The sequence below is a fragment of the Beta vulgaris genome, chromosome 3 (genome assembly GCF_026745355.1).
Source record: "Beta vulgaris subsp. vulgaris cultivar EL10 chromosome 3, EL10.2, whole genome shotgun sequence".
NCBI lineage: Eukaryota > Viridiplantae > Streptophyta > Magnoliopsida > Caryophyllales > Amaranthaceae > Beta > Beta vulgaris.
This window is the reverse complement of record NC_079204.1, coordinates 1,493,277-1,636,885: the sequence shown is the minus strand read 5'-3', so window position 1 is coordinate 1,636,885 and position 143,609 is coordinate 1,493,277. Positions and strand designations below refer to the sequence as shown.

The window sequence follows — 143,609 nt, the reverse complement described above, 5'->3', positions numbered from 1 at the left end:
ACTACAAGTTACAAAATCATGGACATGAAGAATAGAAAGAATATACTTATGGCTATATTTTCCCTTTTAAGTATATGCAATACTTTTTTCTGTTTCTAAATAAGTTGTTATGATGAGTAAATTGGCAATATTGGCCAACTAACTTTGACTTTATTTTCTCATTATTATATATAGAAAATTATAGTAAAATGGAATCTTATTACATTTGTTTTAGTATATGTTTTTATAATATATGTTAACTTTTTATGACTTATACGCGTACGTAATTATATATACTAATGATCAAAGAAGCTCATTGCCTCACTCCATCAAGTGAAAAAATTAGTGTAACACTTATTTAGAAATAAGGAATTATATATGATCAAAGTAAATATTTTATATGTGTTTTATATACAATTACATAAATATTTTATTTTATCCTATTATCAATATTATTCATCATCATCAAATATTTGTCCACTACTCCACTTGTATGCTAAATAAACATGATTTTCTGAACACCATTGGAATACGAGTAGGGATGAGCATGGGTCCAGGACCCTACCTGGAGCCTGTTAGACCCGATCCTAATTTAATGGTCTCGGTCCAACTATTTCAAATCCTAAGGGTCCGGGTCCGGGTCTGGGTCCAAGTGATTTATTTAGGGTCCGGGTCTTAAAATTTTGGACCCAGACCCGACCCTTAGACCCCTAAACTTATTTAATATATACATTTTAACTTTTTTTTTAAAAAAAACAGATGCTGATTTTCTAAAAGACTAAAACCTAACTATAACACTAAAACACCCATTCTGAACTCTTAGGTAAGTTGTGTTTGTTTTGTTTTTTTCACTTTGTATGTTTGTGTTTTTGTTTCGTGTTTTTTCAATTTATATGTTTGTGAATTGTGTTTGTTTCGTTTTTTTTTCAGTTTATAAGTTTGTGTTTGTTTCGTTTTTTTCAATTTATATGTTTGTGTTTGTTTCATCTGAATTCTTATGTTTGTTTTATGCGATTTTTTGTGTTTGTTTCATGCGAATTTCAGATGATTAATGATATTAATAATGCTGAAAATTTGGCAAAATAAAAAATTTAGGCTTGGGTACCTTCCAGACCTTCTAGACCCTCCAGACCCTAAGGGTCTGGGTCAGGTCCAATTTTTTCAGACCCTTAGGGTCCGGGTCTGGGTTTGGGTCTGCAAAAAAAATTTAGGATCCGGGTCCAGGGTCCAGCTGGACCCGACCCAGACCCTACCCTTGCCCATCCCTAAATACGAGTATGCCCCCCCCCCTCCAAACTCACAAAGGGGCAGCTCATTGTCGAGAAATGCCTAAATTCTTTTGAGCAAGATGAATAATATACTTTCCATGTATACAAAACTATTAATATTGCGTAACAAATTATAACATTTTGTATAAAAAAATATGAATGTTATAAAGAAAATGGTTTTAATTTGAGGAAAAGTTGCCTAAAAAAACCTTTTAAGCACTTTTGCAAAAACAAACACAAACTTAATTTTTTTTGCAAGATAAAACTATGTCCATTTTCCGTTATGGTTTTTGAGATGCATTTGGGTGGTGTTGTAGTTAATGAAAATAGGGGGTTAAAGGAAGATAGACACCATTATGCACTTCAAAAACCATAGCGGAAAATGAAAATTGATTTCATCTTGCAAAAAAATTAAGTTTGTGGCTCTTTTTGCAAAAAATGCATGTTTTAAAAGTTTTTGTTGCAAATTAATCATGCGAAGTTGCGAACTGACTCAAGAAATATATAAAATATATTTATCTACATATATTGCTCACGTAATTGTTGTAGGAAATAATACTATAAAAATAAAAAGATTAAACCATAAATCTCAAGAACAAATTGTGTCATAGTAAAAGAGTCACTACCGTATAAACAAATTGTGCAAATTCTTGATGGCGTTCATTTTCCAAGGTAAATACAAAGATCTATGACTCGATGCATTAGTGCACCTGGATCCAAATTTCTCCAGAGCTTCTCAAAACTTAGAGAATATGTGTTTAGGGTTAACGACTTTTGTAAATAAACGACGCGAAAATTAGTAGGGGGTATTAATTTATATGAAAGCAAAAAAAAAAAAAATAAAGAAAATTGTGTAACTGACCATCTCAAAATTGGTCCTGACAAAAGCAAATCAACACAAACGTAGCTCCAATTTCAAACAAGCAACAAAATTTTGTTTCATCTACTACCTCCAACTATACAAATCAAAGCAGACATATTAAAAGTGACACGGATATGTTGTCTTATGAAAAGGCGGTTCTTCCCATTTCTTTCGATAGCATCCAATAGTTGCCAATAACTCTATTCTTGAAATAGTAAAAAATTATACAAAATATAGACAACATAAAGGCGCGCACTCACAAATTACATATTGATAAAGCTTATTTGTCTTTCAGTATTCCGGTGTAATTTGAAACAATATAGTTTCTAGGAGACTCCATAATATAATTTTTAATGAGAAGAAACGTGATACCTATAATATAATTTTAAATGTAAGAAATTATTTTTAATAGAAACAAATAATGCTCCTCTAAAGCAAATTATGATCATTAATTATAATTGAGATTTGAAATTTCTAAATGTATGTTCTTAGTCATTTACTGTTTCACGGTTGAAGTCTACCATTCGTTTTTTTTGTTATTGATCGTAAACAAAGAATTGACATCATCCTGATCAACGAATTAATTTTAGTAAATAAATATGTTTTTTCATTGGAAAATTGTAAGAAATCACCTTTTATAACCATTTTTTTGTGAGAAACCACCTTTAAAAAAAAGTAGGCACACAACCACCTTTTTTGTTTTATTTGTGGGAAGCTACCACTTGCCGAAATCCAGTCGTTGACCCAAGTTTTCTGGCATTGACCATCATAGAAACTATTTTTTTTCCAGATTTTCACCATTATTCCTCCTTTATCGTCCTTCTTCTGCGAAAATCACCACCACCAAGCTAAGCCACCATTGCTGCCGCCACCACCACCATACGACCTTCTCCCATGCTGCCACCACTCCCAACCCAAGGCCTCCCTAGCCGTCGCCGCCCAACCCTACCCTCCCAACTCTATCCCACGCGCAGCCCCAACCCTCCGCAACCCCCTCCCACGACATCCCCACCCTCCCAAGCCCCTCTCCCCCCTCGCATTCCCCGGCGATCCCCCTCCCCCCCATCCCCGGGCTACCCCCTCCCCACATCCCCCATCCCCCTCGTATCCTCTGGCAACCCCCCCCCCCTCGCATCTCTCGGAAACCCCCCATCCTTCCCACCCCTTCTTCTTCTTCCTCTTTCTCCCTTCCTCCTGACTTGCTCTGAAATTTCAAAAAAATAAATTAGAAGATGCTAGCATAAGAAAGGCAGACAATGCGTGAAAGTGGGTCCTATGATGGTCAACGTCGGAAAATCGAGGTCAACCACTGGATTCCAACAAGCGGTGGCTTCCAACAACAAAAAAATAACCAAAAAGGTGGTTGCGTGCCCAATTTTTTTCTAAAAGGTGATTTTTGACAAATAATCTTTTTTCTTTATATTCGAGAACGACTAAGCGCAATGATATAGACGGATTTCGATCTTAGGTCTTGGATACCACCCCCACAAGACTTTATCTACTAAGCTAGATGAAATTCACTCGTAAATTATTACGTGCTACTTAAATCATGGAATTGTATTTTGTCCACATTGTATATCATACAAAAACACTACGAGCATATATTTTTGTATATTTGTATTACTCCTATATCACCCATATTCTTGTATCCTATATGATCGTTGCTAAAATCAAATTGTCCATTTATTGTTGCAGGGATGTGATGTTGGAATACTATAACCGAGTACTAAAGCTAAGTGATGTTTTAGTAGAGTTCCTATCTGTTGCTCTTGGACTCAAGCCAGGTTATCCAAAAGAAATGGATTGTAGCAAAGGATGGACTGCAGTAAATCACTACTATCCTGTTTGCCCTGCTCCAAATTTGACACGAGGTGGAATCGATAAAGACTCATAAATCACATCACTCTCATCTATAGACTTTTCCAAAAAAAGGTTTTTCAACCAAGAGTTCTTCCTTCTCCAAAATATCCATCACATTGATTTTTCCTATACTTTGAACATCAATCCCATAACACTCATTTTCTATCCAACCCACATCATCATCATCATCATAAATATACGGTTGAGGATGAGAATTTTGAGTATAGTAATCAAATTCATATTGAGGTGAAGGGGTGATATCATTCACTAAAATCACATCGCAAGAAAAAATATCATGAGAATTAGAGTGACAATTAGAACAATAAGGAGGTGATGTAATGTAAGTTGGGGGTGAAGGAATTACTCTAGCTGATAAAGACATCTCCCACTCATAAGTATCCCTAACAAAACGCGTCATGGAGCAGACAAACACGAACGTATCAATAATGACACGGACGTGTTGACCTGTAACCATAAAATGTAATATACGAAAATAAGCTCTTGAAGAAATCAGAGTGACACGGTCGTGTTGCCTTGTAATCGTCAGATTCCTCAACTCAACTTCGAACAGATATAACTTTTAACACGGAGCTTCGTTTGGTTCATGTAATATATTGTTGGGAAGCTCTTCGAGTCTAATTTCCAACCCAATTAGAATCACCTCATTATTGTTGTTTTATCAAAAGTTATAGATATAATGGTGCAGAGGTGTCATATTTCGCACAAGTACATGAAGTCCTTTGTGTCTTCTTCCATTCCAATCCGTTTTGAGCATATATATGATATATCGTTTTGATGGTAATACAAGTGCCTTAATCATCATGTCCTTAAAAATGAGTCCAAATTCCATGAAACTACATCAAAACATCAAACAACCCATGAAAGCACTGTAACTTATAAAAAGGGACCTAAATATGCATAAATACAACGCAAATGCTCTAATATTACATAAAAATGCGCCGTAATATGGAACTAATGTTAGAATATATACTTATGACCGTTATTATATTTGGTCAGCAAGGACTAAATAAAAGTAGGCCTATCAAGTATCAACAAAGGGGTTGGAATATGTGGTGTATGTGCTTGGATCTCTCCTTATCAATAAGACTATTCCTTCCCAATCTCACAAAGGGGTAGCTCTGGAGTCTGGATCATAGTCGTTGACAATAGTAGATCTTTTTTTTTTGAGGGAAGACAATAGTAGATTTATTTAAAAATAAATTAAGAGGTATATAGTAAATTTTAAAAAATTGAGTATTATTTAGTAAAGAAAAAATTATTCGGAGGTATTTGGTAATAAAGAATCTGAAAAATCTTCATTATATAGAAATTCATTTGTCTTTCACTATTCTGGTGTACTAGAAGCAACTTAGTTTCTAGGAGAATCCATATCTAGTTCAATACAAAGCTGAAAGATGGGAACAATTAGCATGGACGGATACACAAGTGGCGTCCAACTCGAATACGATCGCATGAAAGAGGTGAAGGCTTTTGATGATACAAAGACAGGAGTTAAAGGATTGGTAGATTCAGGTGCAAAAGAGCTACCTAAGATGTTCATTCGACCATGTCACGAGCTCGAAGAAGAACTCAAGACACCTAGTGTTAAGCTCCAAGTTCCAGTGATAAACTTGGAGGGGATTGGTAACAAAAATGGTTACGAAGAAATCGTCAAACAAGTCCTTGATGCATCAGAAAAATGGGGATTTTTTCAAGTTGTTAATCATGGAATATCTATGGAAGTGCTTAATAATATGTTGCAGGGGATTCGGATGTTTCATGAACAAGATGCTGAGGTAAAGAAGAAGTTTTATAGTCGTGACAGTGAAAAAGTGGTTGTGTATTCATCAAATTATGACCTCTATTTTTCACGGTTCGCAAATTGGAGGGATACTTTATCAGTTAATACCACAAATTCTGGTCATCTTGATCCAAAAGAGTTACCAGAAATATGCAGGTATCATGTTATTTCTCTGCTTATACATTATGTTTTTTATTTGGGGATCGATTTTATACTCCTGTTCTTAAATATTATACCATGTTGATATTTAGACCTCACTAAAGAATAATAAAATACTCCCTCCGTCCCAAAATAGAAGTTCCCATTTCATTTTGCACAGTCTCCAAGACGTACCTTTAACCTACCATATCTTTTATTTCTTATTAGTAAAAAATATAAAAAATTGATATGACGAATTTACACATCGAGACGAATCTAACAAGAACCTTCATGAATATGTTTTTTTTGTATACATTAGTAAGAATATTTGGTCAAAGTTTTTAAAATTTGACTCCTAAAATAGAAATGAGAACTATATTTTGGGACGGAGGGAGTAGGTTCTAATTTAGTACATTTGAAATTGTAGAGTGATTTCTTGATTTTAAATCCGATCTATGTTTATCCTCTCATAATAGTTTCAGCTCTATAGCTCTAGGAGATGAGTGAGGAGTTAATTGGATAGAACAACACTTGAAAAAAGAACAATTATCAATCACTTGAGATCATTTTGAAGATGCATTACCAATAATTGGGGTTATTTGATTATAATCTATTTTTGAAGTTATTATGAAAAGGCTTACCATAAGTAGAATTATACTTACAAAGTTTTCCTATATATTATTACATCCGTTTCTAATTACATGCAATATTGAAAATTTTACGCTATTCAAATACTAACTTTGATTGCATTTCAAAATTGATACTCCCTTTGATTTCTTTTATTAAACATGTACTCCCTCTGTTTTTTTTTATCGTTCTCACTTAGAATCTTGACACTATTCATACATAGAGAGAATCTTCTCAATTTTTTTCAATTTATAAGAAAAAATATAGTCATGTGGGATCTTGTTTGATTCGTCTCAATTAGTACATTATTAATATTCAATTGTTATAATTTTTACTAATATATGATGAAAGATATTTAAGTTCAAAGATGTGCATTGGAAGATGTGTAAATGGAAAGTGAGAAAGATAAAAAAAAAAAAAACAGAGGGAGTATATTGCAATGGAAAATTTCAATACTTTATTGTTCCTATTTTGAATATTTTCATATGTAGTATAATTAATGAATTATATTTCCATTAGTTTTAAATTACAATAAATGTGTTTGTACTATTGATTAGTCATTTTTTATTTTTTTTACCCCCTCAAACTTTTATCTCATTGATTGTCAGATTAACTCAAAGGACAATAAATGTATTCACATTAATTTGTAATCACTTTATTCCTTTACCCTGTCAAACTTTTGTATCATTGGTTGTCTAACATAGAATAATTCAAAGGTTTAGAATCTTTATTTTTTTAGTTAATTTAATTTTATTTAAAATAATAAAATTTTTCCCATTTTTTAGTTGCATTGGTTTTTTTTTTACCCGATTTCAAATAGGAACAACAAAAGAAAACGGATAGAGTATATAAATACAAATGCTATCATATAATATATCGTTCGAGAATCCCAAAACTTACTTTCAAAATATCAATTTGGTATAAGATTTACTAATTGATAATTTAACATATTAGCGCGGTTAAAGTAGTGCATCAAAAGTTTTACATGTATTTGAAAACGGATGAAGTATTACTCTTGTATCACCCAAAATCAAATTGTCCGTTCGTTGTTTGCAGGGATGTAGTGTTGGAATACTCCAACCAAATACTTAATCTAAGTAATGTTGTTGTTCAATTCATAGCTCTAAATAAATGGTTTCCCCCTCCCCTCTCCCCCTTCCCCAAAAACCCTCCCTAAACCTCTCAAAAAACAAACCACCTGACCCCCCTCCCCTTCTGACTAACACCCTTGGTTGTTCCCCCCTTGTGCAGGTTTCCTCAGGTTTCAAAGAGCCTGAAAGGCCAGCTACTAACTCTTCTCCGAAATCGTTCAGAGACTCCTTGGTTCTCTCCGCCTTTTCTGTGGGTCCGACGCTAGATGGAGCCTCTCCTCCACCTGAGTTTGACGAGTCTAGTGACTCTTTCCTCCCTCTGTCCAAAGAGGACTACCAATCCCTATGCTCCCCTTGGGCATACTCCATTATCTCAAAACCTTGTGGCAAATCCTTTTCATCCGAATTTGTTGCCTCCTCTTTGAAAAAACTTTGGAAAACCTCTCCCTCTTGCTCAACCAGTCCTATTGGCAGGGGTTTCTTCATCACCAAGTTACCTTCGGCAGAAGAGCAGAATAGAATCATCTCGGGTGGTCCTTGGTTCCTAAATGGAATTTTTCTCTCCACCGTGAAGTGGACCCCGGGGTATCAAGCATCGTCGGCAAAGGCCCACTGTCTTCCCATTTGGGTAGAATTGCATGAGCTTCCTGTTGAATTCATGTGTGAATCAATCCTTAAAAAAATTGGTAGTTGTTTGGGTACGTTCATTAAAATTGATATGAGGCCAATAGATGATAACAAATTGCGTTATGTCCGGATCCTTATTATTATGGATATCTCAATCAGAAGAAAGGAGTTCATTTGGCTGGGTAGATTCAAACAAGCCATTACCTACAAGGAATGGCCGGTTTTATGCGAAGCATGCAATCGTGTCAATCACCATGAAAGAAACTGCATGAATTACGTCGCCAAAGAAAGTCCATCTACCGAAAACGTAATGCCGGGGAATAAGCAGACAAGAAATAGCGAAGTTCCCAATGAGGATGCAAACTGGCTTCAGGCCAAAAAAAGGAATGGAAAAGGAGGCTCGGTGGGCCTGGGCTTCCCTCATAAAGTTTGGATCCAAAAAGAAAACCCCTCCCTTAAAACGGTTCCAAAAGAAAAACAAAATCCTTTCTTAGCCTTAAATGACACCTATGCTCTAAGTATTATAGAGCAGAGTAGGGAGAGACTTCCCAATGATCTGAACCCAGTCACTTCCATCAATCCCCAACCGCCACAAAAAAAATCTCCAATGGCTAGATTTCCCTCAGGAAAGCGGGATTTTTCTGTAAACCTCAACTCACCTCTTTACCTACGCAACTTCCCAGAGGCTCCTATCTCATCAGAAAAATTTAACCCAACCTCTCTCTTCACCCTCATAGAAAAAATAAACAAAAAAGACCATGGCTTCCTCCTCACCTTCCATGGAGGACAGCGACCCAGCCCTTACCCCTTTTCCCCCAAAATTACCTCACCCGGTTCACGTAATTCTAACAAAGGCCACGAGCATCATAACGAGGTCTCGACCTCACCTAACTTTCCCAGAAGTCTGGGCAAACAACTACTATTACTATCGAATGGATATGATGGGGAACTGGTCCCGAGTGTATCCACGGGTCCTGAAAGAAATTATTCTAAAACCTCTTGCAACTCCTCCGTTCCTTCAGAATATGATGATGGTGTATCCGGAAGAACCGGGGAGGCTAGTTCCAGCACATCTACCGTGTTTAGCAGACATAACGAAAATATCAGAAGTGGTGGGAATATTACCTAAGTTGGTGGATGAGGAAGACAATAGACGAATTTTCAGCAGAAGCAATTCCATGGGAGTTGCAATTTCTCTCCGACCCCGTACCCGTACTTCCACGAGAGCGAAAAGCCCTATCAATTACCAAGAATTGGCTAATGGTGCAAGCGGGAAGCGAAACCGACAACGTCAAATGGATTCATCTCACAAAGGTATGCACCCAAATAACCCTAAAATTGGCGTGGGGATTCTCGAAGATAGATGGGGGCATAATGGCAGGTGTCAAAATGAAGGTGAACGGAGAAATTTTGTTCAGTTCGAAAGCGGAAAGAATGGTGACGCTAGATCACCAGACTTACCCGGATATACTCACGGAGTTATTAAACCTTCCATCACTAAACCCGGGAATGTCAGTTCTTCTATGGAATGCTAGAGGGGTGGCTCGTCAAGGTTTCAAAAGGAACATAAGACAGTTAATTCGGGATCATGACCCTATGATCATTATAATCACTGAGACAAGGGTGGCTCGAGACAGCATTGAGGAAATTATTAGTAGCTTGCCTTTCAACTCTTTTGAAACTGTGGAGCCGCAAGGGTACTCGGGAGGAATTCTTATGTTATGGAATGAGGGTCTCCACTCCTTCACCACCATAACAAAAGAGCCTAGAGCAATCCATGGTGTAATTCAGGTCCAAAACTATCCCTCCTTTTTTATTTCTGTTTTATATGCCAATACTAAATATAAAGGTAGACTAGAAATGTGGGAGAATCTTGTTAATATGAGCAAAAATATTAACATCCCTTGGCTAGTAACTGGCGATTTCAACGAAATCATTCATCATCACGAAAAATTCGGAGGTAATCCTCCTAAAGAATACAAAATGCGAAAATATAAGGAAACTATGGAATTATGTGGATTGCATGATCTGGGCTTTATAGGCAGCAAATACACTTGGTTTAATAAAAGGAGGAGCTATCCTATTTTTGAAAGATTAGATAGGGGATGGGGTTGCGAAAAATGGGCTCTTTCTTTTCCAAATACAGTTGTAAATAACTTACCTAGATTATCCTCTGATCATAACCCTCTCTTAATCACCCTCAAAAAAACCGAATTAAACACCACAAAAAAGTTTTTCAAATTCGAACCCATGTGGCTCCAAAATCCACCTTTTGATCCTTGGGTAAGGGATCAGTGGGCCGCAAAAATCAACAATCTCCAAAACAAACTTGCTGACCTTAGTAGGGAAATTCCTTGTTGGGTCCTTAAGGACGACAATATTTTTAAAAAGAAAAAGATACTTCAGGCTCGGCTGGTGGGGGCCCAAAGAGCTTTTGAGGCTGACCCAAATAATCCTTTCCTTTTTGACCTTGAAACTAATCTAAACAATGAGCTTAATTTAGTTTTAGACCAAGAGGAGGAGTATTGGCAAATTCGTTCTAGAACAAACTGGCTAATGCTTGGTGACCGAAACACCCATTTCTTTCATCTCTCGACCATTTTTAGGAGGAAAGCAAACAGAATTCTTATGCTCAAAGATGAAGCGGGTAACTCCATCACTAACCTTCAGGAAATTAGCAAAACCATCCTGTCCCATTATAAAAGTCTTTTCTCATCTGAAGGATGTGGGGAGGCTCCCCAAATCATTTCGCGTGAGGCCATTAACTGCAGCTTGACGCCTACTTTAGCTGAAGTAAAAGAGGCTGTATTTTCCATTGGAAGTACGAAAGCGGCAGGAGATGATGGCTTTCATGCTCTCTTCTATCATCATTTCTGGGACTCCATAAAAGAAGACTGCCTGAATTGTGCTTCTAGCATCTTCAGAGATCTTACTGTTCCCAAGTCCCAAAATTCGACTCTTATCGCGCTAATCCCAAAAATCGAAAACCCTCTTAGACTAAACAATTTCAAACCAATAAGCTTAGTTAACACTTCCTATAAGATAGTTACTAAAATAATCGTCCAAAGAATTAGGCCTCTTCTTCATAACATCATCTCTCCTAACCAAAACAGTTTCATATCGGGCAGGGGTGCGGAAGAAAATTTCATTGTAGCCTCGGAAATTCTTCACTCAATGAATAAGAAAAAGGGGAGAAAGGGTCTTTTTGCTCTTAAAATTGACCTTGAGAAAGCCTATGACAGACTGGAGTGGCCTTTTATTGAACATTGCCTTAAAAGGCTAAATTTTTCCTATAACTCTATAAAATTAATTATGAGCTGTGTATCGGCAGGAGAGTCCTGCGTTCAGGTTAATGGAAACCGGACGGATAGCTTTAATCCGACTAGAGGTATTAGACAAGGAGACCCTTTGTCCCCTTACCTATTTATCATGTGCCTGGAATATTTGTCAAGCACTATCCATGAAGCGTGTACTTCCAAGGAATGGAGTCCGTTTCAAGTCAGACGGGGGGGAACAGAAATCTCCCATCTTTTCTTCGCTGATGACATCCTTTTGTTCGGTGAAGCTAACATGTCCACCCTTTCTTCCTTGAGCCAGATTCTTCAAAATTTCTTCAAAATTTCGGGGCAAAAATCAAATGATTCAAAGAGTATGCTTTACTTTTCACCTAATACAAACCTAGATATCAAGGATGACTTTGAACAAGAACTAAACATTGCAAGCACAAATGACCTTGGCACCTATTTGGGTTTCCCTCTTTGTCACAAAAAACCTTCAAAGAATAAGTTGAGTTTCATTATTGACAAGATAACAAAAAAGCTTGCCTCTTGGAAATCAAAATGTCTTAATAAAGCCGGGAGAACTGTTTTAATAAGCGCCACCCTTCATGCCATACCCAGATACTACATGCACTTGCTTGATTTTCATGCCGGCATTAAACATAAGCTAGATTCCATCTGTAGTAATTTTTTCTGGAATAGCAACGAGAATAGGAAAAGAATTACATGGGTTGCTTGGAAATACATTTGCTCCCCGAAAAAAGAGGGGGGCCTGGGGCTGGCCTCTCATGACTCAATTAATAAGATTAGCCTGGCTCGTCTTTGCTGGAAACTTGATAATAATTTATTATGGGCTTCAAACATCATCAAAGAAAAGTATTTCAACAAAAAGAAAGAACCTCTTAACTTTAAGAAGGGATCTCACCTTTGGAAGAGTATCGGGATAGGTTGGGATAGCTATGTACACAGTCTGGCCTGGGAGGTGGGAGATGGGACTTGTATTAACCTGTGGAACGACAAATGGCTAAACGGGGAGTGCCTAAGATCGATGATAGCTGGACCACTAACGGAGTATGACCTCTCTTTAAAAGTCCAAAACCTTAACTCTAGTAGTATCTCCAATCTTTCTTCCATTCCCCTCACCCAGGAGATTAAGGATAGGATAAATTCGATTACCTTGTCAAACAAAACCGATAACACCTTTTCCTTGTGGACTCACTTAGGAAAGTTTAGTTCAAAGAAAGCCTTGGAGTCCATTTCACCTAAGAAAAATGAAGAAGACTCATGGGAATGGATATGGAAAGGGCCCGGACTACCGAAACACCATTTTTTTGTTTAGCAAACCGCCTGGAATAGAATGCCTACCAATGTAAACATAAATTATCGAATAAATGGACATCCTAGAAACTGCCCCTTCTGCCCGGATGTTGATGAAAACATGGATCATATCCTAAGAAACTGTCATAGAGCCTCTGAAATTTGGAGGAAGGTAGACTTCAAGGTTATTAATGAAATCAACTTCAATGATTGGCTAAAAACAAACTATTTGAAAGACCATAACGTTTCATCTGGGGGAATCGTTAGTCTTGTCCCCTCAAATGTTGGGTTCACTTTCACTCTTTGGGCAATATGGCTAAGGAGAAACTCATGGGTCTTAAACAGGAAAAACATAACCTGTTCCACTTCTTTAAAAAATGCTAGTTGGGCCGCCACCGAATGGTTCTTCTCAAAGAGCCAACCTAAGGTGGGTAAAGCTCCTAACACCACTGCCGAACCACCTCGTACCCCTCAAACCCACAAAGCCCATCAAGCCCTCCTGCTCTCTCAATCCGGCCCCTCGGTCACCTTGTCCCATTCGTCTGAGAACCCTTCACTATGGCAACCCCCTCCCCCGGGTTTTATGAAAATTAATACTGATAGCTCCTTCCTTTTTAAATCAAAGAAAACTTGTTTAGCAGCAGTTTGCAGGAACTCTCTGGGTATTTGGATTGGTGGCATCACTTTGCGTACTCACTGCATGGATGCCCAAGAAGCTGAGTCACGCGCTATTCTCATGAGCCTCCGTTGGGCAAAGGACAAGAACTGGAATGATGTTATTGTTATCTCGGACTGCAAAAATGCTGTCACGGAGATACGAAGGTCCAGCAACATAAAGAGTAATAATTCTAATGTTATTGATATGTGTAGGGAGTTGCTCCAAGGTACCGAAGGACTAAAGTTGATCCATGAAGGTAGAGAATCAAACAAGATAGCTGATGCATTAGCAAAATTTGCAAGAGGGAGGACATCAAATATCAACACTCTAGAATTTTTCATCTCCCCTCCCCCGGTCTGTAAAACTATTATGCAGCATGATGCTAGCAACTGCCATTTATCACCACCAGTCATGGTCCATGATGACCGTGGCTGAGTGATTATGTATCTTTTGATTACTTATGTTTAAATATGACGTTCCTTTTACCCAAAAAAAAAAAAAAAAAAAAATACTTAATCTAAGTGATGTTTTACTGGAGTTAATATCTGTAGCTCTTGGAGTGAAGCCAGATTATTTGAAAGAAACAGAATGCACCAAAGGATGGAATGAAGTTTTCCACTACTATCCTGCTTGTCCTGCTCCAGATTTGACATTAGGAACAAGCAAACACACTGACCCATCATTCCTCACTATACTTTTGCAAGACCAAATTGGTGGTCTTCAAGTCCTTCATCAAGATCAATGGGTCGATGTTCAGCCTATTCCTGGAGCCCTTGTTGTTAACATTGGCGATATTCTTCAGGTTTCTTTAAGACTTATAGACTATAGTAGTATAGAATTAATATCATGTTCACTTCATCTTATTTTTGTCGAGCTGGAATTATTTTTATCAATTAAAACAGAATTTTACAAATTAAAACTAATTTTTCTGATTTGGGAATTTCGCTAATCTCTAGTTTATTTCTTATTGTGTTTTGCTGATTAGGAAGGGTTTTTTTTACTAATTGAAATAAATATATTGATTTTTACTTAAAACTTTTAGATGTCCTGAGCAATAGTAGTAAATAGTAACTGGCAATACTCCATCAAAAAAGTAATGCTATTTACCGCCTGAATTTTATACATATTTTTTGTATCTCTTTTTACCTCAAAACATAAAATTGCATAATTTTTTTGCAAAAATCGAACCAATTTTTCGGTTTCACCATGGAGGGAACTGAAGTTTTTTTATTCACCGAAAAAAATGGTCAGTTTCACCATTGTGGAACCGAAATTTCTATATAGCTCCATGTAAACAGTGAAAAAAATTTCGAAAGAAAATGGTGTGATGTGACTTGTAAGAAGGAAGGAGGAGGAAGGAGAAGAAAAGGAGGAAGAGGAGACAAAGAAGAAAGGAGGCGCGGGGGTGTTGGCTCCTATGAAGGGAAAGGAAGGAGGAAGGAGAAGAAGGGACGAGGTCATGAGGAGGAGGAGGAAGAAAGGAGGCGATGATGAGGTGGGGGTTGCGGAAGGGTGTTGTGGGTGTGGGGGTGGGGGTGGGGGCTGCGAGGGGTGATTGGGCTGTACAGGTAGCAGGCCTTGGGGAGCAGGGGTTTGGGTGGGGGTTGTACATGCCGAATATACATAAAACATCACCTAAAATTATTTTAAATCCTAACCAGTGCAACCAAATCCTTCTCAATCAATCGAAATCTTTTAAAAGTTATTCTTATCTTTCATAAAATCCTCAAAAATCTTTATATTTCCTAGTTTGTAAGAGGATTTTATTGGCACATGGTACAACTCTTGTATGGAAAAACTTCATCTTTTTTCTTTCTACGTGCGTTAATATATTATGAAGTAAATCTTTTGAGAAAAAAGGAAGCCTATTGATATACGATGGATGGAGTCATGCAGAGATCTAGCTAGTAAATATTTTAATTTTTGCATTATTGAACTTTTAGTAAATTAGCTTTTGTTGTAATGCAGATAATGTCTAATGACAAGATCAAGAGTGTGTACCACAGAGTGATGGCTAATCAAGTTGGACCAAGAGTTTCAGTAGCATTTTTCCTTAAAGGTCTTCTATCATCTCCAAGATTGTATGGCCCAATTAAAGAGTTGATATCCGAAGATAATCCAGCTATATATCGCGAGTTCACTCTCAGTGCATTTCAAACACATTTCTTCTCTAGGCCCCTTGATGAGCCTCCATTTGAATACTACAAGTTACAAAATCATGGAGATGAAGAATAGAAAGAATATACTTATGAGTTATGGCTATATTTTCCCTTTTAAGTATATGTAATACTTTTTCTGTTTCTAAATAAGTCGTTATGATGAGTAAATTGGCAATATTGATCAACTTACTTTGACTTTATTTTCTCGCTATTTTATATAGAAAATTATAGTAAAATGGGATCTTATTACATTTGTTTTAGTATATGTTTTATAATATATGTTAACTTTTTATGATTTATACGCGTACGTAATTATAGATACTATTGATCAAAGAAGTCCATTTCGTTAAGTGAAAAAGCTAGTATAACACTTATTTAAAAATAGAGGAATTATATATGATCAAAATAAATATTTTATATGTTTTTTATATACCATTACATAAATATTTTATTTTATCCTATTATCAATATTATTCATCATCCTCAAGTATTTGTCCACTACTCCACTTGTATGCTAAATCAACATGATTTTCTGAACACCATTGGAATATGTGGCATGTGGATCTCCTCTTATCTATACGAGTATGCCCCTCCAAACTCACAAGGGGAAGCTCATTGTCGAGAAATGCCTAAGGGTCTGTTCTTTTCGACATAAAACAGTTGAATTGAATTGAATTGAATTGAACTGAACTAAACTAAACTAAACTGAATCGTGTAACCGGCCATCTCAAAATTACTCCTGACAAGAGCAGACCAACACAAACATGTCTCCAATTTCAAACAAGCAACAAAATTTTGTTTCAGCTACTTCCTCCAAATGTACAAATCAACACGACATGTTAAAAATAACACGGATATGTTGCCTTATGAAAAGGCGGTTCTTCTTCTTCCCATTCCTTTCGATAGCATCCAATAATTGCCAACTCTATTCTTGAGATGGTAAAGTATTATAAAAAATATCAGTGCATCTTTTAGTCCCCCACTAGTAATTAGTAGATAACGTAAAGATGCGCACTCACTCATAGACAAATTACATATTGATCAAGCTCATTTATCTTTCAGCATTCTGGTGTACTTTGAAGCAATATAGACAATATAGTTTCTAGGAGACTCCATTATCTAGCTCATCTACAAGCTGAAAGATGGGAACAATTAGCATGGACGGATACACCGGTGGCGCTCAACCCGAATACGATCGCATGAAAGAGGTGAAGGCTTTTGATGATACAAAGACAGGGGTGAAAGGATTGGTAGATTCAGGTACAAAAATTGTACCTAAGATGTTCATTCGACCATGTCACGAGCTCGAAGAAGACCTCAAGAGACCTTGTGTTAAGCTTCAAGTTCCAGTGATAAATTTGGAGGAGATTGGTAACAAAAATGGTTACGAAGAAATCGTCAAACAAGTCCTTGATGCGTCAGAAAAATGGGGATTTTTTCAAGTTGTTAATCATGGAATTTCTATGGAAGTGCTTAATAATATGTTGCAGGGAATTCGGATGTTTCATGAACAAGATGATGAGGTAAAGAAGAAGTTATATACCCGTGATAGAACAAATCAAGTGTTGTATCAATCCAATTTTGATCTCTATGTTTCACGCGCCGCAAATTGGAGGGATACTTTAGCAGTTGATACCACATACTCTGGTCATCTTGATCCCAAGGAGTTACCAGAAATATGCAGGTGCCTTTCTTACCCTTTTTTTATAGGAAAAATTGACAATAGAGGTTTGAACTTTGGGTGATAATTTTTAAAAGGTCTGAATTATTGATTTACCTGTGTAGGTCCCAACTTTAGGGGGTTTTAACTTTTAGCGGGCCTTAGTGACTTAAAACTGGCTTAATAGGTCATCAACTGTAAAACTTGGGTCACATCAGAAGGATTAATTGAGGGAGGGATGTAGGAACTAGGTGAGATTTTAAAAAAAAATCTTCAGTTTTAAGTCGTCGAGGCCGCTAAAAGTTAAGATCCCCTAAAGTTGGGACCTACACAGGTTAATCAATAGTTCAGACCTTTTAAAAATTATCACCCAAAGTTCAGACCTTTATTGTCAATTTTTCTTTTTTTATATTTCCCATGTTTCAATTTAGTTACGACACTTTCTATTTTAAAAAGTTTCAAATTAGATATTACACTTCCATTTTGGGTAAATAATTTATCTTTATCTCTCTCCTATCATATGGGACGCTTTTGTTTTCTTTTTCTATCTTTCTCCCCTCCAAAAATTGCATGAGAATCTGTGATTTTAAAAGTGTTACAACTAAAATGAAACGAAAAAAGTAGTTGAAATATGTAAGTACTTCTTTATCTTTTGCATATATATTACTCTCTCCGTCCTAAATTAATTATCGTAATTTCTTTTTTGAGTTGTAATTTACTATTTGACAAGCACCCTTTTTTTTACAATTATTGTAAGACTACTTTGTCTTTCTTTTCTTTTTTTTTACAATTATTGTATGGCTACGTACTTTGTCTTTATAGTTTGTTGTACATCTACTCACCCACTCTTTAATTTCTCTTTATATTTTTATATTGTGGTAAATTACTTTGGGGTAAAAGGTTTATAATTTTGTATTATTTGCTCAAACTTATACTTCTTCAATTTCTTAATAAATTATGTATTTTTTATGGAAAAAAAAAAGGTTCACTGTGTTTTAGAAAAGTAATTTTTAACGAGAAGAAACGTGATATCTATAATATAATTTTAAATGTAACAAATGATTCTTTAATAGAAACAAATAATGCTCCTCTAAAGCAAATTCTGATCATTATATAATTGAGATTTGAAATTTCTAAATGTTCTTAGTCATTTACCGTTTCACGGGTGAAGTCTACCATTCGTTTTTTTATTATTGATCATAAACAAAGAATTGACGTCATTCAGATCAACGAATTAATTTTAGTAAATAAATATGTTTTTTTCTTTATATTAGAGTACGACTAAGCGCAATGATATAAACGAATTTCGATCTTAGGTCTTGAATATCACCCCCATAAGACTTTATCAACTAAGTTAGATAAAATTCACTCGTAAATTATTACGTGTTACTTAAAACATGGAATCGTATTTATTGTTGCAGGGATGTGATGTTGGAATACTATAACCAAGTACTAAAGCTAAGTGATGTTTTACTAGAGTTACTATCTGTTGCTCTTGGATTGAAGCCAGATTATCTAAAAGAAATGGATTGTAGCAAAGGATGGACTGCAGTAAATCACTACTATCCTGTTTGCCCTGCTCCAGATTTGACACTAGGAATAAGCAAACACTCTGACCCAACATTTCTCACTTTACTTTTGCAAGACCAAATTGGTGGTCTTCAAGTCTTATATGAAGATCAATGGGTCGATGTTCAGCCTATTCCAGGAGCCCTTGTTGTCAATATTGGTGATATTCTTCAGGTTTCTTTTCTTATACTCCTTTTTGTTCTATATATGAATTCGCATATAAAACCGTCTTATATATCATGATTTATGGTAAGATGAGGGTAACTTGTTGTTCTAAATGGGTCATTTACAGTACGAGTATCCTTTTTAGTTACAAGGTAATTCATCATCTAAAAGTAACCCCTTTGACTTACAAAGTGACGTTTTTAAGGAACAAAGTCAAATAGTTTTACAATAATCTTATTATAAGGTGGTGTTATACAAGATTTATTGCTAAATTAATTGTCATATTTTTGTTATCCAAAATATTTAAATTTTGATTGGTTAACATTTTTTTATGTACATGTTGATCTACAATGTGAAAGTAATATTATAAATTTTTCCTTTTACTAAACAGTTTTTCAACTTGTGTATGAAGGAAATATTTTGAAATAATTAGAGTAATATTATCTCCTGCCTTTATTAGTTTACTCGTATTTCTTTTTGTGATGTCCCTTAGGGCTTATTCTTTTCGGCATAAAACAGTTGAACTGAACTGAACTGAACTGAAATGAAATGAATAGTGATATGTGAGAGTAAAAGTATTGTCAAGAGCTGAACTGAACTGGTCTGAACTGAACTGAACTGATATGAACTGAATTGAACTGAATTGAACTGAAAATAAGTTGGGGAGAACATGCCCTTATTAGTTTGTCCATTTCTTTTGTTTCTATTTTTGAAATGAGACCACTAAATTTCCATCACACACACATAAAATAATAAATGATCTTTCCTTGTATGTCCCAGAATATTGTTTCTCCTCAAAATTTATATAAAAAAAACGAGTAAACTAATAAAGACTGAAGGGAGTATTAATTAAAAATGGATGAAGAGAGTAGTTGTGAGTTTTAGATTAATACCTTAATAAGCTTGTGTTTATGCAGATGATGTCAAATGACAAGATTAAGAGTGTGTACCACAGAGTAATGGCGAATCAAGTTGGACCAAGAGTATCAGTAGCACTTTTCCTTAAAGGTCTTTTATCATCTCCAAAATTATATGGACCAATCAAACAGTTGCTATCTGAAGATAATCCTGCTATATATCAAGAATTTACTCTCAATCCATATAACACACATTTCTACTCTCGTCCCCTTGGTGAGCCTCGATTTCAATATTACAAGTTGTAATGCCATGGAGATGCATCACATCACATAATCCAAGGGCGGTTAAGGCCATATACAAAGTAAGCAACTGCACTGAAGATCCAATTCTATTAGTTGTTCGTTCAAAGTAAACAAAAAAATTCTAATTCTAACTATAGGCTATTCCTTTTCAATTTATCGAATGTAATGTTGGATGTTATGAACTTTTTATCGGATTCTGGCATTGCACTCTCAAGCTGTTCACATTCCCGATTAAGAGAGATAAAGATAAATTCAGCTTTTAGTGGTGCAAAAATCATCTCAGGCCTTATACAAATAAACAAACTTCCTTCAAACGTGATTAAAAATACAAACTTTCAGACCAACGATTTGATCGAAAATAAAAACCCTAATCAACCATATGAAAAACAATATTAACCCTTTAATTACGCAAGCCCTAGAAATTTACCTTCCCTTTGATGCCCTGCCACATGAATAGAAATTTGTTCTTCCAACTCCAATATCTTAACAATCACACCCAAATTAAATCCAACGCAATAAGTCCCTAAATAATAATCAATTAATGTGAGAGAAATTGCAAAGGATATATTTTTGGGACTAATTTTGTATGCTTAATTTGATGACATAGTAAATCAATTCAAAGCAATTTCCATTATAATGTTTGGAGAATTTTGGTTGTAGCTGAATTCTCTAAAGAAGAAATCTTAGGAGAAAATGAAGGAGAATTTTTTCATTAGGGTTTAGCAGTTTGTAAAGCATTTTAATTTCTTCAATGAAATACTTGTATGCTTATATTAGGAACTTCAGGCGGTTAAAGTTCTAACAGTTGTTACGCGCTTATGAGGAAAGTTTATAACGGTGCTTCCTATTGAAGATTATTTAACGCGGTTAACCTCCTTTTTATTATCTTAAAAATTGGTAATAGCCTTAAAAAAAATTGGTACTAGAGTTTCAACTAGAAACCACTAGCATTTTTTACGCACTACACATATATGTTATATTAACGTTTTTTCTCAATTAATTATTCATAGTTGCTACATAAATTTTGTTCAGCGTATATGTTATATTAACATTTTTTCTCAATTAGTTATTCATCGGTGCTACATAAATTTTGCTTTGAACAAACATTCATAATTTTTTAAAAGTTTTGTTGATATGTTTTTTCTAAATTAATGTTTCGTTGTCTTTTTAAATTGTTTGTTCATCATTATTTAAATATGACTAGTTTTTTCTATATATTAATATATTATTAAAAGGTGTTTCTAAACAAAGAAAGATGTCACGTGGCATTCTCTATTAGGATTTTTTTAATCCATGTAATTCACATACAATTAAAAAAACTAGAAAATATTTTGCATAAGATTTGATCCCATTATTTCAAGCTCATATATTAAAATCTTAACCACTAAACCAAGTCATATTTAGTGCTATAAATTTAAAGTAAAATATTAATAAATGTAAAATGTCATTATACATGCATAATCGAAACCTAAAACTAGTTACATGCTTAAATGATGATGTGATATTATGAATAATCTCATATGTAGGCCCTATCTAAGAGGAGAAGAACAGAGAAGAAAAGAGAGAAAAGCATGACATACAAGTTTGAGAGGTTTTTGTTTTTATTACATAACAGTAAATTACTCTTATACTTACCTATTTCTACTTCCTCCGTTTTTTTTAACATGTTACACTTTTTATTTTAGTAAGTTTTAAATTAGATATTACACTCTTATTTTGAGTAATAACTTCTCTTTATCGGTCTCCTATCACATGTTAATATAGGACCCTTTTGTTTTCTTTCCCTCTATCTATCATTCTCTCTCCTCTCCAAAAATTGTCTAAGGGCATGTTCTCTTCGGCATAAAACAGCTGGACTGAATTGAACTGAACTGATTTGAACTGAACTGAACTGAATTGAATTGAACTGAACTGAACTGAACTGAAATGAATAGTGATATGTGAGAGTAAAAGTATTGTCAAGAGCTGAACTGAACTGGACTGAATTGAACTGAATTGAACTGATCTGATCTGAATTGAACTGATCTGAACTGAATTGAACTGAATTGAACTGCACTGAACTGAATTGAATTGAACTGAACTGAAAATAAGCTGGGGAGAACAGGCCCTAAGAGTCCGTAATTTAAAAAGTGTAATATGTAAAAAAAAACGTAACTTTATTAAAAAATACTATTTTATTTGTGAGAGGTTTGGAATTTTTCATAGCCACCTTTATTTTAGTATCTTAATCACCTACCCCCATAAAAAAAAAAAGGGAAAGAACTAAACTTTATGACTTATCAAGTCGATTAGTGTCTAAATACAGAACACCATATGTCCATACACATCTCCATCTACCCTTTTTTTCAGTCTGTTTTTTCATTACAAATTAATAAACACAAGAATTTGTAACAAAACATGAGCATCCAAGGTAGCATCAATGAAACCCAACAAAGTTATGATCGAACAAATGATCTTAAGGCGTTCGACAAGCGAAAAACAGGGGTTAAAGGGCTTGTAGATGAAGAAACAAAGATTGTTCCTAACATATTTGTTAGACCAATTGATGATCGTTCCAAAGATTTAGATACTTGTCTTGAAAATTTAAGTGTGCCCATTATAAATTTTGGTCATGTTAATGAAAGTGATGATGAAGAAACATCAAAGATTGTAAAACAAATTATTTGTGCATCAGAAGAATGGGGAAAATCATGGGATTCCTTTGGATTTGCTAGATATGATGATTGAAAAGAGTAAAATGTTTCATGAACAAGATGATGAGAAGAAAAAGAGGTTTTATAGTCGAGATTCATCAAAGACAGTTACCTTTAATTCTAATTATGATTTTTATAAATCAAAGGCTGCAATTTGGAGGGATAGTTTGTCTGTCAATACTGTTAAGACTGGTGAACTTGATCCTCAAGAACTGCCTTCTATATGCAAGTGAGGATTTTTTTTTCTATTAAATCTTTGTTATAGTTCTAATTTGATATTTTGTTAGTACTACCTCCGTCCCAATTTATTTGCTACATTTTGCCATTTAGGTGTGTCCCAATTTATTTGCTACATTTGCAACTATTTCCATATATAATACATAGGTCCCACACTTTATTTACAAATTTGTCATCACTCCTTCCTTGATTTTTGTAAATATTTTTATATATAGTACATAGATCCCACAATTTACCTATTTGCTTTTTTGTTAATTCTTGTTATGGCAATGGTCCCCACTCCTTCCTTGGTCTTTGTGATAAAGCAAATGTAGCAAATAATTTTGGACGGATGTAGTATTATTTGGAGTAATTAAAGTATGGTATCAAAGCAAATTGTGAATAAAACTCAATTGCGTCTGAAAAACTTGGATAAAAATAACGTCAACCCACGACCCTTGAAATGAAATGTCGGAGTTTAACCATAAATTTGATACAATTTCAATGCTTAAAGTTTTGAAGTAAAACATAATGAAGTCTCATAGTTATATGTAATTATAAAAACATGTAGATAAACTTTTTGATCTTTAAGACTTTAACCCTTTTTTTTAAGTAATAACATTTGTTTACACGAATCACACTGAAATTATTATTTTTATAACCAATTTTTCATAAATTTTTTTTGAACAACTTATCATGCCATAACGTTTATTTTTCAATTTTGTAGTAGATTGAATATTACAAAAAATTGATAACATCAAATATATTTAATATTTATAACTAACCCGGGATATTACCCGGGGTAAAATGCTAGTTTGGTAAGCTAAATTATGAATGCATGCCAAACTCATATTTTGCTAATTGTAGTTAATGTTTGCTAAATTATGTATATTGAAAATTTTGATAGAAGTGAAAATAGATCTCGATTATTAGGAGGAGGAGAGTTCGGTCTACATATAAGTCCAAAAGAGGTTCCATACAAAATTAATCAACAATATTAGGAGTAATTCATCGATCTACTTTATACTATGTTACTTTATCTTCCGTGTGGAACAACTCACATATACACAACATATATGAAGTTTCAACATATACTTTTCATACCGAATAAATTAATGACAATAATTTAATAAATTACTCGTTACAAAAAATCTCACTCCCTAATATTCACATTTCATCCTCACACACAAAACAACCCTTAAGAGTGGTATGAACTAACAGCATGGCCCAAATCGTCAAATAAGACATTGTTGGCCAACGAAGGCCGTGTATAGAAATTAGGCCATCTACAAAAAAATATATGTTCGGCCCACATAACTGTTTCCGTTGTTCGGTCACGTAAAGTCAAGGCTGATCACTATTTAGCTAAATATCGATTAACTATGCATGCATTTTTAAGTTGTAATTGTAACTCATTTTTTAGCTTTCTTCCATAACCTTCAATTTGGATTGTAAAGATTGATTGGACATTAGAGATCAATCCTATTACTATATTTATACTACATTCGTTTCTAAATACATGCAATATTGAAAAATATGTAATCTTGTAATATTAACTTTGACGGTATTTCAAAGCTAATATATAAATACAAATGCTTTCATATAGTATATTTATGAATTAGTCTCGAAATGTATTCTAAAAAATCAATTTTATAAGTACTAGTAACGGGTAATTAATAATTTTAATAGTATGAATATTGCATTTGTGTGTGAAAATGAACATGTTGTGTGCATTTAAAGACGAAGGAAGTATAAACTGCAATACTAATTTGATTGGAAAAATTATATAAAAGTGGCATCTAAGACCTCTTATTGAAATTTAATCACATTATAATACTTTGTGGCTCTTTACATCCAAAAATAAGACTTTTACATAAACTATTTTTTGTACAGAGGAATCACTTGCCTAGAAACTGTTTCTAGGAACACAAATCTCTAGAGAAATCATACATTCATATTTCATATTATCAATTAATTCATAGAAAGTAAGAAAATTACTTAAAATAGATGATAAAAGTTAGATAGTTATACATCCATAGAACTATCTTTAAAAGATGAATGGTTGAAGGAAATAAAAAGGACTCAAAAAAAAGTTTTTTTTTTAAAAAAGATGTTTATTCTTGTATTAACTAGTAGGAAGAAAATGTTTGAATAGACAGTTTGGCACGAGACAAACGCTTTTCAACATACTAGTTTTTGTTCATCTATATGAGCTACGAAGATAGTACAAAAAAGAGGAGGGGAATTCGAACCTGCGACATATCATTCACAGAATCGCGGCATCTAAATCATAACTATTAGGCCAAGACATCCTTAGTTCAACATATATACTAGCTAGTTATGATGTTACACCTATCCATATTCATGATGAATCTTTTTGCAGGGACGTGATGTTGGATTATATTGACCATGTCACTAAATTCGGTGATATCATACTCATGCTGTTATCAATAGGTCTTGGACTAAAAGCAAATCATCTAAAAAATTTGGAAAGCACAAAAGCTTGGAATTTAGTTTGCCACTATTATCCAGCATGTCCAGAGCCAGAATTAACATTAGGCACAAGCAAACATTCAGATGCATCCTTCATTACAGTACTTTTGCAAGATCATATTGGTGGACTTCAAGTTCTTTACAAAAATCAGTGGGTTAATGTTAAGCCTGTACATGGTGCATTGATTGTTAACATTGGAGATGCACTTCAGGTTTGATCTTTCATTACTTATTCATCCTTTTTCCCTCATTACTTATTGACCAAATCTTCTCATATTATTCTTCAAAAATTACAATAATTTTATTTTATACGTACTATTGACATATCCCACTTTTACCGATAATTTCAACTAATGTTATTTTATAAATTGTTGCTCAATGATCGGACATTTCCAAATATAAACTTCTTATATTGTTCTACATATAAATATTTAAATACATATTTATAATCAACGCTATGAGTTGACAAACATAAAAGTCAAAATATTATTGTTTTAAGAACAAAGGAAGTATTTCAGAAGATTATATTGGTAATCGTGTTATAGTAAATATGTGATTTGGTGAATAAATCGGTTGAGTCTTGACTAAACTCTCTAAGCTGAAACTCGCACTAATAATTTTGAGCTTGACTTAATTCTAATCCTACTTACTTTAGGACTCGCTTGATTTTTTTTACTTCTACCATTGTGATTTTTTACACTATTCACGTTTTTACACAGTTAGCCTTTTATACTTCACCCCAATTGATATGATAACTGAACGTGTTAGATATTTACCTTAAGTTTATACTCTTATTGGACGTCATCAACCCTACTTAGACCGGACCAACCCTATTTAGACATAATCAGATTATAAATGTGTATATATTAGATTGATTAGATTGAATTTGTCTGAATGTATATATTCAAATTATAAATATTTTGTATTTTTCATTAATTGATTTTTCAATGTATAATTGCTCAAATATGCATGTTGCTAAATATGCCACATCAATATATAAAGCTGAAGGAGTAATAATTAGTTGCATTTTCTTTAAACAGATGATATCCAACGACAGGTTAAAAAGTGTATATCACAGAGTGATTGCAAATACTATTGGGCCAAGAATTTCGATTGCTTTCTTTTTCAAAGGCCTATTCTCCTCTCCAAAGTTATATGGCCCGATCAAGGAGTTATTATCAGAAAAACATCTTGCTATTTACAGAGAATTCACTCTTGAAGAGTTCCTCACGCACTTCATCTCTAGACCACTCGATCAGCCAGGACTTGATCATTTTAAGATCAATGGCTAGAATTTAGATAGGATGTTTGATGATTTATACATGATAAGTTTTATGTAAGTGTTATTATATGTCATCATAACTTGTCTTATAAGGTGCATGGAATGATGGAATATGTAAAATGTTGCATATGAGGTAAGTGAATAGATACTAACGAAGGGAGTATATATATATATATATATATATATATATGTATGTATGTAGAAATGAGTTCCTATGAGAATGCATACTTATGTGAGAAATGAGAATGAAGTTTATTCGATATAACTCTTATGAATAAGTGATGATGTAACTCTAACAAAAAAGTAATGTAACTCCAAAAAATGAATATAAGAAAAAAAAAAGTTCAAAAAAAATTTTTTTTTTTGGGCTCAAAATTTTTTAGGGAGGTATAACATGAACAAGTGTTGTAACTCTAATCCAATCGTGTGGTTGAGATTTATTCTCATTTCTCATGTAAGGAGCATTCTCATGTGATCTCGTCCCTATATATATATATATATATATATATATATGTTCACTCGCTCTAAAGCGAAAAGGGAAGAAAAAGAGCTTCACAGGCCACAACATGTGACTTGTGACAGAAGTATATACTTCCTCTATTTTTACTTAATTGAAACGTTTCCCTTATTTGTAAATTTTATATTAATCGCAACATTTTCTTATTTGATAGTATCTTCTCTGTATCTCTCTCATATCACATAACTACTTACGTTTTATAAGTATACAAATTCCATTTCTCCAAGCCATTTGTTTGTAGTCGATAATGTATCCACTTTTGTCATTTTTTTTTGGACTTATGATCACGTTCAGTGGATTTATTTATCAAATATGCTAATTCTTAAACCATCAATGAGGTGCGGAAGCCAAAATGCATGATCTCAACTTGCACTTATATATTTATATCTTATATCTACCAATATAAAGTCCAATCCAAAGTCTTTGTACTTATTACTCCTCATTAAGTCAATGAACTCTATTTCTCCATTTCAATCTAAGCAGCATGAACGGAATACAAACTAATTATGGTCGTACCAACGATCTCAAGGCGTTCGATGAACGATATTTTTTAAGAATAAACACTTTCAAATAAACACTTCTAGACGATATATATGTATAGGTAAACACTTTCAGATAGATAGATTTTAAATCTATCGTAACAATAACATAGTTATCTCAAGAATATAAGTATAAAATCCTAAGAATAAAACTAAAAATCTATGTTTTCTTCCCCCTTTCCCTTTCTTTAGGTCTTAATCCTTTTATCTTAAAATGATACTAATTCTACCAATTAATTAATGATACATTTGTTTATAGCTAATAATGCTTCCATTGGCCCGCCAATTTCTTTTCCTTTAATCATGTTTAATTGCTTTTCTTAATCAAATTTCCTTAGTCATCAACGTCATAACTCATACGGCAGCTAAAATGATACTTATCTATACTAATATATTAAAAGGCGTGCCTAAGCCATTTTACTCCATATAATCCACAACAATAAAAAAAAATTAGAAATTGCATAATGTAAGGTTTAATCCCAAAACCTCAAAAACATACCCTAAAATCTTAATTATAACCACTCGACCAAATAATAATTAGTGTTATCATCTTAAATTATAATATTAATAAATGAAAATTTTCCCCAGGGCATCGCCCGGGCCTAATAACTAGTTCTACCAATATACAGGAGTCTTTAGACAAATTTGTTTATATCCTAATCAACCAATGAACTCCATTTACATCTGATAATTTTCATCATCAAAACAAAAGTCTACTAGAATTATTGAACATCATTCTAAATACCATGGATGAAACACAAATAACTAACGATCGTCTCCTCAATCTTAAGGCGTTCGACGAACGAAAAACCGGGGTGAAAGGGCTGGTGGATGCAGGAACAAGTAGTATTCCTAGCATATTTGTACGACCAGTGGAGGATCGTTTAAAAGATTTGTGTACTTGTCCTAAAAACATAAGTGTGCCCATCATAGATCTTGCTAAAGTTGCTACTGAAAGTAGTGATCAAACTAAGATTGTAAAAGAAATGGTTAAGGCATCACAAAATTGGGGATTTTTTCAAGTGGTAAATCATGGGATTCCCTTGGAATTGTTGGAAAACATGATTGAAGGAACTAGGATGTTTCATGAACAAGATGTTGAAGCTAAGAAGGAGATTTATAGTCGTGATTTTCATTCAAAGAAGGTTGCGTATGTTTCCAACCATGACTTGTATAAATCAAAGGCTGCTAATTGGAGGGATAGTTTGTCTCTAAACACAATACATAGTGCTGGTGTATTTGATCCTGAAGAGCTGCCTTCAATATGCAAGTAAGTTCTTTTTACGTTGTTTCTAATAGACCGAGCCATCTTTAATATGTTGAACGCCCTCTTGCTAGGGTTGTAAGCGGATTGCGAAAAATTTAGAGTCCAATTCATTTCAGTCCAAATTTGTTGCATTAAATTGGACTGAATTTTTTTTTTGGACTGGACTCGAACTCAAATTTTCGAGTTTAAATATTTTCGGACTGGATTTAGACTCATCCTTTTGGAGTCCAAGAAGTCCAATACAATCCAAAAATATTTTTATATATAATATATATTTAATATATATATATATATATATATATATATATATATATATATATATATATATATATATATATATATAATATAAAAGATGTATGTGATTTATTTTATGGAATGGATATAATGAGCTTAATTTTTCAAATTCAATTATGAGAAAACATTGTGAAACATTGAATCTAAATCGGGGAACAAAATAATATAACAATCGGACTGGACTGGACTGGATTCAGACTCAACAAAAAATTATCGTACAAGACTGGACTGGACTCAAAAAATATTTGGATCGGGCTTGGACTCAATTTCTCGAATCCAAATACTTTAGACTGAATTTGGATTTGGCAGAGTTTAATCAAGTTCAATCTACTTATACCCCTATCTGTGATGAATTATAAAAATTATATCAAGTTAAAACTATAACAATATTCATACTAAGACTAATTTTTAAATACAGAAAAAAAAAAGTACATCTTAGGTCATTTGTGGTCAAAACAAACAATGAACATTTAGAACTTGCGGCCCTCTAAAATGAGGTGCTCTGTGTTTTAGGTAACTTTACCCACCTTATTACATCGGTACCTTATTAAACATTTATCTATGTACCTTATTAGATTGTTGTCAATATATTGTAATTTTGTTTAAAGAGAAATTTCATTAATTAAAGGTTAAACAACATCCACAATAGATATTAATAAAGAAAAACAAGATATAATTGAACAAGATCAAATCAAATTCGTCTTCCGAAAACTACAATGAACTCAATCGAGCAATATAGTGCGGTCCCCTTGTATTTGTTGAATCAAGCAGCTATTGACGAGGAAGTCTTTCATTCTGACATAGTTAATCGAGTCATGCTGACTGTATTCGAGTTTCTAATACTTTCATGGTGATAGTCTTGAACTTCAACCAATGAGAAGATTTTTCCTTACCTAAGACTAAAATTCCCCATATTAGGGCTCGAGAAACTCTCATAATAAAGACTAATTTATTCAACAAAATATAAAATAAACTAAGAACTAAAAGCAAGAAAAGAAAAGGGAACTAACCATGGATGAAATCATCCATGGCAGCCCGTAGTAATTGATTAAGAAGGAGAAGAGAGGGCGGCTAGAGAGAAACTAGGTTCTAAAATGCATTATTTGTTCTAGGCTTCTAGCCATATATTGTAATTAGTACTTCCTCGGTTCCTCCGTTCCATAATAAGTGAAACACTTTTTTTAAAAAAGCTCTCACATAAAAGAGAGAAGTGGTTCACTTATTATGAAACGGAGGAAGTACAATTCTATGTTGTTATTGATCACGTGGTGATTTTCCGCTTGGTGAAATGTACCGGTAAATGTTACTTGTTTCAGGGATGTAATATTAGAGTATGTCAAGCATATACTTAAGCTTGGTGACCACATACTTATGTTGCTATCAATGGGTCTTGGACTCAAACCACAATATCTTGCAGAACTTGAAAGTAGTAAAGGTTGGTCCTTAACTTGCCACTACTACCCAGCATGTCCACAACCACAACTGACATTAGGGCTCCGTTTGGTAGGGCGTAAAACGTTTTCCCGGAAAACTGTTTTCCTCTATTTTCAGTTTTACATTGTTTGGTTGGCAAAAGAGTGTAAAACCATTTTCCCTTGGGGTAAAATTACTCTCCCAATGATGGAAAACCATTTTCCTTTCAAAATAAAGGGAAAACTATTTTCCTTCTCTCTCTTGTACACTTCTCTCACTACCTCCTTACTTTCCCTTTCATTTTCCTTTCATTTCATCATTTTTTTACATCGAACCAAACAACGGAAAACTAATTTTGGAATTGTGTTTTCCATTGTAAATTGTTTTCCATGAAAATCATTTTACACTGAAAATATTTTACGCCCTACCAAACGGAGCCTAGGAGTTGATGGACATGCGGATATCTCATTCATCACAATACTTCTGCAAGATCAAATCGGCGGTCTCCAAGTTCTTCATGAAAATCAATGGGTTAATATTGAGCCTATCGATGGCGCCTTGATTGTTAACATTGGAGATGCACTTCAGGTTTTATATCTTTTCTCTTTTTCTAATTACTAACGAGTTATTAGGCCCCGACGATGCACTGAGTTATTAATTTTTTCATGTCAAACGAGTAGCATCTGATGTTGCGTAGTTCATTGGTTAAAACTTTACTATGTTAACTTGAGGTCATATGGTCGAATCTTATACGAAACATGATTCTAATTTTTTAATGTATGTTGATGACATGGATCGAAACGCTTTATTAAGTGTAAACTGATATTTTATAGGAAAAATTGACGATAGAGGTCTCAACTTTTGGTGATAATTTCTAAAAGGTCTGAACTATTGATTAACCTATGTAGGTCCCAACTTTAGGGTATTAACTTTTAGCGGGCCTTAGTGACTTGAAACTGGCTTAATAAGTCATAACTTGTAAAACTTGGGTCGTCACACCAAAAGGGTTAATTGAGGGAGGGAAGTAGGAACTAGGTGAGATTTTGAAAAAAATCGTCAGTTTTAAGTCACCGAGGCCCGCTAAAAGTTAAGACCCCAAAAGTTGGGACCTACACAGGTTAATCAATAGTTCAAACCTTTTAAAAATTATCGCCCAAAGTTCAGACCTTTATTGTTAATTTTTCTTATTTTATATGGTTAGGTAGATTTTTAGCTTTACATTGTAATGCATTATCCTAATAATAATTTTCATCTTACAGATTGTATCTAACAACATGTTGAAAAGTGCCTACCATAGAGTGATTGCCAAAAGTGTTGGACCAAGGATTTCCATACCCTTATTTTTCACAGGTTTTTTCTCATCTAAGAAAGTATATGGTCCAATTAAGGAGTTAACATCAGAAGAAAATCCACCTATTTATAGGGAATTTACAATTGAGGAGCTCCTGACATACTTCTTCTCCAAATCCCTTGATGAACTTGGAGTTGATTATTTCAAACTTGGATGAATGGCATGAAGATGGCGATTATATATTACGAGGGATATGTATAATAATCTATGAATGATTTTCTTTATGAATTCATGAAGGTTTATTGAAGTGTTTAATCTTATCAACATGGTTTTGCTGATTTAGATTTTTATTTGATCAAGATTGTTATGTATTTCTGGTTAGTTTTGATTTCTATTGTAGGTGCAATTATGTAACAGTTTCATTTAATAAATTCAATTTTACATTGATAAAAATGCTTTGGTAAAAACGCCTATTCTGAGTTAAGTTATCTGATAGTATGGACACTTTAATTTGTTGTAAAGAGCATAAATAGAATAGAACCCTTGATTTCTATTCTTTCATATTTATCTTTGAAATATATAAAAGTCACATATCTCACTTATAAAATAAAATTATTTATGATAGGTAATAACTAATAAGTAGTCATCAGGATGCATCAGCGAAAGTTAAGTCGAATGAGAACAAATCTATACTAATATATTAAAAGGCGTGCGTAAATCAGGAACGGTGCCACGTGGCGCTCTCCCTAGGGAGTTTTAGTTCATGTAATCCATGTACAATAAAAAAAATTAAAAATTGCATAGTATAGGTTTTGATCCCGTGACCTCAAGCTCATGTACTAAAGATTTAACCACTAGACCAAGTTGTATTTAGTGCTATCATATCAAAGTACAATATTAATAAATAAAAATTTTCTGATCCGGGGCATAGGCCGGGCCTAATAACTAGTTCATTGATTGAATTGATGGTAAATGTCGTTTGACTATCCCTTATAAATTAAATCATTTTTCATCGTCATGGGCTGAGAAGTAGTGGACCAAATGGAAGAATCTGGCTAGTCAAAGGGAAGAGACCCAAACTGAATAGGTGGGAACGCTAGTGGGCTTGTCACACTATAATTTAGTTGGGCCTTGGGCCTGGGGGTATCGGGCTCCCTGAGGGGAGCAATGACTGATGTGGGGTCAGGAGACTGGTGGGAATAAAGTATTTAACCCACGCTTAACTGAGTTGCACAAAACTCATATAGAGAGAGATGACCATATCATATTATTATTAACTATTATCTCTATTTTTTTACTTGTCGCACTTTTTTTTTCTATCAACTCCAATACAAAATTTGGGTAGGAGAGAGGTAGACTGGAAAAAAATAGAGGGTCCCATGTAATTGGAGAGAGATAGAGAGAAAGGAAAAGCAAAAGTAGAAAGTGTTGCAAGTAATTAACGCTATCTAACAAATTCATCATTGCTTCCGAAAAGCCAATCAAGCGGCGGATTTTATGGCTAATAAAGGCTATAGTTATCCATCTCACCTTTATTAGTTCCCCCCTTATTGTATCGATTTTTCCATCATCTGAAAGGACGTTTTAGATTAGCCCCCTGACGAAGTGGGGTTTGCCTAAGTTTGTTTTCCTTATCAAAAAAAAAAATTAATTAATTCCCTTTTAGAAAAGTGTTGCAAGTAAAAAAAAACGGAGAAAGTATATATTTTCTCCGTTTTTTTTAAATGTAAGATTTTAACTTTTGTATTATTTACACACTTCAATTTGACTGTATATTTTTTTCAAAAAATAAATAAAATAACGGTATATTTTACTAATGTATAAAAATAAAATAAAAAACATACAAAATGTTGTGTAATTAATATTTTCATAATATCAATTTTTATAACTTTTACAAAAACATAATTAGAAATATTAATTGTCAAAGTTGTGCGCTGACAAACGTGAAAGTCAAGTTGTTGTACTTATTTCAAAATAGATGTTAGTAGCAAGTCAAAGGCCGAAAATTTGAATTTTTTGCCGAAAAGAATGTTTTTGGTACCTTTCAACAAAACATAAATTTAGATTGGTACACAAAAAAAATTTAGTAAAATATATTCCTACAAAATGCCTTATTACCTTGGTATATTCCCGCGAAATACTCTAAAACCACACTTTGTACTTTGTACTCCTATATTTTTTATTTCGAAACTTTGTAGTAGGTTTTTAACTTTTTACCAACAAATGACGCAACAACTACTCCACAACTTAGCACCCAAAATTCCCACCATGGAGAATGGCGCGTGAGTCAAAAATTTTCCATTTGTGTAGACGAACTGAAGCAACTTATAATGATCATAAAAATCAAAATGATGGCTTTGACTCTTGATTTTCAGCCAAGGTAGAGTAACTCACAAAACACCCTTTCGTAATTACTTATCTTACACCCTTTTTTATCATCAATCTCATCATTTCTTCTTCCAATTTCTCAATTATTTCATCAACTTACATCTCTAATTCTTAATTTCCCACATCAATCTCTTCAATTCTGGTATCTGGGTTGCTCTGTTTTTGTTCTGTTTCCTCTCAAATTTGCTAAATTTCACATTTTCACCATTGGTTTTTACTGGATCAATGATTGAAATTGTGTTAAAGATGTGAACTTTTTTAATGGGTAGATGAGAAATTGTTTGTTTTGGGTTGAAAAATTGAAGAAAATGAAGGATTTTGCAGGAACACCAGGCACTTTAACTGGGCTTGCTCTAAGAATTGCTCAATTTATGTTTGCTGCAGGTTCCATTGCTTCTATGGCAACAACTTCTAGCTTCTTCAATTTTACTGCTTTCTGGTATTTATTTCATAATTTAAGTATTTTTTCTGCTGTATTTGATTTTTTTAGTGGGAAGATTTAAAATTTTGATTTTGTCATAGATGAAGTATTATTTATTAAAATTATCTACTTAAGTGATACATTTTGATGCTTTAATTAGCGTTTTATTCTCTAGCTTTTGTGTGTTTTTGGGGTATGTAAGTGTTTGCATTAAGAATTTTGAGTTTTTATGGAGTACATAAGAGAATACATTATTAGAGAAGTTTCCATATTTAGCATTGTGAAGAATCATATTCATATTCCAATACTTTATACTACTTCCGTTTCATATTAATACTTACACTTTCACTTTTGACACTATTCACAAATTTCCCTTTGACCATCATTTGTGAGTTATGGTTAAGAGAAAATATAATCATGTGGGGTCTTGTTTGATTCGTCTCGATATGTAGTTTTAGAGTATCGACTTTTTATATTTTTTACAAATACAAAGTTAGAGATATAAAGGCTCAAAGTAGTGCATCGGCATGCGTGAAAAGTGTAAGTGTAACTATTAATATGAAACGGAGGTAGTATGTCATGTAGAGTTTCCATCTCAGATGAGTGAAAACTGAAAAGACTTATACATCTTCTCGATAGTTGTAATACTTTGACTTTTGCACTATTCATATATTGACGTTGACCCTAATATAAGGACAAGAACAAGTAAGATTAGGTAAAATGTTGTTGGGTTGGTGGTAACGGCTTTTTATAATTTCTACAAGTAGATAATTAAAAATATTATGAATTTATGATAAGAATTATGTGTTAGATAACGTGAAAATCAAAGTGCTGCAACTATTAAGAATTTGAGGAAGCACAAAACAAGAAACAAACACTTCTTATGCGTGTTTGTCTAAGATTCGGAAGTGTTAGATAGCTAGCTTACTTGCAAATTCGCAAGCATAGTATTTGTTCTTTTGGCTGTAGTTTCAAACACATCAAATCCCTCTCTTTAGGTTCTTCTTTCAATGGTCTTGAGAGTTTTATTCTTAGCCTATTCTTAGGATGACTTCATCTCCAATGGTTTCCAACTTTCCATGGTTCCCATTTATCACATTGATTGATTCTTTTTCGCCTTTTCAGTTCAGGACATGAGTCTCTCATCACCTTCTATGCCGTGCTCATAGAATTCTTATATCCTGATATTTAAGATTCTATTTATCTCTTTAAACCAAATATTAGTGGCTATCAAACATAAAGTCTAAAGCATGGTTCTTCTTAGCTGTAAAAATAATTTGAGATGCTTGCTTATGTTCATCATTAGTACCTAAGACTGGCAAAGAGGGTTTTAATCAGATTTGTTAGTTCCATATCTAGCAATCACCTGCTGGATCAACCTTCTTTTGTTATTTTGCGAATAGTACTGTGATTTCGTCGTTACTCGTTTGTTTACAAGCTAAAACACTATAATAGAATGATAAGGAGTGCAAGGAGTAAATTGAGGATGGTCTTCTGGAGCCTTCATTCGGATTTTATATTGACAACGGTGCGGACTAAATCATGAAAACATCTGGTCACTTTACTCGTTAGCTTAAACGTGTCGAAAATTAAGGGTGTAGGTTTGGCTCTTGGCTTAGATTTAACCTAAGTTCAATCCAATTCGATATTCAAATCAGTGTTGGATTTTGACTTCAAATCCAATATGAATTTTCACCAAGTCTGATCCAATATGGGGACTTGCTGATTTGGATCTGATTTGAGAAATCCAAATTAATAAAACAACTTTTTTTCCCTAATAATCCATAGACCTTATTTTATATCCCCTAGAAAAACCTTATGTTATGTTAATGGGAAAAAAAATCTGCACAAGATAAAACTGCATCTATTCAACAAAGAATTGAAAAACTTGTACAAGCGAAAGATTATGACTGTATGTTTAGCTTGCTGATAAGTGATAATTAAACTTTTTGCATATTGTTACTTGTTAGTCTCAGTTTTTCCCTCTCCTACTCCTTTTGCTTTACAAGGCTCCTTTTATTCTCGTAGTTTCCATCCATTATATCAGAAGATTGATTATAATTATTTCAGTTCTTCTGATAGAAGCTTTCAGGAAGCGTCTTGGTATAGCTAATAAATTTCTATAAGCATTAGCCTTTTAAGATAGTTTAGTGCTAGTTCTAATATCTTCATTCTTATGTTTGAAGGTGTTTGGGATAAATGTCTGAAACACATATTGCCTTTGCAGCTATCTCATTGCTTCCATGGGTTTGCAAGTAATATGGAGCTTTGGCCTTGCGTTGATGGATGCGTATGCCCTTGCAAAGAAGAGAGTACTCCATAATCCAATACTTGTCAGCCTTTTTGTAATCGGTGATTGGGTAAGGCCTTCATTCGTTTACAACTTTATACTTTCTGAATTTGCATACTAACCTCAAGGCTGACCCCTCCGGTTGGCATGATGAAACACAAAATGTGTCAGGCAATAGATTACTGAGAAACATAGCCAAAGATTCAAATTTACTTCCCTGCCTGCACCCTTCTTTACTCACATATCGGCTTTGTGATCAGTAGAGCTGGCAATTTGGGTAAACGGGTAGTGTTCATGTTTGGTCTCATGTTAGTTTTGTTTGATCTTTTACAAACATTATAAAATTATCTGTCTACCAAGTATGGCCTATGCAGAATGTATGATAAATACATAATATGACAAATTGATCAAATGAGGTAGGGTTCGAGTTGATTTCGTGTCATATCTTGTGGGGTTCGACTTCTCTTATTACCTTCAGTGTTCGTGTCGTGTCAGTTTCGGTCATGTTGTGTCACAAATTGCTAGCTCTAATTATATTAGACATTTAATTCGAGAAGAGTAAAGTAGAAAGCAAGAAACCCCTCGAAAAAAGTAGTAGAAAGCAGGACAATCATTATGAAACAGAGGAATCATATAAGTTGCATCCTTTAAAAGTTAAGACCAAGGTTTTGTAAAGCATAACTCTGAGTCTCTAACAATGGGTGATGTGTTGCTACCAGGTGACGGCTACATTGTCCCTTGCAGCAGCTTCTGCGTCTGCAGGAATAACGGTCTTATATTTTCACGACATCGGAGGTTGTACTATTGTGGCAGAATGCTTCAAATACCAGATTGCTGTTGCTTTTGCCTTTCTAAGCTGGCTAGCAGTCTTCACTTCATCTCTAATCATGTTCTGGCTTCTTGCAGCAGGCTAGAGAATAGTTTCTTGCAGCTGAAATTTTTACGACGAAATGGTGTACATTTTACATTGTATATACAAACCAAATGGGATCAAAGTATAGAGTTGTTACCAATCAAACAAAAGAAAAAGTACAGAGAGGGATACATTGGTTCTCATATTCTTTGTTTTTTCCCTTCCATTTTTGTATGTTGTTTCAGTGTGATACTGTATAGTTCCTCTCAGCTGATCAATGATCATAGCTGTAAACCTGAAAGGTATACCCAATTTCATTGCCCATTGTTGAGAATTTGATTGTAATTTTAAAAAATGGGTGAAATACTTCAAAATTGTTACAGTTAAGAGATGGACATGGCGTTTTGATGGAAAAAACTTTGTGTAACTACTAAAGCAATCTACCTACTCGAGATCGACATTAATAATGAGTAAAGTCCAATTCGGCAGAATTGTTTATTTCTAATTGTTTATTTTAGGCAGGGTTGATTAACAGATCAGGTCGGATCGTGTTCGGGTTTGGTTGATAATAAATGAATTGAACATGTCACAACCCAAACCAAATCCGTTTATTAAACAGGTTGAATAACTCAACCTTGACCTGGTCTATTTATTAACTGGGTTACCCATATAATCTTTCATATTTATTACTATTAAATTTTTATTAAAATTTATTAGTTTTCAACAATAAATGGGTTCTACAATTTAGTATTTTCAAATTTTTCACAACTTTAACACAACTTTTTAGAATTATTTTTAGGTCAGGTTCGGATTCAATAACGGGCTGGATCGGTTTTTCACAGTCCTAATTTATTTCTAGTGGATAGTCTAGTCGATGTGTGTAATGTATCAATCTCCCATTTTAATACAAGTATTAACTGAAAATGGTGTTTGTGTTAATTTAGAAGTAAAGTCATATGCATCTGACCCCTTGTTTTGTCCTAGGCGGAAGTCTCGTTGTTGCTGTCCATTAGGAGAACAGATATTATGATGTCTCGACATCCACAAATATTTGTTTAGTTTATTTATAGGACAAAGTAACGTCACAAAAATTTGGTTAGATTTGTTGGGGTTGGGAAGCATTTGTGTACTTCATTAACTAGTTAGTAGATGTGATCATGAATCGGGTGGAGTTATCCCATTTCGTGCCAAAGTGAGTCGATCGAATTTAGTTTAGTTTCATTCATGGAACTGTAAATTAGTTGGATTAGTTTAATCTGATCCCTTTGTAAAAATTGATCAATGACGTTTCAGTATTTTTTTAAGGACATGTTAGCGAATCTCAATCAAATTCACTCTCTTGGATCATACCAAAACATGCTTACTTTGTATAGGTGAAGTCGTCATACCTGCACAAAGGGTGACTTATTCTTACAGCCGACAATTCAATATTCGATACTGATGAATTAGGCATTCCTCTCGTGGGGAGAGCTTTCTCACCTCATAAACAAAGTACATAAAATACTTTATTAGAAACTAAACATCTTACTCAAATTCGGGGATCCACAATGCACAAACTGACGATAGCATGTACGAGATTTAGCATCAATTTGTAACAAAAATTGCCTAGTTTATAGATAAGAGTATAAGACATCTTACGTATCTTTTATCAGGTGTTCTCTACAAAGATGAGATGCTAATTGTTGCTACTTTGGGGTTACCAAGCATATGCATAAATTCTACTAATAAAAAGAATGGTCCAACATAAAAACTCCTGGAAATTGCAACCTTAAAATGCTATCATATTCGCCAGCAATTTTCCTATATAGCTATATTTCTACCTATGATACATAACTTAACATAAGATGCTCCACACATTTTTCTTCTTATCATGAATTTGAGAAGCTAGAACAAGATGCTAACAATGAAATGACATGCAATAAGAATCATATGAAGTTTATATCAACCTTTTCACTACCTTAAATAGCGAAGAAATTCGAGCTTCGAAACTCGAAAAAACAATAGGAGAAATCAAATGATGACTATGAATAATAGTAGTAACATTTGGAGCATTTACAAACCACATATGTTCATGATCCTATCACAAATAGGCTGGACTTTACTGTATTTTATCACTGAAGCATCCTTCAATCATGGGATGAATCCTTATGTTTACATAACTTACCGCCATGTTGTTGCTGGGGTTGTGATGTTTCCTTTTGCTTATTTTCTAGAAAGGTTCATAATCTTTACAATGTTATTGAACATATCATACGTACATTGATCTTTTTTGTACCATGCACTTATTATGTTAACATCTTTACATATGCCTATGTAATCTTCCATGCAGAAATTCAAGGCCAAAGTTGACAGTTGCTCTTATGGCAGAAATATTTGTGCTCTCCCTCTTAGGGTAAGCCCACAGAAATATTATGAGAGTAACGAGCAAATTTCTACTCCCTCCGTCCCAAAATATAGTTCCCATTTCTATTTTGGGAGTCAAATTTTAAAAACTTTGACCAAATATTCTTAAAAATGTATACAAAAAAATATATTCATGAGGGGTCTTGTTAGATTCGTTTCAATGTATAGATTCGTAATATCAACTTTTTATATTTTTTTACTAATAAAAAATAGAAGCATAGGTCAAAGATACATCTTGGAGACTGTGCAAAATGAAATGGAAACTATATTTTAGGACGGAGGGAGTATCATATAACAACTCGTAAATGTCTAATTAGTAGTATCCTAACGTATTCCCACTGCACCCTTAAAAGCATGCTTGTCAGTAACAACACTTCTCATGCTTTCGTATTATGTGTTATGTTAACAGAACTCTTTATTTTATGTCAAATACCTGTGTTTGGCACTCATTCATGAGTATCCATACTTCAATACTTTGATTTCGACCAAAATTATGGATGTTTTTCATAAAATAGTTCAGGAGGACACGTTTGACATGTACTTGTGTACCAAAGTAGTAACAATAGGTCAACGACCTACTAGAAGGCATTCAATATACATGATAATCCACACTTTATAAGTGACAATTCCTTCATAAACATGATACTATATCTTATGATATCTAATAAATGTCTTCCATCTATGCGTTTTTTATTTTGGCAGGGTAGGATTGACGCTAAACATGTATTTTGCTAGCTTGAAGTATACTTCACCCACCTTTGTTGCCTCAATGATCAATACAATTGCATCCTTAACCTTTGTGATTGCAGTTGCACTTAAGTGAGTAAAGTTTAAATCCTTGTATTGTAAATAGGGTTATGATATATGCAGTCCTTAGGGTTGCATATAAGACATAAATACACTATTTGAAATGGAAATAAGTTGTGAATTTATGGAAAAAATTTGCATCAATCGATGTAATAAATGATCGATTGATGCAACTTATTTTCATTTTTAGCTTCTTATATACAGCCCTTAGGACTGCATATAGCTTTTCCCTAGATAGCAAAGTCTTTTATCTAGTTTCTGAAGAACTATTAATGGAAAATGTATGTAGGATGGAAGTTCTTGACGTTTGGAACCCTCGAGGGGCAGCAAAACTTCTTGGAACCCTAATTTCCTTGGGAGGTGTTATGGCCATGACATTGTACAAGGGATCTGTCATAACAAACATTTGGAATCCTCTGTTACATATTCAAGGAAGTGCAACTAAAAATGAGAAATGGTTGATAGGTTCAATTCTAACTGCAGCTAGCTGCATTTCGTGGTCCATATGGTATATCATGCAGGTTTTTGGACTTAAAACCTACACTCCAAGTTTTTGGTTGTTGTTAGGTATTAGGTACATGATGGGTCCACATACGTCTCTATCTTAGGTGACCACAGTTCTTTTTTCAAGTGCTCCCTCCGTCCTTTATAGTATGCACCAATCTCTTATTTGGACTCCTCCAAAAGAATAGTTTGTTTCTTTATTCGGTCATAGATCTCATTACTTTACTGTCGCATCAATTATACATGGTCTCGCTTTTTCACTTGTCCATATCACCAACATCAATCACCCAAATATTAAAACTTGTGCTAAACCCACATGGAGCACACAACAATGGATAGAGGGAGTATACATGATGGGGCCCTAAGTTAAGTTGGGATACCATGCCGAAGGCGAGGAGGGAGAGAAGCTTGAGATCCACAATTTGTTGTGGAATCTAGCTACTACCAGTTGCTTTCCACTCCTTTCTTTGCTTTATGAGCGAAACTACTAACTACTAAATTACCCAACACCCACGTATTTTGCAGTATTGGTAACGACAACGACAGCGATAGAAAAAATGATTGATCAAATTCAAAGGAGTTGAAACTCTAGTAAAAGTGAAAATTAGTATAGTGTTGAAAGTAGCTTTTAGTTGTTGAGTTAGCGCTTTGGAAAAACTAAATAAAGTAAAAAAATTAGGAGATAAATACATTTTTACGTAGTTGTGGACTCTGGACTAGTTCTTTAAGGTAGAACATAATTTGTTTTGCTCTTTACTAATCCAATAGCTAGTTTTACCCAACGCTAATTGTTCAAGATCTCTAATCGCAAGTGAAAAACTAACGCGTAACATAACAGCTATTAACTACTACTTTTGCCGAACCCAACTATACATCTGCTAACTGTTAATGCCTAAGTTGATAATCCCATATGTTAGTCAAGAACACTGATCATTAAAAATCCATGTTAATTGATAAATATAGGCCTTCACTCTAAAACGATATCCTGCATATCTGTCACTGACAACATGGATGAGTTTCCTTGGTGCTGCACAGTCGGCCATTTTCACTGCATTTGTGCAGCGCAAGCCAGCAGCTTGGGCAATTGGTTTCAACATCGACCTCTTGTCTACCGTTTATGCTGTAAGCCATTGTTGTTGATACTCGTTAAATAAGTAACTAAGATTATTATTTTCCGAAATTCAACTCATACTATCACATAAATGGCAGGGAGTGGTTTGTTCAGGTTTGATAGTCTCCCTTCAGTTGTGGTGCACAGAAGAAAAAGGACCTGTTTTTGTGACCATGTTCAATCCTCTTTCAACAATCCTTGTTGCCTTACTAGCATATTTTGTCCTTGGTGAAAAGCTTTACGTTGGAAGGTAAACTATACTCTCCAACTATGTTACTCAGACACGGATTGAGTGTCAACTCGGATACGGGTGTCCAAGTGTCTGACTCGGCTATTTTGTAGAAAAAAGTCAAGTTTTTAGTTTAAAATGGAGTATCGAAGTGTCATGTCGGACATGACACGACACCCCGTTTTTAAGGTAAATGAAGGTGTCGGAGTAACACTACATTCCAGGAATTCGGTTGCAACCTACACTCCTACTATACTTGACACGGATACTCGTATTGGATAATTATATGTGTCCAAGTGTCTGACTTGGCTATTTTTATGAAATTATTTCCATTATTTGAAGTGTCTACAAACATATGCCAGTATGGCAGTATCCATATTAGAGTGTCGAGAATCCTACATATAACTTGAGGTAAACTGAAAATTATGAGTAACCAACTTTTTCATTTGACCATGACCTCAAGTAAATTTGTCAGATTCTACACATTCTGCCAAGGGTATAGCACTTGACACTTATTATAGACCAATAATCATCAAAACAACTTCACATATAGTAACTAAGTCTGACACAAATTATACTTCATGCGAAAAAGATTAACAGTTTATGATTCATGTGTATATGGTCAGCATAATGGGGGGAGGTATTGTGATCATTGGTATGTACCTCTTAATTTGGGGCAAAGAAGAAGCACGAACGAACTTAGCAGGGCTCTATCTAAACTATGGAAACTCGAAAGATCGTAAATCAGAGGCGACATTTACTACAGCAGACGGAGCAGAGGTGACAACAGAGCCTTAGGTACGTCTGTACGAGCTGACAGAAGAGGCTGTAAATAATGCAGGAGGTAGAACCAATGCTCCTGCTCACATATTTAAGCTGTTTTATCTAGTAATCTGGTTCTGTAATCAAAGGTTCATTGGCATTAGCCCTTGTCTTGGACTTAATCTTAAGCAATTATTCCTAGTAATATTCTGTAAAAATTATTACTGCTTTGGTTAGCAGTTCATGTAGAAAGATCATGACGTTAAAAGAATGTGATCTAAACCTATGAGTCTGCTTCCATTCATATAGAGCGTCCATGAAAGCTCTGTTATTCGACAAAGTAAAACAGTTCAAACACTTGTCTACTAAGATCAGCGAGCTATGGCGATTAACTGACGAACTTTTACATATAAATGCTTGTCAGAATTCTGAATAATCATCTTAAGCTAATGACTTCAGCTTCTATCTTTCACAAAGGCTATGTTTGGTTTAAAAGATTTAAAACTCCCATGAAAGTTGGATTTCCACAGTACAATGATTCGTGATTATAACCTTAGCTGAGATTTCGGATTTGTTGATGCGAAAACTCTATAAGAACAGCATCAACTTTCATATTTGAAGTTTAATTTGATAAACGCCAGACCAATCACCTCTTAAATTTTCAAAAAAAAATGTTCTCGAACATTGTTAATTGTTCTTCGTATTCAGGATCTAAACGTCGTGATCCTATTAATCTCAAATGACTTAAGATTCTCACAAACATGACTTCATGGGCAAGTGCTGCTGTCATATACCATTGCAAACAAGGGGTTTGTAACAGGAAAAAATTTGCATCCCCTACTATAATAAAACTATAGGATATAAAACTATAAAGAACTGGTTGGATAGTTCAGATTGTAGAAGTACCATTGATAGTATATATTATAATCACAAAGTCATGAATCATGCCTTCCCCTTGAAACTTAATACACAATAACAGATTCTTTTGTTTCCCTTCAACAGATTATGCTATATTACTATATGCAAAAGTCAACTTTCAAAGACAATTACAGCCTTTGACCTCACATGATTTCCTCCACAACTCTTCCTGAATCAGTTATTTTCAGACTTTCAAACCTTGAAAAAGAAAAAAAAAACATTGACTTTTGCTATGACATGGTTTTTCATAGTCCAAGAAACTTCATTCAGTTGTGTGTGCAAAAGAAAAAAGGGGGTTTCAAATCATACATAATCGCTTTAATAATGATGCATCTCGACAACATAAGAGAGAAAAACAATAGCAGAGTCCGATTTAGAAGTTAGAGAAAAAAGGCAGCAAGTAAATAATAGGAGTCTTCATTAGCGTACTTACATAATAGTCTAGCAACATTCTATGGCTTTAAGCCATGAGTCTCTGGCTACTGAATCTAAGAAATAAGAAGAGACGAGTTCACGAACATTATATACATTAAAGAACGTAAAAGGAAAGACAAAACTTGAGATGAATGGCACAGAATTCTTGTATAGAAGAAAACCTGCACATACTCTTAAGCAGCAGGAGGCCTGAGTTCATGATCATGAGAAGTATCACGAGTTGCTGGTGGTAGATAATGCCACATAGGAAACATACCATAGCTTGGGTAAACGGCCATTTTATTTGGTCCAGCTTGATAGGCAGGTGGATAAGGAGGAATCATCCCAGAACCAGGAACAGACATAGCTTTAAAATGCTGCTCCATCTTTTCTTTTTCAGCCTTTAATGTTGATTTCTCATCACGAAGTTCGTTCTTTTCAGCCTGTAGTAAGAAGATAAAGATAAGAACAAAATAGCAAAAGAGCTTCTAAAAAGTAAAGAGCACGAAACATAGTCACAAGTGAGGTATCTATAATGATAACAAAAACAAAAGCGAAAGAACCATGAGGCATTCTTATTTTGCAAGATAAAACAAGTCATAGATCTCAGCAGATACATGATTGACTGGAAGTAAAACAAGAGTCTTCTAACCCCCTTTTTGCAACTTCATCTTCATTTTATAAACTTTTGAAGAGACTGACAAAGTAAGATTTCCAGATGCAATTCTCCAAACACAGTTATGCAAGTAGAGATCGAAATTGAATAAGAATTACAGTCCTAAATCTCAGAAGATATGTGATTGACTCGAAAAGATCCACAATAGAAATCCCAAGTAAACAGTGTAGGTCCAGTATGTCACAAATCTATTTCCAAAAGGCAGAAAAACAACTCAGAGCTCCTCAAGAAACTTCGAGTAATAAAGGCTTAATTAAGAAGAGCTCACCTTTAAACTTTCGATTTCCTCTTGTAGTTTTTTGTTCTCCTCTTTATGCTCCTCAGCTTCGGTCCTTAGCTGCTTCACAACTCTTATAGCATCAGATAATATAGCCAACTTATCAGTTTTGACAGCTCTTCCAGGTTCCAGGACAGAGCTTAAGTTTAAAAAGCTGCATCAGGATGTATAAAAAATTAGATTTGTAAACCAAAAAAGAAAAGAAAACTAAGATAATAGGAAACGAAATTCAAAGAAGAAAAACACAGGCGGAACTGCTATCTCAGACATGGATATAAGCTATTCCACAGCAATTAACAACATGAACTTCTAAAACCATAGAGAAAATAAACGCATTAGCAGAATCCATGCCTGTCATTCAACTTTTCCCGTCGCTCCCTCTCACGGCATGCTTTAGACTTTGGTTTGCTAGACACAGCTGAACGTCCCCTGCAAAAAATAAGAAGATACTTATACAGTCTACACAATTTGTTGATTCTGGGCAAATTCTACAGTATAAACAGGAAGGAGCAATAACATATAATTCGTAATAATATAAACAATATATAGTCAAGTAAAGTAACACCTTTTCTTGGGGCACTCCAGTTCAGATTCTTGTTCTTGTAGAACACTACTAGTCTGTGAAAAGTCAATTTCAAAGCAAGAACTGCAAAGAAATACCACATATTAAGATCTTTTATCCAAAAAATTTAGTTCAAATATAATCTTAATCACTTTAGAACAAAACTAAAACTTATTCAGTAGATCAAAGTAACACCTTTTCCTGGGGAGTTGTCTATCAGATTCTTGTTCTTGTATCATACTACTTGCCCGTGAAAAGTCAATTTCGAGGTTGGAACTGCAAGGAAAATTTATCTAAATTAAGATCATACCACCATGAATTAAGCACAAATAAATTTTCTACTCAAACTTACAAAAAACACTGCAAATAGCTAGACTCTAAGAAGAATTTAATGTGCAAGACTTAAATTCCTGGTGTGCATATCCATCTCCAAACCTCTCTACTATCGAATTCTAAATTTAAGTTAGCAACTCGAAGGACCTACATACATCAACGCTTAGATTATACACGCGAGACTATGATATGTAATATGCTCTCAGTAGTGATCTTTTCATTTTCTTTTATCATACTATACTATCCATTTACCATATGTTCTTCTACTATGAATTGTATGTTTCTATAAGATATGTTCTTTGATTATAAGTTGTTTGTTCATTTACTTTGAATTGTTTGTACTCGCATCATGTTCCCGTGTGTAGGATCTAAATTACACTCATATATGCAGTAGTCTGAGAACCATACATCAAAAATAGACAATTTCAAAGAAAACATGATGTTTGCCAAGCTGCAACTTTTTGCTATACCTAGAACTTCAAAAGTTCAAACAATTAAACAACTATGATGTAATTCTCTATAATACATGTTAAAAAGCTTGAATTTATATCTTCAAAATACTACTACTAGATAATAATGGGATGAAAACAGCAAATAATTTGATCATACTTAAATTTCCATCATATACAACAAGCATAATTTAAAACTTAAAATACCATCATTATTACCAGAAGTAATCAAATGAACTTTTTGACACAAGTATAAATCATAAAGCTTAAAATTCACTACTTCAATTCTTCTCCAACAAAGTAGGACAATGGAAAAATCAAAAAAATACATGCATTTAACCAATTATTAACAGGAAGAACCTATTTAACTAAAATTGAAACTGAATAAAGATAAAAATTGATAAAAAGAGAAAATCTTTGGCAATTTCAAAAAAATAAATAATGGGTATTCATGAAAAAAATTGAAGGAAATTACCTGGGATCAACCCAAGAAAAATTAGGGGATGCAACATCATCAATGAAATAATCAAGAGGTAAATCCCATGCAGTATCATCAAAAGAACCCATTTTTATGATATGGGTAAGAAAGAAATTGAATTATTCACTCAAGAATTTAGGAAAAGTTTAGTGAATATATCAAGTAATAATGTTCCTAATCAGGGAAAAGCAGAGAAAAATGACAGATAGAAGAAGAAGAGGGGGATGAATTAGAGATATGGAAGAAAGAAATGTGAAGCCATTAGGCATCTAACACGTGGAAGGATTTTGATTGGAAGATGATTTCAACGACAAGTGGGGTAAGCACTATGTAATTTTTTATATTTAGCAGATGATACTACAAATAGTATTTGCTTAATCCACAATGATAATAGTACTTCATAAATCATAATGGTAACTGGTAAGTTGGTAACAACTTGCTTGTTTAGTCTAGGCTAGAGGTAAAAGTTTATATCTCATAATTGTAGGGTATTTGATGGGATTAAACTTTGTTAAGAATGTTTTGGTAGAGGAGAATATACTTACTTCTTTAAAAACGCTTTTGGGGTTATTTGGCAATCGGCTGTTGGTTGTTAGTTGTTGGTTGTTGGTTGTTGGCTGCTGGCTCTTGAGTCTTGGCTAGTTTAGTTGGCTTGTTTGACTGCCTGGAAGCATTGGTTGTATGTATTGGCTTTTTAAGTTGGATGTTTAAGCCAATTGTTTGCAAAAGTGTTTGGCAAAATTAATTGTGGTTGTTGGTTGTTTATTAGAGAGTTTGTGGGCCAACAAGCCAAAAGTCAATCCAAAAAACGGCTCCAGACAACTTTTTTATTATGGCTTAAAAGTCAACTTTTCAGCCAACCAAAAAGCCAATTACCAAACACTTTTTTTGGCTGTTTTCCCAAATTGTAAAGCCAAAAGCCAATGAAAAAGCCATTTACCAAACATGGCCTTTATTTGTGTAATTTTTTATAAATAGGCTTCTACCGGAATCTCATGTTAAGATGAAGGGTCTTGCCAGATCGCAACTTTTCGCAAGTTAATCCGGTCTGGATTTAGGGGCAGACACTTTAAGATTATGGAGATGGTAAAGGAAAACCCTTACCCAAGTGTCCCTAGTAGGGATCAAACCCCCAACCTTAAGACTGAAAGGTTCTTTTCTTACCATTAGGTCAAGCTTATCTTGGTCCTTTGTCTGTGTAATTGCACCGAATTGATTTAAGTTGAGTTTTAATCTAGTACTCTAATAAGTATTTTTCCTTATCTTACTAAAAGAATACTCAAAATATAAAGGCGCTCTTTGGTAAGGAGAGGTTTGAAAAAACAATTAGAGATTTGAACTCATCAATCCTTTAATTTGAGTATTTGGTAAATAGAAGTTTGAAATAGCTAAATGGGTCCAAAAAGCTCTTTTTATAAAAAATTGAGGGAATGAGCATTTTGACATTAAAGGTTTGGGAATGAGTTGCGCAAGCTACATTATTTAGGTCCTAAAATTCTTGAAAATTGCATTTATAAATATAAAAAAAAAGGTACAAGAATGAATTAGGCACATGTCATTATTAGTCATTGTAAACAATTAAGTAGCAATTAGCTACTAAGTTAACCACCTTTATACAAACTAGTTAATACATTAACTAGTCAAACCAGCTAATATAATAAGCTAACAACTATCAATGGAGTATTCGCAAATTGACAAACATGGCCAATAATTATATGGCCTAATGGTAGAAGTTTCTTCAAAATCATAATGTTGTTGGACTAAGATCAAACTCCACTCAAGCACTTTAGGGTAGAGATTTATCGCCTTACGCCCACTTTCAAAGGACACTGTGTAATTGAGTCAGGTTGACATATATGGAATTCGGATCGCATAAGCAGTTCTTCTTATCTCTACCCCACAAACAGTTGTCTTGTCAAATGTATAATTATGTTGAATTTGAATCAAAATCTTATCCCAAACAACACACTTAGCCTACTAATTTGTGTTCCTCTACTATCTACTTTTTCCATTCCATTGAAACATCACTTTTACACTCATATGTAGAGATGCCAATGGGTAGGATCTGGACAGGGTCCTCTAGGATCCAGATCCAAATCCATTTTTTAGGCAAGGATCCATATCCTACCCGGATCTACTGGATAATAAAAATGAGAATCCAGATCCGTATGGATCCTATGGATCCGGGCCCTAAACGGGTCCAAAACGGATCCTTGCTTATTGTCTTCAAACTAACCTAATTTTCACAATAGTTAAAGATTTTAAATGATAAAGTTATATAATATCACCCAAAAAATGCATTTAATTTTTGAAAAATAACCATTGCAAATTTGCAACTACTTATAAGTATTCAATTATCAAACTATATATAGATAGTTATCAACCCAATTTTCGAACTTAATTATCCTATAAATTCGCACAAAAATCACACATTAATTAAAATAATAATCCGAAATTCAAGCGAAAACCGGTTTTACATGTACTAACTAATATTATCAAAATATAATATTAAATTATAATAATATTGTAAAAATGGGTAAACGGATCTGAATCTGGGTAATAATTTAGGTCCCGGTCCAGATCCTTTTTTTTTCAAGGAGGATCCAGATCCTACCCGGATCCATAGGGTCCGAAATTTGAGGATCCAGATCCGTCAAAAATGGATCTGGATCCACGGATGCGGGTAGGGTCCATTACCCACTACCATCTCTCTACTCATATGATAAAAGATAAATAATATTCATAAATAAAAAAAAGTTACAATTACTATAAAACCTTCATTCATAAAAAATGTTGCATTTAAAAAAACATAAAAAAATCATTCATACACGCTCTATGTCTATATAATGATAACGAATATGCAGCTCCTCACTAACATTTTTTTACCATCAATCTTTTTAATCTCTCTTTTTACAATCTTACCAAAGAACAAGACAACTAATTGAGAATTTGGAGGATGCATCAAAAAAACTTGTCCATAAGAGTAGTATATAGACAATTGAATGGCGACAAAATAAATTTACCTTTCCTTTAATTTTTTTTAGAATATGCCTGTTTGATTCTTCTTTATGATGGGAGCACACATAAGAAATTGTAAAAGATGATGGATGATGTGCATCTTGTATTAAAGTTAAATATGAACAAATATTTTGGAATCTTATCCTTTGAATAAAAAAGTAATTGTAACCACATTAGATCCATCATCAGGGAAAATAATAATCAACTTGCAATACTCTTAGGATAAAACTTTGATTAGAATATTTTTTAGGTTTGTTATCATCATATTTAGACTTAGATTTTATGTCAGATGAAGGAATAACGTGCTAGTACAGTACTAGACACTATATGGTACATCGGATGGGAACATATTCAAGGGAAACTTCATGTAAAGGCTCTTATAACTTGGTCTCTCAATATCAAACACTTACCCCTTTGTAATACAAACAAATACGAACATAAAAGAACGGAGGGAATATATTATTCGAACTAGTTTATACATGAAACACTTCTAGTACATTTAACGAATTGAAGTAAATATTGGTTGACTAAGTTTTTTGTTAACTAAGTACATGTACATCTCAACTAGCTTGGCAACAATAATAGAGACTTTACCTTCTCAATGAAATTTGTTTTAATCTTGCTTCACGAGATCGAGTTCTTTTGTTTGTTTAATACTTCGTTCTTAACAAGGCAAAAATATACGCATCAAATTATCAATGAGTACATATAATACTTAAATTTCATTCTTAATTAGCGCAAAAAAGTTGTGATAAAAGTTCATATAATTTGCGACTATTATCAACAGACATCATTTACCGTAATGGACATATAATTTATCATTAGAATTTGAAGCTCATATGCTTGACCTTCAATTGTTTGGTCCACGATAAATTCATGGATTAACAAAATAGATAGGTTTCACAACAAACAATGCTTCATTTATTTTGGACAAAAAACCTTATATTTATGGCCAAAAAAATGCATAAATCAATTAGTTTTGGCTATTATATAGTCTCCTACTAGCCTAGAATTATACCTAAATACTTCCTCCTTTCTTTTTCTATTGCAACAATTGAGTTTTCACGCTTGTCAATATATAACTTCAACTATTAATATCTTAAATTACTTTTTAGTAAAAATTATAAAATTTTGATATTTTGAACGTATATATCAGAGACAAATATAACAAGACCCCACATGACTATATTTTTCCTGTATGTAAATTTCACAATAGATAGGCAAGGTGGTGAATAAATAGTGTAAAAATCTCATTGTTGCTTTTTACTTTACCAAATAATCTCATAAGATTTTTCTGTAATTCCCTAAAGTACTGGTCTTCATACTAGGCTGAGTTTAACATCCCAAGAGATCGAAGACTGGGCAAATGGCCTACAGAGATTAATAGCGCAAGATCACCAGTTGTCAGTTGATCAGCTCATTTTTTTTATATAGTACATTATATTGCTTGATTGTTAAGTGTAAACATAGTAAAACACTAAAACATAAGAGTATTTAAAGAGTGAAAAGTATATAATTGTTTTCATTAGTAACTTAATTCAGAAATAAATATACAAGAGCCAACATGCGACTTTGTTAAGAAAGTATACATACATACAAAATGGAGTTATCTGCCCAGATATTCATTCTCAGTTTCAAGTGGACCATTAACTGTCAAAGCGATAACATGTACAACTTTGGGAATCTCAGCCACATATGTGGTTCACTGTGGTATCATATGACACGAGCTTCATTTTTAAGCTTGTCTATCAGCTCATCCACAGAAGACAATATGACCCCTGCTTTCCTCTTTGGAGGTTCAGAAACTTCGACCACGTCTAAATCAGATCTTATATGCACATTCAGCTCCTCAGGAGTCACTTTCTTTATAGGCTTTGATTTTGCCTTCATTATATTGGGTAGTGTAGCATATCTGGGCTGGTTCAATCTTAAATCAGTACTGCAGCGAAAAAGGACAGTCATTATCGAATCAGATCAAGATACGTACATATATCAACGAGCACCTAAACTGACACATGTGACAAGGAAAAAAGTTCACTGCTAAAATTTAACTGTTCTTTTAAGAAGATACTCAATCAGGTAAGTGATTCGAGAAAATATGCCATATGCAGTTTCAAAGCAGGTTAAAAAAATAACATTAAACACAAGATGTTAATAAACCAGGATAGTTGTTTGAGTTAACAAAGTAAAACTTATGCACATAATTGTGACGGTCACTCTTCAAAATCAAAGATGGCATGATGGCAAAATCTCAGGTAAGCCTTGCTATCTTTGCCCATTGGCAAAAGCAATAGACAAGGTCAATTTTAACATATTGGCTTTCTGTATCATGGAGAAACAAAAGCATCTGAGAGGCCCACTCTATACCAACAGGTTTTGACTAATTAGTCCAGTCGTCCAGAACCCTGCCCACCAACTTTATAGGCTCACCGCTCAAGTAAGTCAAGTTCATTGTCTGCCTTTGCTGCTGCAGAGAATGATGCGCATTATAATTCTTGAGCAGCACCTAACTTCTTCTACCATTTTATGATCTATCCACATGCCAAGTTAAACAGTGAATAAAAGGAAATGCAGGATCAGATGCTCACGTTATAACTGCTGGTAAGTCTAAACATAGCGTCTCAATACCACCATCCACCTCTCTGTCAACTGTTGCTGTTTGGTTTTCCTTGTCCAGCACAACCTACTAAAATAAAAGCATCAAGTTGAACAAGGGCCATGTTCTTTTAGTCAAATAGGAGGGAAATTAAATGCTGAGCTATATACGTACATAAATCAGAATATGCCAAATTCATAACACAACCTAGCATATTTTTGACAAAAATCATTCGTTGCAATCAGAAGGTTAGTATATACTACTATCTAGCTACAGTAAAGACCGAGCATTTGAGACTATGAATCACTCATTCGTCTAATGCCAGTACTCATGCAGTTTGCTGCTGGTCTTGGGCTAACACTTTAACAGCAAGAATCCAAGTGATTCAGAAATGTACATTGATATTGCTGTCAGAAAGGCTAAGGAATCTGGTGCTAAGCACAGAAATCATCTGATGCTGTTTATACACACCATTTATAAAATGGGGCTGCAGAAATTGATCGAGCCTTTCAATAAAAGCTTAAACGTGCAACTTCTAGTTACGGAGATCTTCTTGAGAGTTGCCTGCAGATGTGACGATGCAATGAGAGGTTGCTTGCTTCTTTAACCTACATTTTTTTCTGCTATCTTTTGCTTTCAGTTATTTTTCTTCACAGCTTAGTTTTTTGTTATTTTTCTTGCTATTGATGTTGTTCCTTTCCTTAGCACATCGAGAGTTGCCCTCTCAAACCTTAGGAAAGGGGGTTACCGGGACGGGGTTTATACTAATCGGGGGGAAAAAAACTCAGTCGCGGTCACGTTGGCGCGGGAATAGCTTGTAACGGGGAAATATAACGTTCCGCAGCCGACGTAACGTGAATTTTTTTTATACAATTCACATTAATGTGTTATGACCTTATTTGCATTGTTTTAGTTTATTAAGCATTATTACAACATAACGTAATCAAATCTATCAGAATATCATGTTTCATCAACTATATAGTTAAATCATAAAATATTTTGGCCAATGTTTGAAAAGAACGGATGTAACGGAGATAAAAGCATTCTAACGCGGCGAGTTCGCATTACGGAAAGAACAATGCGGCGAGAAGTATGTGATTTTTATTATGGCGTTCCGTAACGTGATTTCGCGGAACGGCAAATTCAAAATCCGTTACAGATGTAACGAAACGGGACAGTTATAATTCCTGCTGCTTTAGGAAGGGTTTAATTTGTGTTCAATGATCTGTATGTTGTATTTACTCTTGAATTGTTTTATTCTTGGTTTATTAAAACAATACATAAACTAATTTGCCAAAAAAGCTAAACACCAAGCATAAATCAAATTTGCTGCCCATCACAAAATCTAGTCAATAATAAAAGCAGTGGTGGCAATTTCTGCAGTTCATTACAAAAGGCTCAAACAATCTGACTCAACTAGAGATGGCAGTGGGTAATGGACCCTACCCGGATTCGTGGATCCACACATTTTTGACGGATCTAGATCCTCAAATTTTGGACCTTATGGATCTGGATCCTCCTTTAAAAAATGGATCTGGACCGGGTCCTAAACTATTACCCAGATGCAGATCGTTTACCCATTTTTATAATATTATTATTATTTAATATTATATTTTGATAATATTATAATATTAGTGATTACATGTAAAACGGATTTTCGCTTGAATTTCGGATTATTATTCTAATTAATGTGTGATTTTTGTGCGAATTTACAGGATAATTAAGTTCGAAAATTGGGTTGATAACTAATCTACAATTTGATAATTGAATACTTGTAAGTAGTTGCAATGGTTATTTTCAAAAATTAAATATATTTTTTGGTTGATATTAGATGACTTTGTTATTTAAAATCATTAATTATTGTGAAAATTAGGTTAGTTTGAAGACAACAGGCAAAGGATCTGTTTTGGATCCGTTTAGGACCCAGATCCATAGGATCCATACGAATCTGGATCCTCATTCTTATTACCTAGTGGATCCGGGTAGGATATGGATCCTTGTCTAAAAAGCGGATTTGGATCCTAGAGGACCCTGTCCAGATCCTACTCATTGCCATCTCTAGACTCAACTGTAATTCGGTGGCCCCTCAAAAAAAGAAGAAAAAGAACCTATAATCCTGTGGTAACCCACACGGCCAAATTCCACCTATGTTGCAAGTCAAAGAGCGCTATGCATGCTTCACAAAATTCAGTCAGCTGGACTCCCGTGGCCAACACTTCACCATCATGGTCCCTGACCGGCTGAACACAACGTCATAATGCTCCACTCACCTAAACACTCCACTACCATATTCAACTTCTAAAGCTAACAGACGGTGGAAAAAAATTACACATGAAGAAGCATCAGATTAGGGAGGCAAACCACTTGAGTTATGACCCAGAAAGGTTTTTCAACAACCAAAAGTCACACATTCAGTTTATCCCTCACACTGGAAACAGAGAAATTCATAGTAGTATCACCACTACCTTGCTTAACCTTATTTTATTGAATTCCTGTCCCTTTGTACAGTTGTACTCATGTTCTTTTCAACTTTTCCCTTCTTGAAAATGTTCATATCCTACTGACGTCCCTCCCTGTCCTGGATTTTTACATCACTAGCCTCATTTCACCATGCTTTCCTTCTTGCAGGAAATCACATGCTCCAATTGCCAGCATAGCTACTATAGCCTCCATTACTATATCCCTCTGTTTGGTCCCTATTGTTTGTATATTGCCTCCTCAACAACTTTCTAGACTTAGGCTCAACGCACTTTCATAGCACTATTTTTCGGTCACATATAGACTCCTAATTCTCTCACAATCTGATATCAAATGTGACTAACTAATGTCTGACTGATTGCTCTGAGATCCACATTTTGTAACATAACATATTCTATTATTACACTCGGGTCAGAATTAACTAGTAAAAGTGCCACTGCATCACCTAGATTTCAGAAGTACAAAATCAATTTTGAGCCAAGTCAAAGATCCAAGGACGAGGCAAAAATATAGAAAAGAATTGAGACAATGCAGTAAAATTCAAGCAGAACAAAGTAGCAAAACCAACAACAGAATTTGGGTTAAGTGAGATCCGATAGAGCTAGGTAGGCATGACTGATAAAACTTTCTGGCAGAAAACCAAGCGGCATTATCGTATTTAGATGGGAAGTAACAGGGAGTGAGGGCATCAACATAGGTGCTAACGCCCAAGTGAGAAAATGTGAACTTAACCCAATCCAAATCAGAATGATTCAGAGTTCAGACGAGAAGAACCATAAAATTCATTTTTGATGGGTTGTTCACACTATAAGATCCAAAAGAAGCACAAGCTCTCAATAAAATCACTGGTATGCAAGGATTTTTTGGTTCTGGGGGAACGTAAAGAAGTCCTGGATTTCATGATTAACCTGCAGCTTCCATCTTGGTTTTACAAGCCTATTCTAAAAGGAAAAGGGAAAAGAATTCCAAAGAGAGAAATCAAACATTATGTATATGAAGTAATGCAATAGTCATCAAGTATTTAAAAAAATAACTGTAAACTTCAGGAATATGTTCACTTATCAATACCTTTGATGCAAATGTCCCTTGGGGCCAATTAAGCAGACCTGCCACCATTTGTCCTGTTTGGTTGCAATCATCATCAATAGCCTACATAGATAACATAGATATTAAGATATAGCCAAACGCTTTCTATCCCCCAATATTTTCAATATCCAACACAAACTTTAAAGGGAGAAGAAAGACCAAGGAAACTTGCACATTAAGCTACGGAAATAAAAGCCAGCTACGGCCTACAAGACACAATCACACAACCACAAATCTAGTCATAACTATCTCCTAACTTACATCAGTCACCTCATGCAATTAGAACATAGAAGTGTGAAAATCAACAGCTGATAAAGTGACCAAGCTTGCAATATGATTTAGTCCGAGACACAGGCACACAGCACAAATTGATGGCAAAAGTTAGCTACTCTGGATGACTGCTCATCCTGGTTTTTCCCATCAAAATCCAAATATGCTTAACTACATAATTCCGGAGTGGCTCCTGCCTCCTATTTGATTAATAAGACTGACCCAGTAATGTTCCTACATTGTTAAGACATTGTGTTGGCAGGCGAAATGTATGTTTCACGACCTTTAAATTCACAGAATCCTGATTCCGGAATGTGTCCCCAACATATTTTGGGACGCCATAGTGTGATTCTGAATTCCATTTTTGCAGATCAACATCAATATTACCCCAATTCTTACAGAGACATTCCCACCTGATGGGTCAAGGGGTATTGAAATATCCGTAGCTGTGACCACGAAACAGAGACGTATTTCCTGTTCATCTAACTATAAGCAATCAGGGATCAAATACTTCACAAAAAATAAGTTCCAATAATTCAACCAGTGCCGCATAGTTCGCGGATCACGGAACGGGTACGGGAACGCGGTTCGCTAGTTTGCCGAATTTCAGATCGTGGGGTTTTTTTGGTACGAATTCTTGGTCATGGTACTTTGGGACATTTTTCGGTTTGCTAATGCATTTTTTGTATATTTCATTGTTTTTACCTAGCTTAAAATTAATTACAAGACATCTATAAAGTTCATAACCTCAATAACAGTAGATAAACAACATAAACATGATAAATAAACATACTAAGGGGTTTAAACTTTAAATTTTTCAAAGATAAAAGTATAAAAAAAAAGTAATAAACACATAAGTAAGCTACTACATAACCTGACACCCTCAAACAAAAACTGAAATGGCAAAGAGCTAAAATCTTAATATTAGCTTAAGCTTATTGCATAGTGCATACTACTAAACAAAATATTAAATATCCTCTTATCTTCCTTGTGCTTCTTTTTGTTGAGTATTTCAGTTTCTTTCCATCCTTGCTCTTTTGGAATTGTTTTCCTGAACTCCATTTTCATTTTCAACATCTAGACCACCCCACCTCATATCCTGTAACTCTATCGGTGATTCCTCTAGACTAACATCTTCCTGTATGCCATCCCATTTTCTGAATGGACCTTTTATGTAACTCTCTGTATGGCAAATTCTAAATGTCTATTGTCAAGTTCGAAAATTGCCAATCTCCAATAAAAGGTTAAACAGAAATCCAAAGAAAGTGTAGGATTGATTTCACAAGAATTATGCAACTCATAACATAAGCATAGCCTTTCTGAAAGATAAAAAAAAAAAAAAAGATTCTTTCTCCATTTATTCTTGCATCCTCGCTTCATAAAAGCAACATTTACCATCACACCTCAAAAATCCAAATTCATCCATCCTAAAACACAACTTATAAGTTATTTTACTTCACAATACAAAAACCATAACATGTAATCAGGTAGATATTCAGTTTAAAATATGTTTCACTCTTCCCCAAGCGGAGGTTGTCACCAAAGTCTCCTAACATTTGTACCATCAAGAAACTTTATTATAAGAATTTAGCATACCTATAAAAGAGGCGCAAACTGCTATTCAATAATCAAACCTCAATGCCATAAATCCATAGCTAACTCCATTAAAACCAAAAAGTTACCCAATAATAGTGTTTGCTTTTTTTTTTTATCTAATCATTATGCTCGTATCCCATATGTAACCAACTTGAATTCTTAAAGAAGAGAATATAAGGAATATCACACCAATAAGCAAAATCTGGAAACAGTTAATAAAGAAGAAAATCAACAACCACTCTAACTTGAGTTGTGTGCCCTTCAATTTCATTCAATTTAGTAACAAACTTCCTATTTCGTACAAGTCATTCTCCTTCCATATATATGAATGTCTGTAATGAGCATATAATTCCACTCTGGTTTGTATGATCTTCTCAGCATGAAATTATACTCCAGTGTTGATAACATTTCAGAGATATCAACAAGTTCGACAAAATTGCAATGACACAATCAAAGTAGATATTTTGAAGATCACCATTTTTTTCACTTGATCGACTTTGACATATAATATTTGCTAATTACAATTCAGATTTTTTTTATATGTTTGATTCTCTATTCGTAAGAATTATTTTTAAAAAGAATAAATATTTTGAAGATATACATCAATCAAATCTTATAACATTATATATAATAACAATATATATACTTTCTTCGTTCCTAAGTAAGTGTTACATTCACTTTTTCACGTAACCCAATGTGCTTATTTAATTATTTATATCTTTATTTGCGCATAAGTAAAATTATAAAAAGTACATATTTTGAAAGTATAAATTACGACGAATCTAACAAGACTAACTATGTTTTTCTTTATACAATAGCGAGAAAATAAAGTCGAAGTTAGTTGGTGAATAGTCTCAATTCACTCAAGTTATCACTTATTTAGGAAAGGAGGAAGTATTAGTTATAAAATATGGTCAAACCGAAATATGTGAGAAGTTAAAAAGTCGAAGTGGAACAACTAAAATAAACGAAGTAGTAAAGTAGAAAATTTCAAAAGAATGACCTGCGAAATTCTTGGAAGTTGGCGGTGAAGAGTTTTGCTCCAAAATAAATATCATACTTAAGCTAAGATAAACATCACCCCAACGGCCCAACCACACTTAATGCATAGATCTGTTTCTTTCATTTCATTCACTCTCCTCTTTGACAATTTTGCAGTAACAAAACCCAGAAACCAAGAAACTATGTTATTTCACTAACATTTCAATAAGAAATCTGAAATTCAAATTGATTTCCGCCAATAAATATACTCCATAATATAAACAGCGAGCTGTAGCTCATATATTATCGCCCGCAATTACATCTCGCACATAAATCTGTTTATTTGACTTTATTCCTTAGGGTAAGACCATAGCAACCACCTAAGAGTTAAGAGAAATAATCAAACACACACACAAGAATCTCCTTTCACTCATTTCCTTTATAGTTTTCACCCAGCTCGATAAGTTGATGATCAATGTAAAGCCATCAATTCTTACAAAACCTAGTAATATCAACAACTTCAACGACATATCCACCATCACAGAAGAATTTGCATCATAAACTCCCAAATAATGAACACACACCCCCAACGACTAACTACTTATATCGAATTCTCTTCCCATAATAATGCCTGATTGCCGCCCACAACAATCAGAATTACAATTCCACAAACTTAAACAAAAATTTCCACATAACCAACCTCGAACTCCACATCCAACCCCTGTTCCATATCATTCAAAATCATCTTAAATCCCAATTGACAAAATCTAAACGACACAATATCAAGCAATTCAACAGAAAAAGCAACAATCACATATAAACAGAAACTAAGAAACATCTGATATCAAGTAATCAACCTGTTTGCCAAGTATCAAAAGCCCCGGCTTCTCGGCATCAACAAGTGCCTTAAGCAACTTGGCAACATTCAACGGGTAAAGATGATCAGACGACGACGATTCCACATGTATAGCTCGATCAGCTCCCATAGCTAGACTCGTCCTGAGAGTATCCACACATTGAGTTGGTCCCATACTCACTGCCACCACCTCCGACGCCAACCCAGCCTCCCTAATTTTAAGCGCCTCTTCCAACGCTATCTCACAAAATGGATTCATCGACATTTTCACATTCTTCGTCTCCACTCCACTCTATCAACCAAGACAACATATAATAGATCATCACATTGATCCAAATTACGCAGAAAACAAAACAAAATCATCTAATTTCATAATTTTCCAGTGAAGTTGACTACATTCTTTAATTCCTCCAGTTTCTTATAAAAATTAAGCTTCAAAAATCATTAAACCTAAATATTTCTGGAAGTTGAAGAATACCTTATCAGGTTTAACTCGAACTTTGACGGCATAATCGACGACGCGCTTAATTGCTACCATAATCTTCATCTTCTTCCCCAAATGGATTTGAAGCAAGTTAAATATTTCTAGGGTTTTCGGAATTTTTGATTGAGAAAAATCAGCGATTTGGGGGAAAGTTGAAAAACGAGAGAAGTGTCTGATAAGTAATAACTGAGTTATTGCAGAGAGAACTAGAGAAGTGTAAAGTTGGTGGAGCCTTGTCATAGGTTTTATCCGTTAAATGGATAACGACAGTTTACGTTTGACCCAAATGATACTTCATGCTATTGTATATTTGTATGTATTATGTAAGATGTAATCCATATAATGGATTCTTCGGGTATGGCCTTATTACTCTATTATTGCATGTAGGCTTTTAATTGTGGCCATTTTTAAAGCCCAAAAGATTTTCCACATAAGGAGTTTTACGACCCTAGTATCATTTTAATCTACGTAATTCACATACAATAAAAAAATTGAAAGTTTATTGTATGAGATTTAATCTTGTGATCACAAGCATATATACTTAAATATTAACCACTAAATCAAGAGATACTTGATGTTATCAAGTTAAAGTAAATTATTAATAAATGAAAGACATAATTATTCAAAGCATAGTCCAGGCTTAATTAAAAGCTAGTTAGTTTACAATTATCCGCTTATTGCTAAACATGGTCGATATTTATATCACATTTCTAGCTTTTTAGATATGTTAGTCACTTAGTTGTTTGTACAAAAAAGTTTGGTAAGTAGCAGATCTGATTGCTACTTAATTTGTCTAAAATGATCTTTTTTTTATTGTATATATATGTAATTTCAAGAACTTTAGAATATAAATGTGATTTGAGTGAGATGTAATAGTTCAGTGAAATACCATCTCAAATTCCCGTGAAATGCTCAAAGTTCGATCCTCATCACAACAATATGTTGGGCCTTTAACTTGTGGTGGCAATGGGCCTTCACGCCTATTGTCTTATGGGTTGTTTATCCTTGATCCAGCATTCGAGTTGGTGTCTCCTGCAGGCTAGTAGTCTGGCAGGAGTTGGTTTTCGGACCAATTATCTTTTTCATTAAAAAAATATAAACGTGATTTTACCCACTCATTCTCAAGCATCTAGGCGGAAAGTTGCTTCACTAATTTTTCAAGAAAAGTTTTTTTGGTTTGAATAAGTTATTTCAAACTTCTTTTTATAAAAGACTCAAATTAAAATATAGACTATTTAATCCTCTAATATGAGTTCAAACCTCTATTTTCCTTAATCTCTTTGTCAAACAGGCCTAAAGCCGTTTTAACAGTGTCGTTAATGGAATATATAAATTTCATAATCTACACAATTTTCTTTATAAGCCTTTTTTAGGCTACAAATCTCACTTTACCTAAAACATAATAATATTTCTTATCGTATTTCCCCACATTTTCAGCTATTATCTATACTCATATACTCTCTCTACTCCAAACAAGTCAACATGTATCATAAGTAACATCAAAATGTTTGACTGATGTGTAAAAAACTAACAAACCCGACTTTTGGAAAATTAGCCATGTTGACTCAAGTGATAAGCATTATCATCTTCTCTAACAAAATCTATAACTCAATTCTTATCACAAACATTTACTTGATATTTAAGGGAGAGAGGGGATATCGGAAAGTGTTTGACTTTAATAGGTCATTGGATGGGAACTCAGTCCAAGTGTAATTCAAAAAACTTCTTCCTATCATTTTTTTTAAAAAATACTCCCTCTAATCTAATATTTGTTTTCTTTTTACTCTTTCCAACTTTTGAACACTCTTATCTCATACATTTGAACATTTTCTCTCATTTTTTTTGGCAAATATCATTGATTATCTCGGCAAAGCGAACGGGGTAATTTTTTTTGTTATGCTATATGCAACCCTTACAAACATAAATACACTACCTAAAATGAAAATAAGTTGTGAATTTATGGAAAATTTTTGCATCAATCGATGTAATAAATGATCAATTAATGCAACTTATTTCTATTTTTAACTTCTTATATATAGTTCTTAAGGCTGCATACAGTTTTTTTTTTTTTGGTTGGTAATGAAGGTAGTACATCTCAGTGTAATTAAATTGGAGGTAGTAAAGAAAATTGACCGACAAAGCCAACAGAAGTGCACGCAAAACAAATCTCGCGGAATCAAAGTAGTTCATGGAGTATTTAATAGCCATATAGTCTTTCCTTAATCCTAGTGCACTGCAATGATCCATGTGGAAAATTTCATTGATTTCTTATATTCTATCCCTTTCATACACATTTTCTACTATTGACCACCATCTTATGAAACCGTAGGTTATACTTGGTGACCAAGGTGATATAATTGATGATGAATGTGTATGAATCTATTTATTTATTGAGGGAATAAAGGGTGTGAATCTTTACTTAAAGCTGTTTTTCGGACAACATGATAGAAGAACTCTTAACACATGTTTCGATAGAACTTCATTGGTAATAAAGACTTTGATTACCGAAACTATTACTAGTACTAGACTATTAGTAGAAAATTTCACTTAAGAGCTAATTAGCTGAAAGCCGATTAGATAATTAAAAGATGAAATGACACTTGAGTTGTATTACCAATAAAATAAACAAACCAACATCAAAACACAAATTGGTAGAGTCCCGACCCAACAACTCTTCACTAGAAAAATTGTTCCCAACCCCATTTGCAACTTATGTGACTCTTTCGATAAGGATATCCTTCATGTCTTACGAGATTGTGATCATGCTAAAGCGGTTTGGGATTTGATCCCTATCGACACCTCCCTTGACACCACCGATAAGGATGTATGGTTCTACATTAACGTAGCTAGCCATGAGACATTTCAGGGCACCCCTTGGAAGACACTTTTTACTTTCTTATGCCATACAATCTGGACAATCCGAAATAAGTTCCTTTTTTATAGTACTCCTATCTAGGGGTGCTTATCGAGCGAGCCGAGCCCGAATAGCACCGGGCTCGGCTCGAGCTCGTTTAAAATTTCCCAGGCTCGGCTCGGCTCGTGAGCTCGCCGAGCTTGGGAGAGCCGAGCTCGAGCTCGGCTCGTGATGGAAATTTGGGGCTCGAGCTCGGCTCGCGAGCTCGTATAGGCTCGGCTCGCGAGCTCGTTTAGGCTCGACTAATGAGCTCGGCTTAGCTCGAGTAGGTGAGCTTGTTCACTCACCCATCATATGCTTTTATAAGTTGATTTCCCTCTTAGCATTGCTAAGATTTCAATGTGGGACTCCATGGTTTGTTAAAGAAAAACAAACTCACTATCCCATTTCAATGTGGAACTCCATATTTTGTTTAAGATAAAAAAACTCATTCTACATATGCTTATATAACTTGGAATCCCTCTTAGCATTGCTAAAATTTCAATGTGGGACTCCATGTTTTGTTAAGAAAAAAAAACTCATTATACCCTTGTTTTGTTTACATATGCTTTTATGACTTGGAATCCCTCTTAGCATTGTTAAAATTTCAATGTGGGACTCCATATTTTGCTAAAGAAAAAATTATCAAATATTTTAAGTATTAAATAATCAAATATTTAAAAATATACTTCATTCCCTCTATGAAGAAAATAAAGTATAGTTTTTGTTTTCCAACCAAGGAGATACAAAATTAAACTTTAAGTTGAAGTAAGGAGTAGTAGCTATTTATAAAGAAATAAGGTTGATCCTTGTTTTCTTAACCAATGTGGGACTTTAGTGCCTAGTGGAGTAGAGGTGAAGTTGGATCACAAATTAAAATATATAATTTGTAATCTAAATTAAAATATAAATTAGTATTAAATTTTTTTAATATAAAATATATTTTTAATATAAATATTTCTTTAATATAATTTTTTTTTTTTAATATAAAATAATAAACGAGCTGCTCACGAGCTTTACGAGCCGAGCTTTGCCTAGCTCGGCTCGGCTCGTTTAAGTCTCGAGCCGAGCTTCAACGAGCCGAGCTTTGACCGAGCCGAGCCCGAGCTGCTCGCGAGCTTGTCAGGCTCATTATCACCCCTACTCCTATCCCCCCCCCCTTCAGTTGTTCTCAAAAGAGCGTGCGCTGCGGCCCGTGAATTCATCGCTTTGGTTCCGAAGCTGGTCAACGCTCCTCATCTAGGCCCCTGCGAGAACTTGTTGCATTTCTCTTCCCTTCCCCATAAATCATAATTGGATGGTCCTTCACACTTATGCATCGTTCATCTCACCCCAGGTCCTTGCGGGATTAGCAGGTTGTTTACGCTCGAGAGAGGGGAATTGGGTGGTTGGGTTCCAAAAAAGAATTTATACCTTGAATGCCAAAATGTCAGAGTTACTTGCAATAATTTATGGTATGAAAATGGCGGTTTCTAACAGTTGCAGATACATCATGATTTGTTCGGATTGTCAGAGATTGTTACACTATTAAATCAAGAGAAAGTGCATATTGACTTCTATGCCCATGCTTTGAGTGTTTCTAGGGAGTACAAGCAGGTGTTCAGGGATGCCCGGTTTGTGTTCGTGGGGAGCGAGGAGAATCAAGTAGCAGATAGTCCCGCTAAAAACTATCGTAATAGCGATAGTGAATTGAATGTATTGGGGAACTTAAACCTTCCCCCCTTTTTCTATAATGACAAACTTATCTCGAATTGTAATGGGTGTTTTAAGCCCTAACTTGACTTACTAATGCGATGCTATGTCTTTTTAACAAAAAAAAAAAAATATCAAAAGACAAAACTCTTACGAGAAAGATGAAGAGAAATTGTTTATAGTAAACGTTGTTTTTTTTATGGTATAGTGGTACGTTGCCATTAAGTGTTAATTTGCCTTATCAACAATTCATCAATACATAAATCACCAGAGACGTCTCAGATAATTTAGGGGTCATGTATCATGCATTAAATATGAGTCTTATAAGGACATAAAACGGATCTCTAATTCCGTATCATTGATAATTTATTTAATTTTTTTTGTTAAAAATGGTTGAAAATGAATTTTACTTAAACACTTCAATATTATTTTCATTTTTAGCAAGGAGACAACTTAGACATACCTTAAAACTAGAATAAGCTATGAAATATATATGAAAAAAGTATATAGATTAGCGGCAAAAATTAACAAATGTATTTTCCATCTAAACTCAAAGAGCCTAAAATGTAAGAAAAATAAAATATAGGTGGGGCCTCTTGAAATTGAGGATCCAAAGCGGTCACTCACTCTACTCATGTGTCTGAGACCCCTTTGCAAATCAGTGTAATTTTGCTCAACCCTTTTTATTTGATCTATGCAAGCTGAATGTGTTAGTCACAAAGTCACAAAGTCCCAAAGAGTTTGTACGCCAACTAGGGATGGGCATGGGTCCAGGACCCTACCCGGACCCTGTTGGACCCGGCCCTAATTTAAGGGTCTGGGTCCAACTTTTTCAGACCCTAAGGGTCCGGGTCCAAGTGATTTTTTTAGGGTCCGAGTCCGGATCTTAAAATTTTGGACCCAGACCCGACCCTTAGACCCTAAACTTATTTAATATATACATTTTAATTTTTTTTAAAAAAATTGATTTTCTAAATGACTAAATCATAAACTAAATTACCCATTCTGAACTCTTATGTAAGTTTTGTTTGTTTCTTTTTTTCAGTTTGTATGTTTGCGTTTGTTTCGTTTTTTTTTTCATTTTATATGTTTGGAATTATGTTTGTTTCGTTTTTTTTTTCAGTTTATAAGTTTGTGTTTGTTTCGATTTTTTCAATTTATATGTTTGTGTTTGTTTCATACGAATTCTTGTGTTTGATTCATACGATTTTTTGTGTTTGTTTCATGCGAATTTCATATGATTATTGATATTAATAATGCTAAAAATTTGGCAAAATAAAGAATTTAGGCCTAAAGCCTCCAGACTCTCTAGACCCTCCAGACCCTGAGGGTCTGGATCATGGTCAATTTTTCAGACTCTTAGGGTCCGGGTCCGGGTCTGCAAAACAATTTAGGGTTCGGGTCTAGGGTCTAGGGTCCAACTGGACCCGCCCCTTCCCCATCCCTAACGCCAACAAGCCAAATGTCAATCCAAAAAACTACTATTTTTTTTTTATTTGCTTAAAAGGCAACTTTTCGACCAAACAAAAAATCAATAACTAATTTTTTTTTTTTTTTTTTGCTACTTAGCCAAATTGAAAATTCAAAAGCCAATAAACATGGCAAAACTTACATTGAATGCCCAAGGCAGGGGCGAAGCCAGGGGGTTTTGACAGGGGCCATGGCCCCCCTCCCCTTGTCAAATTTCTATAGAAAAGTGGTGAAAATCTCGGCCCTCCGAACTTGCGATTAGTTATATTGGCCCCCGTAGCTTATATCGGCCCCCCTAGCTTATGTGTTCTGGCTTCGCCCCTGGCCCAAGGAATATGTTGAACAAACTTTAAGCAGTTAGCTTTCACATCAAGGAATTGATGATGATTCTGAAATTGAATACTTATATGCACCGGCTAGAAAGTCCTCACGGATCATGTGAAATTTTCACACTTGTGCCGTTGTGCGTGCATGGAAAGGGCATTGTGCAGGTGCCAACATCTATTCTTTTTGACTGAAAAACAAGATAGAAGTTCAGCTTGAATTCAAGGGGCAAAAAAGAAGAGCACTTAAAAGCTAATTTTAAACAATTGTCAGAATTTTAATATCAAAATCTTTGACCTAAGCAAATTTTTGTCTTTCTTCATTATAAAAAATAGTGGGGTTAATGCCTAAAAAGAGTCTTTTGGGGATTCTACAATCTACATAGATCTTTGATTATGAGGCATTAGTCCACACGTTTGGGAAATTATTTTAGCATTTCATCAAACTAATTTCACACTTAATTCTACTGGGATTTGTTTAATAGAATGTTGAGTGAAGATGAATATGGTTGTATAATCTTTATTATATAAGCGAAGAGGGGAAAACATGATATCCATCCTTTTTTACAATTATAACCTTAACTAAAAAAAAGCAATTACAAATTCTACATTGTTCTCTCTCTTCTTTTTTTTTCCAGTTTGTCCACTACTTATATGTGTAATAATAAGAAAGAAATAATTAATCTAAAAGTAAAAAAATAAAAATTTCGACTAAGTCTTTGACGAAGAGAATCAAGACTCATTACTATTTCGACACACGACAAGTATGTGTAAAATTCCTTGTCGTGTGTCGAAGACCACGAAGGCAAAGAATCCCCCTAATTTATTGGTTTATTAAAAAAAACCATAAGAGAAAAAATTCCTACTTACAACTTCACCCTCAACTAATAAAAGATAATTACAACTTTTTTGATTTATTGATTCCGCTAAAAAGTTTAATTACATCAATCTCGAAGCTTAATTACATGCATATGTACATTGAGAAAGAATTTATGGTAGGAAAAAAGATACAACGAACAGCCAAAAAGCTTGCATCTATACTAATATATTAAAAGGCGTGCGTAAACCAGGAACGGTGCCACGTGGCACTCTCCCTAGGGACGTTTTAGATCATGTAATCCATGTACAATAAAAAAAATTAGAAATTGCACAGTACAGGTTTTGATCCTGTGACCTCAAGTTCATGTACTAAAGTTTTAACCACTAGATCAAGTAGTATTTAGTACTATCATATCAAAGTACAATATTAATAAATGAAAATTCTCTTACACAGGGTATAGCCCGGGCCTAATAACTAGTTTTGAAAATAAAAGCCCGCACAAAAACTATTTAGAATTTAGTACAGAACTACAGATGCATAGTTATTAGTTATAACCATAAATTTGTAGTACTAAACTATGATGTTAGGAGTATTGGGCCATAGCCCATTAGGTTAAGTTGTGTTAGGTTAAATTTATGTTATGTTTCTCTATATAAAGGGTTGTAATCTTTATGATATAAAACAAGCAATAATACAACACATCTCTTCTCTCTAATTTGACATGGTATCAAGAGCAGGTTAGATTTTGGGATCATTAGTATACAAATTTTTCCCTGCCGGTGGGTTAAACAATTAAATCCACCGGTAGGAGTGATAATCTATCATCCAAGAATATTGATTTTATTTTAATCCATTCCGTTCACATTACTTTATTAGATTTTAGTGTTTCTTTTTCACGAATACTTTCATCACTATCTTTTGATCAAGTGGGAAATGAGAATTGATTTTGTTACTTGTGTTCTCTTTGCTCGACTGCAATTCAAAAGTTGAGAACAAATTTTTTTTTTTTTTAAACAACTTAGCCCTGTGTTGTTAGCGAGGGATTTATTCATTTTCCTGGTGGCATGACACAAGGATTTATTTTTGATTCAGGTGTGTTATTATTACTTTTTTTTTATTCATCTCTTCAAAATGAATCTGAAAAAAGCACCACTTTGGTGATATTATTGTTTCCTTTAATCTTCATTTCAAATCTGTTTCAAAACAGATCAGTTTCTTTTTAAAAATGTCGATGATGTGCATTCCATCGAAAATTTGTTATTTTGTTTCTGTGATGATGATCATTCCATCACAACTTTCTAAAAAATGATTGGTTCTTTGGTCTCAATTTCAGATCTGTTTCAAAACAGATTGTGAGACATGTTTTGGCTCTCCGTGTGTCGTGAGACACGGTTTATGGGTTCTCCTTGTACCTTGAGACGAGGTTTGTTCATTGAAGAAATTGAAGAATTGAAGATTTGAAGATTTTAAAAACTGAAGAATTGAAGAATTGAAGAATTTGAGTTTTTTTTTTCCTAATAATTGTGATTGTCCAATCGTAACGTTCGTGTTACTGCCGTTACGATTGCGGGAGGGTGTTAGGAGTATTGGGCCATAGCCCATTAGGTTAAGTTGTGTTAGGTTAAATTTATGTTATGTTTCTCTATATAAAGGGTTGTAATCTTTATGATATAAAACAAGCAATAATACAACACATCTCTTCTCTCTAATTTGACATATGATGTAAGGGGGTATGGATGCCAATAATTGAAAGGAATTTCAATCATTTGGTTAGTTAACTTGATTGTGACCTCTTTCAAATAATAAACCATTTACTTTTAGGTAGGAAATAAATTTGAATGGTTTATATAGTAATTAAATTAGATTGTCCATTGTATGCGCATAAAATTAAACAACTAGCAAATAGCAACAAACAGAAAAGAATGGGTGATATATAAGTTGGTATATATCTTGCGAAAGTTTAGTCATATGCCTATATGTATGCATGCATGGGTGATAAGCTAGAAAGCTTGATTAATCATTTCTTGATTAAGGTAGGTAGGACTTTGGGAGTATATATTCATGTTATACATTTTATACTCCAATTAATTGTGCCGCCTAAGCTACATAACCTAATAATGTCGTTAAAATACTATATATAGAACTAGCTATGCATGTTTCATTTTCCTTAGCCAAATAGACTAACATATGGTTAGGTATGAAGATGGTAGATTGGGAGTTGAAGACAACTAGCCGGTGCATGAATGTGAGGTTTACATGCAATGGATAACTAATAATCAAGAAAGTGGAAACCCTATGAAACATATGAAAGGGTGCTTCTTAGAGTTATATAGTGTTAACATAAAAAGAGGATAAGTAGGTTTTGAATTTTTTGGGTACAAATTGGTGGTTATTATGGTTGTTAATTTGTTGAATGATGATGGAGTGGTGTATTTAAAGGTTTTCAAGGCTAGAATGAAGAATAATATAGAAACAAATATTATGAACTTGTTGTGTCGTGGTAAACAAATCATTGCCTTGAAAACGAGATTTGGTGCAACATGGATGAACAATTGTTATCACCGATTCGTTTTCTAAGGTTTACACAACTCTCAACGCACAATGACACTCTTAGGTATGGAGTCACGAAAACTTATGCCCAAAAAAGAAGAATTAAGAAAAGAAAAAGAAGAAGAGAGAGAATAAAGATATGTGCTACAAAATCAGAAAAATGAATCATATTTATAGGATTAAAGAAGGAGAAGTAACATCCCAAATAAATCAAAAGACTCTAAGGAATCCAATGATCATAATCAATCCAATTAAATACATGACAATGAAGAATAAAAACTCCCATCATGAAAAGAAATTATGGATTAAAAAAAATCACCATTATAAGGATAACAACTATCCTTAAACCACGTAACTAAGAGAAGGTTACAAAAGGAATCCAAGAAAATAACGAAAAAAATTCAAAAAACATGAATTTTGACATTCGCCGATCGGACCGGGCGAGCTCCGCCCGACCGGACCCGAGACAAAAATGCCAAAACATCATGGAGGGGGAAACTAACCTCCTCTTAATCTAGTGCTATGGCACTACTATATGCATCTTAGATAACACACCATAGGGAAAAATAAGTCCTTATACTTCCTTTAAGCTTAGATAGATAACAATAAAGAGTACTTAATTGAAGTTCATAATGACAATAAACTTTGATAATGATTACTCAAAAACGATATAAATGATCCCAAGTACTTTCACTTATCACTTCTTAAAAATATTCTCAACTTTAAAATATTTTAGAATAATCATAATTTTCATGAGACTTTATCAAAATAATCTTAACTATTGTATTTCTTATATAGTACCATAAACCTAAGATAGTTTAACCAACATAAGATAGTGACCCTTTACTTTAATTTGAGAAGGTTTACTTAAAACTTGGGACGATTATTCTTAAATAACAATCTAAAGTTGAGCAGTAGCGAGGTTAATTATGTTGGCACCTAAGAGGGTCATGGCCCCTGCATGCCTCAATATAGCTTTGAAGAAAATCAATGGTAATCAATGGTTGTATCTTGTTTTATTGGTAAACTGGTCCCCTTCGATTTCAACAAGTATGTTTAGAATTCTTTTTGAACACCGTACCCCCCCTTCACAACCAAATCTGACTTCGCCCCTGAAGTTGAGATTGTATTTTTTTCTTATATATATAATTTAATTTAAGTCAAAAAATTTAAAAGAGAACACACCTTAGCTTAATTGAAAGAGTAAGGATATTTAGCTCGCAATTTTGTACTAAATAAAGGGGCACAATAATATTCTTACCCTTGTCAGTGATGTGTTCATTATTCATAGATTATTTACTCTAATCCCCTTAGTTTTGATAGTCGATTTGAGCTCTTTCGAGCTCTTTTCTTGTGAATTTGATGTGTTTGGAGTTCTTGTCGTGTTTTGCAGGTTTTGATGCGGATTTGGTACTTTGCACCTTTATCGAAGTCGCAACACGGAAGTCTAACAGTCACACAAGGTCCAAGGCGTATCCGGAAGACCGAATGAGCGTTTTGGTTGGATTCCACGAAAAAAAAGACGAGGAAACACCTTCGCCCGGTCGACCGGGCGGCGTGGCCCGACCGGGCGAAGTTTCATACTTAGCCACCAGCAGCGTTCGAAGAAGAAACCGCTTACGCGCCCGACCGGGCGAACTTCAATACTTGGGATTTTTCATCTTTTATTTCGCCCGGTCAACCGGGCGATCAGACGAAGAAAAACGCTTACGCGCCCGACCGGGCGGAATTTTTCCTTCGTCGCAAGTCTGCGATCACCGTCGCCCGACCGGGCGGACTCTCAGGACGCGATTTTTCGGGTTTTTTTAGCCGGTTTTGTATTTAGTATAAATAGGTTTTTAGTATTTTCATTAAACGGATCTTATTTTCTACGTTTTTTAGGGCCAAACACTTAGTTTATTCTCTCTAGTTTTGTTGAACCTTTACATTTGAAGATTATATAGATCGTCGATTTCCTTTTTCATCGTTCTTCAATCACTTGGTATTCTTCTCTACTTAGTTTAATTTCATGAATTCTTTTACTTTGATTATGTTTATTGCGTTTAATATCATCATGAGTGAGTAGTCTATTTCTAGGGTTTAGAGAGGGAAGCCATGTTTATACCTTTTTTATTGTGGTTTGATGTTCTTCAATAATTGGATTGAATTAGAATAATTCCTATTGATTTGTTATACTTGCTTAATTCATGTAATTGCGCAATATCATGAGTTATGTTTAGCTAATAAGAATTAGAATCGAAAGATCATATTCATTAGAGGCTTATTACAATAGGTAGATTTGATTATGTTGAGCGACCGTACTGGCATATGTTAATCTAGGAGTTGTTAATGCCTGACCAAGGATTAACGAATTACTTCATTTATTTGAATCTCAATCCAAGTGTTGTTGAATTATATTATATTGATTAAACTGGTATAAGCATGGTGGACCGATCGATTGCCCTAGGTTTTTAATTATTTGATAAAATCCCATTTTTCTGCGTTCTAGTTCATTCTAGCCTAGTTATTTTCTCAATTATTTTCCTCTCTGGAAGTAGTTAGATAATTGATATAAATCTGTAGAACTCCTCTCCCTGTGGATCGACCCGTATTTGCCAGTTTCTGCTAAACAGACACCGTGCACTTGCGGTATATTTTAAAACCCATCAGTCAGCAAAAATATGGTTCTCAAAGCATTGTGTAATTTTAATGCTAACTAAAATGATGATGCAAACTAGTCAAACTCTAGAAGAGAATATAAAAAAAAAAAAAAAAACAACCTTACGGCTCTGTTTGGTAGTGCGTGAAACATTTTCAGTGTAAAATGATTTTCATGGAAAATAATTTACAATGTAAAACACAATTCCAAAATTAGTTTTCCGTCGTTTGGTTTCATGTAAGAAAAATGATGAAATGAATGGGAAATTAAGAAGGTAGTGAGAAGAATGTACAAGAAAGATAAGGAAAACAGTTTTCCCTTCATTTTGAAGGAAAAATGATTTCCCATTATTGTGAGAGTTATTTTACCCCAAGGGAAAATGATTTTACACACTTTGCCAACAAAACAATGTAAAATTGAAAATAGAGGAAAACAGTTTTCCAGTAAAACGTTTTACGTCCTACCAAACGGAGCCTATATGAAAAGAAGCAGAATATGTGGTCACTTGCAAATATGTGGATGGATCTCTCTATTGTAATCTAGGTCAAACACTACAAAGATTATTAGTACAATTAAGGGACTAAAAACCCGAAGAATGAGGAGAGAGTTGAGGGGCCAAAATCCTACAAATATGTTCGCACAACGCAACTTTACGCACAAGCTAGGCACAAGTGTACATACATCAATCTCAAATAAGTGCCTAACTACTAACTAGAGTTAGGGTAGTAAAAGGGGACCATGCATGCACTCTGAATTCCGAAAGACATGGGAAAAAGGAAGAGGACCAATGTAAGCAAGGTCCACCACAAAAAAAAAAAACAGTGGATTACAAATGTTGAAGCAAATGAGCTTCAATGACAAGGAAACTCCAAATTAATGCTCTAAATTCAACTACCCAAGGTAGGCACAAAAGCCTAGGGATTGCTATTAGTATGAATGTCTAGGGATCAATTATTAGTCGATGGTCAAAATTTTAGGGTGGTACCACCCCTTGCCAACTTTCTTTCTTACAAAGATTCTTGAAAATATAGTAGAATTTAGGAAAAAATGAGTAAAATTGGATATCAAAAGAGTGGGAATTAACATTATAACATCATAGGAAGAACATTTATCACCAATTTGCAATTGATAGATGGAAAATCATTTGCTTGAATACAAAGAGTACAGTGAGCCAATTAATTTGGGAGATATAATTTTAAAATAGTCTGCTTTTAAGTATATGAAATACAGAGAAAAAAAACTAAACGTTAAAGATAAAAAAATTGAACATATAAAGTATGTGATACAAACATTTGATGGTCTAGTAGATATATGTCGACCAAAAAATTTAATTTATGGTAAAACAAGGTTTGAAAAGTTTTTTATACTAATTAATATTCTATTAAATTGAATTTTATTTTTCTTGAAAGAAATTGAAAATCATACTCACGATCACCTCATTCTAGAATTACGAACACCACAATCAGAAAAAACATGATACGTTCTATAAAAATGAATGGACAATTGTCGTCCCCCACAATATTGGTCCCCTAATCATGAAACCTTAAGGGTTTATCTTGTCAATTGTCATGCTCAACAATTCAAGTGGTCCAAAATATTAGTTCTTGAGAAAAAGAAAAATAATACAAACACAAGTTAGCTATTGAACAAAATTCTTTCTTTTTTCCCCAACAATTGTTGATCTAAAACATTGAGAACGTACACATTAATATTGAATAAAAATGGACGTATGTGAACGTCACTACTCACTAGAGCAAAGAAAATGCCCATCTTTGTTGACGGTGAATTGTCATTGGCATCATATATGTTGACACATGAACATCACAGTTATGTCTCGACACCTCAACGTTTTTCCCTATTAAAATAAGTGTAAGTCATGATAGAGTATTAGAGTAAGGTCGCAACAATCGAGAAATCTACTCCGAACTCTCTGAATACTTCAGTTTGGAAAATACTACAGATTACATGTAGATGGATCATGGATGGATAGTGGACAAAGTCCACACTTTCTGAATATTTATATTTTACATTTCGATGAAATAATTAAAATTTAGTTAGTAGATACGACTTGGATTGACTAATCCTGTTATATCATCCATGGGTCAATCGTTAATACCTAGACTCTAATTGCTTAGGCTATGTTTAGTTCACCTTATTTTTGTGTATTTTAGATATAATCAGATTAGAAAAAATAAGTTCAGATGAAATCAGATCAGATCAGATCGGATTATGCTTATATTTAAAAATCATTATTACTATTAAATATCTTTTATTATATATTAGTAAAAATTATAATAATTGAATATTAATAAATTACATTGAGACGAATCAAACAAGACCTCACATGACTATATTTTTTCTTATACATTGAGAAAAATCTATAAGATAAGATCTTGTAATCAGATCAGATCAGATCAGTTCAGATCAGAAAAAATAAAGTTCAGATCAGATCAGATAAGTTCGTATCAGAAAATTTCAGGTCAACTAAACATAGCCTTAATATCTTTTTTTCTTCATTCATTGTGGGAAGATTCTTGTCAATTCAGATAGACATTAATAATAAATGTAATACAAGTTATAGAACATAATTCCTTCGGATTTTTTTAATTGGACAACAAAAGTAATTGTTGGATGATACTTCCTCCTTTTTATAATAGAGTGCTTGTTTCTCTCTTTCGAGTCAAGTTCTAAAATCTTTGACCAAATATTCTTATTTGTATGTATAAAAAAATAACTTATACGTGAGATCTGTTAGATTCGCCTTAATGTGTAGTTTTATAATATTATTTTTTATATTTTTTTTACTAATAAGGAATTAAATATATTGAAAGTCAAATGTATATCTTGTAGACCGCGTAAAAAAAAAACACTATATTTTGAGATAAAATGAGTACAATATAACCATGCAAAGCATAAAGTTTTGATTTTCGAGACTCCTCTCATGACTAAGTAAAGTCTTGGGCACATTATTGTATAAACTATCACTGCCCGTTTGATAGACGTAATAAATGGTGCTAATGAGAATGAATTTTTAAATCTAACTTTACAAGGAAAACACCCTTAAAATCTCCATGAGAAGACACTTTTAACCCCGAAATTTGTGTTTTTCCTTTATTGGGAAGTAATCTCACCCCTAAGTTTGTGTGTTTTTTTTTTCTCCAAGGGGATTAATTTTCATTACCACTTATAAGGTGGTATTTGATAGGAATGAATTATAAAAAAGAAAATAAACACTTTAGGATAAAGTACCACTATCATGGGTATGTACATGATTTTCTTCACTACATATAAATTTCAGTTCAATTACCGCCATTTTTAACCAACTACTAAATAATTCGTCGAACAAAATTTAAAAGTCTACGATAATAAGGCCTCATTCTTTTCGATATAGTTTTAGTTCAACTACTTTCTTCACACAGTTTTATTTTATTGTTGTTTGACTCATTTCAGTCCAATTCAATTCCGTGTAACCCAAAAAAAGCCCTAAATCTCTTACCCTTAACTTTTCTAATTTCTAGAACTTTTACCTGGATAAGCACTCTTCATAACTCATAAGACCTCATTAATACTTCATCACCCAAACACTAGATTTGTTTTTTCCAATAAAAAAACCAGGACTAATAGTAAAAAAGAGATTGTGGTAGACTAGATTTGAGACTTTGAGTACTTCCACAGTTGTACTAAACAAATATTTTTCTCTGCCAAAATTTCTCATGGTTGGCTGGCTACTCAGAAATTTCAACAATCAAACCAACTACCATGACACTCGTACCCATCACTCTTTTATAAACCTCTTCCACCCCCTCTTTTCCCACCTCCTCCTAAACTTGTCTTTCTCTCTCCTCCCCTGTTTCCTCCTCACTTTCAACACCCAATAAATTCATTCATGTAAAACACTACCATTATACCAACCAAACACCCCCTTAAAACTCCTATATTTCCACCCTAGTCCTAAAAATATCCTTATTCATAAAGTTATAAGCTAGGTTGCACATAGACGGATACAGGTACGGGTGCGGATTCAGGTACGGGGACAGAAAACGGCAAGATTTTGAAATTTTAGGAAAGGGTACACGTACCCATACAGGATACGTATCGTATCGGGTGCGGGTACGGGTACGTCACCTAGAAGAAGTACCCATGCTACATAGGTTATAAGAGAGTTGTATTGTCACATGGTACATAGTTGTAACTCCTACTTTCCAACCCTAGCCCCAACAACATCCTTCTTTTTCCGAGGTTGTGAGAGGGTTGTATTGTCACGTGGTATAGCAGTTGTAACTCCTACCTTCCCACCCCAACACTAACAACATCCTTACTTATTCGAGGCAGTGAGAGGATTGTATTGTGACGTGGTGCAACAGTTGTACCAAAAAAATTCCCCGTTGTCGATAACTCTTCCATGTCTCCCTCACCACCACCACCTCCGCCAGTTTTCCACCTGCCAGCACCACTCCACTCCCCAGGAAACAACAGTTTCCCCGTTATAGCCATCGCCGTAATCGGCATTTTAGCAACCGCATTCCTTCTACTCAGCTACTACATCTTCGTCATCAAATGCTGCTTAAACTGGCATAGAGTCGACGTTTTTAACCGTTTCTTCTCCCGCGTACGAGACCCGGATGACGACCTCGAATCCTCGACTACGCACAATCTATCTCTCGATGGCGGCAATAATGCCGCCATCAATAAAGGGCTCGACGAGGCCTTGATACGGTCTATACCCGTGATTGAGTTCAGGAAAATGAGCGAAGAACGAACAACAATAAATTTAACATCACAACAACAACAACAACAACACGAGAATGGTTCGTCGTACGAATGTGCGGTGTGTTTAAGCGAGTTTGAAGAAGGAGAAAAACTACGCGTTATTCCATATTGTTGTCATGCTTTTCATATCGATTGTATCGATGTTTGGTTGCAGAGTAACGCAAATTGCCCACTTTGTCGATCTGGGATTTCTCCTGCTTCGATTTTGTATAATACCCAACAACATATGATTAATTATCATCCTCAATCTCAAGAAAAAGGTGCAAATAGTGAGAATTTAAGTGATGAAAATGAAGAAGATGAAGATGAAGATGATGATGATGATGATTTTGTTGTGATTGAAATTCAAGGGAATAATTTGGATGAACCAAGATTGGTGAGTAGAGATTCAGAAGATAAGAAAAAAGGGAGGAAGAAATTTGGGCATGTTTGTAGTATGGGAGATGAGTTGATTGATATGAGAAAGAAAGATGAAGAGTTTGAAATTCAACCAATAAGAAGGTCAATTTCAATGGATTTATCAAGTGATAGAGAATTTTGTATTGAAATTCAACAATGTGGTAGGAATAATTGGCAAGAAAGTGAAATTAGTTGTAGTAGTAGTAGTAATAGTAGTAAAATTAGAAGATCTATCTTTTCATTTGGTTATGGAAGAGGTTCAAAATGCTCTGTTCAACCAGTTCATTTGGATCCATGAGATTTAATTTTTTTAATTAATTTTTTTGGGGGTGTGGGGATGTTGGGTTGTTTATTTTTTTTTTTGTTTGATTAGTGTAATTTAGGATGTACAAGTTTGTATATTTGGAAGGGTGTAAGAATTAGATAGATTGTTATAGAAAAAAATTTTGTTCTAAGATTTTTGTTTAAAGGTGTTGTACTTTTATTTTTTTTAAATTTATGTTAGAGTTAGTGTGAATTTCATTATTAGGATTCTAGACAGATATATGTCAATGCTGCTATTAGATCTTATGAAGACGGAGAAAAAATATTATGAGATCCTTCTTTTGTGATAACTACTATATAATGAGATACATAAAAGATACATAATTTTCAGTACAATGAAAAGCAATTTTGATCGTGACAACGTTAAATGGCGAGAGTACAAGCTTTGAATATATTGACTACATACCATCATCTAACAATTTTCAATCTATTAGACGTCAAATATACGAGTCTCAATAAGGTTATAAAAAGAACATGTTTGTAACAATTTTTGCAAATAATTTTCTTGTAGCATCAAAATACTACACAAGACTCTAAGTAGTCAATTCAAGACATTAATCTCATTGTATTAGCTAGTTCAACCAAACCCTTCCCCCATAACAAATAATTTTGGATCTCTCTTTCTTTCTCTAATTATACCAAAAAGTGTAACTCCAAACACAAAGGCAAAGAGGAGGGAGCGTGTGAAAGTTTATCCTATTATATTTTAGGCAAGAAAATGTGATTATGAGAAACTGTGAAATTATTGATTTAACAACTGAAACGATGTATGATAGAAAAAGAAAAAAGTTTAGGAGAAATAAACTCATTAAATTGATGAAAATAGAAAGGAAAGAACTTAAAGGAACAAAAATGACCTCCTAACAAAATTTCCAATCGTGCTATTATATTGCTATCTTTGTTTTTTTCTTGCCAACTTTATCTTCTTCCTACTAGTCTACCACCATATCTTTGTTGGTATTAGGTTTGAATGCAATGTGACATAGGACTAATGGCCCAATGAGTAAATTTTTGTTGGATTACAGCCATGATTATAATTTATGATCATAATCAATTATTACTTCACTAGAAGGCAAATATTTAAGTTTCATTTTCATGATTGAATCATCTTTCCACAACTCCAAAGAAGATTTTGTGAACTTTACACTCACGTTTATAGACCAATTTTACCTCAAAAAGTTGCCATGATGGGGCCTAGAAGGAAAATCGGTGCTTTCGCAATTTAAATGCTCCGTGAACCTTTTTCCACCTAATTTATGGTCGTTGAAGTTGAGCTTTACTTTGGTTGGAAATTCAATTTTCTTTACTTGGTAGGCCTTTCTTCTTTTTGGATGCTATAAAGGGGTAAAAAAACAAAAAGGAAAAACGAGATTGGGTTAGATGTTTTCATTAGGGAAACTAACAAGTAGATTGGACATGGGTCGTGTCAGTACGCGGGCCGGATCGACCTAGCATGAGCCCGCTTGAGGCCTGGTTCGACCTGATATTTGCTATGTGGGCCGTGACACGGTCATGGTCAAAAAATTCTATTTCAGGCCTGTACCGGCATAAGGCTGCCTATATGGCTCGTGGGCCAAACTCCTTTTTCTTTTGTTTTTTTAGCCTAAAACTATCAAAAATCCAAAAAAAACAACATAAACCACGGGTCAGGCCAGCAGGAGGTACGATCCCGTGGGCCTGAGCCGGGCCGTGAACAAAATCTGGAAATTTCAGACTCGGTTCGGTCCCGTCTCGTCACTTTCCCAAACCCGCGGGCCGAGCTCGTGAACAGGCCCGGTCCGACCCATTCCCAGATCTTAGTCTAACACTTGCTACCTTAAAATGTTATCAAGATTAATTTAGTCGTAAAGCTAAATCAAAGTAGGGTTTTTTTTTTAACAAACGAAAATAATAAAGGGTTGTTTAGAAAAATCTATACTGAATTCAGAAAAGAGGCTCTAATAAAAAACAAGTCTAATATGATTTAATCTGAAAATCAATCGAAACTAGCCAACCGATTATATGTTATCCTCCCTCCTTCTTTATCTTCTACTAGAGGTGGGCATGGGCCGGGCTTGAGTAAATGCCTGGCCGGGTCGGGTCGGGCCCATGCCCATGAGTGGCGGGTGGAGCTTGAAATTTTAAAATTTTGTCCACGACCCGGCCCATGACCACGGGCTAGCGGGCCAACTCATGTTTTATGTTGTATTTTTGACAGTTTTAGGGTAAAAAAACAAAGAAAAGGAGCGTTCGGCCCGCGAGCCGGCCCACGCAGGATCGTGCCGGTGCGGGTCGGAAATAAAATTTCTTGACCGTGACAGGCACGTGACCTACGTAGCGGACAACGGGCCGAGCCTCAAACGGGCTGCCGGAAAGAGGAGCGCGAAGGAAGGAAGGAGGGGAGGCACGACGAGAGTGAGGGAGGGGGAGGGGGCTGCCGGAAAGGCGACGCGAGGGGGATGGGGTTGCCGGCGAGGGAGGTGGCGCGACTGGCGGGGAAGGGGAGGGGGCTGGGTGGTGGGGCTGGGGGTGGTGGGTTAGGGGAGAGAGTTAGTTAGGTTTTTTAGGGTTTTTTAGAGTTCTTTAGGGTTTTTAGGGTCAAATAACACTAATGACTAACGGAGTTAACCGCCGTTAGTCATTAAGGGTATTATTTGTCATTTTTTTAAAAAATCTGGGGTATCTGGTGAATTTTTTTAAAAGTTAGGGGTATCTGGTGAATTTTGAAAAAAGTTGGGGTATTTGGTGAATAAATTTATTTGTCAGGGGTATTTGGTGAAAAAATCGATAAATTTATTGTGATGCACATAATACTAACCGAAGTTTATAAACCGAAACATAGGTCTCATTCAAGCTTTTGTATAAGTCAATTAATACAAATATATTAAAAAACGTTCCTAAACAAGGAACGATGCTATGTACCGCTCTTTCTAAGGCGTTTTACTCCATTTAATCCACATACATTGATCTCGTGACTCTAAATTTATATACGACAATCTTAAACACTAGATCAAGTGATATCTAGTTTTATCATCTTAATATATAATATTAATAAATGAAAATTTTCCTTACCACATAGCATAATCCGGACCTAATAATTAATTATTCACAAAAACTTATATTTTTGAGCTTAAAATAAGCCCAAATTATTTTGAACCCAAGCATCAGGATGAAATTTTCTTTTTTTTTTTTTTGGAAGGAAGCATCAGGATGAATATCGGGGGGCCAAAATCCCAAGTAATTTCTGTCAAGAAAAAGTCCAAAAGTAGTAAATGCAAACTAGTGTGCCACTGGCGACAATTGAGCTTGTGTCCTGTGTTTGGGTCAATCAATAGTCAATACCGTTGACCCAGATCCCAGTCAAAAGTTTAGATTGAAAAAATTACCCTATAATTCTTATTTTCATATTAGGTGTCCCAAAATTAATTATTGTTTTTATATTTAGTGTCACATTTTTTCGTAATTTGTTTAAAAAAATCGTGTTCTTGTAGGGTAGTCATCTATGATAAATGACCCTCTCGTAGAGGAATGATGTATGATAAATGACCCCCTACTTCGGAAAAGAAAAAAAATGATCTCCGATTATACTTTGAATAGTCTGACAATAATTTCGAAATTACACAATTGAGTACTTACCGAACTGCTGTTATTATGTTTATTGTAATTCAGAAAAGAAAAAAAGATGACCGCCTAATATTGTGATATGCTATGTGATCTTAATTCTTAAGTACTACTATTATACTATAATGGGTAATTAGGTACAACAAATAAATAAGAAATAAAAGCATCTCATATTTTTTTAAAATTATAAAAAAAGTAAAATTAACCATGGTTAAATTCTATAAAATATTAAGTATTGTATTTAGTCTTTTTTTTGTGTTGTATTTAGCAAACCCATATATATTTGCCAGATATTTAGAACAATAAATCATCAATCTACAAATTATTATTTTGATCACTAATAAATAAACTTTCATTGCTTCAAAGAGAAGCAATGATATACATAATACATTACTTTTTCCACAAAGAACAAACTTTTAAACACATCTGTGATTTGTCCTTCCTAAATATACTTGTTGCATTTACACAACCTTTTGCAACATCTCTCACTTTGACAATATATATATATATATATATATATATATATTATATATATATATATATATATATATATATATATATATATATATTATATATATATATATATATATATATATGCTACTGTATTTATACGTTTAGTCCTACTTATTGCAATTCACATGAGGTACAACTGATGAATCTTCTTGTACTTGAGCACTTTCGCAAAAAGAGGTTATGTTTATGGTAGAAATAAAAGGAGCAATATCAATATCTGCCATTTGAATGTTGGTGCAAGGAACAGTCTGGCTACAGTTTAGAGTAATTGCTGCTTTACTTGACGAAGTTCCATGGAAGCCACTAAATTTCACATTCGACACCGCTACCGCCAATGGCTACATTTTATCATAGAAATTCGTCATTGAAATTTGAAAACATTAGTTAGATATTCGATAAGAATAAGGTAGTGTCTTGTTTAATTTATCTCGAACTTTTTACTTAATTTAGATAAGTTTAGAGAAAATTCCAACATGTTATAGAAATAATTAAGACAAGTTCGTATTATAAGTCAATTCAAAATCAATTGAATAAGATACATCATTAAGGGTACGTTCTCTTTAACTGAATAATATTGAACTTATTTGAACTGAACTTGTTGGACCTGAATTAAACTTATTAGACCTAATTGAACCTGATTCAACTTATTGGACCTGATTGAACCTTATTGGAACTTAGTAGACCTACTGAATAATATTGAACTTATTTGAACTGAACTTGTTGGATCTGAATTGAACTTATTAGACCTAATTGGACCTGATTGAACCTTATTGGAACTTATTAGACCTGATTGAAACTTATTAGATACTAATTGAAATTTATTTGACCTTATTAGACAAAAAATTGATGATGCAAGGTTGAGTTTTAATAAGTTTACCTGAATTTTGCATTGGCCAAAGCAATAATATTGGTCAATGATAATAGGGTTATTGACATCAGTGAGAATGATATCATCGTAGGTAATGTTCCTTGCATAGCCAGATCCACCCTATTGTGCAAAAATTAAAGAGAGAAGTTAGATGAATGAATTAAGAATGAACTAATCAACACTTTTTATATTGATTAGTGAAAATCAGTAGTATTTTTAATTATAAGTTTATACCTGCCATGTTTTTATTCTGGCACCATTTGATGAGTTTATGAAAGTACAGTTTCTCACGTGTATTTCTTCTACTTTCGCTTCCGCTCCGTCCTTCCCTAAACTCCCCACACTATTTTAAGAAAAGATAAAGAATTTAGGCTTTGTAGTTTGTAAGTACATGGTTTATCTTACTTTAGATAAAATAAGATACAATAAAAAAAATCAGATAACATAAGTTTATAGAGTTAGTCTTGTAAGAGATCGCTTATTTTTAAATTAAAATTAGGCAATGACAAGCCATATATTAAAAATAGATTTAACCCAATAATGACTAGTTTGATTTCTTTCAGTAACTAGTTTAATCGATTTGGTGAGTATGTATACTTTTATATTAAAATAAGACCGTATCTTTTAATAATTTGTGAAGTTCATATAAAATAAGATAAAATAAGGTAAGATAAGATAGTTGTTCAACTTGTCTTCACTTATTTTAGAAAAAATAATATAATATAAGATAAGATAAGACAAAATTAGTTGAATTAAACGGTCTCTTAAATGCGTTCGCTTCACCATAAAAACTAGTACTCCCTCCGTTTCATTTTAGTCTACACACTTTGACATTTTACACTATTCACAAAATTTCGCTTTGACTATCATTTGTGATTTATACGGGGATGAAAATATAGTCATGTGGGATATTGTTAGATTCATCATAACATGTATTTTATTAATATATACTTTTTATAATTTTTACAAATACAAAACTAAAGATATATGTCCTCAAAGTTTTACATTGACATGTATAAATAGTGTAAGTGTGTAGATTTAAATGAAACGGAGGGAGTATGATTTAACAACTATTCAGGTTTTATCAGAACTTATCAAATTTGAACATAAGATGAAAACATGATTAATTGGATATACCAAATTTATTATATTCAGCTTAGAAAACTTCAAGGAAAGGAAATAAACATCATAAGCATGTTAACTATTTTCGAGAATATTTATAGTACACCTGGGTGTACCATGCTCATGGTACACCCAAGACTATTTTTCTCCAAATGAGCGAACGAGCAAAATGAACAAATGAGCAAATGAGCAAATGAGCAAACATTTCTATTCATTTAAGAAAATGAGAAAACACTTTTATTACAAAATTAGCAAAATGAGTAAATGAGCAAAATGCCCATATGAACAAATTTGGTGTCAGATGAGCACCTAAAATTCTAATTTATTACAAAAATACCTCTGAATGTACCATGCTCATGATACGCCAGGGTGTACCATGAGTGAACTCAACTATTTTCTACCTATATTAGAACTTATCAATTTTGAACATAAGGTGAAAACACGTGGGCTATTCCAAGGCCCATAGAGAAAATCATGTTGGTAATGGAACACATTAATTCATGATGAGGAAGTTTTATGTGACCCAATTTTTAGCCATTAGAAATGACAACGTTGATTAGACCATGTATTTGGGAAAGAAAAATTGGACCAACAAAAAAAAAAGTGAGCATACAATTCTCAACAAAATTGTTTCAAACGTCTTTTTTTGACTTTCTAAGTGAATTCCGTAAAGATGGAATTTTTAGTTAACGAACCTTATACCGTGGCCTGGTCCGCAGGTGATGTTACTTATGTAAATCTGTGATGTGTGCGAGCCCATAGCAATACAATCATCACCTACATTTACAAGAATTAGAAAAAGTGTAACAAATATTTGAGATTTTTATCATGTTGTATTTCAAATTGCAACAATCTAGCTAAAATAATAATAAAAAAAGAATTTTTAACAAGAATAATACAAACTTTTGTCCGTTCTCTCGCAATAATATAAACTTTTGATTATTTTTTAATAATACAAATTTTTGATCAAAATTCCTCCTGTAAGATAATGTCGATTGTTAACTTGTTGTAGGAGGTAACAAGTTGAGGTGGTTCAGGTGGGTGGGGGGGATTGGGGGAGGAGGGAGAAAGAAGAAAGAGAATTTTGTAATTTTTTGACCTGTTTTATCGGTTACAAGTCAACTTGACCTAGTGGAAGAATTTTGATGTAAAGTTTGTATTATTAATAAATAATCAAAAGTTTGTATTATTACGAGAGAATGGAAAAAAATTTGTATTTTTGTAGTTAAAAAATCCGAAAATAAATGCAAAATTGGAATTTATATTCCGCCGCTCATTCAGAACAACACAAACTCTAACCCAAAAGAGATCTTTTACAACAACTCTAAATCTTATGTGGTACAACTAAACCATGTTGTGAGAGAAGAAGACCGATTTTATATTGCATCGTATAAAATGTACTATAATTAACTTAACACACTAATATGATCATATAAAAGTGGGGATCATATGATCATCCTCAAGTAAAACATACCAGTTGCAATGGTGGAGTGGAGGATTTGAAGATTGGTTGAGGAAGAAATGTCAATTCCATCAGTGTTGGGGCTATCTTCTGGTGCAATTATGTTAACATTTGATATGGTAGAGTTGTTGGCGCCTGATAAAGTTATGTGACTTCCAGGACTATCCTTGTGTGTAAGGCCTCTCAATTGGAAACCATTACAACTTTGGAACCTCAATGCCTGAAAACATCAACCCCTCTTATCATTAGAGTGATCTTACTTTTACTTATTGATTAACATATTTACACCCATTTTTACTTCGACTTTTATGGTCTTCAAATGCACACATTTAACCATTAATATATTTAATTATAGAGGGTAAATTTATATAGAGGTTAAATTAGAAATATACAAATTGATAAATTTGACAATTCAGATCTCACGTGACAATCTTTTGTACCTATAGTGATGATTTATGGTCGGGATTTTCTAACTTCAGCCTTAAAAGTCAAAACAGGTACGTATTCTTGAAAAAGGTTTAGGGTTGAGGGGTGGGGGTGAGGATGTGATCCAGATTAGAAAAGAGAACTTACAACGGGACGATCGCAAGATGTTCCATCCTGAAATTAATGAACTGTGTTAGCTAATTGAAAGCTTTGCATGATTCTTAATTTCTTATATGTACATAAATTATACATATAATGTTAGCAAGATGACTCTTTTTTTTGAAAAATTGTTTTAAATAAGTTAACCTTTGCGCGGTCTTCCCATTTTAAGTGTATCTTTTGAATATTCCAGATTGAGTTAAGCTTGTATGTCGGTTTTCTTCTATTGAGTTTTAACCTGTTTGTGACTTGTTTAGTATGTTACTTATGATACGTATTACAATGTCCCACACCCACCCTCGCCTCCTTCTCCTGTTTTAGAAGAAGGAACATTGTAACATGTATCATAATTATCTACTAAACAAGTCACAAACTGGTTAAAACTCAATAGAAGAAAATAGACATACAAGCCTAATTCAATAAGAGATAATCAAAAGATAGACTTAAAATGGGAAGAACGCATAATGGTTGACTTATTTAAAACCATTTTTCCTTTTTTCTGGGTAAATTAAATAGAAAAATATCATACATTAATCATAGCATCATGGTTAATGATGGATGCTTTGTTCCACCAAATTGAGCCTCTCCCATCAATTACTCCTTGGCCATCTACAATGAGATTGTCAACATATTCAAATTGAAGCCAAGTATTGCTTTGACACTCTCCCCACTCATCAATGCTATCAGGTGCCACAATATTCCCCTGGACCTGTCATTATCCACATAAAACATTACCATATTAGTATTATATGAAGTACTTAAGTTGTTATCTTACATAATTAATGAGCACGTACATTTTAGGCATAATCGAGTGTTGGATATAAATGGTAAGAAATTAGGAAATCAGAGTATTTGATTTTGAGTGTTTACCTCAACATGAATTCTTGTAGACTTGCATGGACCCTTGAAAAGAATGGATTTTACTAAGAATGTCTTCCCTAGGGGCACGACTAGGGTTGGAGTATCATTGCTAGAATTGCATACATCTGACCATGCTTTTGAAAATGCCTGAAAAAAAACAAAAGGAGTATAACACGTTAATTATGCGAAAAATACAGTTTTGAAATAATTGTAGCGACGTGCAAGCACTTAGGGCCTGTTCTCTTCGGCATAAAACAACTGAACTGAATTGAATTGAACTGAATGAACTGAAATGAATAGTGATCGATATGTGAGAGTAAAAATATTGTCCAGAGTTGAACTAAACTGAACTGCAAATAAGTTGGGCAGAACAGGCTCAAGGAAGAATTGCTTGAGATTGCAAACTAATTTTGTAGGAGATAAATATCGAAATTATACCAGAGTATCATCTTGTTTTCCATCTCCAATGGCTCCATAATTCAACACATTGAACGTAGGCGAATCGTTACCTTGTACCCGAACTCTAGCGCCATGGCTTGAAGCAAGCAAGCCATTTGCAACATATGCAACAATGAAGAACACTAAGAGATAGTCCTATAACAAGATTGACGAGAAATTAAATAAAAGTAGCAAATGATATATATATTTATATATTCCCTTAGACTATTTAAATTATGAAGTAATGACGTATATTTCTTTAGGCTTTAAGGACTATTACTTCAACGAAATAGTCTAGAGAAACTTATAAGGTACGAAGCATAATATAAGGTACGATTTGCAACACTCACCATTTAGACACCCAGAGAAAAAGATAAAGAGTAACAATAAGAGCGGTATATTTTATAAGTGTGTTCACTTGCTATTCCAAAACTATAGATGCAGTCATATTTATACAAAAAATTTAATAATAGTTGATCACATTATGTAATTATAACGTACAATAATCTCATTTGATCTTGCATAATTCACATTCTATCACAAGAAATCTCCTCTATGTTGTGTGTGATTTTGTACCAAATATTACAATTGAATCATTGATGAATATTTCTTTTGAATCTAGTCTTATAATATTCACATACAGCAAGGAATTAATATAGTATATATAGATTACTTATCTTGCAATTATGTTAAGGTTCAATTTCTTGGCTTCTATGGAGATATTTCATCTCAAAGTTTTTTCCAATTACCCAGATGATTAATCTGAAAATGTAGACATTTGATACATGTTCAATGTATTAGAAAATCTACCTGATTCTCTAGGATCATTTGCTTCAATTGGCGGATCCTTAATTTTCTTTTTGATTAAAGCTTGACACTTTTTAGTTCCTTGAATATGTTAATTATGTTTTGACTTACATGATCAATTATATATTTTAGAACTTTCTCTCTACTTAACAATATGTCAGCTAACAACTTTGGCTGTATTATATTCTCCTTTGAAAATATATATATATATATAGAAGTGAGTTAATATGAGAATGCGTATTTACATGAAAAATGAGAATGAATTTTACGCGCTATAACTCTAATGAAAAAGTGATGTAACTCAAAAAAAAAAAAATTAGAAAAAAAAATTCAAAAATTTTATTTTTTTTGGGCTCAAAATTTTTGGAATGAAGGGGGATATAACTCTAATGAACAAGTGTTGTAACGCTAACCAATTATGTGGTTGAGATTCATTCTCATTATTTCTCATGCGATCTTACCCGGCCATATATATATATATATATTAATGGTCAATCAAAACCCATTTAAAAAAAGAGGAAACTATCATAAGTAATTAAGGATGTAAAATTGATATTTTGAAAAGATATATTAATACAAGTTAAAATAATATTTTACATAACAATGTTTGTATTAATAGATCAATATAAGAATATGTTTGAATTCGAATACGGGAATAATGCAAAAGGGAGTATTAATACTCCATTTGTATCTTAATATATGTATCATATTGAATGGACAAACTTGCTAATACACAATTTTAAAATTTTAAAAAAGAGTTAAAAATATAAATTGAGATTAATCTAATAAGTAATATTTTATCTCTACATATTAAAAATTATATTTAGTCAAAGTTAATACTCCTTTTGTTCCTATATATGATGATGGTTTTACTTCAAATATTCCAATTGAAATCAGGAAAATTTTGACCATGAGTTTTAAATGATATGTATGCAACAAAATATATCCATGTAAATCTTTTTAGATTGGTAGTGATGTGTAATTTCAAATTAATTTATAAGTTCTTGTAACTTTTTTATAATACATATCACAAAATATTGTTGTTCAAATAGTGCATATGAGTTTTTTTTTTTTTTTTTTTTTTTTTTTTTTTTTGATGACCAACTTGCTTATAAGTTCAAGTGCTTGAGAAATTCATTAAATTGGTTAATCATTCGATTTCCCAAAATCTCAAGTAACATGGTGGACAACTGTAATACTTAGACAAAATTATACTTGGGCCAATTCTGTCAAAGGTCAATGAGAGATTATGACCGCGATTCTTGCAACTTGCGGCAGATGGTCCACATCAATGGGCTGAAAGTGGCATGCAATTTAATAATTGGGCTTTAAATTTTTTTTTTTTCTGACAAGAGCTTGAAAAGACAAAATTACTGGTAACACTATTTCAACAATATCTCATTAATAAAATATTTTTTTAATCTACACATTTTTACTTTATTCTTAAATAATTGCGTGAAAAGATATGTGATAAATAAATAAACTGCTATGTGTAATTTATTGATGAGATTAAAAAATACTCCTAACCTACTATGAGTCATAATGAACATTTGTAATTTTTTATTTAGCTAATTAATTTTCTGGTAGTCAAACTATCTGTCTAAAGACTTTAAGTAATTTATGATTGGAGAATTTATTTAAACAAGAAATAATCAGACTATACTCAAAAATCTTTTTTTTTTTTTTTTGGTAAATAGAAAATAATATTACCAAAGAGAGAAAAATTAAATTCAGTCATACAATTACATCAACCAAAAAAACAAAAAGGAGCAAATTACAAAACATATCTACTCATTTTCTTTACTCCTACACATCTCTGAAACATCAAAATTTGAGCTTGTTTGACAATGTCATCCGTTTGAATGGACACATTCTGAAATCTCTTAGAATTTCTTGTCTTCCATATGAGATAGAGAATCCCATTCTATAGAACATATGTCTAGGTTTGCTTCCTTGTATTTTCCTTATCTGTAACTCAGCTGGCCATGCTTCAGGAAGTTTGTTATAACCCATCCAATGAAGCATTTTCCTCCAAACAGCAGTAGCAAATCTGCATTGAAACAGAAACCGGTCTCTGGTTTCTTCTGTTTCATTGCATAAACTACACCTAGAGTCACATAGCAATCCTATTTTTTTTGTAATTTGCCACATGTTGCAGCCTACCAAGGATGGCTAACCAGGTGATAAAGTTATATTTAGGAGGTGTAGGGTTGTTGCATATAACTCACTTCCATGTAACCTTGTCATACAAACCTAAGAGGAGTATATATATGCTTTCGATTGAGTAAGTGTCTTTGTATAACATATCATGACCTTCAGGAATCTGATGAAACTACTGTATTGCACCCAATATCTTCCTAACAAACCAAGAAGCTTGTTGAGGCAACTCTAAGCTTGCTAAGTCTCTTCGTTTAATATAAAATTCATGTACCCACTTGTCCCACAATTTATCTTTCTTCTTAGCTATGTTCTAGAGTAATTTTCAAATCGCAGCTTAATTCCATAGCTTAATACAAGTGAGATTCAATCCACCAGCAGACTTGGGTAAACACATCTTATCCCAAGCAACAAAGGCTCTCTTAGAAGATTCTATTTTTCCGTTTAGAGAAAGGTTCTACAGACAGCTTGAATAAGCTTAATAACCTTATGTGGTTAAATAAATACCTGACACCAGTAAGCCTCAACCCCTATGAGCACAAACTTTATCAATTGTAGGCTACCAGTATACAAGAGCATTTTGGCAGACCAACAATCAACCTTTTGTAGGAATTTCCTGATGAGTGACTGACATTGCACAACTTAAAGTTTTTTGGTAGAAAAGAGAACTCCAAGGTATCTGAAGGGGAATTCCCCTCTACTCCAACCAACCTTCACCATAATCTCCTCCCGAATCTCCCTAGGAACAACCCCAAAATAAGCTGAACTTTTAGCTAAATTAGCTTTCTGTCATGAAACTTCAACAAAAATGAGTAAAACTCTCATTCATTTGTAAAACTGATTGGATATCTGCCTCGGAAAAAAGTAACAAATCATCGGCAAAGCAAACATGAGTCAAATCGAACTTTTTACACCTAGGGTGAAACTTAAAAAGCTTGTTATCTTTTAAACCCTGCAAGATTCTATTGAGATACTCAGTATGTTTAATTTTGTATTAGTAAATATTAGGAAAAATAGATTTTTGAGAATTGCATGACAAGAGAAAATCCAATAAAATCCCCCAATATGAGTCCAAAACCCCACTAAACTCGACCTTAATTTAAGAATCTGGGTTTAAAATCTAGCTGGACCTGGGCCAAGTCCGATCCTTGCCCATCCCTACACTTCCATGATCGAAGAATTTTTGCAACTCTTGAAAGATTTAATAAAAACATTACACAAATCCACGTGAACTCTGTTTCTAGAAGCCCCTTTTCTATAGGAGTATTCTTTTCATTTATTCTCGGCTTTTTGTAGGGAAAGGATCGTGTGTTTTTTGGAAGCCTCTTTTTCATATACTTGTATAATTCTTCAGATCATCAAGATATTTATTGGCCAAATAATAAAAACTTTTTTAGACATAGATTAGAGTAGCTCACAGCTGCCATGATTTAACAAGAAAATTCAAGCATCTAAAACCATGCACCATAATAATATGAACAAATGATAATGGAATCAGATCCCACTTTTTGCTTTTTGCATTCCCTAGTTAATCCTTTGTAGTTTTATGTTCATTTGCGCATTGTAGAATCTTAAGGATGGCAAAATTGAACTTCTAGAGAGATTTGTGTGCATCAAGAATCATATCTCTGTTTAATGGATGACAGAATATTGTCGACAATTTTTGGAAGTTTCTGTGCATGCAACATAGACAATGCCAAAAAAAAAAAAAAAAAAAAAAGGTGAGAAATAGCTAAGAATCATATGTACGAATTTGAAGAATGAAGTTCGTATCCCATAATATTAATTAAGAATGTGAATTTCATGTAAAGCTCCTAAAACGCGCTTTTAGTGGTAAGTGCAATGTATAAGGATTTTAAATGTTATATAATTTAGTTGATAAAGTTTTAAAATACATACATAATAAGATCGAATGTTGCCTATATCATCTAATGCTTAGTTATTCTCTAACGCCAAGTTACTATTGAAAACAATGAAAACTAGGGAAATTTTTGGAAAAGTATAAAAATTACTATGGATAATTGGATAGTTTTGGAAAAACCTATTTTTATTTAGGGTGCTTTGCTTTTACTAACTATTTATAAATTATAACAATCAACTAGGAACCTACACTTTGAATTTTAAAATGTAAATGTAAGAGACGAATCTAACAAAATCTCACAAGACTGTATTTTTCCTTACATAGAAATTAAAAAACACTGTCAAAGGCGAGTATGTGAATTTTCAAAAGTCAAACCGTGTCAAATATTTTGTAACGAGGGAAGTATATAACTATAAAATATTATTACAATTTAAATATTGATTATTAGAGTCCTAATTATATTTAAATACGAATTTGTATTATTAAATTAAAATTTTCATAATAATGTCAATAAATTTCAATAAGGTCTTGCCATTTCACTTTAAAAAAATCATTAGTAATATCCATTGAAAATAAATTCTATTATCTAAAAGTGGTTTCAAATAAGATAATTATCATTCATATTACTACTACAATATTATACCCTTACTAGAATTCAAATAAGTAAAAATAAGCTTAAATCAGTTAAAAATAAATCAATACCCCTCCATTCTCTTTTGTTCTATTTAGAATCTTGACACTATTCACAATTGAAGAGAATCTTCTAAATTATTTTCAACATATGATAGAAAAATATAGTCATTTGGGATCTTGTTTGATTATCTTCAAAAACATAAAACGCTCATATATAGTTGAAGTACATTAAAACTTCATAATCAGTTTGATACTATATAATATAGGCAAAAATATAAACCATCGCTGTAAAAAAGATTAAAAAACCATTTTTTTTTTTTTTGATATAGAATAGAAAACTAGGACAAACCCCCTAATGTGGGAGCCAGCCTAAATAAACCAATTTTTTTTTTTATGGATGTTTATAAATTTATCTTCAAAAGCAATTAAGTTTAGCACCACAGACAGTATGAAGTAGTCAACATTTGACTTGGACTTGAGAAGTTGTAATTTGTAAATATGGCTGCAAGCACAAAAAAGTATGTGGTTGTCAAGCAAAATTCTAGAAAACCACACGTGTGACAAGGAACACATATGACATAAGACACAAGTAACTAACTCTAGTCTTTCAAAACTGTCTCAATCTTTTGAAATTATTGGTTAATTAGAAGCAGAGGCCAATACATACACAAAAGAAGACTTCTTTTTGATTTCAAAAGCCATCACTTTGACTCCTCCACTCATCCATCCAGGTGCATTGGACTTATAAACATTAGTCTTCAATTTTGAACAAAAAGGTTCTTATCAAACGTGCGAACATTTTTAATCTTAGCTTATGGGACCCTTATATAATACAATTGGCAAACCTTGGACCACCAATTTTGCCAACCTAAGATGCACTTTTTCTCACCCTATATAACATGTAGTCACCTCATTAAGTCTTTGGTCATACTCATTCATACATGCTAAATTGTAAATAAACCAAGGGAAATAATATTCTTGAAAGCCAAACTCATTAGAGTAGAGCTTAGAAGAAGAAAAAAAATGGAGGATGATAAAGATGTAGGAGGAGAGGTGAAGTATAGAGGTGTAAGGAAGCGACCTTGGGGGAAGTATGCGGCTGAAATTCGTGACTCTAATAGGCATGGTGCTCGAGTTTGGTTGGGTACGTTTAATACTGCTGAGGAAGCTGCTAGGGCATATGATCGAGCTGCTTATAACATGAGAGGTCATTTGGCTATTCTTAATTTTCCGAGTGAGTATAACATGCCTCGCGGTGGTTCATCTTCTAGGGGAGGTTCTTCATCATCATCAACATCAAGGAATATGGTGCAAGAGAGAGGCAAAGAAGTTTTTGAATTTGAGTGCTTGGATGATAAGTTGTTGGAAGAATTGCTTGATTATGATAATAATAAAAATGGCGGGATGAAATAATTTGAGGTGGATGTTTTAGCAGAGGTAGCTGAACCTTCCCTTGCATGCAACACAGACTTACATACATTTATGAGTTTGAGCAATGCAAGGTGGTGTAATTGCACGTATGACTAAATTCTAATGTAATATCTCTCTCATTTCCAAATGTCTTTCTCATTCAAGTTTCTGACCTACCTTTTTCTTCCTTTGAGATCTTATTTATTCGATAATTTATGCAACATATGTATTAATCTAATTAATAATCATTATTTTGCTTCCTTCATCTTTCATGTGATGTATACTCTTTGCTTCATTTACATGCATTAATGCATTGAGGTGGCCGATCATATTACTTTCGATTTTCTAATGATTTATGAAACATTGTAATATAGTATATGCGTGACTAAGTAATTTACATAAAAAGGAGTTGGTTAAAGTGATAACTAATTTGAAACGAAATGTCTATTGTTTAATTTATAATGCATGCAAACTGTAATATGTTTAACATTATTAGCTAATGAATGAATGATTGGCCTTGTTTACCAAAAAAATAAAAAATGCATGCAAACAAAGGAGAGGAGAAGAAAATTGTTATGGAATACGAGCAATAGGGTGATCAGTTACTAGCGCATACATATTACTATGAATATAAGTTCTCATCAAGACATCAAGATGGAAGTAATAGAAAAACTAATCTTATGTAACAAATGAAAGCATGCATGGAAAAATAGATATTTTTGGCAAGTTGCGTATGATTCTTTGCTTTTTACTTCCTCTTCTCCTTTTTCAGTATTTTTTGGCATTCTTATTGTGACCACTTTAGGAGGTAGATAGGTGAAAAGGCCAATATTATACTCCTCGTTAAATTTCAAATAGGTTTTTTTATGTAGTAACGTATTACAAATTTCTTCATTGAGAAGAGCACAAATCATAAATTCTTTTTTTTTTTTTCTGTAGAGTTTCACATTCATAAATATAGATACAAAAATTTGACAATAATTAAAAAGAATTGAACTTTTTTCTTCTTTTGAGATTTGTTGCACTAGATGGTGCAAGATTGGTGAAAAAGAAGATAAATATTGGCTTATTTCAGCAAAAGTGCGATGATATTTTTATTCTAACTGTTCTTCTGGTTGTGGGGATCTAGAATATTGAAAGGGTTATGCACAATTATAAGATATACCTTATAAATTATGATTTTTTATTTTCTAAATTTGATTAATAAAAAATTATTCTATTCCTATTCTTTATACAGTTTAGGTCGTTCTTAGACTTAAGATCTAAATTATAATTAATTATCTAAAATGATATTTTAATAAAGTAGACTGATGAAACAAAAAAAATTGTGCTCCGCTCTAGTTTTTGGTGACATTTATCTATTATATAAGTAAAGGAGATAGTCATGGTGTCCCTCTTTCAAAATACAAAAATATCCTTAAGAAAAAAAAATATTAGGAAAGAAAGAAGATAGAAGCTATTTCCATATTAAACAAGCTAATATTAAAACAAATAATTACCTAATTAAGACACAAGTAAAAAAAATGAATTTAGTTGAAAAGCTTTACACTAAAAAGTTTCAAGATCATTGACAAAATGAGAATCTTCAATTCAAAAAATGGTTACTAAATATTAATAATAATAACATTGCATTTTCACCGCATATTATGTTACTGAATATCAAACTTATGCACTCATAAAATATTGCTTATTGCCTACTGTTTACAATTTCTATCATATAAGGAATGGTAAGAGAGTGATAATAGTTATAAAATATTATTAGCGCCCTACCCTTTAAACATATTAATTAAGTTAACTATAATTATGTTTTAAAAAACACAGTAGTTCAAAATCTACGGTTTTACGTGTAAAAACATGTCAATTCAAAAATGACATTTTTTTTTATTCCACATTATGTTGGGCATAAAATTATGATTAAGCATAAGTGAATGCTATCATCTTTTTCAATATTTATGTGTGCCCAAATAAATGCTAAAATCTATGCACGCACGCATTGCGTGCCAAAAATGCTAGTTTGTAATAAGAGTGAACTTTTTTTTAACCACTCACCGCTTGATTGCACTTATTGTAATAATTGTAAGTAAGGGAAATGTTTCGCTTATTGTGAAACAGAGGTAATATCTTATTCTTTACTTAGCCTAATAAATCATTTTTTTTTTGTTTCTAAAAAAGTATGGTAGGCAATACTCCTACATAGGTGCGCCATGCGCCCATGGTTCTTTATGAGACTATGACCACGAGCTGAATCCTATAGTCACCTATCATGATCATCAACTGATACGCCCACGTACTTCTCACTAGTCTCATCAAAATATGTTCCTCTTATTTCTTAACAGCACATAGTATATCATATCACACCTCCACCAAACTGAAAGATAAAATGTGTTTTTTCCTAGAATATTGCTAAATATCGTCGACATTTCTGTTTAAATTGTTCCAAGAAATTAATCAACTTTAAATAGATGGGACTTTAGACTTAGGAGTATTACTTGTATTGGAGAAAGTATTGACGTATCATAATGAGATGTTAGAATGACATTTCGATCACACAAAAAGATAAAAAAATCTTGATCCCAAAGCTAAGTCAAAGTACGTAGTTCCAAAAAAATTTTGCCTTTTTGTGTGAGATGTCATTTTGGCATCGTCTTATTATGAGACGCCTATAACGCCTCCTTCTATTGTGATTGTCCCTAATGGATATATTAAAAAAATTATACATTGACATATATGATAGAGTCAAATTTTAATAGTAAAAATTAGAGAAGTTTCAATGATTAGGGAGGCCTGTATAATGAAAAACTCTCTATTAGCATATAAAAAAACACTAATATATATATCTTAAAATTTTAATATACTATCATCATATAGAATAAGTACAAAAAACAGTTCATACATGATAAATGAATTCAAGCCAACAATGAAAAAAAATTTATACAATAAGTTATTTATAATTTATTAATATAAAAATACTGTTTGGAGCCCTAATATAAGGGACGTTGTACTGTAAGTAGGTCACCCATGTCTCACATGTTTAGCGCCATTCCTAGTAAGTTATAATGGCTCATTAAAAACTATTTTGCCTCATATCTTAAAATTGATTATTGCTTATAAACATGCGGAAAGTTTATGGTAGTAATATTCGATAATTATCAATTTATCATATTGTGATTCTTTTAACATATTCTAGATATTTAAAAAAGGCAAAATTCAAAAGTCATAAACCTTTTATTACTCTTATCAATGTAGTTTAAAAGTTAAGTTATATGCCCATATCGTCAAATTAAAATTACACTTTAAAAAAGTGAAAACGACCCTTATATAAAATTAAAGGTGAAGGGTATTTTTTGATTGGTGTATATATTATATATGATTGCGAACGAAACTAAGTAGAACCGTGCATCTAAACTTGGAAATTCTCACCGTACCAAAAAAGAAACACACTTGAAAATACTCACATACACATCAATGTGAAATTCGTAGTGAACCTTATAGACTTTTGTCGTCCATTTACGGCTGATATGTTGCTCCTTGGATATATGTCTTATTCTCCAAATCTTGAACAAGGGTAAGGATTCTTTGCTGGATTGATTTGCCTGATTACATGCTTAATTAGCTCTAAGGCTATGTTCAGTTCACCTGAAATTTTCTGATCTGAACTTATCTGATCTGATCTGAACTTATTTTTTCTGATCTGATCTGAACTTATTTTTTCTGATCTGATCTGATCTGAACTTATTTTTTCTGATCTGATCTGAACTTATTTTTTTTGATCTGATCTGATCTGAACTTATTTTTTCAACAAGATCTTATCTTTTATAAAATATATTATTACTATTATATTATTACTTTGTAAATCATTATTATGCAATACATTATAAGATATTCTTTATAGTGTTACTATTATTATCATTTTATTTCTATTACAACTTTTATACAATTTTATTATTAATAATAATTATTATTATTATCATTATTATAAGAACAACAATAATAATTATAATCATAATTATTATTATTACTAAAAATAATTATATAACTCAAGTCATTATTTTATAAGAGCACTTATACAATGTTTCACACTTTCCCTTAAAAAAAAGTTTCACACTTGAGAAGTCGGCAAACTGAACTCTTTTTTTTCCATATAAAATAGAACAAGATATACAAACAACTATGACTTGAGCAAAAAATAAATAAATATCGTGCAACTTCAAATAGCTAGAGAGATTTGAAATTCGGTAGGAAGAGGTATACCGAATCTAAATTTATAATTTGTATCTCACACTTAGCTTATTTTGAAATGTAATCCGAACATAGTAGTTTCGTTATCATGAATTTGAGATATCATATTTTATATATTTCTTATTTTTGCGTCAATCTTATGTTCTTAACACGTGGCTTTTAATTTTCTATTATTTAATAACAACAAAATAACTTAATATAATAATAACAATGACATTTATAATGGTAACAATAAGATTAATAATAATTACCAATATTAATAATTAATAAGTACAACAACAACAATAATAATAATTCTTTTGAACAAATGTACTAGTAAATAATAATACCCCTTTGTATTTTTTTATCTTTTCACTTAGAATCTTGACACTATTCACAATAAGAGATAATCTTTTAGATTTTTCTCAATATATAAGAAAAAATATAGTCATGTTGGGTCTTGTTTGATTCGTCTCAATGAGTACTTTATTAATATTCAATTATTATAATTTTTATTAATATGTAGTGAAAGATATTTAATAATAATAAGTTTTTAAATATAAGCATGATATGATCTGAACTGATCTGATCTGATATGATCTGAACTGATCTGATCTGATCTGATCTGAACTTATTTTTTCTGATCTGAACTTATTTTTTCTGATCTGATTTGATCTGATCTGATCTGATTAGATCTGAAATAAGCAAAAATAAGGTGAACTGAACATAGCCTAAGTCATAGTAGTTAGAGTTCTACTTATCTTCAACTTGCTTGTAACTTTGTCTTTTACCATATTGACTATTCTCATTCATTCCATCCCATCTTCTTTTCTTTAATTTTTGATGAGGTCCTGTAACTTTACCCTAGGTAATAGATGGAGTAATAATAGGGGTCATTTATGAATAAGTCTAGGTCGATCTAACTTAAATCGAAAAAAGCCTGATTGATGAAAAAAAAAATATTCGGCTCGGTCTGAACTCTTGAGGAAAACAAAAAATCTGATCATGATTTTTAGTACAAGTAAGATTTAGATTAGAAAAGTGTGACTAGTCATCTTTAAATTTGTGCACATGAATTCGCTTAAAATGGGACATTTTTTTTTACAATAATCTCACCCTTCTTGTAATCACTCTAGACAATCGTATAAGTTAAATATGGGTTTTCAAGCTAAAACAAGTAATCAAACAACTATCGATTGACGAGATATCATAACTTTTCATAATTTGGAATAAAATTGGACTTGATCCGCATGACCAATTGTCGACTATACACTAAGCCAATAAGGTAAGGGAATCTATCATTAGCAAGTAGCAAGTAGCAACTAGCATGTTGGTGCTTTATTGCCTATTTAAGGGTACGGTACGTGTGTAACTTTGGCATCAATGGTCTTGAAACGAACCCTACCACCCTCAACCCCCAAATGGGTCCGGATCCTCTAGAGTTTTATGAAAACTCTACAAAGTAGAGTTGGATCCTGACCATATATTATGAAATCAAGGGCTCATGATTAGTGGAAAAGGAAAAGATATGGGCAGGATATTCGGGGGGGGGGGAATAGGGGGGATTTTTGGGAAAGAAAATACAAGCCTTTGATTAACGACTGATATTTAACGAACTCTACCGTGTAGAGTTATTTTGAAACTCTAGAGGATCTCAACACATACTCCCTCCGTTTCCTAAAGATCTTCTCACTTACTGTTCCTACAGATACCAAGGAAAATCAAGTTGTGTGGGGCATGGTGTGAGTAAAGTAGGAGAGAGAAAGGGGTTAAATAAATAAACAAATAAAAAGGGGTTAAAGTAGGACAGAGAAAGGGAGTAAAATTGAATTAATAATGTAATGGTGGACCATATGATAGTAACATGAGAGGGTAAATAGGGAAATTTGTTTTGCCAAATAAGGAATAAAGCAAAAGAAGGAAGATCTTTTAGAAACACCCTTAAACGGAAAGAGGGAAGATCTTTAGGAAACGGAAGGAGTATACAATAGACACAAATAGGTGATATTTTGTTGGATCATATATAAGTCATAACTCATACTCATAACTCTTGATAACATATATGGGAACTTGTTGTGTATATTCAATTCGTATGTACAATAGTCATAACTCATAACTCATAACAATAGATCATGGAGTGGATACCTATTTAGCTTAGTTGGTAAAATCTTGTGTGTTGGAATTAAAGCCTCAAAGTTAATAATATTGGTGGAGTATTTCTTTGTTTGTTTTTTCATGAAATACCTAAGTCCCACATGTAAAGAATACAAAACAAAGCTATTACCTTGTTTATATACTATAAACTACACACGCGCGCAAGCTGCAGGTTTGTAGCCTATTTCATGATCTACTTTATTTTTTTGGTCTGGTTTTTCGAGATTTCCTTTGTGAGATTCTCGCAGTCAGTTTATAACGGAAAATCAATTCTTGTCGTTTTTGTCGCAACTGTTATTCCTTAATCTTCTCCAACAAAATTTGATTGTCGTTTTTCCTTTACTTCTCTAGTCTATTTAAACCCTCATTCTGTGGTTAGAGATATACTAATTCAATCATTCTCTACACACAAAAATGTTCTCCTTAATTTCGGGCTAAGTTAAGTCACTCACATTCTCACCTCTTCTCGTTTCTCATATTCAAGTAAAATCGTTTTAACTATTTCTCTGTGTACTGTCTCCTTGCGTGTTAATTACAACATTATGGGGGTAGTATCCAATACTTGGGATCAAATTCCGTCTACATCATTGTGATTAGTTGGTTATTTACACCAAAAAAAACATATCAAGGACTAAGAAAATGTCCCTGAAGGTCATGAATACAATCTGAGTGATTAAAGTTATCCTAAATTCCGGTGCTAACTGACCTTGTGGATCATGTAAAAAGTTTGAACTTGTGTGGAGTTTATACTTCTTCCGTAATGATTTAAATGAAATGCTTACTCCCAACACGTTTTTTAATCATTAATATCTTTATTTGTGCATACGTAAAAAATTATAAAAAAGTTATAATATGATAGTATGCATCGAGACGAATCTAACAACATCCCACTTGACTATGTAATTTTCTTTATATGATGTCGATAAATTGGAGTCAAAATTGATCAATGAATAGTATTATTTCACCTAAATTTCATTTAAAATAGAACGAAGTATATCAATTGTACTTTTAATTTGATGACTCAAACATCATTTCACAAATAATGATAGTTTATTGTGAAGAGAAAGACAAGTAGATGGTAGAACACTAGAATAGATAGTTGCGCAGCTAGTGTCTACTGTACATCCAGTTGAATGACAACTATGATAAATTGATAATTGATACATAAGCAAAACATGATCTAGAATTCTCAATCACATTGTGAATACATAGTAGCTTTAAGTATCATCCGTCTTAAAATATAGTTTTCATTTCATTTTTCATGTTAAGTTTTAAAATCTTTGGTCACATGTTCTCATTAATATATAAAAGAAAAAAAAATACTCATGTTTAATTTTCTTAAATTTGTCTTAATATGTAATTTTATAATATCTACTTTTTATAATTTTTATTAATACCTCATTAAAGACATTAATAATCAAAGATAAGTGTTATTGAGACTGAAAAAAAAAAGAAAAATTTTGCGATGGAGTGAGTAGTAAATACTCCTTTTCTTCCTTATTACTTTAATCTTTTATAATATTTTACGTCACCATACTCATATAAATTTCACTATCAAACCAAGATATTTAGGTTTATCTGAAATTGAGATTAATATCAATGATTTTAAATCTGATTTAAAAATTGGGAACAAAATTCTGAGTCAGTAGTACTGCTATAATTGTCTAATTCTTCCTAGGATCATTTTGTGCTGACTAAAAATTTCCAGGCCCAAACCAAAATACAGCATAGCCAATAAGTAAAGTAGGTCAACTTCAGCCCACTCCACCCTTTTTCCAATTTACGTTCCTGAAAGCAACATTAGTAACTCACTACTGTGTAGCATATCACATCTAAGCGAGACTTTTTTGTGGCCCGTCATACAAGAGTTAATTTTATTATATATGTAAATAATATACTTTATTATTTTCTTAGAAAAATAATAATGCTGTATATAAGAAGATAAAAATGAAAATATCGAGCAATAAATAAGCATTAATTACATTTAATGATCACGTTATTAAGTCCTCAATTACTATAAGATATGTATTTGATGCTCATTTGCAACCTTAAGGGTTGTATATATAATCTTCTATTTATAACTTTTCAATTGACTTGACATAATATGAGTTTCACACTATTTACACACACAAACACTAGGGCTGACAATCCCTGACACGACGCAACCCCGACCTGAAGTTACTGAGAGAAACACGAACCCGACACGAACACGAATGACATGATCTCAACCTGATTAGTTATATCTATCATATTACGCAACTATTCTACTTTTTATATCAATTTTAGTATATTTGGAGGCCAACCCGAAATCAACACCAAAATCAAACACGAACACAACACACAAATTGCCAGCCCTAACAAACACGCTCTTTTGACCATATTTGATGATTTCTACCTAAAGAAAAATATAGTCATGTGAGATCTTGTTTGATTAGCCTCAACATATACTTTCAAAGTATCAACTTTTGATAACTATATATATATATATATATATATATATATATATATATATATATATATATATATATATAATATATATATATATTATATAATATTTAAAATATGCATTATTAAGAAGTGTAATGAAAGAAGTGTGTCAAGTATATTTAAATAATAAATTATCAAAATTATATATATAGTTTATAATATAAACTACTTAAGGGAATTTGGTTGAAAAAGGAGAAAGGTAAAGAAATCAACTAAAGATTGGGAAAGGAAAGGAGCCCCAACCCCCAACCCCCAACCCCAACCCCAACGCCACCCCCAATTTACCAATATTATGATTAGACAAGAGAAAGGATTACAAAAGTTGAACCCTTCTCCCCCCCCCCCCCTCCCATCTCTTTTTCTCACTTACGCTGGCACCAATGTCGACTAGAAGTAGTAGATCATTGGCATTGGCATCGACCACGCAACCACTGAACCCCCCCCCCCCTGGGTCGATCAGCCGAAGGATTACACCTGAGTTTTCTTGCTCTCTATCCTCTCTCTTGTGCATGTGGTGGTTTCGAGTGTGAAATTGTTGGTTTCAATGGTTGGGGTAGTTGTTTCTCAGATGGGATGGGGCATTAGTGGGTAAAGGTGGTGGGTTAATTAAGTGGGTGGGGTTTCAATGGTAATGGTGGTGGTTCCGAGGGTTGGGGAGAGTTTCGGCGGGTAAATGTGCTGCTTTGAGGGTAAGTTGGGGGTTGCGGGGGATGGGGTAGGGTTGTGATGGGCCAGATTGTGGTTTTTGGTTAGTGGTAGTGGCACGAATACGGTGGATGGTGGTGGTGGCGGTTTAAGTGGAGGGTGGTGGCTTGAATAGAGGGATGGTGGTTAAGGTATACGTAATAGAGAAATGGTAAGTGAAACCCTTGAGAGCTAGAGAATCAATGTTGAGGAGCTTGGGGGTAACCAAGGTGTAAAGGGAATGCTTGAATAAAGCTAATAAACGAGTAAGGAAATCAGATATCTTTCCTGAAAACCTCAAACTAAACGCTCCCTTATTATATTATTAAACATTCTAACCTACTATGATTTTATATAAAGTTCTTTGAAAAATATGCATGTATGGTTAGTAATATCAAATATTTCCATATACTTCATTCAGTTTTATATTTCTTGGGATTAGACGTAGAGGCACTTGCATTATTAGCATTAAAAGATTTAGATGTAGAGGCACTTGCATTGTTGGAGGATGCTTATTTGGCTATTTGGTGAAACACTTTGAAAGGATCGACATACACTTTCTTTCCTGAATAGTTTGTTGTTCCTATGCAACTAGATGCTCCATAAGGCCCAGCAGAACTTTGAAAGACGCGGGCTATCTTGTCCATCACCACTAATGAAAAATAGGATATGTGTAATAATCCGAGTTGAACAAGATATTGAATTATTTTGAGATTGAATGGTGAGCTAAAGGGCAAGCCCAAACTTGATGCGCTATAATACACTCAAGAAAAATATCTTGAGAAGATTCAACATGTTGATGACATACTCGCTTTACCAGTTGCACATTTCTTGTTTTTACGTTTGCCAATGCATTATTTTAATGGTGAGCTAAAGGGCAAGCCCAAACAAGAAGGAGAGATAGGAATACCTCGCTTTACCAGTTGCTCTTTTGTAGACAAACGGTTATACAAACGAGCATATAGAGTAAAAGACTAATAGTTGCATTATTTCCTTTAAGGATTTTTTTTTTCTTTTATTGGAGAACTATTTTTTTATCCAATTGTTTTCCTCCCTTTATTTATTTCTTTTTTTCTATAGAGATCTATTTTCATTCATAGCAAAACTATTTTTCATCCTATATAAACCAGATATAGATATACTTCCTCCGATTCTTTTTAAGTGACACATTTCTTGTTTTCACGTTTGCCAATGCATTATTTTAATCATTAATATCTTCAATTATTAATAAGTAAAAATTATAAAAAGTTGATATTAAAAAAATTCACATTCAGACGAATCTAACAAGATCCCACATGACTATATTTTTTCTAAAATGAAAATCACCAAAGCTAATTAAAGTTTAAACTGTGAATAGTAAATACTATGCAAATGTGTCACTTAAAAAGAAACGGAGGAAGTATGTATGAGAAAACCATTCTCTAATGATAATGTTTTCATCTCAACCAAAAAACTATCTAAAATAAGTCATAGTGCGTGTTTGAAAATTGTTTGTTAGTTATTACTTGACTGGTTTGACCAAATTTTTGTGCTAGCAGTTTATATTGGCTATTTAACTGTTTTTTCATAACTATTTGATTATTGGTTATCCATAATATTGTGTTTGATAAAAAAAATAAACAATTGTTTGTTTTGGTTGTTTTGCAAAATGAAAGCAAAAATCAATATCAAAAGCTTGTAAACATACTTTTACTTTTAATTAGTCGAAGAGGTCTGTTTTTTTCTAACTACCTATAAAATTATTTACCAAATACTTTGTCAACCTTTTGCCACATAAATCCATTAATGAAGCATCCGTAATCATCTACTCCATCCATTCTATATTAGTTGTAACAATATAACTATTGTACTATTCACTTTTTAGTTTTTCATTTTGATCATTATATATGTTTTATACGTAAGAAAATATAATAAGGATAAATCTTATATATAATTCTTGCTATATGGATTCATGATCTCAACTTTTTATAGTTTTTATTTATGAATAATTAAAGTTATTAAAATTTAAAGTATTGTATCAACTAATGTAAAGTAATAAAAAAGAGAAAGAGCATGAGAAAAAAGGTTATCATGGGCTTGCAATATGAATTTGTCTAACATGGTTATCCCACGTGATTATGTCTTTATAGTGACAGTTGAAAAACTTGGCACTAAATTTTTCAAAATATTCCAAATCTTACCAAAACTAGGAATTGTACCCTTCTACTTTTAGTTACGGGCAATTCAAGTAGATTTGCGAAGCCTTAGAGGATACGGTATGTCTCCACTCTAATTCTTCCACTTTTTATTTAAGGATATTTCATAAGTTTATTCTCAAATCTATTAATTCCTCTATTTTCTTTAATATTGTATCATTTTAATTATTGTATTATTTATATATAAATTTTGACTAAGAATTTCTGACTAGTATATACATCAAAATTAAAATATAATGTATTATTGAATTTGTCGTATTATATTTATTTATAAAATATCAATTTTTTATAATTTACACTGTACTAGTAGACAATTAATATTATTGATGTTAGCATTATGATTTGACAAGAGTATAATTCAAAAATATTTCATCATTTGAAAAACAGATAAATTAATAAATTGTTCGTAAAGATCTTTTTGCCTCTTTAACCCCTAATTATACCACCATATTGGCAATTTTATTCTTAAAATATCTTTCTCTTAGATAAAGAAATTACGTGATCTTATTTTTACTTATTTGTTTTGGAATAATGTAAATAGAAAGAACCTTGTGAAACGTAAAAAGCGGAAACTTGATCATATATTATATTAATAATTCTAAGATTCAAATTTGTATGACAAATTATATTCTATTCTTATCTTGTCAACGGGTGGGCATAATCTTTATTTTGACTTCTGATTCATATTTGATTATCTAGTTTATGTCCAACCATTGACCTATTTATGTAAGATTCTCACTGTCTTATGGAGTTTGTGCCATGAGGATCAATGTTTAGGTGATTGATTGAACAGATAGATAACTGCGAGATTCTCAAGATTTGGGAATAAATTTTGTTGTTTAGTGCTATTAGATCTTTTTTTCATTTTTTAGATCCTCCACTCGTGGAATTTTTTTTACAAGGTTAATATTTTTCTTGTGGATTTTTTTTTTTACAAGGGTAATATTTTTCTTGACTACTCCCTCCGTCCTTCATTAGTTTACCTATTTTGACTTATAACACTATTCATCATTGTTACTTTGATCATCATTTGTGCTTTATACGTAAGGAAAAATATAATCATTTGACTAGTCAAAAAAATTCTAAAAGAGATGTTTGGTAAAAGAGAGTTTTGAAATGAAAGCTCTAAAAAAGAAAGCTCCTAATTAATAGGAGTTTTTTCTTTAGGGGTCAGGTAAAGATATGTTCAATGACGTATTTGCCTCTAACAATAATACTACACATATATGTTGAAAAAATTCTATAAATGTCAGTCTTTTTTTTTTGAGTGGAAAATTAGTGGAAAATTCTATAAATGTCATTTTTACACAAACAAATGGCCATAAACTTTTAGCAATTAATTGTTACCAAACATATTTATAAAAGAAAATTGTCAAATCAACCGTCATATATACATAACAAAAAGTTAAAATTCTAACAACAAAATCTAAACTCTATCAGCTAAACTTTCAACTCTATTTACCGAATAAGGTCCTAATCCATTGTATGAAGTCCTAGTTGACTATGCTTTACTAAGAATTTTACTCTTGTTTGAAAGATTACTCTAGATGTAGATATGGTGTTGCAACTTGTAAGTGGCCTAGGATCTCTTTTATCCTAAAGATTATAGTAAAAGGTTATGTTAGGCTAATTGTTGGGTGTTGGTCAAATTATTGATTCTCGCACGTAAGGTTGACTTTTTTGTTCTATAGTTGAAGACTTGTATGTTGTTTCTCTAAAGAGGTTTTATACTCTTGTGTCAAAGTGTACGAACTACAGAGTCTGAGAGTGCTTTTGGTATTTTTAATTTTAGTGCTAGAGTTTCGAGTTTTTATTCCATGAATGTCGAAGAATCTTGGCTGTTTAAATCTCTTTGTGCTGAGGCTGTAGCCAGTAGCCACAATTTTGACACATATAGGGTCAAGTTATCCTATACTAACCTCCGTTTTTTAATAAGTGACACATTCCTTTTTTTAAAATTTTATGTGAGAGTTTTTTGAAAGAATTATGTAACGGAAGAAGTATATGTGTGCTATAAAGCTTGAAGCAAGAGTTAAGAGTTCAGTTTGTTGGTCCTTTATCATGTTATTTATAGTTGTAATAACTAATTATAATTTACGCACATAATATATTCATATTTCTAGATTTGTACATTACATATTTTGAAAATTATTTACAAGAATCTCAAAACTTCAAATTGGCATTTGAATCATAAAATGATGAAATTCATTTTTGAAATGATACACAATGTTTGAAATTTGAAATCGACAATTGCAAAGAATGTCATATGAATTGAAAGAGCACATTATTTTAAGTGACACATAAACCTCAAAAAAAAAAAAAAGATAGATAGTCAAAATATCACATGAATAAAAACTAAACCACGAATTTAACACATATATTAAAAAAACGACATTTTAACTTTACAAAATTGACATTAATTCTTACAAAAATTATAAAAAGAGACGGTCTAATTTTAACATAAGAATTAGACTTAGTCACTAAATCGACTCAACTAGTCACCGAAAGAAATTAACCTAATTATTATTGGGCTAATTCTCTTTTTAATATTAAGCTTACCATTGCCTAATTTTAAAGTTAAAAGTAGATAGCCTCTTACAAGACAAACTCTAATTCGTAAATGAAATTAAGGATTCTTATTACTTTTTCATTCTTTTGTGAAGAAAAGTTCAAAAGCATCAACAAGATGAATTTCTCTCTGATATTCAGAGGCACATTTTCATATTTCAGTGAAAGAAAGGATGGTTTCTTACAAGCTTCAATTTTTTCTCCCTCCCTCTTCCAACGGCTACAACCTTACATTTAGGATATATATACATCTGTTTCACCAACCCTAGGACAAAGCTACAAAGGACAAGATAGCAAAAGACAAGAATAACAGAATGAAATCATTCTGGGATCACTACATGAAGTGGTAGCTGTCAATTCTGATGACAGTAAATGCTCAAGTGTGGGAGGACCACTGAGCCTTTAGAAACAATAATAAGCAACATAAATCCATATTTTTACACCCCCCTTTCAAGTTGGAACTGATGTAAGAAGACCCAACTTGGAAGAAAGATGGTTATGTTGCTGCTCACTCAAGGATTTAGTCATTAGATCAGTTAGTTGTAAGAAAGACTTCACATGTAGTGTGTTAAGAAATCCTTCCAGAACTTGATCTCTTACATAGTGACAGTCCAATTTGAGATGTTTAGTCCTCTCATGGAACACTGGATTATGAGAAATGTAGATGGCTGCTTTGTTGTCACAAAAAAGATGAATAGGCTTAGGGATGTTGACTCTCATATCTTCCAATAACCCATCAATCCAGACAATCTCACTTGTAGTTTGGGACATACACCTGTATTCTGCCTCAGCAGAGGACTTTGACACAGTCTTCTGCTTCTTGGTTTTCCAGGAGATTAAATTTCTTCCAAGGAAAACACAGTATCCTGTTAAGGATCTCCCACTGAAGGCACATGTTCCCCAATCTGCATCACAATATGCACTTAGGTTCAGCATACATTCACTTTCATAGAAGAGCCCCAAATTAATTGTTCCTGCCAAATACTTAATGACATGGATAGCACTTTGTAGATGAGGTTTTCTAGGACAAGCCATGAATTGGCTAAGTTGTTGGACTGAATATGAAATATCAGGCCTTGTAAGGTTCAGATACAATAACTTTCCAATAATGCTTCTATAGATTTCTGGATCTTCTAAAATTTCACCTTCATCTATAGACAAGTGTACACCCTTTGGAAAAGGGAACTTGCAAGGCTTGCATCCCTTCATGCCAGCTGCCTCCACAATATCTAAAACAAATTTTCTTTGATTCAACATGGTGCCATGTGCAGTCCTAGATACTTCTATCCCAAGAAAGTACCTCATCTCTCCAAGATCCTTGCAGGTGAAAGCTTGATTCAAATTGCTTTTAAGTTGCATAATTGTTGTTTCATCATCCCCACTGATCAAGAGATCATCTACATATGCCAAAACCATGACTTGTTTACCAGATGGTTGTTCCTTGTGAAAGAAAGAGTAATCCCTCTTACTTTGATTAAATCCTTCTTGCAGAAGAAATTTAGTCAATTCTATGTTCCATTGTCTGGAAGCTTGTCTCAAACCATATAGACTTCTTCTAAGTCTACATACTTTTCCTTCTGAGGCTTCATTGTAACCTTGAGGAGGTTTCATATACACTTCTTCATCTAGATATCCATGTAAAAAAGCATTGTTGATATCTAGATGGTGAAGTTTCCATTGCTTTGTTGTAGCTAAAGCAATTAGAGTTCTCACACTAGTGAACTTAGCAACAGGAGAGAAGGTGTGTTTGAAATCCTTTCCCTCAATTTGCTTGTCACCTCTGGCTACCAATCTGGCCTTTAGTCTCTCAACTGTCCCATCAGGTCTCAGCTTTACCTTATACACCCATTTGCAAGGAATAGCCTTCTTCCCTACTGGTAATTCTGTGAGCTCCCATGTGTTGTTTTCCTTGAGAGCACTCAATTCTTTCTGCATTGCTTCTACCCATCCTTGATGCTTAGCTGCATCTTGATAACTGGAAGGTTCAGTTACCCTGAGAACATTGTTGAAAGAAGCAATGTATTCCTCAGAATAATACTCAGAATGTCTCATGTTCTCAAACATGATGGTGTTAGCTTCTGAATCCCTTGTTGTCACCTTTGGATCAGGTAAGGTTACAATGTAATCTTTGTATTTTTCAGGAAGATTTCTTTGTCTTGTAGACCTTCTTGCTTCATCTACTACCTGTTCATCTTGAGCAGGTTGTGTGGTTGTTTCTTCAACACTTATTTCAAGACCACCTTCATCTCTCACTTCTTGCCTTTGGTTAATGTCCAAGGCAATGTCATGTAAATTTTCTGCATTGACACCTGTATCAGGATCATCACTAGACAAAATTGTTAGAGGCATTTGATTTTTTATTTCATTCATATGAATCTTTCTTTGATCATTCATGAGGAAGGGGTAAACACTCTCATGAAAGACAACATCCCTACTAACAAACAACTTCCTTCTTTCTAAATCATATAATTTGTAACCCTTCTGATAGTATGGATATCCCACCATCACACATCTTATACCTCTCTCAGCAAATTTGTCACTTGGCTTTTTCGTTCCACTAGCATAACATAAAGTCTCAATCACTTTAAGATGCTCATAATCAGGTTTCCTTCCCATTAACCTTTCATAGGGAGTTTGCCATTTAATCACTGCACTAGGCAAGAGATTTATCAAGTGAGTAGCACTTAAAATACACTCACCCCATAAGATGTCTGGCATGTTGGCATGAATCTTCAAAGCTCTAGCAGTCTCAAGAAGAAACCTGTGCTTTCTCTCAACTCTTCCATTTTGTTGAGGTCTTCCTGGCACACTTCTTTGGTGCATGATTCCCCTTTCATTAAGAATCCTGCTGCATTCCTTTTGGAATATTTCAGTTCCATTATCAGTTCTAATGGTTTTCACTTTAGCTTTAAAGTGATTCTCAACATGAGCAAGAAATCCAATCAAGATTTCTTTCACCTGCTCTTTTACAGACAATAGATGAGTCCAAGTGACTCTAGAATGATCATCTACAATTGTTAAAAAATATGTTGCCCCTGTGATTGCCTTAACACTGTAAGGTCCCCATAAATCTATATGGATCAAATCAAACACACTTTCAGCAATAGATGTACTTAAGATAAAAGGAAGGTTATGGTGTTTAGCTACAGAACAAGTGTCACAAAAGTAAGTGTTTAAGTTTTTACAATGACAAAAATCCAAATGTTTCATCTTAGACAAGGAAATATGTCCTAGTCTAGCATGGATTATCTCTAAGTTCTTGAGCCCATCCTTTTCAGTCCTGTTCTCTGCTCCTACTGCTAACACCTTCTTATTTTCATCTTCTTTCTTCCTATCATCAAACTTCTCTTCCCCATTCATCAGCCAGTACAAATCATGGTCATTTCTTCCATGAGCTACAACATGTTTAGTGGTAGGGTCCTGTAAACAACACCCATTTTTGTCAAAAATGAATTTCATGAACTTGTTATCTTGCAACAGCTTGGCTACAAACAACAGATTATGATTGAAATCACTCACAAACAACACATCTTTTAATGTGATTTCATTAGATAATTTCACATCTCCAGATTCAAAAACCTGTTTCATGCTCCCATCAGGTAGCCCTAACTTCACAGCTTTTCCCAGCTGCTTCATATTTGTGAAACACATTCTATTTCCAGATATGTGGTCACTAGCTCCTGAGTCTATGATCCAGGATTTAGAAAAAAATCTTTTCTCACACACAGCATTAGATATAACAGCATTACCTGCAAAATTGCTGTAAGCCACGCTGTTGGTTCCCAAAGCCTTCATAACTTCCTGAACAACTGTTGAAATGATGCGATTTTCTTCTCCCTTTGCATCATTATCAGCTTGCAAATTGTTGTTATCAAAAGGAGTCTGCTGGCTTCCTTCACCTTCCTCCTTCATTACATTTGCAGCTTGTCTTGTGTTCCCTTTCCATTTTTGATTCTTGAATCTCTCCGGATAGCCTTGGTATCCTTTCTCAGTCATGGTGAAGATAGAAAGAAAAAAAGAGAAGCTTTCTCACAGGGAATGGATGTTATCTTTGAGAAAAGAAATGTTTTGAACTTTTCTTAGATGATCTTATCAACCTGGCTCTGATACCATGAAGGAAAGTTCAAAAGCATCAACAAGATGAATTTCTCTCTGATATTCAGAGGCACATTTTCATATTTCAGTGAAAGAAAGGATGGTTTCTTACAAGCTTCAATCTTTTCTCCCTCCCTCTTCCAACGGCTACAACCTTACATTTAGGATATATATACATCTGTTTCACCAACCCTAGGACAAAGCTACAAAGTACAAGATAGCAAAAGACAAGAATAACAGAATGAAATCATTCTGGGATCACTACATGAAGTGGTAGCTGTCAATTCTGATGACAGTAAATGCTCAAGTGTGGGAGGACCACTGAGCCTTTAGAAACAATAATAAGCAACATAAATCCATATTTTTACATTTTGCCCTTAATGTTGAACCTGAAGAAAAGTGAAAAAGTGAAAAAAGATATCTTGCAATAGGACATAAAAGATGAATGAATACAAAAAGAGAGAGAGATTTGGATGCTCTAGAAAAATCAATACCTATACTAAGAGCAATCTATTGGTAGTCCATTATATGACACTCATGACCCAGCTGATCTAGATCCGTACACATTAAAGTCCATTTAGCAGCTCTATTTCACCAATATTTTGGTGAGATGCACCTCACGTAATACATATTATTATCTATTATTACTTCCTCTATTGTTATATAGTTGTTCTATTTTATCTTTTACATTATATATTCATCACCTACTTTTTAAATTAATATATAAAAATAAATATTACTCCATCTGTCCCATAATGTAGTGCTGGTTTCTTTTTGCTCAGTCGTCATCATGGTATATCTTTGACCTTCAATATCTTCAATTTTGTATCAATAAAAAGTATAAATTAAAGAGTTAATATTATGAAACTATACATTGTGGCGCACCTAATAAGATCCTACATGAGCATGTTTTTTTGTATATATTAATGAGAATATTTGGTCAAAAATTTTAAAGTTTGACCTCAAAAAAAAGAAACAAATACTATATTATGGGACAGAGGAAGTATAATGTAATATGTTATATGTTGACTCTTTCTCGATGTATATATTCATGATATCGACTTCTAAAATGATTAATAATTAGTAATGAAACATATTAATGGTCAGGGTTTGTCATCGATAAACGCAAAAGTCAAAGTAAAAGAACAATATAAATTAAATTAAGGGGAAGCATGTTTTAAAGAAATATAAAATATAATAAAACAATTAAAAAAGCACCTTCAAATAGATGTTTTACAAAAAAATAAAAACAACTTTACATGCAAAAAAAAAAAGACTTAATTTCCCTTTTGATACTACTTTTTCATGGTTGTTTTAAGTTTGGGTTTTTCTACGTTATACCCTTGTATTTTTTTAATTTATACGCTGTACCCCAAGCTTTTCAAAATTCCACAAAGTACCCTTAAACTTACCTTTTTTAACGACAATGCCCCTACCGCTGATTATACATCATTAATTTCGTCTATTTTTTATATTCCGGTGGAACGAATCTAATTAGTGAATAACCTTCTAAGAGTTAAACTATGTATAAGTCAAATTAGTTCCAATAAATTTGAAAAAATAAATGAAATTGATGACATATAATAAGCAGTTTGGGCATCATGCATTAAAAAAGGTAAGCTTGATGGTACCGTGTAGAATTTTTAAAAAGTTGGGATAAAACGTAGAAATTGAAGAAACACAAGGGTATAACCGTTAGGTTGTTTTTGGCAAGAAAGGAACCTACATGCACCCGGGGTCCTGGAACTCTGGAAGTACGTTGATCCAGGCATCCAGCTGCCCGTGACTACATGCGTCAATGATATATACTTATTATATGCTCTGAAAGGGGTAAAATAATCTCTTCATTCGGAGACACCATAACTCTCCTCTTCCCTTATATAATAGAGATAAAAGTATCGATTTGATTTCCTGGCTTCCCTAAAACTACTAATAATGATCATGATTTTTGGATCGAAAGTATGCGAGTGTTTTTACGCATCACATTCCATATATCATATATGTAGTATAACATGGACTCTTTATAATTCTTTTTTCTTTTGCTAAAAAAAAACATTAATTGATCATAATGAAAATATAAACACTAGCATTTTTCTTATACTAGCTAGGTTGTTCTTATAATAGTAACTAAAAATACAAGTCCTTGACCAAAAAAACAAACTATAAAAGTCCTTAATCATCTTCTTCTTCAGATCTTCTAAGCATATCTTCCAAAACTTTGTCATCTAAATACTCAAATTCAATGACTTGTCTATCTTGCCTAGGCCCGGTCGCCATAGATGGTGTTGATGATGTAGAATAATCTACCGTGCGGTTATAATATCTTGATGAAGATGGAAGGTGATGTATAGGGTCTAATTTTGCGTAATACTCATTTGGAAAATTTAAGGTAGCAAGATGTCCCCTTAAATTAAATGCGGCCCGGTCATATGCCCGGGCCGCTGCTTCCGCGGTGTCGAACGTCCCTAGCCAAACACGAGCCCCTTGCTTCGTAGGGTCTCGTATTTCGGCCGCAAACTTCCCCCATGGACGTCTTCGGACACCGCGGTAACGGACATCTTCTCCTCCCTCATGTTGCTTCCCTCTTGATGTTCCTTCCATAGTAGTATCAATCAACTTAACAAACACAAAATAGGTAGGAAAATGATGATATGTATATATATGTATGTATGTTATAAATGTTGTAGAAATGTGAGCTATTATAATGTTTAGCTAGGATGTGTGTGTCCTTATATAGTGAGTTTCAAAGATTCTAGGAAACTTTTGTGTTGTAACTTGTATGTAGTGAAGTTGAATTCATGTATTTGACTAATTAGAGTTTTTATTCCAAGAGCATTTTCAACGAAGTTGGCCCATGTATGTATGATGCAACTAAGTCGATAAGATGTGTAATTAGTTTTGTTATTTGTTGGATTTGACATAAATGTTTTTTCAAAAGGGATCTTTGAAAAGTCAGTTATCATACCATCCTTTCTTTTGTTGTTGTACTAGTATAACTGTACTGTTGTGGTACAGTTAATCATTCGATTTATTTATTCTTCAATGAACAGAATTTAATTTGTATTATTATAGTTTTAGATGCTTCGTTTGAAGTTCATATCTTGGAGTAATTTAATGCTTGGATCGTACTTTGTCTGCTGGTACGTAAGGCAATACTTTACTGATTTTTTTTTTTCTGTTTTAGATAATAATCCAAAAAATTTTATGTTAATTACAAACGATTGGAGTAGAATAACTTAGAAAAGACAATCAATTAGAGTGGCCCTCTTTAATTTGTTCCATTTTGTTCAGAAAAGAGGGTAAGAAAGTAGAAAGGACATAAGATAATTTAGTTTAATGTGTCATACTTGGAGCTAGTCCAGTTACCAATTAGATGAATTATCAACAAGCCACAACAACCTAGTCTATGAATTAAACTTAGTAGTCCTTTCAAAAAAAAAAAAAAATTAAACTTAGTAGTAGTAAAAAAAAAGTGCTCTCTTTCATGTAACATATTACTTCATAACATATTGTGCAAAATACATAATGACATATATATCAACAAAAATGATATATACTATACAAATAATGACATGAATCTCATGTCATTTTGTCATTAATTTCATGTCATTTGAGTAACTTTTACAAAGTAAGTGTCTCTTTGATCCAACTTGTTTTGTTTATTTTATCTTATCTTATTTGAACGTATATTATCTTCTTTTATCTGAAATAAGTTAAAATAAGTTGAACATATTAGAGCCTAGGTACTGGTTTGTGGATTGTCACACACTTACACTATAACGTATAGTATAACGTTACACCCAAGAATTTATGAAAAAAGAAACTTAAAATGATTTGAATCTAGGTGTAATATAATCTATACTGTTTTCACTAGTAGAATAAATGATTATTGTCGCGGTCATTAGGTAGCCTATTGCGGCAATTTTGGTCGTGCAACAATTAAAGGGGAAGCAATATGTAATTAATATATTGCTGCGATTTGACCGCAACAATATTTGAACATATTGCTGCGATTTCTAGGTAAAATCGCAGCAACATGTATTATTTTAATATTCAAAAAAAAGGTTTATTGCTGTGATGTTTTCCTAAAATCGTAGCAAAAGACGATGGACAGGTAAAAAAAAATGAAAAATAAACCGAGGCGTAAATTTTATGTAGTTATAGTACCATTATAATATGTTACATAGCTACAACAATCCACTGTTTCAAACACCTAATACAAAAGAGAAACTAAATCAGATAAAAACAAATTAAAAAATTCAAAAATTGAAATGAAAAGACTAAGAAACAAATTAAAACTAAAAACATACGAAACTAAAAAAATATGAAGAAAGTAGAATAGAAAAAACTAAAAACAACATGAATTAATCATTTTAACCAAGGCATCAATGAGAAAATTAAAATGCAGATAAAGATCAAGTGGCACTAATAAATCAAAATAAAAATAAGCAAAACAAAAAAAAAAAATTGAAAATCGAAAAAAAAGGGAAAACAAAATCGATCCAACTGTTGTCACTCTCTTGAATCCATCTGTGGCCTGAAAATCACGAGGACTAAACTGTCGCTCTCTTATTGCACTCGGTGAACGGTCGTCAAATGAGGAGCTTCGAAGGATCGACGAAGGATATACGAGAGAATCACAGCCGACGAACAAGGAGTTGAGCGACGAGCTTCGAACGACCAACGAAGGAAATACGAGAGGATCATAACCGACGAAGGAGTCGAGTGACGATCGAAGGAGTTTTCGTGTTTGGAGGAGTTTTGGCCGGCGAATCAGGGGAGTTTTTGTCTGGAGAAGGAGAACCGGCGAACCAGAGGAGTTTTGGCAACAAATCAGAGGACGTGTTTGGAAAATCAGAGGAGTTAGGATGAGAGAAGAAGAGGAGAGTGAGGAAGAGAAACAAGACGGTTGACCATGCTTTGGAAAAGAAAAGGATGAAACGGCTATTATAAACCCTAAGTGGGTCGCGTGTCTATTTATATAAACAAGACGCCTATTGTTGCGGGTGTTCAAAGGAACCGCAACAATATTATTTTTTAATATTATTTTAATATATTGCTGCGATTTTTTTTCCAAAACCGCAGCAATATGTCTGGTCAAAAAATCAACTTTTTTCAAAAAAAATTCGTTGAAACCATATTGTTGCGATTTTTGGCCGAAACCGCAGCAGTATCTTTATTTTATATTTTACGTTTTCTTTTTTACGTGATATATTGCTGCATATGGGCAAAAACCACACCAATACCACCGCAGTAATAACCAATTATTCTACTAGTGTTTCTAAAAAAAAAATGATCAATTGTAAGAATCTACATTTAAACTAGCAACATAATATGCAATAAAGTAAAACTTTTATGGCTAGTTCAATATGTATAACTACTAATAAAAAAAGTAGCATAAAAAATATGACCACATACTTTGAAATTCAACTTTCTTTAAATACTCATATACTCCCTCCGTCCCATAATATAGTGCTTGCATTCCTCTTTGGATGTCCCAAAATGTTGTGCCTAATTCTTTTTTTATCAATTTATTTGGACTAAATTATCCTTCATTTTTACATAAAACTTTCCAAAATACCCCTACTTTCTTTTAAAATATGTGCCCATATTTATTGTTTTACACCATTCCAATGAAAATTTATTGCTCTTTCATTTTATTTTAAAGGAAAAAGAAGAAAAAACCTAGTTCCAAGACAAAAATACCCAATAAACATTTACTTAAATATATATTTTTGTGAAATCCTAGAACTCCTTCCATTTTTCTTAATTCTTGTGAAAAATGAGAAGTAAGCACTATATTATGGGACGGAGGGAGTAGGAAGCTATTACAAAAGCAACCAAAATAAAAGATTTGAAAAATATAAACAGTTGACGATTCTTTTCTATTAATTTGTTAGAGAAATTAAATGCCAAAATATCAAGTAAACTACAGGTCAAACAACTCACGGGTCAAACAATTTTGTAAAACCAAAGAATTTATTTCAATTTTAGAATAATCAAGTAAACTACTTTAAAGATTAGATTACTAGTTGTTGTTTGATCACTTTTGTGCTCAATCTTTATTCAAGTACTCTTTAATTTTTTATCCTTCCTATCATTACTGTACATATTTGCCAATGTACATGATTTTACATATCTTTTACTACATAATAGTAAAAATTATAACGATTGAATATTAATAAAATACTCATTTAAATAATCAAACATTACCTTCAATGATTACATATTTTCTAATATATTGAAAAGAATCCAAAAGATTCCTTCTAGTTTTGAATATTGTCCATAAGACTACTTATACTTAAATTATCAAGACAAAAAATAAGAAATCTATACCAGTATATTAAAAAGTGCTCTAAGACAAGCCTATGAGTCACGTAACATCTCCCTTTTTATTTGTTTCATTACATGTCATCATTATACATTAAAAAATTAGAAACATGCTTTATATAAGATTCAACCACGTGACATCAAGTTAATATTTTAAGGTTAACCAATAAGCTATGCAACATTAGATGATATTTAATTGACATATAATTGTTAATAAGTAATAATCGAGAACATCGCCAGGAATTAAAAACTATCTATATAGATATATTGAAAATCATGCTTAAGGAAGTCTATGTGCCACGTGGCCCTCACCTCAAACTTCTAGTGTAAATGTCTTACGTCCATGTGCACTCAATAAAAAAATTTGTGTAATTGCAAGGTATCAAATACATGACTAAAAACCCTAAACCCTAAATCCTAAACTGTAAATATACTTGACTAAAAATACTTAAACAAGTATATACATCTTTAACACTATTATTACGTAACTAACAAGAGACTATTGATGTCATATTTTCTTACCAAAATTCATTCTAAGCTATTATTTTCAAACTTAAACCTTTCAATTTATTTACTTATCACATCATGATGTGAACTTTTTAATTTCTTAATGACCAAAAATTACGAAAAATGGCATTATAAATTATGAAATTTAAGAATAATGACATCTTTGTTTATTGTATTGACTCGAGGCATCGTCCGGGTCAAAATACTAGTCTATATCTATACTAATATATTAAAAGACATTCCTAAGCAAGGAAAGATGCCACGTGACACCTTTACTTGGAGTATATTCTACTATATAATCCATATACACTAAAAAATAGATAATGCAATTATGTAAGATTGGATCCCGAGATCAAAGCATATATACTAATGTCTTAACCACTAAATGTCTAAACCAAGTGATACTTGATGTTATTATTTCAAAGTCAAACATTAGTAAATGAAATACTACCTCTGTTTTTATTTAGTTGCAACGTTTTGACTTTCACGCTTGCCAATGTACAATTTCAAATCGTTTTATCTCTAATTGTATGTAAGTAAAAATTATAAAAATTTGATATTATGAAAGCTTACATCGAAACGAATCAAACAAGACCCCACATGACTATATTTTGTTTAACATATAAATCAATAAATGTGGTCAAATAAGAGAACATAAATAGTGCAATTTGTCAAATGTTGCAACTAAAAAAGAACGGAGGTAGTATATAATTACTTAGGGCATTGCTCGAGCCTAAAAACTAGTTAATATATTAAAAAGCGTTCCTAAGAACGTATATATGTCACGTGTCACCATCTCTCATTTAATAATATTTCATCCACGTCTTTCTCATATGGTAAAAAAAAAAACATTTTTAACGTGAAGATTCAAACCCACAACCTCAAGTATGAAAGAAAAATCCCTTCAAAAAAAAGTATGAAAGAAAGAGATCCAACCATCACTCCGTCATACTTTTATTACTCATTTAATCAAAATTAATGATGATATAAATGGAATATTTTTGAATCTATATAATGAATGAGATGATTTTTTTGAATGAGTATGAGATGATTTATGAGAAACATGTGCGAGCCCAATGGTTGGAGCTCCCGCTTCCCAACTCCATGGTTGGGAGTTCGACTCTCATCATTCCCATATTTGGGGTATTTGTGTGTTTGCTTCTGGCATAAATTCCCAATTCCAGTCTCTAGAAGTTTTCTTATGAATCACCGAATCAAAAAATATATACTTATTTGACTACTAATAAATTATATACAGAGAAACCCCGATGTATCACCCGAACTTAAATACTAGTTACTGCGCATTAAATAGTAATTGGGAGAATCAAAGATCACCCGCTAACTTTAACCCTATTCTCACAAATAAATTTTGTTCTTCTTAAGAATCAAAGATCAGCCGCTGACTAAGCGCACGATAACTTAGGGCACCCTCGGACAAATACTTATCATCTAATCGGGTTGAATCAAAGAAAACACCTGATCAACAACAGATAGAAGATCATACTTGAAACCACCCACCCACCCAAAAACACTAATCCCACCTTTAATTAAACCTTGTTAACATTTCAATTCGAGATCGAGTTGAGTCGAGCTTTAACCGAGTAGACCTCAGATATCTTGTAATTGTCTCGGGTTAAAAGCAACCATAAGGTAGAAAATATGTCAAATTTAGGTATATTTCTATAGATAATAGGGTATTTGAGCTTCTCACGAGTTTTCAAGTCGAGTATCGTGTTGTTCAACTCATCCCACCAACATCTCGAGTCGAGCTCGAGCTCAATTCGAGCTCACTCGAGGCCAGCCTTGACCGAGTCGATCTCAAGTACCTCGCGAGTTATCTCGATTCATTTACACCCATATTGGGTATTCGAGCTTCTCACGAGTTTTCGAGTCGAATATCGAGTTGCTCAACTCGTCCCGCCACCAACATCTCGAGTCGAACCCGAATTCCATTCGAGCTCATTCGAGTCGAACTTTGACCGAGTCTACCTCGAGTAGCTCGCAAGTTATCTTGTTTCATTTACACATTAGACACACCCTAAACATAAGGGCTAAAACCACAAACAAAAAAATGACAAAATTTTCAACTGTAAAGGACCATAAAACAAAGATCATAAATAAAGACCATAAAATCTAATCCAACTACTAACAGAGTGATAGCTTAGACAAGCATCCCTGTTAAGGGGCCTCAAAAATTCTCTTTTAGTTTGAGTAACAGAATTCTGGTTAGAGCCTCATCAAGACGATATAGCACGGACACGTTTTGGGACCATGCTGCCATGCACAGATGCACTCACTCATGTTCTCATGTTCTGTCAATTAGTATTGATTTAATATGTTAACACATCACATCTGCAAGATGATTTGTGATTTTATACACCATTAACACATCACATCTGCAAGATGACTTGTGATTTTATACACCATTGCCAAAATAAACTAAAATTGGAATCAGTTCCTTGTCTTCGATAATTCAAATCAAGCCCCATTGTTTATTCCATCCAGAGCATACACCTTAGCAAGCCAAATCATGTCATAGAACATTAGGAACATAACAATCAGGAGTTCCAACATATACATCAGAAAAACTCTGGTTGTATAGTTTTTGAAAGCAAACAAGCTGCGGCTACAGAGAGTCAGAGACTACCACCGACACGAAACCAGAACTAGGCCAATCATAGCATGAACACATAAATGTAGCATAATTTTTTTTGAAAGAGATAACAGCATGATGATTAATGGAGTAGTAATGAACTATGAACCAATTATGACATTACCTTGTCATTACTTACGCTTTGGTGGTTGAAAAGAGGTACAAATTTGATACTACTAGTTGAGCAATAGCTCGACAGTCCAGTTGAGATGATTACCGAAATAGTCTTGAAGCAGAATACCTATCACAATTCACAATAACACTCTGATATCCAGAAAAAGAGCGTTAGGACTGGGGAATGATAACTGATATATAAAAGTGACTCATTAGGCTGTTAAGAACCACATGAGTGATGCAATTGCAGCTGCGTCACCAGTTCAACAACAAACGAAGGATGCAGGTTAGAATAGTTAGGAAGCTAGATGAGGTTTCTTATTTTATAACATAATTCGAGATATAGTGCTATCATGCTTGTAGAACACATGTAACGGCCATTTTAATAATTAAGTACTAATGTTGTTAGCTTATTGCATTGTTGAAAATTCAGACCATGCAGAACCCGCATAATCTTTGCTGCAATAGAGTCAATTATGCCAAAAAAGAACTAAAAATCCACAATGTGTAAGAATTCCCTAATATATCACCCATTGTTGTTACTACCCACCCGGCCACCCCCAGAAACTGTGATCTGAGAGTTAAATTTCTATAGTCAAGTGGTGTCCTTATGGGGAATTTTTTCAAAACTAGGTCGCAAATTGTGTTCCCATATCCATTCTCGTCTTATCAGTTATGTAATGCTGATAGAACCTATATAACCTGCTGACCATGCTTACCCAATGCAAACACATCAGGAGCAGCAGATAGTAAGCAAACAACTGCATCATTCAAATTGTGATAACATACTCTTGATCCATTTGGACACCAAGAAATGTCCCACAGTACATTGACTCCTTTGCTTGAAGAGGAGCAGAAGGAGAAAACAAGATCTAGACAAAAATTTAAATAAGCAATCAAGACCGAATTCAAGAAATATATAAATCATACATTTTGAACGAAAGTTCATCATTAAGTCTTGCTCTGACATCATCACTGAATAGCAAGAAGCAAGCAATTCCTATACCTGTAACGTATAGCAATTCTTAGGTAATCATGCAGTGTTTACGATAAATTACACTTTTATACAGCCTCACACCAAGATTACCAGTCTTGGGTTGGATGAGATCAAGATTCAAGCCTAAGAAAACAATAAATGCTTTGGGGTAGCAATTAGTTATAGACTTATAGTTGCTACATCCCGAACCCATGATTACAGAAGCTAAGATAGTTCCAAGCACGAGTTTGAAGATACATGCATAGCACAAAATGATAGTACTTCACACATGTACACACTTCCTTTCAGGTATATCAAATGATGTACTACTATTGCTTCTGTTCATGGAGTGAAGTACAACAACAAGCATACCAGCGATAAAAATAATTTCATACAAGCACCACTGAATAGCTGATACTAGCATCTAAAAGTAATTACTGCAGCTTAGAAGCATCCAATTTAGGGCCAGTATCAATCATCCTTCAAATAAAAATTAACTGACAAATAATATTATATTTCTCATACTTGATTAAAAAAGATAAACATGACTTTATCTAAGATTAGAGATCTGGGATCCTCTGCACCAGATAAAATAAAAAACAGATAGCTTAAATACAAAATATGCACTGATCAAACTACAAAAAAGATCACTCTTAACCAACAAAGAAAGTGGGAATCATGACGAGCATAACATGGAATTTTAGGCTACAAGTTGTAAAAAATTCAATTCACAACATAAAACATTCTCTAATAGGAGAACTAGTTGACTATTAGGAATCTAAAGAATGAATAATCAACAGCACTAATGCATCTCAGTATCTGTTTCTAACATCTGTACTTACCTGATTGAGTAATGAAAAAACAAATTAAAGTTAACAAAAGAAGCAATACAACTCATACTGAGCCATCTGAGAATAAAAGGAAAAGAACTAGAGCAATGGTTTTCCATCAAAAACACCATCATGCAAAAGAATATTAATCCGAAAGATAAAAAGAGGTAACCAGTAGGGAGAACAATATAACATTCCTTCCATTAGAAAAGAACATGTTCTTCATCATTGGGAGTAATATTTCCGGCAAAATTCATTTCCATCATCTAGAAAGTAAACAAAGGGTAATGGGAAAATCAATTTTCGACAAAGAATCTCTTCTCAACCAATCTCTAAATGCAAAAAGATCAAATTGCTCAGCCAACTATTAGCAACTATCCCATCATCTGCAAAAAGGTCCAATACACTTCCTTGATATTTTTAAAACTTGCAACGTTTCCCATTTTAGGAAGTTCTTATTAATTGCATCGCTCATATTTTTGACAATATAATGTTTCTTTCTCTCTCGGTTCTTTTTTCATCTCCCTCCTCTCCTTCGTCTCGTGTTTGGATCATCTATAGTTCTAGAAAAAACTGTACAAGGTAGAGTTTGAGCAATATCAACCATTGAATGATAAATCAATGGCTCATATATTATCTTTCCAAAAACCCCTCTATTTTTTCTCATCAAAATTCACCCCCTCATTTTTCCTTCATTTTGATAGGTAGGATTCAGATTCAACTCTACCTTGTAGAGTTTTATTAGAACTCTTGAGGATCCCGACTATGGTCATATGCACATTTTAACGTTGTCAGTAATAAAAAATAAGTGAGGCGTCAAACAACTATCTAATTTTCTATTACCACTAATCTTCCACATTCAGAATTAGTTGAGTCATGTACTCATGTCATGTCACCATCTCTAATCGAAATATCATTTTCTGGCTGAAGATTTTTCATTCTGCAGAATATTTTGATTTCACTGTAAACCACATGTAAATTAACAAAAAGTATAAGATTTAGTCCTTGACTTTTTTAATTAACTAAACAAATGCAATTGACTGTAATAAGTCAGATGAGAAGTTTTCGATATCAAAATCAAATCTAATAACAGAGACACAGATAACTAAATCGAGACATTGAGAATTGCGATTAAAATCAATCGAAATAATCACGTAATTTAGCATAAGATTGCAAATGCAGAAGACAATCAGCAAGTATGAATGCTACAAATTATCAAATAAAACAAGGATAGAATAATATATACAGTATATGAAAAACAAGTATTCAAATCAACAGCGAAAATTAAGAAAGGAGAGGGACAAAGAAAAATTCAAATACCTATTTTGAATCAACAGAAACTGGCAAATTTCCGGCGAAATTCTCAAATTATGCAGAAAAACTAGGGTTTTTCTTTCATCAAATCACACTGGAATTGCGTAATCCAGAATTTTACACTCCAAACAAATGACATTAACGCAGAAATTGAACAAAAGTGGGAAACAGTTTTTTTTTTTTTTTTTGGTGAAAAGGGTCTTAAATTACTTAGTTAAAACATTACATACCATTATGGTCCATACTGGCCACATCCGGTCCTGGAATACATTCTGCATGATATAAATCCATACAATAACTAGGGGGGAAGGGGAAAAGCCTAGTTACATTGATACAACCATATAAATCATCATCCCGTCGCCGGGCCATACAATCCGCTATGCTGTTTCGATCCCTACTGCAGTGCATAATCTTGATCTCCTGGAACATCTGTCGTAACTCCCTGCAAATATCAATGATATGAGAATATTGGTTAGTCTGAGAACTACCGTTGGACACGAGGTACACTGCCACTTTACAATCCGAGAAAAGGACCAATCTTTGAAATCTATGGCTGATAGCTAATTGAAGGCCTTCCCAAATTCCTAACAACTCCGCTAATAATGCATCTCTCGCAAAGGAGTATCTCTTAAACCCTACCACCCAATTGCCCCTATGGTCCCTAATTACCCCTGCAATCCCGCTCTCTTCTCTCGCATTCAAGAAGGATGCATCTGTATTAAGCATCATCCACCCCGACGGTGTTTGGTTACTAAGCTGACCCGGGGTTACAGGATTGCTATTCATGTTGATTGTTTTTGAGCATTGGAGAAAAGTTCTAGTATGGTTTAGAGCTATAGTTAGCACACTAGCCGGGCTAGGGGTGGTGAGGTGAGGGTTGAAAACTTTTTGGTTCCGGTTCTTCCAAATCTCATGACAAATGAACAGAAACAGGCTGGACCACTCAACGCCCCGAACTAACTCATTACACTTGGAGTTATCTTTGATCCATTCTGATAACGGGGTGTCTATATTTGGTACTAAGGCTAGTATCTCCCAGATCTCTTGGGCTTTTGGGCACAGACGGAGTATATGATTTGCGTCTTCTCCTGGGGAGGAACATCTTGGACAATTTGAATTTTCGGAAATTAACCTTTTGAAAAGGAGGGATCTATGGGGCAAACGATCAAGGCATGTAAGCCACAGGAAGAATTGGATTTTGGGTGATGTTTTGGTTTTCCAGACCCATCCCAACTCGTGAACATTCGAAGGCTGTAACTGAACATGGTATGCTTGAGATAACGAGAAACCAGCATGTGTAAGGAAAGAAGGAGCTCGCATGTCTCGCTCTCTATCTGGGTTTGGGGGGGGATGCTCTTGATTCTATCTATCACCTCCTGGGTTAAATAGATAGATAAGTCGCCTAAGTTCCATTGGCCATTTTCAACCAAAGTGCTCACCTTTCTGTGGTCTTCCACAAGATTTAGGGGCCCCTGTACTTTACTTCTAATGGTTCCTATATTCAACCAATCATCATGCCAGAAACTAATATCCTCTCCCGTGCCTAGAATCCATTCCCCATGCTTGTCAAGGATATCCCATCCTCTCCCAATGCTCCTCCACACTGGTGATCCATTTGCAAAGGGTGTTACCTTATGATCATGGATATACTTTGATATTATACACTTCTGGGCAAGATTAGGGGACCTTGAGCTAATTTCCATCCTAGTTTTGCCATGAATGCTTTATTCATTAACTTCTGATTTCGGATCCCTAGTCCACCCTCAATCTTGGGCCGGAACGTTGTTTCTTTACCCACTAAGTGAAGTTTTCTTTTATTCTCTTCATCCCCCCATAAGAAATTATTACAAACCTGGTCCAGCTCATGAAGGGTACGGGCCGGGAAAAAAGTTGCTTGCATGTAATATGCAGGTATAGTTGATAGGGTGGAGTTAATCAGACATAAACGACCAGCTTTTGATAGATATTTTGTCTTCCATCTAGCTAGTCTATGTTTTACTTTGTCAACGACGAATTGCACCTGACTTCTTGAGGGTCGTTTATGGGATAGAGGCATTCCTAAATAAAGCCCTAGGTTTTCATTCTCCTCTATGTTCAATGTATTTTGAAACAACTCCTTGTGCTCCTCCTGGGTATTGGGCGAGAAAACAAGGCGACTCTTCTGTTCATTAATTTTCTGCCCTGACATTTCACAAAACTGGTTCAACACCTTCCTAACCGCAAAAGCAGTATTTTCATCTACTCGACCAAACAAGAGGAGGTCGTCTGCGAACATTAAATGAGATACCTGGACTCTATCCTTCCCAACCCAGAAAGGAGTCCATTCCCCATCGATCGTAGCTTGGTTTATAAGATGAGTTAAGGACTCAAGACAAATATTAAACAAGTAAGGAGACATAGGGTCCCCCTGTCTAAGACCTCTAGTGTGATTAAAAGCTTTTGTTTTCCTCCCATTTATCAAAATTGCCGAGGATGATTGAGTTATACAGCTCATAATTAATTCAATAGACCTTTCTTCCAGATTACGCTCTTGGAGACAAGTTCTAACGAAACTCCACTCCACCCTGTCATAAGCTTTTTCCAAGTCAATTTTTAGAGCAAACCAACCCAGTTTCCCTTTCTTTTTATGCATAGAGTGTAATATTTCTGAAGCCACCACAAGGTTTATTTCCGGACCCCTCCCTTTTATAAAACTATTTTGATTAGGTGATATCCATAGGGGAATGAGGGGCTTCAATCTGTTCACCACGATTTTTGTGAGAAGTTTGTACAACGTATTACACAAACTTATAGGCCTAAGATGCTTAACCATTTCCGGGGGGTTTTGTTTGGGAATTAGACACATCAGAGCTTGGCAAAGATCTTCAGGGACTTCAACTTTTTCGAACCAGTCACGAATGTTTTCACACATCCTCCCCAACTATATTCCACATCCTTTGGAAGAAAATGGAATGAAACCCATCCGGCCCCGGCGCTTTTAAGGGTTTCATTGAGTTGAGTGCGTCTTTTATTTCCTGATTTGAGGGAGGGTATGCTATATCAATGTCTTGATCATTCACATTCGCCTTCCTACAGCTATAAGGATGTCAGAAGTATATAACTTCTCGAAAAAATTAGTTATATGATCTTGGATACCTCCTGGATCCTGAATGTCATTTCCTACCTCATCCTAATAGACATGATACGTGTTGCATTCCTTTTGATTCATCACACTCCTATGGAAAAATCTCGTTTTCTCTCCCCGTCCTTTATCCATCCATACGACTTTTTGTGATCCATAGGGTTTCTTCTTGCATAAGAATATCAATAATTCCTTCTGCAAGACTCTCTCTAGGTCTTGATGAAAAGACGAGGTGGGGTGATTTTGTAAGTATTTTTGGGTCCCGCCTAATCTTGCTAGTACACGTTGCTTCCTCTGATATACGAGGCGATGTGGTGAATACAATGTGGTGAGTGAATTCGAGGCGATGGAGCGACATTAACTCCTCCTAGTCTCGTCGAAGAAGAAAGTCGAGAACCTATGTCTAAGGCAAATATTGTTTTGTTTGCTCCATTGATAGAAACGCAATTACCATCTCAACCAATAAAGCATTGAAGACTAGCAATTTACGCACGCGATGCATCTCGTAAATGCTATTCATGCTAGGATCCGAACTTTTAATCATGTTTTAATGTCCATATTATTATATTTGTACATCTTAAAGGTGGAATTTCCTTAATAAAATTTTAATGGGAATAGAAAAAATGCATATCAATTATGGAAAACAATACCAACCCGGGATAACGTCCGGATCCAAATACTAATTATTTAACTCAAAACAAAGATTTGGAATTTCGAATTTCCAAACCGAATCGACTTTAAATATATTTAAACCTAAGCAAAAAAAATTGAATAAAAAATACAAATTTCGATCCAACCAGTCGAAAATCGGACAAGAAGAATTCAAATTTTCGGTCCACCGACCCAACCGATTCGGCCCGATTGTGAACCCGTGCATACTACTCACAAGTCACATAAACTAAAAATCAGTATCCCATATATGGTTCATTTAAGTAAAATCTCACACTACACAAATTAAATATGATGCTAAACATAATTTTAATAAATTTAGCTCATACTTTTATCACCACATATCATCTCCTATTTTGGTTGCATGTAAACTTTGTATTCATGTACATTAAGGACAGTAATATAATTTCCATGCTTTTTTTAATGTATTATCTTCTATTTTGGTAGAATACTTACTATCGTGTTCGAGTCTTCGTCTCTTACATTAAATTCTAAAGATTTTTTGTGAATTTTATTAGACATGGTATTTGGGGTTACGTCTCCTAATTATTTTTCCCCTACTCTGAAGTACATAACCCGCAAACGTCAATCCAAAAAACTATAAAAGTTAAGAGTTTGAAAGGACGCCTTCACTTGGCCATTAAAAAAATCCAAGTCATCATTTCCTAATTAACATACACCAAAAAAACTAGCATGTTAGACTTTCAAAATCACATATTATTAGGTATAACTATAGTACTATAATTTTTATATAGTGTAACAATCTACAACCTATCGATTATCCTGTAAAGAAAAATTCAAATGACATAAGATTAATGTCATTATTTGTATATTACATGTTATTCTTTTTGCAATATATGTAAAGATGACAACCGATACTGGATTTGGTACGAATCGAGCTGGATAAGTTTTCAGGATATAGATCCCAAAAATTCAGGCTAGTTGGATCATGATCGGTTTCAGGTCATGTCATTGGAATGCGAACCCGAATCCAAGTCTGATCCCAAGACCCATATTCGGATTCGTAGATCCTTTTTTTTAAAAAAATAAATTAACTTGGTAGTGATGGGGTTTAAACATTTGATCCGTTTTAAAACTCACGCTTTACTGAAAACCATTAGCCTTCAAAAATAAATGTTGTTGTTGTTGATCTTATACTTGTCCTCTTCCTTAGTGGAATTGAAGTTAGTTGTTGAAGATCCAACTGAATTCTTTTTCTGCCTACCCTCCCTGTTATTTTTTGTGATTGACCTCTATTGATGCATTTTGTTGGAGTTGTTGTGATATATTCTTCCATGTTCTACCAACTGTCCACCTTGAAGTCTTCAACTCAATTGCAATTCTTAATATAGCTCCATGAGGTAAAGTGAACTGCCCATAATTATTTCTTTGTGCTACTTGTTGTAGCATGTTTGCAACATGACCTCTCGCATGATTGTCCAATATCTTGATCCTATTGACCACTTGTTCTGGCTGTTGCTGTTCTTCATGCTCATCATCTGACTTGGACATCTGAGTCATCATCTAACCACTGATCAGCAACAAACTCCTCATCACCATTTCCTTGTTATTCTATTTTTGATCTTTCTGGAGTTGAAGCTACTGGTGGTCTATTAAGATCAAAGGCCTCTGGTTGTGGTTGGTGGTTTTGGTTCTGGCAGTGGATGATTGAGATCAAAAGGTGGATGAATTTGTGGTGTGGGTTGAGCTGATGGGGATGGTGTTGAGATGTTATCAGTAGAACTGTCTAGGGGGGGAGGGGCATAGCTAAGCTATGGATGCCAGACATGTTCAAGCTGAGAATGCTTCAACACTTTCCTCAAGTGAAACTTTAAAATCAGAAATGGCTTCTAAAAAACTCAATGATGAATTTTCTGAGAGTTAATCTACCCCAACCCCCCCCAAAGGAATTGGCTGCTGGTTGGTGTCTTTGATGGTGTTGGTGGTGAATTGCTGAAGATGATATTGTGGTGGTGAAATTTTTTGCAAGTGCAAAATGGTTCCGTATATATAGTCAATTGAAAATTTAGAAATTTTTTTTCAAGTTTTGGGGGGAAATTTCAACCCCCTCTTCTGTATAGTGTTATGTTAAATTTTTGAGGGAAAATTAAATTTCCCTTTGATTGTATATTTGTAATTGAAATTCACTTTCAATATATGTTGTGAAATTTTGGAGGGAAATGAATTCCTACTTTCAATAAAAAGTGACGCCTACTTTGTTACAAGTGGGCCAAGTCACCTTTTTTTTGCCTTTTAATCACCCTTCTCGGCTCTCGCCATCTATTTAATCAGCTAACATTTTAATTAAATACCCTCTGCATAGTAGGCCCCACATGTTTTCTTGGTCTGTGTGAAAAAAGTAAATATAGCAAATAAATTGAGATGGATGAAGTATATGTCATTATACGCGTTGGGTCCAAGACGCATTCTTCAAATATTTATGAAGGATTCAAATCCATTTTAAATCATTACTACTAAAAGAAATCTAGCTATTTGCTCAATGCCTCAATCATACATCCAATGTACATAAGATTTTAAGACAACGAGACAAATACAATGATGGACTATTTTTAAAATGCACGGTGCACCATATAATATTATTTTATAAACTTTAGTATGTCACTTTGAAATATAGTCGGCTTAAATTAAAAAGCACATGTAGATAATTTTGCTCACGTATAATATAAGCTCAAAAATATGAAATTCACAGGAGGACCACGACGACCTCAAATAATGAGCTACAACTGAATTACACTCCATACGAAATAAGTGTACGAATGATTAGATCTTTGAACGTCAAAACTCTAGAAATTACGAGATGTTATAGGCTTCTCATAGTGAGATGTCAAAATGACATCTCACACAAAAGACAAAAAGTTTTAGTATCAAAGCTAAGTCAAAGTAGTACAAAAATAAAGTTACCGGTACCAAAATAGAATGAGTACCACTTTGACTTAGCTTTGATATCAAAAAGAATTTATCTTTTTGTGTGACATGCCATTTTAACATCTGACTATGAGACGCCAATACTTTCTCATGAATTACTATATGCATATGAATTAAGATAGCTACATCGTGGCTTGGACTAGCTAGTTGGATGATGATGATGATTACACACTACTAGACACTACACAGAGATTATAACTAAAGTATTGTTTTTGTGTACGAAATTTTGCAGTTTAAGGCCATGTACATTGAATACTTAGGCATCAACCTCGCCTAACAAGTAACAAGTAACAACAGCAACTTTGTCAAAATTATAATCTAGAGACTGCTGTGAAGTGGTCCTCTGCATCGAGAACGATTTAGTATGGATCAACTTGGACCGTTGTTTACATAAATTAATAATGGTGGGTTCTTCTCAATTTCAATTATACTTCAATATTTTTATTAAAACTCACATGAGCCAATTAATCTAAACTCATATAAGTTCAACAAAATAATTCTATTTTTCATGCGGAAATAAATAGAGTTAACAAGAAAATCTAACTAAAGTGCTCATGATAATGCAGCTGGTGGGAGCATTTTTATTCTAAACCCCTAACTCGTTGAAGTATTCTTCATGTAACCATTATAACAAAATTATAGTAAAGTAAGAGTAAGACTACATAGATTACTATTATAAAGATTACGAAATATCAAGGTTGTCTTGACCTAGCAGTAAAGATTGAAGTGTTGTGAACGATAGATCACAGGTTCGAATCCCCCCGTCCTCTTCTTTATACTTTGCAATATAGCAGGATAGGAATATACATGTATACCTCGATAACAATAACTGAATAACATATCTTTATTTATTTATCTATCTATTTATTTTATTAATTTTTTTTGTTTATTTTAATTATTATTATTATTATTATTATTATTATTATTCAGCGTGCCAATAGTATGAGGTTTAATAAGTACTTCCTCCATCTTAGAAAAACATTGAAAATTTGTTTAAATACATAGTTTAAGGTGATAATTAAGTAATATTATGATTATCAAATGTTATTTTATTAAAAAAAAAGATGTGATAGGAATTTTTGGATTATCTTTTTTATTGAAGAAGAGAGAAAGTTGTATAATATTTTTATTCATAGATATAGAGTGTGGGTCAAAGGGGTATAAGAAAACTAATATAATAATAGCGGTAATGTGAAACATGAAATTGTTAAAAATTAATTTGAGACGGACAAAAAAGATAAATATGTACGTAGACTATTTTGAGATGGAAAAGTAGTTATTAATATGGGAAAATTTGCTTCAATAACCTAAACTTTATTATGAATTCTTGAATGTAACTGTACATCGTAATTTATGATATAATAACTCAAAATCAAGTTTTTTTATATAAAAAAAAAAAACTCAAATGACAACAAATAAATGACAAAATGACATGTGAGAGTTACAAAATAAGTTATGTAATATCTATATAAATATATTAAAAAGTGTGCATGACAATGTATATGCTTTACGTGTTCATGTTATTATATTTGTACCTTTTAAATGTTGAGTTTTTTCCTCAATATATTTTATGAAAATGTGGAAAAAAATGCATATCAAATTTGGAAAACAATATCAACCCCGGAAAACGCCCGGACCCAAGTACTAGTAAATATATTAAAAGGCGTGCTTGACAACGCCTATGCGCCACGTGGCACCCTCAATCTGCTACAATAATTTTGCCGTGCAATAATTTTGCCACGTGTCTTAACAACAATAAGTCAGGTTATCATTATTTGAAAAAAAATATAAATGTTGAAGCCTAGGCTCAAACCCCTGACCTCAAGTAAGAATTTTTAAAGATTTACCATCTAATCTAACATCTTTTAGTGATTCATGTTTTCACAAAATTATAGATATATGTTGTAATTAGTAATGGACAGTTAATGCCTACTTCTAGCCATAAAGTTTGTTTTTTCTTATTTGATTTCTTTTCTGCATTCATCCACTTGCTCCATCTCCCATTTCGAAATTCACCATGATCGTTAGAGTCCTCTACTTCGTAATTAATGGAGTAGTGTTACAAATTATTCTTGATGCTAATCAAATTTTATTGTTGTTGTTCGAGAATACGAATAAGGATATAAAGTTCAAAGGACAAAATAACCTATTAATAAGAATTAAGATACATTTACCAGTACACTAAGTGATATATGGTGCCTTTAAAAAAAAAAAGTGATATATAGTGTAATCTTATAATGAAATTATTAATAGATGAAAAATATAAGTACCCGACACATAGTCCGTACTTAAAAACTAGTGTTATATCCAAAACACGCTGATCGAACTGAAAGTTGTAATATATGCCATGTCCGTACAGCTCAAATGTCTCAAAGATTGACTTATGTAGTTATATAGCTCTTCTAATTAGCGTCTAAAAGATAGTAATGTCAGTTGGATGTTTGAACAAAACAAACAACGAATTAGTTGAACTATGTTAATGCAAAGCTCAAATCAGAAATTAACCAATATAATACTTCATATATCTAAGCAAAGATAATATAACTTATTTACACTTGTTCTTCATACCTGCCAAATGTCAGTTTAGCCAGTACTCCCTACATTTTATATTTTTTGAGCTTAAGTAAAATAATTGGTACAAGATCGAACGTTACTAGATTACTCCCTGTCCCAATTTAGTTGCTACATTTGTTTTATCACAGTTTACGAGATGTAACTTCAAATATCAATATTTTGAGTTAGATATATGAAAAAATTATAAAAATTATATATTTGAAAAATACAAATTGGGACGAATCAAACAAGATCCAACATGATTATGTTTTTTTCTTATGTATATGGAGTAAAAGATAGTCAAAATTATAACATGAATAATGCCTACGGTCAAAATGTAGCAACTAAATTGAAACGTTGCTCGACGAAAAAGTTTTACAATCTAGAAAACCTGCAATAGTCTCAAAAGAGATACTGCCACAGTGCCACCACAACGTTAAAGAAATTCTACCCTCTTGTACGTGGGTTGGTGCTCGACGACATGTGATGAAAATGCTATGAGATTCATCAATCATCATTCATGTATCCACGCTTTATAAAAACAGTACCTCTCATAAAGAAAGAAGAAGAAAACAATAGGAGTACCACTCTAACTTTACAAGAAAAAAGTCTACGGACTATGGGCCAATTGAAAAGAAAAAAAAAACATCAACTTATCTTCTCAAATTAAATCCAAAGTAGCAAGTGTTAATCCCAATTTGTAATTAAACTTGGATTATTTTTGCCTGGTGTTACAAAAAAATTCTCCTTACTACTTAGTTTTCTACTTCCATGTAAAGATTGAAGAGACTGTTCTCTCGATTGTAAAGTCTTATATATGACCGTCTTATCATAATTTATGGTAATACAAAAGTACTTAAGAAGTTAAGGTAGTACTATACTACTATTGTACTAGTACTTATTGTAAAAACATCTCTTTTAGAGTAAGAGGTATTCATTTATCTAAAAATAACTCAAAAACTCTTTTACAGTAATATAGTGAAGTGAACTACCAAAGATATCTTGGCCCAGTGGTTCGATTAAGGTGCTGTGAACTATAGGTCGCATGTTTGAGTCTCCTCTATGCTTCTTTGTACTGCTTTTGTGGCTCATATGAATAAAAAAAGATAGAGTGTGGCGAATTTACATTACTTTAAAATAAAATGTTCTTCAGTGTGGATTATGTTATAGACATGTAGGCTATAGCTATAGAGTTTAGAGAAGCAAAACTCATGAGGGGGGTTGGAGAAAGCCTTGGTAACCAACTGTTTGAGTCCAAAAAAGACTCAAACACTCAAAAAGTTACACAATGGTACCATTATAACCTGGTATTGGTATCAAATTGTTATCAGGATTGGTACCAAGCAACCTTACTTTGGTATCAAAATTTGCGGACAATGGTACCAATCTAACATAGCATTGGTATCAAACAACACGCGCGTGAAAATTTTAAGGCTTAAAATGACCAAATTGCCCCGTTTGAGTCCCCTAAGAGACTCAAACGGTTGGTTGCTGCCTAGACAAACTCGGGGGGTTGTATTGGGACAGTACGTGGAAAAGCTGCTAGTCAATTCTTATTTACCGGATAAAGATAGCGCAGCATGATGATTTTAAAATTAGAGTTTATTTTTCCTATTATTTCTTTTTTTATCCTTTACTTTAATCGTTTCTTTTTGTAGAATGTTACATTGTGAAATGACATATGTGATTGTGCCTTGTGGTAGAAATCATTGCTTTGTTGATAGATAACCAACGGAAAGGTAACACATGTAGAAATATCATGTTGCGTTAATAACGAAAATAATGTTGGAAAAAGAATAAAAATGTTGTTTTGGTTACAAACAAAAGAAAAGGTAAAATATATAGAGGTGATTTTGGGATTACACGTTTTAAAGAATGTAGTTACTAAATATTTCAGGTGAATTAAACATAATTTAAATTAAAACACTCATTTTTGATGTACACTTTTTATTATCAGTTAATTTTAATCAAATTATTTGACTTGTAATTATAAATGAATAATAGATAAAATAAATAAATAAGTTATTATAATTGTGAATGTCAACTAATTTAGTCGGTTAAAGTATTGAAAAGTACTGATATTTAATACCCGATATCATAACTTGTTTACATTATTTATCTATGGTCTTTATACAAACAAAAAAAATATTAAATTAATTTAACACTATGGTAGGCATAGTGATAAATTATTTAAGGGTTTAAAACGTCACATTCACCATAAAGGAATACATGGAAAAGGGTCATTTTCAATCATCCACTTGAACTGTTGAACATTCACATGAATCCCCTTTGCCATGCATAATAGCCAATGCGCCAATGCCATGACAAAATTTATGGTCCCTCTCCTTAAACTGAAAAACTTTAATTCAATGTATAGTTAGATCTGGATTAATATACTTCCTTAGTTATGTTTTTAGATGAAATACCACTATTTATTGACTAATTTTGACTCTAATTTATCGCCATTATATAAAGAAAAATATAGTCAAGTGAAATCTCGTTAGATTCGTCTCGATGCATACTATCAAATTATAATTGTTTTATATTTTTTTACGTATACACAATTAAAGATATTAATGATTAAAGAAGCGCGTTGAGTTGCGTGAAAAACAAACGTTTCATTTAAAACAGAACGGAGGAAGTAATACAATAGGGTTATCTGATCAAATTTAGAATTATCTAGTCAAATTTAAAAGTACAGTAGGGTTAATTTTTATGCTATCCTAGAGTTTTCTATTACTATGCTAGCTATCTTGGTATGTGTTTGCTTAAGAATATTAAAATGTTACTACCAATTAAGTCACGAATATAATTTATATTAAAATTATCATAGATAATAATTTTAAAAAATCTTGCATCTTATAATCAATTAGTAAATATATATATATATATATATATATATATATATATATATATATAGATTGGTTAAAAACAAATCAGATTTTTTTTATGCAAGCAATTGGATTATGGTAGGCTCTTTAAAAATAGTTAAGCGAGGATTAATTAGTTAATTGTTTTTTTTTTTTTCTGTTTTAGTGGATTAGATTTGTCTTACCAAATACACTTGACATGTTCGTAATTTTGTCATCTGTGGTTGTTATTGTTGTCATCAAGACATCAAAATAATATCATCATCAGCATCATAGTCATGTACCATCATTATCATAATAATAATAATAACAATAATAATAATGATTTTTATTATAGTTGTTATACTAATACTAGTAGTTATTTATAAACATTAATTTGTATCAATACTTATATATAGTCTATTTCATAAGAACTACCTATTTGTACACAATTTAATTTGATAAGTAACTAGTTTTTAGGCCCGGACTATGTCCCGGGTAATTATAATATTTATTTGTTAACATTTTACTTTATAAATATAACACCGAACATAACTTGGTTTGGTGGTTAAGGTTTTAGTGTATAAGCTTAAAGTCATTGGATCAAATCTTATAAGATTCATTTTCTATTTTTTTTTAATTGTATGTGTGTTTTCATAAATAAACACTCTAAGGGACCACATGGCACAATTCCTTGCTTAGTAACTTAATATGCCTTTTTTTTCCATTCCCAAATATATTGAGGATAACTCAACATTTAAAAGTTACAAATATAATAATGTGGAAAGTTAATTAAAGCATGATTAAAAGTTGGTTGAGATAGTAATAATTATGTCATGTATAATAGCAACAGGTCACGAGTTCAAATCTTATTGCAAGCTAATTTTACTCTTAATATATTTATATAGATAAATATATATATATATAATGATGTACTCGCTGGTAAATTTAAAAAAATAATGTACTCGCTAGTACTAATAACTAAAAATTGGTTATTTTTTACACAAATAAATAAATATAGCAATAATATTACAGTTCACACACATCATGATATTTTATCATGTGTGAAATTAAATTGCATAAGACGGTCAATATTAAGTAACTAGAGTAGGAGATGAGTAGTTCTTTGACAAAGGATTTATGCACACATGTTAAAGTATTTATATTATATACTCTCTTTCTTGTACTTATTAGACTATAGTTTTCAAAAAAGAATTACTAAGACCTAGCTACTTTTTTTGAGGCCTTTGTTTCAAACTCTAATGAGCAACAATAGAAATAGTACCATGCACACCCTAGATCTAGGATGCGTGATAGTTGAATGATACCTACGAACACATACTTAAAGTATATATACTAAAGTTTTAACCACTATACTAAGTTGTATTTAATGTTATTATCATAAAGTATTATATTAATAAATGAAACTTTTCTTATCCGGGACATAACCCGGACCTAATAACTAGTTATTATTATTAATATTATTATAAGATGATGAATGCATTATATTTGTGGTGTAACACTCACCACCTCTAAACATTTGTCCAGAGGGAACAAGATACTATTCTACTTTAAGTATACATTTTGTAATTATATAGATACACACCCAAAAAAGCAATACTTTTTATTAGATGAAATCTGTCCCACTTTTTATGAATATAAACAAACATATGATACAATAATAATAGTACATAGTGAATGCCCAACAAGCTGAGCCGCCAAAGGATCCCACATTATCTAGAACGGGTTACTTATTATGGCCTAGCTCCCTTACTCGACCTAAGTGTAATTAAGAAATTTAATTGTCCTTATTTTCACTTACTTTAAAAGATTTATGTCGGATAGGAAAATGTTTGCGAGTGAGAAAATGTCCCTACAACAAACACATTTATTATACTTTATCTTTATTTCTCATATAAGAGTTCTCAAAGTTTAGGATTACTCTATTATAATCCATGTAGTATATAGAACTCGTTAGTCAAATCATCCAACATTGACTTCTATTTTCTCCGTTTTCTAAATAGTGCAATGGTTTGATTTAAACATTAGTTAATGCACAATTTGATCATTAATGTATTTAATTTTTATTGGTGAAAATCATATGATGTTAATATTTTAAAATTTTACATCGAGAAATTTTTAAAAAACATTAATATATTACTTGATTTTTTTATATTTTTATATATTTCATCAATCCCAAATAATATGAACACTTGTTTAAACACATAATTTAAGTATATAAGTTGTTTTGTAGTTATTAATTGTTTTTTTTATAAAAAAAACATAGATGTGATAAGAGTTGCAATTTTTTTTTTAAAAGAGATAAATATGGAGACCCATCATGTACATTTTTACACTGGGCAAGCTAAGGAGTGTTTTACAAATTAGCTAATATAATAATAGTAAGACCATGTCAAATACAAAATTGTTCAATATATGTGGGACAAACAAAGTACTCCCTCTGTTTTCTTCTGTTGTTTCTATTTCTAATCGGGGAGTAAAATAATACTCCCTCTGTTTTTTTTATCATTCTCACTTTCCTATGCGCGTCTCCCAATGCACCTCTTTGAGCTTAAATATCTCTCATTATATATTAGTAAAAATTATAACGATTGAATATTAATAATGTACTTATTGAGACGAATCAAACAAGATCCCACATGACTATGTTTTTTCTTATAAATTGTGAAACAATTAGAAGATTCTCTCTAAGTATGAATAGTGTCAAGATTCTAAGTGAGAAAGATAAAAAAAACAGAGGGAGTACAGCTCAAAAAATAAGCAAGATTCTACTATTTTAAATAAAATAAAATAAATTAAAAATAAATATTCTTGCCCTTTTGATTTACTCAATGTTAGGTAACCCATGATACAAAAAATTTGAGGGGTAAAAGAGTAAAGTAATTACAAACTAGTTCGAAACACGTTTATTGCTCTTTGAGTTATATTAGACAACCAATTAATCAAAAATTTGAGGGATTAAAAGGTAAAAAATGACTACTAAATAGTGTGAATATATATATTTATTGCAACATAAAACTAATAGAAAATTTAATTCATAAATTATATTATTTATGAAAAAAATTAAAATAGAAACAACATATTGAAATTTTTCAATGAAAAAACAGGAACAACAAAAGAAAACGGAGTGAGTATAAAAGTAGTTAGACTATATATTTCAATGAACTAATGGAGTTGATTAAAGAATATAATCAGTAAAAGTCAAAATGTTGCAATTTTTAAATTCCAACAAAAATATCATATTTACATAAAGTATAAAAAATTCAATTTAAAACCAACATGCATATATAATAACCCAAGATTTCTTAAAATTGCACCGAGCCCATCATTACTTTCCTATATTACCCTTGTTTTATTTACCAAGCCACCTGGCACCACCTAGCCCTCACCAACCCGACCACCCGCCACTACCTAACTCCCCCCGCCAACCTTACTACCCGCCACCACCCACCTCTAAAATTATTTTGGGGTGATAAAGGGAGGAACACTAAACTGAAATTTCTTTGGGGTGAACATGACTGGAACGCCTGGCTTAGACGTTTCACCCTTGGCCAAAACGATAAAGCCGAACGTTTGGGCTATAGTTGAACGTCTAAGCCAAACATTCCAGCCATGGTCACCTCAAAAAAAATTTAGTACTTTAGCACATACTCCCTCCGTCCCTTAATAGAATGCCCATTTCTTTTTTGGACACTATTCAAAGGTAAAGAAAGCCCTCAAAAAATATTTCTAATATATAAGAAAAAACATAGTCATGTGGGGTCTTGTTTGATTCGTCTCATTACGTACATTAAGAAAATCAAACTTTTATAATTTTTACTAATATGAAATTAAAGATATTAACGATACAAAACGTGCATTGGCAAACGTGCATTGGAGAAATGGGCACTCTATTAAGGGACGGAGGGAGTAAAATAAATCTTAAATAAAGGAAGTGGAGGAGGGGATGGTGGTGGCAAGAGGTGGATGGTGGTTGAGTGACGTGACTGGTGGTGGTGGGAGATGGTTGAGGGGAAAAAAGAAAATGTGTATAATTGTAATTTGAACTTTTTTTTTGCCAATTTTTAACATTTCAACTTTTAGGGTTTGTAGGCCAAGGTTTCATTAGAACCAAAACTAGTTTTAGCTTTTTTGTGTGTGTAGATATTTGAGGAGTGGTGGTGGGGTTTAAACCTTATACTACTACAACTAAGCTGTAATCAACAATTCAACATTATCATTTCTTGCAAGTTGCGAGTAGGAGTGTAGGAGTATAATTGGTGTAAGAAACGTTTTTTTATTTTAGTTGTTTTTAACAAGAAGTTCAGAAGTTCAGAACAACGAATAGAGAAGAGAAAGGACACTTCTAGAAACTCGCCCGCCACTGCTGGGACCCACTTCAGATATACTCTTGACCAAGACGGCAAGATTGCCAAACATAGCTCAATTCTTCTTGGATTTCTTTTGAGTTTTATGAACACATTTTTTTAATTATAATTTATAGCCATCCATCTGAATTTTTGTCGATTTTGTTGTTTTAAGTTTAAACTTTGACCATTGATAATTTCTTTTCCTAGAAGAGTAAATCTCCCCATATATTATTGGTGTTTAATTATATGTTAGAAAAAAAATTATATTTAAATTCTTAGATAGGGATTTTTTTTTTATCCAATTGAAAGGTTTTAT

The 143,609-nt window shown here is 33.3% G+C and overlaps 11 protein-coding genes, 1 long non-coding RNA gene and 2 pseudogenes across 15 annotated transcripts; 9 read left to right on the top strand and 5 right to left on the bottom strand.

Moving 5' to 3' along the window:
* The window catches only part of LOC125496053 (1-aminocyclopropane-1-carboxylate oxidase homolog 1-like), a 4,388-nt pseudogene extending 4,189 nt beyond the window's left edge, over positions 1-199 (top strand).
* Positions 200-5,276: 5,077 nt separating this feature from the next.
* On the top strand, positions 5,277-15,911 carry LOC104887970 (1-aminocyclopropane-1-carboxylate oxidase homolog 1). Its single transcript, XM_057393461.1, has 4 exons — positions 5,277-5,926; positions 7,592-7,634; positions 14,030-14,308; positions 15,475-15,911. The coding sequence occupies exons 1-4, from the start codon at positions 5,385-5,387 to the stop codon at positions 15,739-15,741; spliced, it is 1,131 nt and encodes a 376-aa protein (XP_057249444.1). The 5' UTR covers positions 5,277-5,384; the 3' UTR covers positions 15,742-15,911.
* Positions 15,912-16,419: 508 nt separating this feature from the next.
* On the top strand, positions 16,420-20,428 carry LOC104887971 (1-aminocyclopropane-1-carboxylate oxidase homolog 1). The gene is made up of 3 exons (XM_010672762.4): positions 16,420-17,349; positions 18,747-19,068; positions 19,977-20,428. Exons 1-3 carry the CDS (start codon positions 16,808-16,810, stop codon positions 20,220-20,222), a joined length of 1,110 nt encoding a protein of 369 aa, XP_010671064.2. The 5' UTR covers positions 16,420-16,807; the 3' UTR covers positions 20,223-20,428.
* A 1,905-nt stretch (positions 20,429-22,333) lies between these two features.
* LOC130590870 (1-aminocyclopropane-1-carboxylate oxidase homolog 1-like) lies at positions 22,334-27,589 on the top strand (annotated as a pseudogene).
* Positions 27,590-27,658: 69 nt separating this feature from the next.
* Positions 27,659-32,677, top strand: LOC104888084 (1-aminocyclopropane-1-carboxylate oxidase homolog 1). Its single transcript, XM_057393460.1, has 4 exons — positions 27,659-29,229; positions 30,837-31,018; positions 31,376-31,521; positions 32,193-32,677. The coding sequence occupies exons 1-4, from the start codon at positions 28,706-28,708 to the stop codon at positions 32,439-32,441; spliced, it is 1,101 nt and encodes a 366-aa protein (XP_057249443.1). The 5' UTR covers positions 27,659-28,705; the 3' UTR covers positions 32,442-32,677.
* A 1,765-nt stretch (positions 32,678-34,442) lies between these two features.
* LOC104887966 (CASP-like protein 5B3) lies at positions 34,443-38,567 on the top strand. Of its 3 annotated transcripts, none has more exons than XM_048640747.2 (4): positions 34,443-35,051; positions 37,261-37,393; positions 38,043-38,118; positions 38,233-38,567. In XM_048640747.2, exons 1-4 carry the CDS (start codon positions 34,882-34,884, stop codon positions 38,235-38,237), a joined length of 384 nt encoding a protein of 127 aa, XP_048496704.1. In that variant the 5' UTR covers positions 34,443-34,881; the 3' UTR covers positions 38,238-38,567. The 3 variants fall into 3 exon arrangements, with proteins under 3 accessions (XP_048496704.1, XP_048496703.1, XP_010671058.1); XM_048640746.2 differs by having other exon boundaries at positions 38,230-38,567; XM_010672756.4 differs by having other exon boundaries at positions 34,448-35,051; positions 38,043-38,567.
* Positions 38,568-40,162: 1,595 nt separating this feature from the next.
* LOC104887965 (WAT1-related protein At5g07050) lies at positions 40,163-44,274 on the top strand. The gene is made up of 7 exons (XM_010672755.3): positions 40,163-40,393; positions 40,506-40,568; positions 41,282-41,398; positions 41,676-41,907; positions 42,854-43,012; positions 43,100-43,251; positions 43,857-44,274. Exons 1-7 carry the CDS (start codon positions 40,191-40,193, stop codon positions 44,026-44,028), a joined length of 1,098 nt encoding a protein of 365 aa, XP_010671057.1. The 5' UTR covers positions 40,163-40,190; the 3' UTR covers positions 44,029-44,274.
* Positions 44,275-45,311: 1,037 nt separating this feature from the next.
* On the bottom strand, positions 45,312-48,321 carry LOC104887964 (transcription factor bHLH104). The gene is made up of 6 exons (XM_010672754.4): positions 48,097-48,321; positions 47,035-47,115; positions 46,843-46,923; positions 46,629-46,706; positions 46,269-46,431; positions 45,312-45,767 (listed from the first exon to the last, which is right to left on the bottom strand). Exons 1-6 carry the CDS (start codon positions 48,186-48,188, stop codon positions 45,519-45,521), a joined length of 744 nt encoding a protein of 247 aa, XP_010671056.1. The 5' UTR covers positions 48,189-48,321; the 3' UTR covers positions 45,312-45,518.
* Positions 48,322-52,610: 4,289 nt separating this feature from the next.
* Positions 52,611-61,670, bottom strand: LOC104887963 (electron transfer flavoprotein subunit beta, mitochondrial). The gene is made up of 5 exons (XM_010672753.4): positions 61,459-61,670; positions 60,982-61,272; positions 57,260-57,340; positions 53,706-53,800; positions 52,611-53,056 (listed from the first exon to the last, which is right to left on the bottom strand). The coding sequence occupies exons 1-5, from the start codon at positions 61,525-61,527 to the stop codon at positions 52,831-52,833; spliced, it is 762 nt and encodes a 253-aa protein (XP_010671055.2). The 5' UTR covers positions 61,528-61,670; the 3' UTR covers positions 52,611-52,830.
* Positions 61,671-77,518: 15,848 nt separating this feature from the next.
* Positions 77,519-79,616, top strand: LOC104887962 (RING-H2 finger protein ATL1). Its single transcript, XM_010672752.4, has one exon. It carries the CDS (start codon positions 78,253-78,255, stop codon positions 79,315-79,317), a length of 1,065 nt encoding a protein of 354 aa, XP_010671054.1. The 5' UTR covers positions 77,519-78,252; the 3' UTR covers positions 79,318-79,616.
* A 3,947-nt stretch (positions 79,617-83,563) lies between these two features.
* LOC104888083 (probable polygalacturonase At3g15720) lies at positions 83,564-93,183 on the bottom strand. The gene is made up of 11 exons (XM_048641425.1): positions 93,175-93,183; positions 92,468-92,542; positions 92,264-92,383; positions 88,793-88,948; positions 88,364-88,501; positions 88,023-88,202; positions 86,921-87,128; positions 86,142-86,223; positions 84,559-84,667; positions 84,334-84,444; positions 83,564-83,794 (listed from the first exon to the last, which is right to left on the bottom strand). Exons 1-11 carry the CDS (start codon positions 93,181-93,183, stop codon positions 83,564-83,566), a joined length of 1,419 nt encoding a protein of 472 aa, XP_048497382.1.
* A 1,980-nt stretch (positions 93,184-95,163) lies between these two features.
* Positions 95,164-95,930, top strand: LOC104887961 (ethylene-responsive transcription factor ERF096). Its single transcript, XM_010672751.4, has one exon. The coding sequence runs from the start codon at positions 95,274-95,276 to the stop codon at positions 95,661-95,663; it is 390 nt and encodes a 129-aa protein (XP_010671053.1). The 5' UTR covers positions 95,164-95,273; the 3' UTR covers positions 95,664-95,930.
* A 20,128-nt stretch (positions 95,931-116,058) lies between these two features.
* On the bottom strand, positions 116,059-116,774 carry LOC104887960 (ethylene-responsive transcription factor ERF098). The gene has a single exon (XM_010672750.4). It carries the CDS (start codon positions 116,660-116,662, stop codon positions 116,234-116,236), a length of 429 nt encoding a protein of 142 aa, XP_010671052.1. The 5' UTR covers positions 116,663-116,774; the 3' UTR covers positions 116,059-116,233.
* Positions 116,775-123,198: 6,424 nt separating this feature from the next.
* LOC130590869 (uncharacterized) lies at positions 123,199-127,533 on the bottom strand. Of its 2 annotated transcripts, none has more exons than XR_008968610.1 (4): positions 126,792-127,533; positions 124,596-124,671; positions 123,676-123,815; positions 123,199-123,412 (listed from the first exon to the last, which is right to left on the bottom strand). It is a non-coding gene; the product is annotated as an uncharacterized LOC130590869 (long non-coding RNA). The 2 variants fall into 2 exon arrangements; XR_008968611.1 differs by having other exon boundaries at positions 123,676-123,792.
* Positions 127,534-143,609: the final 16,076 nt, after the last annotated feature.

Coding starts and splice junctions, on each gene's coding strand:
- LOC104887970 (XM_057393461.1), top strand. CDS start 5,385: ATGGGAACAATTAGCATGGACGGATACACAAGTGGCGTCCAACTCGAA. Junction 7,635..14,029: donor ACCAAATACTTAATCTAAGT/AATGTTGTTGTT, acceptor CTTAATCTAAGT/GATGTTTTACTGGAGTTAAT. Junction 14,309..15,474: donor ACATTGGCGATATTCTTCAG/GTTTCTTTAAGA, acceptor GTTGTAATGCAG/ATAATGTCTAATGACAAGAT.
- LOC104887971 (XM_010672762.4), top strand. CDS start 16,808: ATGGGAACAATTAGCATGGACGGATACACCGGTGGCGCTCAACCCGAA. Junction 17,350..18,746: donor GAGTTACCAGAAATATGCAG/GTGCCTTTCTTA, acceptor TTATTGTTGCAG/GGATGTGATGTTGGAATACT. Junction 19,069..19,976: donor ATATTGGTGATATTCTTCAG/GTTTCTTTTCTT, acceptor GTGTTTATGCAG/ATGATGTCAAATGACAAGAT.
- LOC104888084 (XM_057393460.1), top strand. CDS start 28,706: ATGGATGAAACACAAATAACTAACGATCGTCTCCTCAATCTTAAGGCG. Junction 29,230..30,836: donor GAGCTGCCTTCAATATGCAA/GTAAGTTCTTTT, acceptor TACTTGTTTCAG/GGATGTAATATTAGAGTATG. Junction 31,019..31,375: donor ACAACTGACATTAGGGCTCC/GTTTGGTAGGGC, acceptor AACGGAGCCTAG/GAGTTGATGGACATGCGGAT.
- LOC104887966 (XM_010672756.4), top strand. CDS start 34,882: ATGAGAAATTGTTTGTTTTGGGTTGAAAAATTGAAGAAAATGAAGGAT. Junction 35,052..37,260: donor TTCAATTTTACTGCTTTCTG/GTATTTATTTCA, acceptor TTGCCTTTGCAG/CTATCTCATTGCTTCCATGG. Junction 37,394..38,042: donor TTTTTGTAATCGGTGATTGG/GTAAGGCCTTCA, acceptor TGTTGCTACCAG/GTGACGGCTACATTGTCCCT.
- LOC104887965 (XM_010672755.3), top strand. CDS start 40,191: ATGATGACTATGAATAATAGTAGTAACATTTGGAGCATTTACAAACCA. Junction 40,569..41,281: donor TTTGTGCTCTCCCTCTTAGG/GTAAGCCCACAG, acceptor TTATTTTGGCAG/GGTAGGATTGACGCTAAACA. Junction 43,013..43,099: donor TCTTGTCTACCGTTTATGCT/GTAAGCCATTGT, acceptor CATAAATGGCAG/GGAGTGGTTTGTTCAGGTTT.
- LOC104887964 (XM_010672754.4), bottom strand. CDS start 48,188: ATGGGTTCTTTTGATGATACTGCATGGGATTTACCTCTTGATTATTTC. Junction 46,707..46,842: donor CTGGAGTGCCCCAAGAAAAG/GTGTTACTTTAC, acceptor TATTTTTTGCAG/GGGACGTTCAGCTGTGTCTA. Junction 45,768..46,268: donor AGGAAATCGAAAGTTTAAAG/GTGAGCTCTTCT, acceptor TTCTTACTACAG/GCTGAAAAGAACGAACTTCG.
- LOC104887963 (XM_010672753.4), bottom strand. CDS start 61,527: ATGAAGATTATGGTAGCAATTAAGCGCGTCGTCGATTATGCCGTCAAA. Junction 53,801..57,259: donor AAGGGACATTTGCATCAAAG/GTATTGATAAGT, acceptor TTATTTTAGTAG/GTTGTGCTGGACAAGGAAAA. Junction 53,057..53,705: donor GACTTACCAGCAGTTATAAC/GTGAGCATCTGA, acceptor TTTTCGCTGCAG/TACTGATTTAAGATTGAACC.
- LOC104887962 (XM_010672752.4), top strand. CDS start 78,253: ATGTCTCCCTCACCACCACCACCTCCGCCAGTTTTCCACCTGCCAGCA.
- LOC104888083 (XM_048641425.1), bottom strand. Junction 92,384..92,467: donor GGGAGGAGATTATGGTGAAG/GTTGGTTGGAGT, acceptor GTGCAATGTCAG/TCACTCATCAGGAAATTCCT. Junction 86,224..86,920: donor CCACTCCACCATTGCAACTG/GTATGTTTTACT, acceptor TTGTAAATGTAG/GTGATGATTGTATTGCTATG.
- LOC104887961 (XM_010672751.4), top strand. CDS start 95,274: ATGGAGGATGATAAAGATGTAGGAGGAGAGGTGAAGTATAGAGGTGTA.
- LOC104887960 (XM_010672750.4), bottom strand. CDS start 116,662: ATGGAAGGAACATCAAGAGGGAAGCAACATGAGGGAGGAGAAGATGTC.